At 37.9% G+C, this 121,896-nt stretch overlaps 4 protein-coding genes and 2 long non-coding RNA genes across 7 annotated transcripts in view; 5 read left to right on the top strand and 1 right to left on the bottom strand.

Moving 5' to 3' along the window:
- Positions 1-287: 287 nt before the first annotated feature.
- On the top strand, positions 288-683 carry LOC130071786 (uncharacterized). The gene is made up of 2 exons (XR_008804043.1): positions 288-366; positions 410-683. It is a non-coding gene; the product is annotated as an uncharacterized LOC130071786 (long non-coding RNA).
- Positions 684-16,245: 15,562 nt separating this feature from the next.
- LOC130071812 (uncharacterized) lies at positions 16,246-17,215 on the bottom strand. Its single transcript, XR_008804045.1, has 3 exons — positions 17,056-17,215; positions 16,672-16,809; positions 16,246-16,353 (listed from the first exon to the last, which is right to left on the bottom strand). It is a non-coding gene; the product is annotated as an uncharacterized LOC130071812 (long non-coding RNA).
- A 4,440-nt stretch (positions 17,216-21,655) lies between these two features.
- b3galt6 (UDP-Gal:betaGal beta 1,3-galactosyltransferase polypeptide 6) lies at positions 21,656-25,501 on the top strand. The gene is made up of 2 exons (XM_056236689.1): positions 21,656-21,811; positions 24,442-25,501. The coding sequence occupies exon 2, from the start codon at positions 24,449-24,451 to the stop codon at positions 25,451-25,453; it is 1,005 nt and encodes a 334-aa protein (XP_056092664.1). The 5' UTR covers positions 21,656-21,811; positions 24,442-24,448; the 3' UTR covers positions 25,454-25,501.
- A 1,884-nt stretch (positions 25,502-27,385) lies between these two features.
- Positions 27,386-29,307, top strand: tmem167b (transmembrane protein 167B). Its single transcript, XM_056236692.1, has 3 exons — positions 27,386-27,523; positions 28,383-28,514; positions 29,065-29,307. Exons 1-3 carry the CDS (start codon positions 27,514-27,516, stop codon positions 29,145-29,147), a joined length of 225 nt encoding a protein of 74 aa, XP_056092667.1. The 5' UTR covers positions 27,386-27,513; the 3' UTR covers positions 29,148-29,307.
- Positions 29,308-34,867: 5,560 nt separating this feature from the next.
- On the top strand, positions 34,868-79,186 carry mapk14b (mitogen-activated protein kinase 14b). 2 transcript variants are annotated; one of them, XM_056236694.1, is made up of 12 exons: positions 34,868-35,211; positions 47,509-47,638; positions 51,691-51,749; positions 59,217-59,328; positions 60,675-60,704; positions 62,051-62,098; positions 62,269-62,383; positions 63,716-63,787; positions 73,366-73,445; positions 78,248-78,326; positions 78,820-78,993; positions 79,110-79,186. In XM_056236694.1, exons 1-12 carry the CDS (start codon positions 35,093-35,095, stop codon positions 79,175-79,177), a joined length of 1,086 nt encoding a protein of 361 aa, XP_056092669.1. In that variant the 5' UTR covers positions 34,868-35,092; the 3' UTR covers positions 79,178-79,186. The 2 variants fall into 2 exon arrangements, with proteins under 2 accessions (XP_056092669.1, XP_056092668.1); XM_056236693.1 differs by lacking the exon at positions 73,366-73,445 and adding an exon at positions 71,431-71,510 and having other exon boundaries at positions 34,869-35,211.
- An 8,821-nt stretch (positions 79,187-88,007) lies between these two features.
- Positions 88,008-121,896, top strand: part of srpk1b (SRSF protein kinase 1b) — a 55,914-nt gene continuing 22,025 nt past the window's right edge. Inside the window, 1 exon segment of the mRNA XM_056236690.1 lies at positions 88,008-88,158. Within this exon segment, the coding sequence (XP_056092665.1) occupies positions 88,088-88,158 (71 nt within the window). The 5' untranslated portion in view covers positions 88,008-88,087.

Below are 121,896 nucleotides of genomic sequence, written 5' to 3'. Positions count from 1 at the left end.
AGCCATACACATATTATCAAACTATAACAGATTAAAAACGAATTTACGCTTTTATGTTTGGGTAGGTAAGTGCAGAGTGAAGATTTTTCTCTATGGCTCTGGGTTAGTGTACAGACTGATACAAATGAAGGTTTTCAAATAAAATATTTTTTATTAAACAATGACAATGACAACAAAATGTGTGCTTGTGTGAGTGTGTATGAACAAGAAAAACAAAAACCAGGGCTGAACCCAGCAAGCAATTTTGCGTCTAAAAGACGTCTAATAGTCGTCAAAACACAGCCCAGACGTCTAGGCTAAATCAAGGCTAAATTTGGGCTGTCAGTGAAAATCTAATAGACGTCTAACCATAGCCCAAGAATAGACGTCTAACCATAGCCCAAGAATAGACGTCTAACCATAGCCCAAGAATAGTCATCAATTAGACGGCTTTTGAACGACTACATATATACGTCTAATAGACAGTGCATATGGGTCTAGGCTAAAACAAGGCTGAATTTGGGCTGTCAGTGAAAATCTAATAGACGTCGAACCGTAGCCCAAGAATAGACTAGTCATCAATTAGACGGCTATTAAACGACTACACATATACATGTAATAGACAACAAAATGATGGCTAAAGGATTCTTTTCACTCAAATATAACAGGTTCTCATAAATGACAATCCATCCAAACAAATTAAATATAAAGGTTTTATTTAAATCTAAATCGTGACTACAGATCGACCATGTCATGAAATGACACTGGCACCTTGTAGATGCGAACATGATGGGATATCAACCATCTCATGCGTTGCCTGCCCAACAATTAATTAAAACTACAATTAATCATGTTTCGACTATAAGTGGGCTATAAAAAGCCGGGCTGATCACGAGCTAGATCGTGGCTACGCACAGCCTACACATAGAAAGCGTCACAGAAATGAAACAAACCAAACACCTTGTAATCACAGTTGACTTTCCTTACATGATGGAATATCATAGATTTTGCAAGTTATTTTGGAAAAAAATACATGTAACCAGATTCGTGTTATTTTGGCTAGAAGTGGGTTACACATAGCCGGACTATATCGGGTCTATATTTAACCTAGACGGTGAAATGAGGGCTATTGCTTGCTGGGAAGGCAGATGCAAACATGGGGTTTCAAATTATTAAAAGTAACATTAGGCCTATTTAACTTTAGGAGAGGGAGCCTGAAAATATGAATATTATAAAGGTGGTAGCGATTCATTACCGAACTGTCACAGCCTGACGGAGGCGCGCTAGCTAACTAACGTTAAGCTAGCAGGCAGTGCTTGAAAATTGGTTGAAACAACCAAGATAAAATATAAATAATTACGCTGTGCATATACAAATGAAGACCAGTATAAGCATCGCAAAGAGCCTCTGATACAATATAGACAGTTGACAATTCAAAAGAGGTCAATATTTCAGCAACTTATCTCTGGAACAACTCGACGCGCAGCAATGTAAGTGAATGGGGTCCAACAGCCAAATGCCAGTGTTTGGAACTAATCCGAGCTCCATATCCCGGAAGTAGGCGGTTAAAAGCGCCGCCATTTTTTACAACGGAGGTCTATGGGAGTGTCGCAACTCTTTCTCTCTATGGCTCTGACTTGAGTATGAAGTAAACATACGTTTCTTTATGACAATTAACATGAAATAAATGTGATGTTTTATACAGGACTGTGTCCACACCCACCAGCTCAGAGGAAGACGACGACTTTAGTTGAATACGGCATCAGGGCTGTGCAACGCAAGGCTGAGTTTTCACGACAAAATATTTATAAAGTAAGTGAATTTTGTATATTCTGGTTTGTTCCAGTTCAAATGAAGATGATATTTTGAAATATGAAATATCTACTGCTTGTAAATTGTGTGGATTAGGTTTTTCATTTGTGTGTATCATCTGTAGTCTTCAAACCTTTCTCTCTATTTCTTTCTCAGTGTTCTTATAGACAGGAAAGAAAAGAAAACCTTTGTATTCGGGGCCAATGTATATCTCAGAAGGAAAGTGCCATATCTAAAAAAGAGCTGAAGGCGGGAAATGATTTGTCCATTATTAAACCCTGTCTTGAAGTCCAGTATGCACCAGAGGCCAAACAAGCGTAATTACTTTTCAATCATTGTTAAAAGTTGGTTTGTAAAAAATAATCCAGTTTCATTTTATATAGCTCTGTTTGCCAGACACTGATTTTCATTTCGTCATGTTTCAGGGCTCAGGATGCGAACAGGACACGGATAAAAACGGAAAGAAATCTTGAAGCTCTTGAGAGGTCAGCACAATAGTACTGACATGCCAATGTGCAATATGCTATTTTTGCAGATCCCAGATACTGAAGATACTGCTTTTGATAACATTATTCATATCCATCTCTGTTACTGTAATCTCTTTCAGAAAAGTCAGTGAAAATAAAATGGAAGGGATGGTTTTGACAGAACCTGAAGAGGAAGAGGAAGATGAAGAGGAGATGTACCGTCTGCTGACGGACCTTTCATCATCTATTGTGTGGGAAAATATTAACTTTGTGGATGAAATGCATGAAGAGAAAAAGCTCATTAAGTGTGAAAAATCTAAAAAGAAAAAGATGTAAGTTTCTTGTGCACAATCATGGGTTCATTCCTTCACACTTTCTGATCTGTGGGAACTGACGACAGTGTGTTGACCCTGTTTTTGCTCTGTGTGTTTTTGTGCAGGCAAGAGAAGGCCGCCCCCAGTAAAGAGGAGGTGCAGAACATGGCTCTCATCATTGAACGAAAGCAAGAGGAACTAAAAAAACTAAACAACCTAATGAGAAGAAGCGCCAAGTCGGACACCATCTCTAGAAAAACGAACGTAAGTGCACAGCGTGTCCCATCTAAAGCCTTCACAGCATCACACACATCCAGATGTAATAAAAGACTACGGCTGATCTGTCACATGTGATCTCATAATTCTGCTTTTGTCTCACCAGGACAGAGAGTGCTGTGAGAAGATGGCGGACGTTTACTTGGAGATCTTTGACCGTTTCTGCAGCCCTGATTTTCCACTTGAAATTCTGTCAGACCTTAATGACTGGAGTTTAGACTTGTTGGAAAACACGCGACCTCAGAAAATCCGCAAACTACTGAAGCAGATTTTGAAAGACTATGCTATGTGGTAAGATATAAAAATACTTGTGTTTATGACACAAAGCGATAAAGCTACTGTGATGATCATAATTTTATGGTTTGAGTGACCTCTTGATAATCTCACTCTTGCTTTCTCTCTTTCACAGTGACAGGCTACAGAAACAAGCTGAGGCGGAAGCACTGCGAGAGGAACGGAGGCAGAAAAGACTGGAGAGAGCTCTTTCTCCTCCTGTGAAAATAGTAAGTGGCACACGGAACCAGCACTACTTCCCCCGTACTTTTGTCTTGCTCATTAAATATTTTAATATGGATCAATAGTGTGATGCTGACTTAAAAATCACATCTCTATTGCAGATCGGAAAAAAGCTGATGCCACGCAGCCGGCCTCCAAAGGTTATAAAGAAAGAGGAACCAGTGGAAACCAAGAACCAGGAGTAAAATGGCACTCCTCAGCTGGCGAACTCCTCCGCAATGCCTGGTGGTGGCGCTGGATATCCCTCTCTGACTGCTCTCGGGAGTTTGAGGTCTCTGTTTGAGGTCTCTGTGGAACAAAAAAGGGTGTTTCCCCGATTTTTGGGCGTCTTCAAACTGAAATAGGCGTTTTTCCACCTCTTTACCTGGTTTGCTCGGTACTTGAATACACCTTGTGGTGCAACCTGGACACATCGTCAGTGATACTCCCGGGGTCATAGGGTGTTTCGGGTCTTACATCAGACACCCTCACCCGGGCGACCCAGCCGGGGGTGATCAAGCCCCGACTTGTGTCCAGGTAGCGCTCTACGCCACGCGTCCCCCCTCCTTAACCAGAGCCACCGTGCTGCCCTCTCAGCGGCTTCCAGGATGTTCTTGATGGCTCTTTGCCTGTGCAGTCCGCAAATCCCTAAGAGTCCCAGGACCCGGTGTAGAGACTGGCCTGCGAAGCCCCTACAGCCCACTTCAACAGGCTCACAGCGGGCCTTCCACCCATTCCTCCGACACTCCGCTACCAGATCAGCGTACTTGGCCCTCTTTCTTTCCTGGGCTTCCTCCATTCTATCTTCCCAGGGGACCGTTAGTTCCAGTAACACCACCTGCTTACTTGCTGCGGACATCAAGACCATGTCCGGTCGTAGTGATGTAACTGCAATGGTGTCTGGGAACCTCAATTGGGTCCCCAGGTCCACCAGGAGGTGCCAGTCTCTTGCTGTTGCGAGGACGCCCCCTTGGGTCTTTCTAGGGGGCTGAGGCTTCTCTCCTGCTCGAACAAAGGCAATTGCAGACTTGGTTGGATGATGCTGCTTGCTAATGTTAATGCCAGATTGCTCAAATTGAGTTGGCAAAGTTTTTTCCCCGTCAACCCCAATATTTGATGCGGAGAAGCACAAGCACAAGCACCATCTGCTATTGAGAGATCGCCTGCATGTGAATGTAAGTGGATTGTTTCCAATTTGTTTAACGTTTTTGATTAATTAAGTTGGCTTGAAAAAGCCAACTTACTGATGTTGTTCTGTAGGTGAAGTCTGTCTGTCTATATCTATCTATCTATCTATCTATTACTTTAATCTTCAAACTTTAAACTACTTTAAACTTAAAGCTTTTAAAACTTCTTAAAACTTCTTCAAACTATCTGGTCCCGCTTTCTCAAGCCAACTTAAAGTTTGTCTCAACAAACTTTTTAATCTAGTTTGTTACTTTTCTAGCCATAGTCATAAAAAGCTCCAAAAAATCTACTTCCAGCCACAATCTATCGTGAAGCATTGGCCTACATATTCTATGTTGATGCATCTGTTTGTCACTTAAATGAAAAAAAACCCAAACAATTACAATATATAACAATTCAGAGGAGAGGTAAAGATCCTCAACCACAGCTCTGCCATGCAGATGCTATTTTATTCACATGCCCTTTCTGCACGTGCACATATACAAGCAAAGCCAGCATCATCAAATAATGACCCATATAGCTGGACATAAGCTAAGATCTGTTGAACATGGAGGTGACGGTGTAAGCATAGCTTCAAAAAATGTCTATAAAATATATTTTTTAAAACGTGTACTAACAAAGACGGGTTTTTTTCACCTCTGTTTTAGATTGTTATATACAGCTGTGGTTTGGCTGGTCAAAAGACCAAACATTTGCTGTCAGTGTCTACAGACCTGCAAATAAAGGTGCCCTAAAAGAGCATCTTTGCAAAAACATGCATTTTTACATTTTGAGGCACTGACCCACCATGATTATAACTTGATGTCTAAAATGTGCTCATCATCCTCCAGTTGTAATGGATTTACACAGAAAGGGAGTGTTCAGCATGGCAGGTAAAAAAATAAGGCACAGGTTTATTTATTTATTTCATTTTCTAGTTTGCAGCTAAGTTGTGTAAATGTAATTTCTGTTCTTTATCCAGTCTGTGACATAAGTGAACCACATGAAACCTACAATGGGGAGGTGAATTCAGAGGACTTCTGGGAGACTCTTTCAATGGAGAGGATTGCAGCTGGCTATTTGTGCACATCCCATGGACAGCTTACCTGTATGTATGACTTAGGTTATGAGCAGGTCTGGAATGTTTGTCGAATATATTTTCACTATATATGTAGGCTGAAATGAACAGCAAGGATGCTGTGGTCTTTCCATCGCGGGTGCCAGGACACTGGATGCTGTGTGTGAGTCTGCTAGGATGTTGCATTATTTAACATACCAGTTGTCGTACAAAGTGAAATCAGCTACATTTTGCATGTGTTTCTTGATATTATGCATTTTCTAACAACTTAACACATGGTGAAATCTTTCAGATCATGAAGCCAATCATGTATTTTCTCAATTTGCTGAGTAGCCCAGGTTTTGGTGAGGACACTAACATTGCCATATACAGGTTTTGCTTCCCGTGCTTTGTCTAAAAATATATATATATATATATATATACTCACCTAAAGGATTATTAGGAACACCATACTAATACTGTGTTTGACCCCCTTTCGCCTTCAGAACTGCCTTAATTCTACGTGGCATTGATTCAACAAGGTGCTGAAAGTATTCTTTAGAAATGTTGGCCCATATTGATAGGATAGCATCTTGCAGTTGATGGAGATTTGTGGGATGCACATCCAGGGCACGAAGCTCCCGTTCCACCACATCCCAAAGATGCTCTATTGGGTTGAGATCTGGTGACTGTGGGGGCCATTTTAGTACAGTGAACTCATTGTCATGTTCAAGAAACCAATTTGAAATGATTCGAGCTTTGTGACATGGTGCATTATCCTGCTGGAAGTAGCCATCAGAGGATGGGTACATGGTGGCCATAAAGGGATGGACATGGTCAGAAACAATGCTCAGGTAGGCCGTGGCATTTAAACGATGCCCAATTGGCACTAAGGGGCCTAAAGTGTGCCAAGAAAACATCCCCCACACCATTACACCACCACCACCAGCCTGCACAGTGGTAACAAGGCATGATGGATCCATGTTCTCATTCTGTTTACGCCAAATTCTGACTCTACCATCTGAATGTCTCAACAGAAATCGAGACTCATCAGACCAGGCAACATTTTTCCAGTCTTCAACTGTCCAATTTTGGTGAGCTCCTGCAAATTGTCGCCTCTTTTTCCTATTTTTAGTGGAGATGAGTGGTACCCGGTGGAGTCTTCTGCTGTTGTAGCCCATCCACCTCAAGGTTGTGCGTGTTGTGGCTTCACAAATGCTTTGCTGCATACCTCGGTTGTAAGGAGTGGTTATTTCAGTCAAAGTTGCTCTTCTATCAGCTTGAATCAGTCGGCCCATTCTCCTCTGACCTTTAGCATCAACAAGGCATTTTCGCCCACAGGACTGCCGCGTACTGGATGTTTTTCCCTTTTCACTCCATTCTTTGTAAACCCTAGAGATGGTTGTGCGTGAAAATCCCAGTAACTGAGCAGATTGTGAAATACTCAGACCGGCCCGTCTGGCACCAACAACCATGCCACGCTCAAAATTGCTAAAATCACCTTTCTTTCCCATTCTGATATTCAGTTTGGAGTTCAGGAGATTGTCTTGTCCAGGACCACACCCGTAAATGCATTGAAGCAACTGCCATGTGATTGGTTGATTAGATAATTGCATTAATGAGAAATTGAACAGGTGTTCCTAATAATCCTTTAGGTGAGTGTATATATATATTCTATGGATCAGCCTGGTTCTTCATTCAGTTCTGTTATTTTTTTTCTTTTTCTATTTCTATTGACTTTGTTCTCATCCTATACAATTTAAGAAACACACTTTATTTAGATTTTTTTAACACACAATTTTGTGCATCTTTGCAATGAGAAGAAAGCCATGGACAAAGTAAAAGTGGCACAGTTCCCGTTATTTTTTTCTTTTTTAAATGTCTGTGCCTATTAAACATAGTTTTGCGGAGTAGTTCTTTAAAACCCTGTTTACTGTTTGGCTGTATGTGAATATCTTAACTTTTTTTTCTTCTTCTTTCAAACGTGTTTTGACAGAGAAACTGCTCAGAGCCTCCATCCTGGGCCATGGACCGAATTCTGCTCTGAGGACCTTGAGGTATGTTGTATTTTGCACTAAAGGTAATTGAAAATGTTTTTTACCATACCAGCCTTTAGTGAAGGCTTTAGTCTAAATGAATTATTTCAGATTGTTGTGTGGGAACAAATCCTTAATTCATACATTATATTGTACAAACATTTATACCCATGTCTAGTCTTAGTTGTGGAGTCTTCACACCAGAGCCATAGAGAGAAAGAGTTGCGACACTCTTTGATGTCGCCGCGACGGCTGTCACGTGGTTCATGTAAGCTCCAATAGTTCCAAAACGTATGCGGGCTGTCATGTTCTTCTATGGACAGACAGCAGCGATTGCATTATTAAACGCTAAATATAAAATAAAACACACACGCAAGTACTTTTTAAGCTGTTATTGCGTTTTGTTAATGTCAGTTTTGCATTTGGAGAGGCAGGGTGACAACTTAGATAAGTTTTAGGCTATATTTTTGGAGGGAAACGCTAGTGTTCATGTTCGCATGGGTAGTAATAGCACTGGCTTTAGCGGCTCTAACTTAACTTTTCCATGTCATTCATCTGATGATGGACGTCTCATGATATTTATTTTAGCACAACTGGGCTGTATTAGGCTATTGATTCCCGTGATCTTGCTTATAAATTCCGCTTCGTGATCACGCAAAGAGGTCTGCGGTGCGTTCAGAATTCCAACCAACATAAAATATAAATAATTACGCTGTGCATGCACAAATGAATGATTTAGGAGGGAATAGACTGCTCCCATAACGTAGAAAGCAACGACTATATACAGCAATGTTCGGTAAATATTCAACCGAAAAATATTCTTCATAAAATTAAACCGGAGAGATAGTTAATGAGTGAATTAACTATGTTCCTAAATACATATAAGCACATGCATAACCCTCCCTAACCCATTTAAATAAATGAATTGTGTGTGTGTGTGTGTGTGTGTGTGTGTGTGTGTGTGTGTGTGTGTGTGTGTGTGTGTGTGTGTGTGTGTGTGTGTGTGTGTGTGTGTGTGTGTGTGTGTGTGTGTGTGTGTGTGTGTGTGTGTGTGTGTGTGTGTGTGTGTGTGTGTGTGTGTGTGTGTGTGTGTGTGTGTGTGTGTGTGTGTGTGTGTGTGTGTGTGTGTGTGTGTGTGTGTGTGTGTGTGTGTGTGTGTGTGTGTATAATATTATATATATATATATATATATATATATATACACATATAAAATATTATTAAAAATATTATATATTATATACATCAGGTTACCAGTTAGCTAACGTTAGTGAAGTGTTGGTCACGTAAGCTATCGCTGCAATTAACCTATTATCTTCCAATAAACATTTACTAAAACTGGCTACATAAAATATAACTACAGACTAGATTCACGAGAGGTCGGCTAATGTGTGTAAAAGTAAAAAAATACAGTAATTTCATTCATTTACCAGCGAACGTACTTCGGAAGCACTGAAAATGAATGGGGTTCAATGGGGGAACTATCAGTGTTTGGAACTATTGGCCGCTCCACGACACGCGTTACTTCCGCATTCCAAAGTTCCTACGGCGGTCTATGGGAGTGTCGCAACTCTCTCTCTCTATGGCTCTGCTTCACACTAATGGTAATGGTAGGAGTAATCTCTTCTATTGGTTCTGCATATGTCATGTCAGAATTAATTATGTGTAGTAATTAATACTTCATTCATGTTACAGTATGCACTCTATATATTATCCTGGGGGAAGTTTGACTTCTCAGAGGTGGGTTTGCCAACCATGTTAAAAGATATTCTGTAAGTTTGCGATATTTGTTTTGATAAACTTGTGTTTTTCCAAACTATAGTCAGACATGGCAAGTATTAGAAGATGGTAGTCAGCCCTTTTGCTGGAGATGTTCCCATTAAGGTAAGCAGTTTTCCCCTGGTATTCATCCCTTCTGAAAATTGATATAATAATGGCAAAATGTATTTGCAATTGATGATATTTTAAATTGGTCATACCAGCATGCAGCCAGTCTTGATATTCTGTATTAGTAATGTCTTATTATGTCATAAATTCATCAAGGTAATTCACTAAAAGCCAGCAAAGAAAAGGGAGGTGAATCAAAAGACAAGACACTGGTATTGTTTACTTTTTTTGACAGGCTCCATTATTGATTACAAATGTTGATTTATTTTATTTTTTTAATTGATGTTCTATTGTCTCTTTCTTGTAGTTGCAACCAGTGACACCCCTGAACAAAGATTTTGTTCCTCTACAGCTTCCTCTGCTGGTTCTTCGAGCAATCTTCCTTGAATAATTAGTTTTATTTGTGTTATTAAATTTGAGTCAAAGTGATCCTAATGTTTCTCGTTTTCTGAGTCATCATTTCATGGCAATTTATGTTCTTTATAATAATCCATTTTACAAGGTCAGTTAAATATCAGTAATACATATAAAGCTTGTTCTGTAAAAATATGTTAAGATACACCAATGCAATCATGTCAACACACTTACAAAATATAGTTAAATATAGCTGCAAGCAGCAATTAGCGGGGTTCAAGCGTTTTAAGACAGCGTTTTCATGCCAACTATGCTGTTAAGGTCTAGGCCAAACCGAAATGTAGGGCTGACAGCATCAAATACCCATGATGGAGAACATGCTAAAACACATTCACAAAAGAATGAAAGGCTTAAAAAATAATACTTAATCATGCACACACATGCATGTTTTAGATACAGATATTTGAAATATATGATGGGTAACAAAATGTGTAATGCAAGTGTCCTCTGTAAAGCACCATTTTCAGGTTTCACATTACTCATAATGTAGCACAATTATCAAAACTAATGTTTAAAAATGAAGTGATGGGTTTTGATAAAATATGATTGTAAATGTTATAATAGTGATTTTTATCATTTCTAAATATGAATTATAGAAACACATTAGTAAGTCGTAAGAAAAAAAGACTATTATTGTCACGGTTCATGAATTCACTGACTCTTTCTCACGCTGTGTGTGTGTGTGTGTGTGTGTGTGTGTGTGTGTCTGGTCGTGGTCACTGGTCACTTCCGCTGATCAGCGGTGCCTACTTATGCTCACAGTTTCGTCTTTTCTTTGTCAGATCGTTGTTGGATGTTTCCTGGGGTTGTGCCTAATTCCTAATTCCCTGCCAAATTATTACCCCCCTCGTTGAAGTCAGTACCTGATTGCCTAATCCCAACCCCACCCCTAATCCTACCCCCTCGGTCGCTGTGTCCATTTCTTTTACTGTCTATGATGCTAGGGGGGGTAATAATTTGGCGGGGGTCGAAATTCGGCACAACACCGACGACTTCACTCATCTGACATCTTTCCTGTTGTGTTTCCAATAAACCACCTTGACTCGCACTTGCATCTTCTGTTCATTTCAAGCGTAACAACTATAACCAGCAGAGGACCACTCATCAGCTTGCTTTCATTTAAAGCTGCAGTCTGTAGCTTTTTTGGGGTTAAAAATGATCCAAAATACACATTTGAGAAAATACATAACCAGCCAGTGTTTAAAACTCTCTGCTTGCCGTAGCTCGATTCAAAGCGATAAGTTTGTAATAATGTTTTTAATTCCAGTGGTACTGGTGGATTTCCGCGGGAGATTCGAGCATGTCTTTGCGTCATTCCGTCACATCTGTACACACACATCTGCACACACACATCTGTACACATAAAGAAGAGTCTCGGCTAGTATAAGCTATATTGAGTCATTACGTCACATCTGTACACATAAAGAAGAGTCTCGGCTAGTATAAGCTATATTGAGTCATTACGTCACATCTGTACTCATAAAGAAGAGTCTCGGCTAGTATAAGCTATTTTGAGTCATTACGTCACATCTGTACACACAAAGAAGAGTCTCGGCTAGTATAAGCTATTTTGAGTCATTACGTCACATCTGTACACATAAAGAAGAGTCTCGGCTAGTATAAGCTATATTGAGTCATTACGTCACATCTGTACACATAAAGAAGAGTCTCGCTAGTATAAGCTATATTGAGTCATTACGTCACATCTGCACACATAAAGAAGAGTCTCGCTAGTATAAGCTATATTGAGTCATTACGTCACATCTGTACACATAAAGAAGAGTCTCGGCTAGTATAAGCTATATTGAGTCATTACGTCACATCTGTACACATAAAGAAGAGTCTCGGCTAGTATAAGCTATATTGAGTCATTACGTCACATCTGTACACATAAAGAAGAGTCTCGCTAGTATAAGCTATATTGAGTCATTACGTCACATCTGCACACATAAAGAAGAGTCTCGGCTAGTATAAGCTATATTGAGTCATTACGTCACATCTGCACACATAAAGAAGAGTCTCGGCTAGTATAAGCTATATTGAGTCATTACGTCACATCTGTACACATAAAGAAGAGTCTCGGCTAGTATAAGCTATATTGAGTCATTACGTCACATCTGTACACATAAAGAAGAGTCTCGCTAGTATAAGCTATATTGAGTCATTACGTCACATCTGTACGCATAAAGAAGAGTCTCGGCTAGTATAAGCTATATTGAGTCATTACGTCACATCTGTACACATAAAGAAGAGTCTCGGCTAGTATAAGCTATATTGAGTCATTACGTCACATCTGCACACATAAAGAAGAGTCTCGGCTAGTATAAGCTATATTGAGTCATTACGTCACATCTGCACACATAAAGAAGAGTCTCGGCTAGTATAAGCTATATTGAGTCATTACGTCACATCTGTACACATAAAGAAGAGTCTCGGCTAGTATAAGCTATATTGAGTCATTACGTCACATCTGTACACATAAAGAAGAGTCTCGCTAGTATAAGCTATATTGAGTCATTACGTCACATCTGTACGCATAAAGAAGAGTCTCTGCTAGTATAAGCTATATTGAGTCATTACGTCACATCTGTACACATAAAGAAGAGTCTCGGCTAGTATAAGCTATATTGAGTCGTTACGTCACATCTGTACACATAAAGAAGAGTCTCGGCTAGTATAAGCTATATTGAGTCATTACGTCACATCTGTACGCATAAAGAAGAGTCTCGGCTAGTATAAGCTATATTGAGTCATTACGTCACATCTGTACACATAAAGAAGAGTCTCGGCTAGTATAAGCTATATTGAGTCATTACGTCACATCTGTACACATAAAGAAGAGTCTCGCTAGTATAAGCTATATTGAGTCATTACGTCACATCTGTACGCATAAAGAAGAGTCTCTGCTAGTATAAGCTATATTGAGTCATTACGTCACATCTGTACGCATAAAGAAGAGTCTCTGCTAGTATAAGCTATATTGAGTCATTACGTCACATCTGTACGCATAAAGAAGAGTCTCTGCTAGTATAAGCTATATTGAGTCATTACGTCACATCTGTACGCATAAAGAAGAGTCTCGCTAGTATAAGCTATATTGAGTCATTACGTCACATCTGTACGCATAAAGAAGAGTCTCGCTAGTATAAGCTATATTGAGTCATTACGTCACATCTGTACACATAAAGAAGAGTCTCGCTAGTATAAGCTATATTGAGTCATTACGTCACATCTGTACACATAAAGAAGAGTCTCGGCTAGTATAAGCTATATTGAGTCATTACGTCACATCTGCACACATAAAGAAGAGTCTCGGCTAGTATAAGCTATATTGAGTCATTACGTCACATCTGCACACATAAAGAAGAGTCTCGGCTAGTATAAGCTATATTGAGTCATTACGTCACATCTGTACGCATAAAGAAGAGTCTCGGCTAGTATAAGCTATATTGAGTCATTACGTCACATCTGTACACATAAAGAAGAGTCTCGGCTAGTATAAGCTATATTGAGTCATTACGTCACATCTGTACACATAAAGAAGAGTCTCGCTAGTATAAGCTATATTGAGTCATTACGTCACATCTGTACACATAAAGAAGAGTCTCGCTAGTATAAGCTATATTGAGTCATTACGTCACATCTGCACACATAAAGAAGAGTCTCGGCTAGTATAAGCTATATTGAGTCATTACGTCACATCTGCACACATAAAGAAGAGTCTCGGCTAGTATAAGCTATATTGAGTCATTACGTCACATCTGTACGCATAAAGAAGAGTCTCGGCTAGTATAAGCTATATTGAGTCATTACGTCACATCTGTACACATAAAGAAGAGTCTCGCTAGTATAAGCTATATTGAGTCATTACGTCACATCTGTACACATAAAGAAGAGTCTCGCTAGTATAAGCTATATTGAGTCATTACGTCACATCTGCACACATAAAGAAGAGTCTCGGCTAGTATAAGCTATATTGAGTCATTACGTCACATCTGCACACATAAAGAAGAGTCTCGGCTAGTATAAGCTATATTGAGTCATTACGTCACATCTGTACGCATAAAGAAGAGTCTCTGCTAGTATAAGCTATATTGAGTCATTACGTCACATCTGTACGCATAAAGAAGAGTCTCTGCTAGTATAAGCTATATTGAGTCATTACGTCACATCTGTACGCATAAAGAAGAGTCTCTGCTAGTATAAGCTATATTGAGTCATTACGTCACATCTGTACGCATAAAGAAGAGTCTCGCTAGTATAAGCTATATTGAGTCATTACGTCACATCTGTACGCATAAAGAAGAGTCTCGCTAGTATAAGCTATATTGAGTCATTACGTCACATCTGTACACATAAAGAAGAGTCTCGCTAGTATAAGCTATATTGAGTCATTACGTCACATCTGTACACATAAAGAAGAGTCTCGCTAGTATAAGCTATATTGAGTCATTACGTCACATCTGTACGCATAAAGAAGAGTCTCGGCTAGTATAAGCTATATTGAGTCATTACGTCACATCTGTACGCATAAAGAAGAGTCTCGCTAGTATAAGCTATATTGAGTCATTACGTCACATCTGTACACATAAAGAAGAGTCTCGGCTAGTATAAGCTATATTGAGTCATTACGTCACATCTGTACGCATAAAGAAGAGTCTCGGCTAGTATAAGCTATATTGAGTCATTACGTCACATCTGTACACATAAAGAAGAGTCTCGGCTAGTATAAGCTATATTGAGTCATTACGTCACATCTGTACACATAAAGAAGAGTCTCGGCTAGTATAAGCTATATTGAGTCATTACGTCACATCTGTACACATAAAGAAGAGTCTCGGCTAGTATAAGCTATATTGAGTCATTACGTCACATCTGCACACATAAAGAAGAGTCTCGCTAGTATAAGCTATATTGAGTCATTACGTCACATCTGTACACATAAAGAAGAGTCTCGGCTAGTATAAGCTATATTGAGTCATTACGTCACATCTGTACACATAAAGAAGAGTCTCGGCTAGCATAAGCTATATTGAGTCATTACTCACATCTGTACACATAAAGAAGAGTCTCGGCTAGTATAAGCTATATTGAGTCATTACGTCACATCTGTACACATAAAGAAGAGTCTCGGCTAGTATAAGCTATATTGAGTCATTACGTCACATCTGTACACATAAAGAAGAGTCTCGGCTAGTATAAGCTATATTGAGTCATTACTCACATCTGTACACATAAAGAAGAGTCTCGGCTAGTATAAGCTATATTGAGTCATTACGTCACATCTGTACACATAAAGAAGAGTCTCGGCTAGTATAAGCTATATTGAGTCATTACGTCACATCTGTACGCATAAAGAAGAGTCTCGGCTAGTATAAGCTATATTGAGTCATTACTCACAAGAGTCTCGCTAGTATAAGCTATATTGAGTCATTACGTCACATCTGTACACATAAAGAAGAGTCTCGGCTAGTATAAGCTACACTGTTAATTATTTCCCTGTTAAATAACAGGAAATTACTGGCAGCAGGGTTACCATTATTTTCCTGTTATTTTAACAGTTTATTCCTGTTAATGTTTTTTTACAGTGCACTCCCCGTAATGTTTTTCAACAGGAATTTACTGTAAATCGCAGAAAAAACAGGAAACAACTGGCAGCAGTGTTACCATTATTTTCCTGTTAAATCACCATTTATTTTATTTCCATTAAATATTGTTATTTTTTTTTAGCATATTGTAACGTGTACCACTGATTGTTATAGACATATTCTAGCTTGAGTTAATACAAGAATAGGCATAATCCATCAGATAACACTTAAGTGAAAGAAAACGAATAGTTCTGTGTTGAAATTAACTTTTTTTATTGTAATACAAACACTGAAAGGTAAATACTTACAAATGTAGGCACACATGGATCAGACCAATTACAGAAATATACTGTATATCATGTTCATTGCTGACATCTGTGGTCGCTGGACGGAAAATAACAACTGAGTCTGTCTTAAACTAGCAAAGACACTTGCGTTTGGCTTTGCGCTGCGTCGGTGCAAGATAAGGCCCTAAACCTCAACATTTAATGTTCCCTGAACTGCTAAAATTCAGCTAAAAAACTCAAACCAAGGATATACACAGTGACTCCTGGTCACATAAAAATTTTACACATAGGCTCAGATTAATCACAAACAAATCTCATTTTCTCATGTCCATGGCTTAAAAAGTAGCAAATACATTTTTAAACTCAAATACATTGTTCATTATAACAAAATACTGAACCTCAACACTTAGTGTTACATAAACCACTAAAATTCAACATGTATGAATACATTCAAACCAACACTTAATGGAACTCTTCATCAATAAAGAGCAATAAACAATAAAAACTCTGTCACTGCTTAGACCACTAACCATTTTCTCAAAGCACACAATGAGGATCCTTTGCAAAGTCTTGGGTCTGTATAAGAGAGAGAGAGAGAGAGAGAGAGATATGAGTTCCATAATTTCAAATGTTTAATCCAAAATTATATCACATGGCTTGACCTAACAAAAGCTAATTTTAGAAACAGAGCACAAAACAGACAGAATAAAAAAATAATAGAAAGGGTGATGAGTACAATTCATTGAAAGAACAAAAAAAGAATGGCAAGAGCATGGAAGAGGAGTTCAGCATTCTAACTTTGAAAGGCAGTTGAGAATGAACATTAGAATGAATTTCCCCAGCTCCTGAGTTGTTGCTGTTTGAACATATGTGTAATGTATACATCTTACTCACCATTTTCAAATGAAATCCCACTGAAAGTCCATGAGCTTGAGCAAGACGTGGCTGGCGACGTGTGAATTGACAAAGTTCTTCTTTTTTTTCCCCTTTGCAGCCTTTGTCCCTTTTTCTGGGTTTAAACCCACAAAGCGTCTGAAAAATTATACACTGGTTAAAAATCTAGTAATTCACACAGACTAACAGCACAACAAAGACAACAAATGTACATGAACTATCCTCAACATGCACTATCTTCTTGCCTCTGTGAATATTGTAAGTTGCACTAAAACTTTCTAAATCAAAGTTAATTGCTAAATCCCATCACCAGACCTGTTGAAACCATGCCTGAGCCACAGCTAGGCCAGAAAAATATGCAGGTGTTAACAGACAATATCTTACCTCTGGATGAATTCAATCGTGCAAGCTGCCTCCTCTTGGTACTGTAGGTTAAAGATGTAAAAACAGGGGGGGGAAAAGACGCCAGCCCTATCACAAAGGTGGACTGGATCCCTTTGCAAATGATTTGGCCATCAAGGCTGAGCATCCAGCGCTGGAAGCGGCTTCCTGTTTCTCCTGAAACAGAAATGTTTTAACTGTCAAATTTCTGTTTTAGTTTTCATTTTGAATAGTTTAGTTTGATACCATTGAATTCACTACAACACTAAACCCAACTGTCCTATCTAAAACCAACTTACCAAGAAGTATCAGACGAGGAGTTGCAGGTATAGTGAACTCTCAAGGTCAGCTTCAGTGGCATATCCCTAGGACATAGAACAAATTAAACACAATATTAACGACATAAGACTACCACTGACTGAGATAGATAAATATATAGCAGAGATGGGGACTCGAGTTTGAGACTCGGACTCGAGTGCGACTTAAGTCGCACACACAGTGACTTCAGACTTGACTTGAGACTCGTCCTCGAAAGACTTCAGACTCGACTCGGACTCGAGCTGCGGGACTCGTGAACAATGTTTATTTTTAGGAAAGGTCTGATGAGCTCTCTGTTATTCCCCTCCCTCCGACCCGTTACCTAAAACCTGCCTACATAACACGTACTACGTGCGCGTGGCCACACATGGGACAACAAACATGTCGACTGCACCGGCCGCTGCTGTGCCATTCATCGTAAGCTTTGGGTTTAAAAACTTCAAACAAGACGGGCCAAATAAAAGAAGCGCTCATTGCAAAATATGCGGTATCTGCGCGCGTGCACCTCATGGTGTTCCATGAGGGAGAGAGAGCGCGAGAGGTATGGGTGAACGAGAGAGAGAGAGAGGGACGTGCGAGAGGTAGTGCGGCGCGAATGCGTTACGGCGCTCTGCAATCAAATACGATTTTAAATAGGCTTAGTAAAAAAAAAAAAAAAAATAGAAAATCAATGTGTGGCGGTCAGCCAGTGTTGATATTGTGGCGGGCCGCCACAAATATATGAACGTATGGGGAACCATGTATTTCACATAATTTGGTTCCAATAGTGTTTTGCATTTAGCTACACTGTGATGTTTTGCACTGTGGCAATTTTAGTGCTGTGAGGTAGGCTATAACATTTTCTATATTTGGTCTTATGGCTCCACAGAGCCAGCACAATAGGAGCCAAGGCCTTTCATTATAATTCAGCAACAGACATGAGAGTCCTTTTTCTTCAGAACCTCAATTTTTACAGATACAGATATTAACTTAAAAGTAAAGCATTCTTGGTGTTTTTGTCATGTTGAAATAGCCTGTTTACACTGATTAGCCTATATACCTAAATCAAAGCTGATACTGTATGCTAATAGATAAAGGAGTCATAATAACATTACATGCTTTGAATTCCTTATATATGAAGTGTTCTAAGCAGCCTGGATGGGTCGCTGTACGTGATGCAACGCTTATTATAACCACAAGAGACTTCAGACTTGACTTGGATACTAGTTCAGAGACTTGAGACTTGACTTGGACTCTAGTTCAGAGACTTGAGACTTGACTTGGACTCTAGTTCAGAGACTTGAGACTTGACTTGGACTCTAGTTCAGAGACTTGTGAGCATCTCTGATATATAGATAGAATGAGAGATGGAGAGACAGGAAGAGCTAGATAAAGAGAGAGGGGATATAGATAGAGAGATAGAGATATAAATCCTGGGATATCATCTTGAACAGCAGTGATCAGGGATGGTATCCTGCATCTGTAATAAAAATAAAAAACAAGAAAACAAATGTAAACATTGATCTACAACTCAATGATAATCAAAACAGCAACAAAAAAAAACACAAAATAGGGTGCACTATACCAAGGCAATTAAAAGAGAATAGCTGTTCACATAGCTAGATACTGCACTAGCCCTATCAGTAATAGCTGTTTTTGCTGGATTTACCTCATTGTAAGGCTAAAACCTGCACATAAAATAGTCACACCAGCATGTCTGGTAGCCCAAACAGCTATAATCCATCAAAGACGAGCAGCTGACATGAATTCATTAAATACTTGGACCAACTAGACCAACTAAGTTAACGTTATCTAGCATCATAAACAGCTATCAGTAAATAGATTTATGTTAGCCGTTTGATTTTCAGGATAAATCTGCTTTAACCAGACTGCATGCCAAGAATGCCACACAAACTTGACCACGGGAATGCTACTTAAAGTTATTGGCCTAATGTTAGCCTATTGTTTATAGATTTAGATCGTATACATAAATGGACATTAAAATAAGCGCATTGTTTCTAAAAATTAATGGACAAACTATCAAAATCACCTAGGCTCATTAGCAGCTAGCTAGCTAAGTTACGTTACTTCATTTCATGTGGTGTAAGTCCGTGGCGTTTAGTATACATCAACATCACTGATAGATGTTAAAACTATGCATGACTTTCAAGAAACTCTCTCACCGGATTATTGTGATTTTGGTCGATGTAACCACCGCGATCCTCCGACATGGATCTCCGTGTTCGTTGCCGGCCGGTTCAAATGCCTTATACGCTCCTTCCCAGAATTAAAAAAAAATACTGTATGAACATGTTATTTCAAATAGTGGCGCCAATAGATATTAGGGTGGCGCCTGCCAGCGTGCTGCGTGTCATACGGATATTTACACCGTGTTCAGAAAGAACAGGGGAGACACACCCACCCCCACCCAACCTTGAACCTTGATTGAATCAGTCGTTTAATAGCAACCTAAAAAACCGAAATGAAATTGCATAACTTCTCCACTGATATAATAACTTTTTTTATAATAAGCATAAAATTGCATAGCGGCATTTATCAACAAACATACCAGACCGTTATCCGACATCTTTGCTTGAATTTTCGATTTTGCGGTTAAATAACAAAAATGAGGTGTTATTTAACAATGAGGTGTTAAATAACAAAAATGAGGTGTTATTTAACAATGAGGTGTTAAATAACAAAAATGAGGTGTTATTTAACATATATTCCCTAAAATTAACAGTAAGGCGCAGTTATTAAAAATATCAGGTTAATCATGTTGAAATTTGGGTGTAAATTAACAGAAAAATTTTACAGTGTATATTGAGTCATTACGTCACATCTGTACACATAAAGAAGAGTCTCGGCTAGTATAAGCTATATTGAGTCATTACGTCACATCTGTACACATAAAGAAGAGTCTCGGCTAGTATAAGCTATATTGAGTCATTACGTCACATCTGTACACATAAAGAAGAGTCTCGGCTAGTATAAGCTATATTGAGTCATTACGTCACATCTGTACACATAAAGAAGAGTCTCGGCTAGTATAAGCTATATTGAGTCATTACGTCACATCTGTACGCATAAAGAAAAGTCTCGGCTAGTATAAGCTATATTGAGTCATTACTCACATCTGTACACATAAAGAAGAGTCTCGGCTAGTATAAGCTATATTGAGTCATTATGTCACATCTGTACACATAAAGAAGAGTCTCGGCATATTGTCATTTGTTTCTTTGATATTCTACTTTAATTATAAAATATTTGCAGTTCACCTTGTATACTGAATACCATTGTAATAAATACTACTGTTTATTTGCACATTCATTTGCACTACTGTAAATTTGCATTAGTAAAAATATTAATTCTTGATTCTTAATTCTTGTCAACAATGACATCATGAAGTCTTGATATCAAGAATTAAAGCAAAAACTATAGTAAAAACTATATTTCTTGATATCTATAAATGTATTTTATTTTCTCTATTAAATATCACCATAGGCCATTCTAATTCAATTGTTGATATCAAGAAATTCCAAGTACATATCCGCTATGCATTTCTCACTAGTAGAAATAAAAATATAGGCCTATATATTCATATATTTTACTTTGTTATTAAAAATCTAAATTCCTGATATCAAGAACTCAATTCTCACTTGTTGAAATGTGAATTCTTGGCATCTGTAAATGTATTACAACTTGGACTGTCAAGCGCGTCATTTTTGTAATCTAATTAATTACATGATTTGGCGATTAATTAATCTAATTAAACGCAAATAAATCACACATCCAATTTGGCTGAGAATCACCCCCTAAATGATTATTTAAACTCATTATTGTGTAAAACAACAAATAAAGCATTACAACTATAATTTAATGTTTTATTTTATATATGGAAATATGAAATCATTTTTTTAATGAAATTAGTGAAATAATTTAAAATTCACAGATATTTGTATATGATTGTTATGTGATAAATTAAACCAACTTATGATTTACATCTTTAAAAATTGAGAGTTTATTATTTTTTAAAACGTTAAGAAAGATGTTGCGGACATGAAACGATGTAAACGTAATCATCCCTTCCGGTAGGCGGCGCAGGTCGACAAGATGTCTGAGCATTTCACGGTGCTGCTTGTGAACGGGAAGTGCAGTGTGTGTGTGTGTGTGTGTGTGTGTGTGTGTGTGTGTGTGTGACGTGTGTTGTGTGTATTTTGAGCTAACTGCTGGGATGAAGAAATAATGACTCTTCCACACTTTCCACTTTAGTCTGACCTGTTTAGTCGTTGCGGTAGGTCTGTGCGTAGATATTGTACGTGTTGTTTGGAGGGGCAGAAGAAGGACAGATGTGACATCTCCATCACACCAGCTGCTACTGCAAAACAAAACAGCCTCTCATAAAGATGCACAGTAGGAGCCATAAACACAGTAAATGATCACTTTGGCGGAAATCTACAAGGTAATTTGCATTGATGGGTGATCAGTCTTAAGTGGCTCTGTGGACTGTGGTATCTATGAGGTTGATTTGGCTTTCTAATCTGTTTCCACAAAATAACATTAATTTTTTTAAAGTTATTCTTTTTCATTATTGTTAATGCAGTTGACATGCTATACTTAATTCAAAACGGTAATGTTTATTTTATGATTATTATCCATCCATGCAGTTGTAATGGCCTTGTTAGTTGAGGGCATTTTTAAAAATATAACGTTACAGTTTAGCATGACTGCATGAAATAATTGTACTTTTAAAAATCAAGGCCAACTTAAATTAACCAGTGAACTAAAGTAAAAAGATGTACAAAAATGTAAACAACAACAACAAAAGTTTTAAAATGTTATTATCATGTGCCTGCCCTGTTCACACCAACACGAATGTTCAGCATGGAAATCGTATGATTTTCGAAATGTGATTTGTCTGTTTAGACGTGAATACGGTAGACAGGCTGAATGAACATTCAGATTTACCTTCTGACTGTCGGTGGCGCTTATTGAAAAGCGGAAATACAGTGGTTACTACTATGGGTTAATACTTATGAGTATTATGCTGTCTTCACTTGCTATCGGAATTATCGTAAATACTGGTTTCCAAATTAAAAAACTGGTCATAAACTCATAATCACGACTTCAGAAGTGGAAGTAGGAAATTTCAGATCTGATTATTCGTGTATCCAATAGGAATCTGATCTAAAATTATTGATGTCCACATTGTGTATCGCAACTGTTCGGATCTGACTGGGGGTGTAACTATATGTCGTGTCACAATATATCGGAATACAGAAATGCAACAATATGTATTGTGGATAGTGACCATATATATTGTGTATCGTTCACCCAAAATAAAAAGTTTGCAGAGTTTTGGTGTCAGTACTACATTAAACTACTATATATAATGTATAATAATGCAATGGGGGAATATTTGTGGGTCCTGATAATGCCAAATGTCTTGTTACCAGTGAAAAGTGGCCTACATTATTTTAAATGCATCTAGTCAGTGACGGGATGCAAGCATATTCGTCTAAAATAATTCTGTATTTTCAGCTTCAGAATCTGATTTTTTTATCCCTGTGTTACCATTGTCCGGTACATTGGGTTACCAGCACCAAGTCCAAGCCTATTCATTTACACCCTCAATGTAATATCAAATTTTAGCATTTTAATCAACAGTACATTTTTTGTACGGATTTGTAAAAATCGCAATTCCTGCGAATTTTTTATTATTTAGTCGTTCACGCTTGCAAAATCTGATCGGATTTCAACCGGATATGCACAAAAATGGGATTTGCACTGACAGTCTGAACATATTCTTATTGACCAAAGAACAACTGATATGTAAAATCTTTAAAGTGACTCATCATCAGGGCAGGATTGTGACTGTTTATTTGTCATGGAATCATTCATTCAAAATGTTCGTTCAATGTGGATTTATCCAGTAATGAAACAAGTATAGTCTTAATGAGCTAGTCATTGAATCATTCATTCAGACCAATTAAACTAAATGTATTCCAATTTTTTTAATAGATTTTATTAAATAGATTGCAGCAATTAACATTTCATCAGTACTTCTAGTTAATGACATGTCATTTCGTTAAGTCGTCTATTCGGAATCGTGATCTCTAAATGAAAATGTAGAGATTTAATAAAAAATTCTCAATTTTTCCAGAATCGTGCAGCTCCAGTCTTCAGGTACATGACCAAATGCACAAAAGCTTATCAATTGGCCAGTTTTATTCGCAGCGTAATGGAAAAGAGATTAGAATGCCACTCAATCTGACGGCTCATGAAAGTCTGAACAGTTGCATTAACAACCCTTTATTCAAGTGAAAATGTTTATCGCGCTGAACATTCATCTTGCTGTGAACAGGCCTTAATGTTGCACACATTTTAGGTAAGGCTTCACTGTAAAAAATGATTGTGATGATTTTAACGGTAAAAGACTGTAAAAATGCTACAGTGAAAAACTGTTAATTGGTTAACAGAAAGTTTCCTTACTATATACGGCAAATAACTGTGATATATATAATGGTACATTTAATGTAATTTTACAAATTTTAAAAAATGTAAATTGACATTCCCACAATTCCCCACGTGGCACTTCACATTTAATGTTTTTTTTTTTTTTAAATAACTGTTTCTTCATAATTTTCTTAGTTTTTTTCTAATCAGTTCTCTACATTAGGGTTTTATGTTACATTTAATGTTGTTAAATTAATGCTTATTGCATTTTTTAAATTTCAACATGTTACCATGATGGTGTTTAATGTTAGTGCCAATGACACTCTGCAGCTTCTATATTTAACTCTTCTGTGGAAGAGCTGCTTATGATGAGCTTTGGTTGATCATGTGACTCTCATCACTGCTGTGATTGTTGGCTGTCAGTGTATTACAATGGAACAAAACAGATATTAATACTTCAAAAGGTCAGTAAATTAAGATTATAACAGATAATGAAATACGGTTTATTGCTGTAAAATTATATACGGTTAAAAGTCTGTAGAACCTAAAATGTTGCTACCGTATTTTTAACAGGAAAACTCTTTTTTTTTTACCGTGTCGTTTTCAAAAGTGATACGATTTCCTTCTGTTCCTCAGTGACATCATGAATTTGGTCCGTCTTGTGTGTCGTCATAAGACAGCCCTGGCACTCTGTGTCCTCTTCCTATTCGCCGTCGTCCTTTTGTTCCTCGCCAAATGTACGTCTGAGACGCTGAAGCCGGCTGAGTCCCCAGGGGTGGCGCCGCGGGCCGAGTCCCGTCAGAAGCAGCCGGCAGGGCCTCCCCGTGCCAGAGAGCTCTCGGCGTTCCTGGTCGTCCTCATCACCACGGGGCCAAAGTACACCGAGCGCCGCAGTATTCTCCGGAGCACCTGGCTGACCAAGCAGGATCCCGAAGTGCTGTACTGGTTTGTCGTCGGCACAGAGGGTCTACCTGCCGAAGACCTCCAGAACATCGGGACCGAGCAGGTCCGTCACCATGACCTCCTCTTGCTCCCTGACCTCAGAGATTCGTACGAGAACCTCACGCAGAAACTGCTGCACATGTACTCGTGGTTGGACCAAAACGTGGACTTTAAGTTTGTCCTGAAGGCCGACGATGACACCTTTGCCCGCTTGGATCTCCTCAAAGAGGAGCTGAAGACCAAGGAGCCCAGTCGCCTCTACTGGGGCTTCTTCTCTGGACGCGGGCGAGTGAAAACGGCCGGGAAATGGAAAGAAAGTACTTGGGATCTGTGCGACTACTACTTACCGTATGCTCTGGGTGGGGGCTACGTGCTCTCCGCCGACCTCGTGCACTACGTCCATCTCAATGCGGGGTTTCTAAAGATCTGGCAGAGTGAGGACGTATCCTTGGGTGCGTGGTTGGCCCCCGTGGACGTGAAGCGGCTTCACGATCCACGCTTCGACACGGAGTACAAGTCGCGCGGATGCAGCAATAAGTACCTGGTCACACACAAGCAGAGCTTAGAGGACATGTTGGAGAAGCATCAGACACTACAGCGAGATGGGCACCTGTGCAAAGAGGAGGTCAAACTGAGGCTGTCCTATGTTTACGACTGGAGCGTCCCACCTTCCCAGTGTTGCCAGCGGAAGGATGGCATCCCCTGACTCTGACACCCGTGATCTTGTGCGTTTTTTTTTTCCCACTTGCTGTTTATTTATTTATTTATTTATTATCAATGTCGACCTGAAACAGGTTACTTAACCTTTTAAAAAAGGCTTTTGAAATGAGAAGTATGGGTGAGGGTACAGAAAGCTGTTCTTCTGGAAGTTTAAGCAGTAAATGGGATGGTCTTCTGGAGTCAGTGTGTGCAGAGAGCCTGGGAAGTGATCAATGTTTCTGCTGTATTCTCTCCATACACCTTTGATGTCCACTGATACAATTTCCCATTTGTAATCCTGAAAAGTTTAGAGTGTATATGTTGTAATAAATCGACATAAGAAATGTGAACCAGACAAACAGCTTACTAACAGGAAAGAAACTTGAAGATAAATTAACCTAAAGTATTTTGTCCATTTGTGATAAAGAACCTGAGATGGTTTTCTTGGAGATTTGCTCACAAATTTGCCATATGATGGTAAAGCTGTCTTGAGGACTTGTCTGCCAGGTTTGGCAGTATTATTAGTATTTTATGTGATGTGACTGAGTTGTAAATAATGTACCTCAAATTTTATTAAACATTTGTTGGTTCTGTTTTTAAACCACATCTATCGCCTTGTATGAAGTTTTTTATAAAAAAATAAATGTTATGCAGCCTCATATCCAAGCATTAGGATGCAGTCGCATCACCTTTGTATGGAGCAATTCCCCTGACGCAATGAAGTCATCTCTATCAGAATCTGTAATTTCATGTATTTCGCATCAGAATCAAGTTTGTTAAACTTGGAACACACAAAAAGAGGATTGTGAATGGCAGTGAAGCGACGCAACCGATGCTGGTAGGCGACATGATAATGACAACATGGCGGATGTAGTACGTCCAGATTACATATAGAAAATACTTTTGTTGTGAAGTAAATACTTCAAAGTTCAAAATAAGTACCAAGAAAGTCTGCGATTTCGGACGCAGCCATTGTCAAAGAACGGACGCCATTTAAGAGCGGAAGCAAATTTTCAGACTTTGACTTAAGATAATCAATTAGATTATCATTGTAATTTTTCACCTCAAGACTAGTAATGTGTGCTAACAAAGTAAATAAAGTACAATGTAAAATTTAAAGTTTTAAACTTGTCAACAGAATACAGTATTTTATTTTAAAATGTCTTAATTCTATTATAAATGCAATTAAAAAATTGACCAGTAAAAATATGAATGGTTATAAAAAAAGGTTTGTGCACTTTGAAAGCCAAAGAGTGAAGGGTTGAATATGGAATAAAGGTGAGAGAAAAAAAAAAAAAATTAACAATATTCATGATAATGATTGTTTCTGATAGAACAAGCAGTTCCTTGTGTAAGCATTTTGTTCTTCTGTTGTTGGTTCAATAGCCTGTGATGCTTTAAAAACAAATGTATTTAAACACTGTAAAATACTTTACATTTGTAAAAACAGTTAAATATAATATATATACCTGTTGAATATATTCTAAACTGTAATTTCACGAGTTCACACTTACATACAATTAAAGGGAATAAAGTATAATGCATATTTGGCGTGCTGTCCGGGGGGAGGGCTCCGAGCTCGGAATTCGGCCAAACCCAGAGTACTTTTAATTTTTTTTAAATGATGTATATTCATAATGTTAATAATAATAATAATAATAATATTAAAGTATACTATAAAATTACAGAACATTATAAAATATTGTCATTATTATTATGTTAATATATATGTGTGTGTGTGTGTGTGTATGTATATTTTTTTTCTTTTTTTAATGTAATGTTTTTTAATGTTATGTATAACATTATACATAAAATATAATAATACATATAAAATATATTTTGTTTTAACATTATATATATTATATTATTATTACACCAGTGTAATGACCAAAAAAAAAGAGAGAGAGAGATAGAAGCTTTTAATCTGTATGGCGATTTCCCATAATTCCGTCGTACCGGAAACGTTCGGGAAGCCTGTGCTGTCGATGCGGAACTGATGAAGACAGTAAATAAAAAAGCTTTGGCAACTTGCGCTTCATCTCAACACGGGATTTAAAAGCTGCAAAAATGACAAACGGTATGTTAATAAACTTGTGTTATGAGGTGAACTGCCTGGTGCTCTTTTATACGTGAGAGAGCGATGAATGTTGTCAGTCAGCTGAGCTGTGTGTGTGTGTGTGTGTGTGTGTGTGGGGACGTGGCTCTTATAGGGCCGCTGCTGGTTTAACATTTAACGTTACTGCAAGCTTTTATGAAGTCACGAGCAAGATATCTTAATGCCGTCTAAATCAGAATGCATTTAAATATGATCGCTGAACGGAACTAAGTGTCGTGGTAATAGACTGTCGGTAGCTAGCAAGCTGAGCTCAACTTTAACAGCTGTAGTGATACAGGCGTAATGTTCTCTGTGTGAACATCATGTCATTACATTTACATCTCAATAGCTGTCAAATGTTCACGTACACATTCTGCTGTTAAAATATCAGCCCTCATACTAATAATTTGTTCGGTTGAAACTCACTTTGCAAGTATAAATACAAAATGCTGCATTAAACGCAATGCTGAGTATTCTCGTTTACATTTTGGATAACTGCCTTAAGAATTTTTTATTTTCTTACTTTGAAAAATGGGAATGTGTTTGAACATTTGTTAGTAGATTAGATTTTTTATGATAGTGGAATAGCAGTTAATGCAGCCTATTATAAATATAAAAAATAAAAATAATCAACATTTAATTTATTAATCACTAATAGTTTACTTTTAATTTTTTTTTCTTTAATGTAAAAAATATGTATGTAATGACCCAGGAGCCTATTCTGTTAGTTTCTCAAATAATGTTTTATATTTGCTTCTCGTAACAAGGTCTAGCTAATGTAAAAGTCCATTAAAAACAAATATTTGTGAGAGAGGGTTAGCTGTGTTCTTTGTTTTCACAGTGTACTCTTTCGACGGCATTCTTGTATTCGGACTTCTCTTCATTTGCACGTGTGCGTACCTGAAGAAGGTCCCTCGTCTCAACAGCTGGCTCTTGTCTGAGAAGAAAGGTGTCTGGGGAGTATTTTACAAAGGTAAGTGATGTGTAGGACTAGCCTGGGAAAACCTTCCGTCAAATTTAGATTTGCTCTGAAAGTTAGTCTGGCAAAGAGCTCATTCAAGCCCATTTCCAATCCGCCGAAATCGAGGCACCAATCAGAAGCGTTGGGGCGGGCTTTACACGATGACGACAGCGCTGGGATTTTGAAGCAGATTTTGTAGCCTACATTACAGAGATGGATGCCGCCGTCGAACATCACTCGTTCCAATCAGCTATCGCGTCTGTTTTAAGCCATTTGAACGTTTCCTTTTAGTTAAAAACCGAGCAAAGAACAACACTCGGAGATGTTTCTCCGCCGCTCTGCATACGTCATCTCCTTCATCGCTCTGATTGGGTTTAGGTCTATCCGCGACGTCCGTTGGTGACGCCCCTCTGGAAATGATTTGTCTATGACGCTTCGCCAGACCATAACTCAGTTACAACTGAGAATGCTCTGGTTTTAACCCGGCTAGTGTAGGACCTGCGGCTGAAGACAGTTCTCCTGCAGTGATACTCAGTGATATTTCTTCCTGTTTTCTCTGTAGCTGCAGTGATCGGCTCACGGCTTCACGTTGCTGTGGCGGCGTCCTGTTTGTTCATGGGTTTTTACCTGATTTTTCTGAAATGACCTGGATAAATCTGACTCTTGGACACTGGACTATGGAAAGTGCTGGCAGATGTCGCCCACTCGACGCACAGAGACCCGACTCCACCTGCAGCTTAACACTGGTTCAGGACCTGCTTTCCATTTTTGTAAATGTTTAACTTAAAGATTGGATTTTGGGGGAAGCGGTTATTAGGAAATGGAAATGAAGCACCTACTTAGGGATTCAAACTTCACATCTTTTTGTGCTGTTCTCTCAAACATGCACATGTTGTGCTTGGGCTTACGGGGTTACAGTAAAGAAGGTAGAAACAAAACAATGTTATCTTGTACAATTTTTGAATATAAGTTTTTTAAAAACTATTTTAGGTTTTTATTGTCATAACTGGCTTTACTTAAGTTATCCCAAATGTTTATAAAGACCTATTGTTTGCAGCATGATAAAATGACCTAAAACAGTTTTCAGTGTTTCACGTTAAAGTGGGCAAATTGAACAGGAAGCATAAAAGTCATTTAGTTTAATAGTAATTGCAATGTACTGGCACAAAAAAAAACATAACATTATTTTTTGATATTACATATGTGTCTAGGGACTTTAATTTTATTATATATCTAAAAGCAATGCTGCGTTCACGCCATGTCGTAAGGTAATTACCTTAGTCTCGAGACGGAGCCATTCACGTCAGCAAACGGCAACACTAACAACTCTTGCATGAATCTACAGCGGTCACATGATGGGACACGTAGGAGCTCGTAGAAAAGTCCCATCTTGCGAGACGTCGAGCTCTGCGAGGAAGTAAACGCTTTGGAACGACCCACACCATGTGATTGCATTCTGAGGATGTGTCTGTTTGATAAATACACAGCTAAATGGACTTCTATAAAGATAAACCACAATAAACATAGACATAGAACAGACTTTTTCTAAAACGGACATGCCATGGCAAAATAAAAAGCACTACAATTGAAATCTTTAACATTCATGAGGGTTTCAGTCTTATCCTTCCTGTTTAGTGACCATATCATTTATCATAGAAAATCGAACTTTATGTTAAGATTCTGAAAGTTTCTGTAATATAGCCTAAGTATATAAACCCTGTTTTCTCGTGTTGTTGCAATTTTGTCTATTACGCAGCACAAAAGTGTAAATGCCAAGTTGTTCTTTTGTATTTATGCATTCAGTTGTGTGTCCTAAATCCAATCCTATCATCATTTCTTCATGTACAAAAGTCAACAATTGAACAAGTCTTTTTCGGCCTGTAAATGTACATAGTCATCCTCTAAAACTGCTCTATACAAAATTATAGTTGTTGGGTGTTCATATTTGTAAACATGTGGAACATAATAAATAATTGATATAAAACCCTATGCAACACAATACTAATATGTGTGAAGAGGTGTTTCTTGTTCATATAAAGCCTATGACATGGTGATCGCCGATTATTCAGAATGATATCTGCCAATACCAATAGTTTGATCATCTTAAAGGGATAGTTCACCCAAAAATAAAAATTTTCATTAATTTCTCACCCGCATGCCGTTCGAACACAAATGAAGATCTTTTTGATGAAATCTGAGTTTTTTGTCCCTCCATTGACAGCTACGCAACTACTACATTGACGCTTTAAAAAGTTCATAGAGAGATTGTAAAACTACTCCATATGAATTGAGCGAGCCAACATTTCTGAAGAAAATCAATTGCTTTATATGATGACCAGATTGAATTTAGGCTTATATTTACATATAAACATTCATAACACGTAATGAACCTCATTGGTTCTCACACGGGAACATGCTTGAGCTTCTGTTTACCACAACTGAGGGCTGTTCCATAAAACAAGATTAGAATACAAGCCAGGCTTATTTTGGTAAGTCAGACTTATTGTTGGTTGATTCTGTTTCATAAAGCAACCTTAATATAGTTCAAACTCAGTTACTCGGGCAACTTATGCTGGGAAACTAACCTGGGGGCTGTTCCATAAATGAAGCTTAGAAAAGCGGGGATTAAACTCCAAAACCGGACTTGAATGAGCCTAACAAATAAGTTGGGGCTAAAGTGGTTCCATAAAAGGTAATTGAAGTTCACGCAATCTCACTAATTTGATCCAGGTTTATCTAGTCTAGATAATTGCGTGTGCACGCGTTTCTGAAGCAGCCCTAGAGGTCGATCGTGGATCAAATCGATCCACCACCAAACAGCGTATATTTTGTGCTGTTTTATGCGTTTGTGACATGTTTTTTTTTTTCTCAGTGCAAAAATGACATTTTACAGTTATATTCTCCATCTGTAAATGTTAGAAAGTAGTGCAAATGTATCCATTTTGCTGCTAATCTTCATATTGAACGAGCGCTGCTGCGCGCATGCGCGCCAAATAGGAGCGCAATAATTCTGACTAAAATATACATTTTGCTTGGAAAATTAATATGCGATACTTTATAACACTAGAAATATCTTCTAATTATAATAATTTCTCTTTAGGATGTTGGATAAGTTGCAGTGAACTTCTAGCTCATTACACTCATATATTTTATACTTCTAATAAAAAAAAAGAAATTGAACAGAAGTAGCCTAATTCAGGGAAGATTTTTTTAAAGAAACTAAATATATAAAGATACAAAATATAGTTTTGGGTATAGGACCTATGCTACTTTATAAAGATGATATATATAGCCTACTTATTGAGAATGCTGAGAATTACAGCTTTTTATGCAATAATTTTTTTGAGAAAGCAAGAATCCCCAGTTTTAAGTTTAGTGGTTTAGATTTAGTTTCTAAAGTACATTATGGAGAGGATAACATTAAATTAAGAACAAATGTATACATTTTGAAAAGATATGTGCAACTCTAAAATCAAAGAATATTCCATAAAATAAAGGAATAGCCTATATATTGGCCTACATTAACTACATTTTTATGTAACCTTCCCTTTTATTTCTAGTTATTTGTTATTTCTTTACTTATTTAATATTGAATATTTGATATTTAAATAATATTACTTGAATAACTATTGGGAATTATGTGTCATTCATTATAAGAGTTTGATATATGTGAATGTTATATTTTTATTAATATTTATTTATTGTTTTATTTATATATATATATATATATATATATATATATATATATATATATATATATATATATATGTGTGTTGGTATTATCACAAAAGAAAAAAAAAGTAGAAGGAAAAATAAGGAATATTTATTGGGGGAAAATATGATGTCTTTAAAGGAACTGTCCATTTGTATAATTTTGTTAAATGTGTTTGAATTGAAAGACATAATAAAGTACATTTTATATATATATATACATTTTATATCTAGACAGCGTAGAGAAAGAATTCTCTGATAACCGAGGCACTCCTTAATTAAAATGTCTTTATTACAAAAATGACATGTCCTAAACTTTAAAACGCCTTATATATGTGTCTATATTGTCTATATTGTAGCCTTATTTAAGTTGATTTTCTGTATACTGTGTATTTATAAAGTCCAATAATGGTATTAGAGACTGTCAGTGGTAATATCATTGTGTTCTTGTCGGTCAGTGTTGAGGATCTGTGTAACAACTGAGGCTTAGCCTGACAGTTAGCCTGCCCTGGACCAGGCTAGTTTCCCAGCATAAGTTGCCAGGGTAACTGAGTTTGAACTTTTTTAAGTTTGATTTATGAAACCGAATCTACCAAAAATAAGCCTGACTAACCGAAATAAGCCTGGCTTATACTCTAATCTTGGTTTATGGAACAGCCCCCAGGTCCATAGGGTTGTTCCGTAAAATATGCTAAGAAAAGCGGGGATTAAAAATAAAATAAATATTGAACAGAAGTAGCCTAATTAAGATTATTTTTAAGAAACTAGATGTAATAAAGATACAAAATATAGTTTTGGGTATATGCAACCTAATAAAGATGACTTATACTTATTTACAATGCTGATAATTACAGCTTTTAATACAATAATTTTTTTTTTTGAGATAGCAAGAATCCCCTGTTTTAAATGATTGGTTATAGATTTAGTTTGTAAAGTACACTATGGAGAGGATAACATGAAATTAAGAGCAAAAGTATACATTTTGAAAAGATATGTGCAACCTTCTCATTTGCATGTTGCGCCAAGGAAAAATAAATATGGAGCTACATTCAAAAATTAATAAACGGTTTGAAGGAAAAAAAGATAACTGTCAGTTTAGCATTTTTATTTTATTTCCCCAACAGTTTTATTTATTTAATTATTCATCTTCTCTCACATTTAATTAGTTATTTATCCAGGAATATGTGTATTTATTTATGTCTTTATTTGCATGTTTATTTATATATTTATCTATGTCGAATTTTGTGGATTTATTTATATATATATTTATTTATGTATTGTTTTTGCCGGTTTCATCCTCCATAGTTACTCTCAAAGATATGTCTGATATTGTGATGATTTAGTTTGAATGATTGCTAATTAAAGTAGCCCGATATATAACTCTACTTCTTGTTCTTAATGACATGTCAACTCTAGAGGTCCAGAAGTCAAACTCCTTATATAGGCTATAATCTGATGGGTTACATTAGGTCAATTCAAATTTCTGTAATGATAGCCAAAGAACTGACTTTGCAAAAATCTTCATAGATGCCATAAGATATAGGCCATATATACAATTAAAACATAAATATTATATTATTAGCTGTGTATTTAAAGATTTTAAAGATTAACACATTCTTATCCTGAAATAAATATTGTATTTGCAGCTGCTTGTGTCGAGGCTTTCGTTTGCACTTACACGGTTTTGACCAGCAGATGTCCGCAGCGTTCAGTGTTTTGAAGCATTTTTTCATATTAAGAAATGGTCGTTTCTCCAATCACTTACCTAGTGATTAAAATAAAGTTGGAGAATGGTGATATTTGTTGTAATTGTTGTTTCGTATTTTAAATGGGATATGAAGTAGGCCTATTAGCCTACATTAATAATAAATCTATGGTGTGGACGGGAATGGTATTCACCAAATGTTTTACGCAGACTCTTTGTGCCGTAAAGATAATTGAAATAACAAATATATATTTATCTCACTGATCACTTTGATTTCAGTGACTGTAAAAGTTTACCTCGGTAAAGGCTTTATGTGGGTCCAAAAACAACGTCATGTTGTAATTGTTACTTTTCTCACCGATTCGTTTGTGATGATCTCCGTAGGCCTACTCCCGTTTTAGTAGCACTTCAACTTTACTATTACTATATTATTATTTACTATTATTATTAGACTAGCCTACTATTGGAAACATTGTCTTACAAAATGTTTGTATTACCAATAAATATTTAGTTTTAATGACGACACGGTTGGAATTTTTAATCTTGACAAGTATCAAAACAACGCATTTAATCGTTAACTGCTGTTTTAAACTGGTATCTGAAAACATAATATATTTCAATGTCCACTAGGAAAGAAAAAGATTAAAAAAACATATATTTTATATGTAGCCTATTAATATTATTGCTAGGGAAGTTCCATAAACTGGCTCCAAGCCTAATAGATCGATTGATGTATAAGGTAAGCCTTTCCACTTTTATATAGATTTATATATTTTTTAACTTTTCATATTATTTTATTGTTCATCTAATATAAACAGTTGCTGTCGCTTAGGTTCTCGTTCTCGCGAGGTTTGCGGAGAAGTCCCGAGAGTTTCCCTTATGTCGTGACGTCAAGCGTGTTCGTCAGAGGAGAACCTGTAACAGAAAAAAAGGGAAAGAAATCCAAGAAGTCCGCACCAGAAATCTCACGCTCTGCCACCCAGCGATCCTCAAGGAGTTCGTGCACGATCTTCAGCGCCAGTGCATGTTGACTGATGTCCTCTGATGCACGAGGACAGCTCTGTGAACGCGGAGCTCGCGCTTTTGTTTAGTTAGTTTGTGTGTGTGTGTGTGTGTGTGTGTATCAAGGGACTGAGATCAGGAGAGCAGCAGAAGTTTCCACTCCTCTACAGGAATGTCCCAGAAGGAGAGACCGAGTTTCTATCGACAGGAGCTCAATAAGACCATATGGGAGGTGCCGGAGCGGTACCAGAGTTTATCGCCCGTGGGTTCTGGAGCTTATGGATCCGTATGGTAAATATCTCTACTGGAGAATAATATCGTGCGTAAAGCTCTTGCATAACCAGTTCTGGCCGCTCGGGCCTCTCGCGTTTGATCCACAGTGTGTTTTCTAGGTCTGTTTGTGGAGAGTCATGTTGCAGCACTGCAAGTTGAGCCAGAAAACACTCTTTGCAAACCGAGAACCTGAACGGGCTTGCACTCTTAATACGATTGCATTGGATTTTTTTTTTTTTTTTTTTTGCTTTGCTTTGCTTTGCAGAAGTCACTGTCGGGTGTCAAATGGCGAATGTTCAGTGTATTTATATATATTGAACATATAATGCATGCATGTGTGAGATACGTATTCTTTGCACGATGTACATTAAAGCAGCTACATGCATTTTACCATCATTAAGAAAAAGTAATTCGATTACTTCGTAATTAATTAATTAATTAATTACACCCAACACTGGTTTTATTAGTTGTCGGATATGTTATATAAAAAGGCAACACAAAAGTAATATATAGTAAAATATAATTACTTTTCTTAATAAATAATATAAATTAATGCACAATTAATAATGTAAATCATAGTTATTTATCATTGTACAAAATCAATAAAAATAATTAAAATGTATTTATAACTAATTAAATGTAATTGTAATTAACTCTAATAAAAATAATCTTTAATTGAAAATATAATTTTTAAATAAGTAATGTGAATTAATAACATATTTTAATCTAAATGTGCAGCGCAAGTCATATAGTGTACATAAAATTACAATGATTATAATTGTGTGCTTTGGGACATGGCTTTTAATGGTGAGACTTTTGTTTTTGTAATCTCAAAAATAAAAATCTGGATTTAGATTTATTGGCCAATATATCGGCTTTAATTCAAATATAAATAATTATCGTGTATCGGCCAAGATTTTCATATCGGAGCATCCCTAATATATGTACACTCTTCGTGAGAGAAATTTAGGTGTAGCCAAAAATTGTAATGTTTCAGTGAAGGAGTCGGACCATGAGGACGGCATGATGTCACTCTCGGCTCCGAGTGACTCATAATTCCAGGATTAGGTGGTCGTCTCAGTCCTCACCACTGATCTGGGTCAGGCATGCTTGTGAGGTCTCCTGTTAGAAACCTGTGCTAAATATTACATCATTTACATGAGCGTCTAGATTAGTGGTTTTCCCTCCAGGACCCAGATTTTACATTAGACATCAAATGACTCAAAATGGTATGAAACCTCTGCATGCAATGCATTGATTGTGCTTGTGTCAGCAGCGTGTGTGTTGGGCTAATGAATAAGAGAAAACCGTTGGCCATGTGGCTTGGGGGGTTTCAGGAAGGAAAAGCCAGTATTGCTCGAGCCACAGGTCTGGAGGACAGATCTTTTTTCCTGGACAGTCCCTAATAATGTGGGCGGATCCTGTCCTAGTGGTGTCCTCTGTCCGGGATATAAATAGCGCTCCATTGTGTGTGTTCCCAGGACATTTCAGTCTGGTAAATCAAGCAGTTCAGGTCTGTTCAACGCCAGTCATTCCTGCTCCTGCCACGTGTTTTTGGGCACACAGGAAGCTCTCTGTGTGTCGGGCCGAATAGAAAGACACTACTTATAACCCCGTCACGAGAACATCTTAAAGTCAGCATGAAACTGAATAGTCGTTTCTTCTCTATTGTGTGACGTACAGGTGAAACTCGAAAAATTAGAATATTATTCATTTATTTCAGTTATTCAACTTAAAAGGTGAAACTAATATATTATATCGACTCATTACATGCAAAGTGAGATATTTCAAGCCTTTATTTGTTATAATTTTGATGATTATGATTCACCGCTTATGAAAACCCCAAATTCAAAATTAGGATATTGTGAAAAGGTTTTCATAGCTGTAAGCCATAATCATCAAAATTGCAACAAATAAAGGCTTGAAATATCTCACTTTGCATGTTATGAGTCGATATAATATATTAGTTTCACCTTTTAAGTTGAATTACTGAAATAAATGAAGTTTTGCACCATATTCTAATTTTTCGAGTTTCACCTGTGTACGAGTGAAACTGCTTCTCGAACAAGAACATTTTTTTTTAGTGCGGGACTGTTGTTAAACACGGTTAATTAAAAAATTGGGTAACACTTTACAATAAGGTTCATTAGTTATTGTATTAACTAACATGAACTAACATTGAGTAATATATTCTTTACTGTATTATTAGTTCGTCTTTGTCAATGTTAGTTAATAAAAATACAGCTGTTCATTGTTTGTTCATGTTAGTTCACAGTGCATTAACTAATGTTAACAAATACAACCTTTGATTTTAATAATGTATTAGTAAATGTTGAAATTCACTAAGATTAATAAATGCTGTAGAAGTATCGTTCATTCTTAGTTCATGTTAAAGGAGAACTCCGGTCAATTTTAACATTGAGCTCATTTTTTTGTACATTTGGAGTGCTGTCAGTACAGACAAAAACGACAAAAGTCGGTGTTTCCTACACCGTGTTATCCTCTTTTTAAAGTTTGCACCGTGTTGACTTCAATGGGGCAAGTTCTAAACCTGATTTTAGCCTCTTAACAACCTGAATGTGCCATTACAAGTGCACAGCCATGCGAGTGGTGCTCTTAAAGGAACACTCCGACTTTTTGGGACTTTAGCCTATTCACCTTATCCCCCAGAGTTAGATAAGTCCATACATACCTTTTTCATCTCCGTGCGTGCTATAAGTCTGTTTGACGCACCCACCGCTAGCCTAGCTTAGCACAAAGACTGGATGTAAATGGTTGCAGCTAGCATACTAATCCAAATAAGTGACAAAATAACGCAAACATGTTTCTATTTACATGTTGTGATTTGTATAGTCACAGACTGTACAAAAAACAAAGTCACATGAGACACAGACATATTTTAACCGTATAAATACTGGGAACTATATTCTCTGAAGGCGACTATATATTTTCTGAAGGCGAAGCACTGCTACTTGGGCGGAGTGATAACCGCAGCACCTGAGACGAGCCGTGGTGAGGAGCAGAGAGCGCGTCTCAGGTGCTGCGGTTATCACTCCGCCCAAGTAGCAGTGCTTCGCCTTCAGAGAATATAGTTCCCAGTATTTATACGGTTAAAATATGTCTGTGTCTCATGTTACTTCGTTTTTTGTACACTCTGTGACTATACGAATCACAACATGTAAATAGGAAAATGTTTGCGCTATTTTGTCACTTATTTGGATTAGTATGCTAGCTGCAACCATTTACATCCAGTCTTTGTGCTAAGCTAGGCTAGCGGTGGGTGCGTCAGATAGAGTTACAGCACGCACGGAGATGAAAAAGGTATGTATGGACTTATCTAACTCTGGGGGATAAGGTGAATAAGCTAAAGTTTCAAAAAGTCAGAGTGTTCCTTTAAGAGTGACCACGGTCAATCTGACTGCAGTAGATGTGAAAGATATTAATAAAAATGATGTTAATTCAGCCAGCTCACATACCCGTATTTACTTCCTGTTTTCGTTCGAAGTCCACAGTAGTCGATTGTCGAGTTCGCGCTCGCGATCATTGGTTATATTAGTTACCAATGATCGCGCACGCGAACTCGACAATTTCCCGATTTTTGTCGTTTTTGTCTGTACTGACAGCACTCCAAATGTACAAAAAAATGAGCTCAATGTTAAAATTGACCGGAGTTCTCCTTTAACTAATGTAGTTAACTAATGTTAAAAAATGAACCTTATTGTAAAGTGTTAACAAAAAGGTATACCTTAATATCCTTCTGATATCTTCAACAGAAGCATATACCATGGATTGACAGAATGTTCTGTGAATTTCCGATTCATTAGCCGCTATAGGTAAATAACTAGAGGAATAACAAAATGCAGTTAACAATAAAATCATTTGCACTACAAACAAGTGTGTTTATAATTACGACAAAACGTTAAAAATAATGTGGTAAGAAATACCATTAAGAAGCATTATTTCCCGAAAGCATTGTAAGTCAAAGTTGATCATAGAACAATTCCCACCAATGGTCTCTACGGTTAACTTAGACCTGCAATGCTTTTGGGAAACTCTGTTTTGTACAGCTAAAAATAACTGGAAGCCTCGCACATTCAATTTACAAATTGCCTTTTACATCAAAAAAACGGTGGATAAGTTATTGATAAAAGTCTATTAACATATAGACCATATGAATTTTTTTGGGGGGGTTTTCGGATCCCAACTGTTACTCACTGTACTAAATATCATGCCTCCCGCCCAATCAAATTCGAGAACGGGATATACAGGTTACCAATGCAGTATTGTTCAGTGGACTTTTTTTGTTTTTTGTTAGAGGTGTGTTTTATTGGAGCACCAGTGGAATTACTAATCTGCGATTTCATGAAATTCCCGGCTGTCCCACATTGTTGAGTTCACAAGTCTTGTTGTTTGGAAGAATCAGGAAGATCTGGATTCTGACTGGAGAAGATTGGGAGTTTCTCTTGGAGTGGCTGAATCAAAGGGAAAATCCATGTATTTAAAAAGTTTGAGTGAAGAACAGTGTTGTTTATCATCCGAGCGCATCTGTGGAGAACGTGACGTACGCCAGCTGCGCAGAAGCACGTTGTTGTCAGTGTGTTTCTTCAGTCAGAGCTGAGTGTGATCTAGGACAGGAACGCAGCGGTTGAGTCACGGCGCTCTTCATTGGAAACTCCTTTGGTCTACTTCCGTCCTGTTTTTCTTGCCCTGGCACTATTTCTTCATGACCTAGACAAGGTCGAACTGAAGACACAACTGTCTCCCGATACTGTGTTAAAGGCACATTCCAGGTTCAATATGTAAAATAGTTTTTCTTCATTCATGAAAATAACAAAAATCGAGTTTACAGAGTCAGACTCCCATTGAAAATGCTTTTTAAATGTTTATTTTTCTTTCTTTTTTTAAAAATAGAAAATTTATTGAAATGGATCAGTCAAAGATATATTTGGTGGTGGTATTCAAAATTAACATTGATATGGGCACATATACACTGTAAAGTTTCAGGGTATAAACTTAAAATAAAATAAGTATAAGGGTTTTTTGTCGATGGATTTTTGAATCAAAATGTGAAACTAAGATCATTTAAAGCTGCAGTCCGGCATTTTTCCTCTTTGTCGCCATCTCTGTTTGAAATCTGTAATTGCAGTTATTCGCGGAATTATTAATTTTGCGTGAGTTGCACATCGGCATGAAACAGCGCAGATGAACACAATGTTTTGAGACTGCGAGTCTGTCAGTCACCGCGCCGATGTGGAAACTGGCATTCAGAATCACACATTCTACTTTTGGAAGTAGGCCTACAGTATGACCATGACAACATACGAATTTTCATCGGAAAATGCTATCTGAACAAGTAAGTAACATCCACATCAACTAAGGGGGGAAAGCCTTGCAGTAAATCGTGCTGATTAAATATAACGATCGCGTCAAACCTTTCAAATTATACTTTGTTCTCAAATTATCAACATCAGCATTGTGACTACATTTAATGTGTATTATGATTACCCTGTAGTTCAGTTTCTATTTCTGTGCAGTCTAATTTCTAATTGTCATACCAATAAATTAATGTTTCTTTACTGGTTTTCTTTGAGAAAAAAGAAAAGAAAAAAAAAACACGTATCTGTAATCCGATGCATATTTAAAACTATATATAATTTCGGAGGAGGCCGGTTTGGTTTGCTTGGAGTAGAGGTGAATTGCTCCCTCTCATAGCTAGCACAAAATATTTACCATAATAGCTAAACGAATAAAGACAGGAAACTCCGTAACTGTGTGAATTAACAAGTGTGCTACTGTTACACGATTGAACTATTGAAATGTCTTAAGTTACCTGTCCTAAAAGAAAAAAAGCCGTCTCTGCGTCCGTTTTGAACCGATGTTTATCCTTGTTTTCACGTGGGCCAGTTGCAGTGTCTTTTTTCTCTAACGTTACCCACTCCGAAGTCCGAATTATTTGGGGTTTTGCAAGTGGTGAATGTCCAGTTGTCACTGGTGATTGTCGTTTGAACCTTTCTGGATCCGCCATAAGTTTAATTATTTAATGCTGTGAGAAAAGGCTAAAAATGTCCAACTTCCAACATCCTCACGCAATATAGCCGACTAGCCGGGACGCCTTCTTTATGTGTACAGATGTGACGTAATGACGCAAAGACATGCTCGACTTTCCCGCGGAAATCCACCAGTACCACTGGAATTAAAATCATTATTACAAGCTAACCGTTTTGAATCAGGCAAAAGCAAGCAGATATTTTTTAACACTGGCTGGTTATGTTTTTTTTAATTATTATTATTTTGGATAATTTTTAACCCAAAAAAGTTACGGACAGCAGCTTTAAAGTCATAATGAAACCGAAATTGCTATAATCTTTTTTTCTTTATTGTGACTATAGGGGTGTGCGATAAATATCATCTAAGATAATATTGTGATTGTTGTTTTAACAATGTGTAATTATATTGAGTGTGTGTCCCACACTTTACAAAAACACACCTAGAGAGCGCACGCACTACGTGATGTATTAATAATTAGGGGTGGGAATCTCTAGGCACCTCACGATTCGATGCTAAATCGATTATCTGAATCTTTGTGTGTGTGTAACTATAAATACTTTGCTTTAAAAGTACAAAGTAATGACCCATAAAGAATTAACGTACAATATATTTTATTAACATTGCAAAGAACCAACAGGAAAATAAATGTGTGCCTGAACTAGCAGCATACTTGTAGTAAATTAATAATATAACAACGACCGGTACAGCCGAGTGTTTTTCCTCCTCTGGGTGGAAACGCGTCATATGGCTTCTCATATTTGTCGTGTTTCCGAAATATTTTAGTTTTAGTCTACAAAGCTTACAACTAGTGTGACTCTTGACTGTCCAGCTCCTTTCCCCTTCAACTTCAGAAGCCAAAATATTTCCACACGTCAGCTTTTAACGAGTGTGTTTGGATCTCGCGCGCCATCGCGTCTCTGTTATGTGCACGCCACAGACGGTCCGGCCGGGCACTGCACTTCCGCGCTTCAGAGTTCCGTCTTTTGCGTTCCGTCAATATTACGTTATTATAAATATATATCTAAAAAAATATTTTTTTTAAATCAATTTTTGACATTTGTGAATCGATTCAGAATCTTCCACGTCCGCATCGCGATGCATCTAAGAATCAATTTTTTCCCCACCCCTATTAAGAATCCCCCCAATATTCAAGATAACGCGGCAAAAATACCTCTGTATGTCTTTTATATTTATCTAATTTAATATAGTTAATATCCCACGAAGATTGCCGTTTTTCTCTCCGAATATCAGCATGATTAATGTGATATTGATTTTATACAACAGTTCAATAAACAAGAAGTTAATTTTAAAGGGGACCTATTATGCCCCTTTTTTACAAGATGTAATAACTTCCAGGCGTCCCCAGAATGTGTCTTTGAAGTTTCAACTCAAAATACCCCACAGATCTTTTCTTATACCATGTTGTAAATGATTTTTGAGTGGAAGGATAAAAGGAAGAACATGCTTTTTTCGTGCATGTATCTTTAAATGCAAATGAGCTGCTGTTTCCCACCCCGCTTTCCAGCCTCGGACACTTTGCCAAAAGCTAAAAACATCTGTTTGGTTTTGATTATCATTGCAGTTCTTCATCATGAACGTTTATTATCAGCATGCGTTTTAAAGGCTCGGTCTGAACTTCTGATATGTGGTTTTCTGAGCCGCATGCGCACAGAAAGCTGAATGTCAGACGGCGCGTCCTGTGAGTATTACACTAAGTCTTCTCTTTATGTTATTGCACTTAAACTGTCAAATACACACAAGGTTGTGTAAAAAAAAAAAAAAAAGTTAACAAACTCAGTCGGTTATGTCTGTGAACTAGGGCTGCATGATATTGGGAAAAAATGACATTGCGATATTTTATTTTTCGGCAATATATATTGCGATATAAAACCAATTTCACCAGATGACTTGAATAGCTTTGGGAAGAATGAATCATTCTAGAATCATTTTGTAATGGAGTAAATCTGCATAGAAAGTAATAAATAGATAAATAATACAATAGAACAAAGATATATAAATTAAATAAACAGTGCTTTATTTTTTTTAATTAATGAATGAATTAATAATCAAATGTAAAATAACACTGCATAGTCTTCTTCACTGTATAAATGAAATATAATGAATTATCTTTGTTAAAGCTGCAAAAGTCATTTTCTCTTTCTCTTTTGTTGTTTGATTAACATGGGTTTGCTGAGAGTGAATGTTAAGACGAATGCACGGATCCAATATAATGAATGATATGCATCCGTTTTCTTTCTCAGTTGTTTACTGTTATTACTACGATCCCTATACTTGACTTCGCACGTCCTGCGATGTGACTATCATGGATGCGCACACCGCGATATCGATGCTAAACGATACATCGCGCAGCCCTACTGTGAACAAAAATGTATCTATGAAAGCTGATGATGATCTATGGATGTTGTTTATAGGCTGTTCATGGTTTGAGTTAATAGAGGATAACCAGAAATGGGACTTTTCCTGTGCTCTGTGGTGGTTTCCCATGTTTCACAATAAGCACTGAGTCATTGGCTCGACTCTTTCTCTACTAGATCTTTCTTTTGGATTAGACCCAGCATGCATGTTGTGCTGTCTTCTAGCAGATATCACTGGCTAACTGTACCTAATGTTCAGTCTGTAGCCGTCTGTTCACAATGCGTGTGTAAGTAGATATCTCCCATAAACACCACCACCACACCCATTAGCGTCTGCAGTGGAGAGACTTCAGCTGTGCCTAGATCCCTCGTCCAGCTAGTGTGAGTCACGCACTGCTCCTTATGTAAGAGTCTAGAAGAGGAACATCAGTGCAAGACTCGGCTATAAAGCTGTACACTCACTGTTGGCATTGTGTGTCTGTCAAAACTGTAGCATGTCTGAGCGTGATTTATCCTAGCAAGTCATTTCAATACTTTTGCGTCGCAAAGATTTGCATGTGTTCCTTCACATGGCCACACATTTTTCCAAGGGTGTGATCTGATGGTACAGTGTGTCCATGCAAAAAAAAAAAAAAAAATTGTTATACTAGTTTACAATATGTTTTAATGTATTTTTGATCAAATAACTGCAGCCTTAGTGAACAAACATAATATATATATATATATCCTGCGTGTATTAGTTTTTCTAATATTTTGAATTAGCTTTCATTTTTATATATTTTTTTAGTTGTCATGATAATTTGTATGTGCTTTTGTCATTTTATTAGTCTAAAAAATTTTTTTTTTAATAAGGTTTATTTTATTTCAGTTTTAGTTTTTCCCCCCAGTTAATAATTACAGTGCTTCAACTTAAACATATTTCCGTTTATTTCCGGAAGGCATCATTTTTTAATTTTTGCAACTAATATTTTATTTCAATTAACCGGAGTGTTTTTAATAGTTGTAGTTTTAAGTTAACCATAATAAACCTTGTGTGTATTTATGCATACAAAAGTTTTACCCACATTTTTATATTAGAGTGATTTCTGAAGGATCATGTGACACTGAAGACTGGAGTAATGATGCTGAAAATACACAGGAATTAATGGTTTAATTGGTAATTTTAGAGTGCATGTAAATGGCTATTGTTTCCATTATGGTGTCTTGTGGGTTTGTGTGTGACAGTGTGTTATTATTTGTCTGGGCGGGCAGACGCTTTGGCGAGGTGTGTTCTTAGGAGAATGGTAATAGTGCAAGAAACTCAGGCTCCTCCATCTGCAAAACTGGCCTACACACACTTCCCAGAAAGCCTGTTGGCTCTCCTGACCGCAGAAGCCTGAGCCGCCACGGCCACTGCTCCTCTAATGTGGAAAACGGGATAGGGGCCGGAGGCTGTTTGGTATGATGACCGTTTTCTTAGCCATGCTTTGTGAATTGAGCATTGTTTTGTAATGTAGATGATTGGTTGAAATTGTAAATAAGAATTACATATACATGAATATTCTTATATTAATAAAAAACAAAATGTGTATATATACGGTTACGGTATATATATATTTAACAAAATATGCATAACCATTACCAGATTATGCTTATATTATGATTTGTAGAAATCTGAAAATTACAGTTGGTATATGGCCTGTATTAATCAGATTTTTAGATAGTGGTTGTATAACCAATATTGTTTTTTTGATGACAAATGCCAATAATCTTAGTGAGCCGGATGGACAAGGGTGAGATTCACTGGGGGACTCTAGTTGGGAAGATTTAACTATCCTTTCAGATTTAAAAAAAATAAAAAATGATCTATAATAACATTAAACATAGGGGGTGGGCGATATGATCAAAATCTTATCACAATATGAGTAGTTTTATTTCATAGGTAATTTTACTTTAAATAAGTTTTTTAAATAAAAATGTTTGATACAATTGAAATTAAGTAAAAAACAACAACTCTGAACTGAAGACAAGGTAACAATCAGTAATAAAAAAAGAATGAAGAAAATATTTACAAGCAATACTATAGAACAAAGACCTACCTGACAACTTCAATCACTGAATAAGAAACATTACATACTTTGTATAAGTAATTTAATACGCTGAAAAAACACTGTATAATAGTGTATGTGTAAATTAACTGTAAAACTGAATACACTGATCTAATATACTGATACATATGCACTCTCTCTCAACTGTTTACATTCACTTAAAGGGGTCATCTTTTGACATATAACACGTCATTGCACTATAAAATGATCTTGTAAGTTTCAGAGCTCAAAGCTTTCTCACTAGTCCAAAACCAGCTTTTATTTAAACCAAGCTCAGAAAAAGACTCGTTTCAGATTTTGTCACATTATTACGCCATAGTGTGACGAAAGATCAACGTCTACTTCTACATCATCGCCTCTTAAAGCGTTAGTTCACCCAAAAATGAAAATGATGTCATTAATGACTCTCCCTCATGTCGTCCCAAGCCCGTCAGACCTCCGTTCATCTTCAGAACACAGTTTAAGATATTTTAGATTTAGTCCGAGAGCTTTCTGTCCCTCCATTGTAAATGTGTGTACGGTATACTGTCCTTGTCCAGAAAGGAAATAAAGACTTCATCAAAGTAGTCCATGTGACATCATTTTTGGGTGAACTAACCCTTTAAGGTCCAGGTCGCTAGTGGGATGTCCCACTACTGTTTGCCTGGTAACGTTTATGAACGACATTCACGGATGTCATTCCAGTGTTGTTGACAGACAGTGAATCCGTTTTCCTGTGAGGTTGCTAATACGGTACATTTATTCACTACATCTGATCATTTATACGGTTTTATTTGATGTCATGCATGTAACACATTTCAACACAAATGCGTTAATAGTTAATTTTACAGATTTAACCCTATTTGCAATCCCCACAATCTCAGATACACTTTTCCCAGCATCATTTTTCTTAAATATGTCCCTGAAGTCCCGAGGCAAATCATATAAAATTGGAAAATTGCTAATAGCGAGCGAGGATCAGTCTTCCCACCATGTTTTTCCTGAGAGGAGAAGGATGCTGATATTTAAGGCTTTCCAAACAAAGCACATTCTGTGTTATTAAATCTAGACGGTTGTAAAAAGGCATGTTTTTGGAGGAGGGAGGCGTATGAGAATCTAATTTGCATATGATAATTCATGTTCTTACTCTTGCTGTATGAAACGTACCACTTTTGTTATGGTAACGGTGCATTTTATGCTTTTAAAACCAGTTATTCCAGCTTTTTAGTAATGTTCTTGTTTCTTTCCTACAACATCAGTGCTTGTGAATCTAGGAGCAAGCAAGCAAGCAAGCAACTTTATTTATATAGCACATTTTTTAAACAACAGACGTTGCCCCAAAGTGCTTTACAGAATAATAACATAAAAGTCATACAACAAAGCAGACATACTTTATTCAAAAGCTAAAGAAAATAAATAAGTTTTTAAATAAGACTTAAAAGTTGTAATCGATGGAGCTGACCTCACATGGAATGGGAGACTATTCCAAAGTTTGGGACCTACCACGGAAAAAGCACGATCTCCTTTTGATTTTAAATTACAACGAGGTACCTTTAAAAGTCGTTGATCGGAGGACCTTAGAACTCTAAAAGGAGAGTAAGGAATTATAAGATCACTGATGTACTGGGGGCAAGGCCTGACAAAGCCTTGTAAACAAACAAGAGAATTTTAAAATCAATCCTAAATTTGACCGGTAGCCAATGTAGGGATTGCATTGCAGTACCGGAGTAATATGTTCTCTCTTTCATAAAAAGCTGGAGTCTCCTGTAATCTTGTGGCCTGCGATGTTGATCGAATCCATAACATGGTGTTCTTTTTCCCCACAGCTCCGCGTTGGACGCAAAGACAGGCCTGAGGGTCGCAGTCAAGAAGCTGTCCCGGCCCTTCCAGTCCATCATCCACGCCAAGCGCACATACAGAGAACTGCGGCTGCTGAAACACATGAAACACGAGAATGTAAGGAAGATGTTTTAACTGCTCTTTTTCCCAAGTAAGATTGCGCTGACTGTATTTCTAGTTCTCACAGAGCTTGCATGCGGCTCATGATCTGTGATTTCCTCTCCTTCCACTTTCATGTCTATTAAGCAACCTCACTTCCTCTGCCGGCACGGATCCCAGTGGGGGATTCATCCGTGCGTTATGAAACTCTATTGATTATTGTCTGAGAGCTAATGAGGGCGTGGGGAGAGATTATGCACTATTACTGCATAGTGTGCTGCGTTACCTGCAAGATCATAAATGCATAATGTGAAATATTTGCTTTTTAAAACAGTTTTGTGACCGATCTCTGTAATGCTGTGTTCAAAATGCCTAGGTCAAAAGTGCTGTTTTTCAGCAGGCATGCAGTAGTTCCTATGCGATTTTTCTTATTTATTGCCTGCTTTTGTCAAGGCACTCACCATGTTTTTGCATAGAAAACACCCTTCATTTATTTTTTTGCCTTCTGGCCAGAGTCCACGAATCTGTGCTGCCTCTGTTTGAGCGTGGGTGAAACTCTATGCTGGATCACAGCCACCTACTCGCTCTCTATTCCTCTCTCTCTCTCTCTCCCTACACTTTCCTTCATGCACGCACTTTCAGGTTCCCTGGCTCTGTCTCTCTGTCTCACAGATGTTAATGCTTAATAACCCTCAAATCACCCTTTTTCATATTGAAACCAGTGGCATCAACTGGCACACGAGCTGCGAGCGAGTTTTTGTTCTTACTCTATTTTCTTTGTGTGCAGCGAAATATGATCTGTAAAGCTATTTATCGACACTATCTTTCGCCAATATAGGCTACATAAAATACTGTACTGGAGCGAACTATCTGCCCACTTATTACACACTAACAACATATTCTTACTAAATCTGACCGAATCCATGTAAAATAAAAAGTATGATTTTTTTATTGATCTATAGCATTTGTTATGAAATGTAGCAACCTGCACATTTAGAAACTATAGCTACCACAATTGTAATGTAATATAAATCTCTATTGAAAAATATATTTCATTAACCGATTATCTATTCTACACAAGTTAGTCAAAATTTACCACAATAGATACTAGGGTTGTCACGGGACCAAAGTTCCAGTAGTCGGTACCAATACCATTACAGTTTTACGATTCTCGGTACCAATTTCGGTACCACAGCAAAATCTGTTGGAACTATTTAGCTATTTAATTTAACTATTTGAAAAAGAAATATTAAATTAAATTCAATGAGTTTATTATTTATGATGGTAATCTGGTAGACTGAAAGCCGCCGCCTGTAAGCGGGGACCGAATATATCCCGTACTCTGTACTTACCTGATGCTGCTTCACTGTAAAGCTGCTTTGAAACAATCTGTGTTGTAAAAAGCGCTATATAAATGAAGGTGACTTGACTACCGGTACTACAGAAATGCTGGTATCGTCATATTTAAAAAACAATTGTACTGATACCGGTACTTTTGACAACCCTAATAGATACAATAAAACTTGATAAATTCTTGTATGGGTGGTCATGAGTAGTTTAAAAAGCTTTCTCATTTATGTTGGCGCAAGATGGTGTTTTCTCCTCTTTTCACCGTCTTTTTAATTTATGTGGCGGTTTTAGATCGTGTTTGACTTTCTGCTGACACAAACACCAGCAGGTTCATTAGGCTGCCGTCACTTTAAGACCGAATGCAGGATCCGATATACTGTTACACATGTGTTTTCTTTCTCAACTGTTTATGGTCACTTCAGACGTAAATGACTGTTTACAAGGATATTTTGACATAATTCTGTGTATTTGTCCATTAAAGTGTTAGAAGGTGCGAAAGAGAACAGCCCAGCACAGAAAACAAGTGCCGAATTGAGTTCTCTTTCGCGTCGTCTTGTGCTTAAATGGTTTAAAACCAAATTAAAATGAGCTCACAGGAATCAATAAGCGGAATCAAATGTTTAATTTTATAACAAGTTTTTTCCCCCTGATTTTTCGATTCTCAACTCTATTCATGATGATCAAGTTTGCAATTAATTCTCAATGACACAGTCCTTAAAGGTGCTCTATGTAACTTTTCTACTAAAATGAATCCTTTTTTTATTGCCTGTGGGTGAAGGGGTTGTAATCACACATTAAAATGATCCACTTGTCGAGTTTTGCTATTACCTCTGAAGGCCAGTATTCCTATTTCTATGTGAAGTCTCCGGGTCGGATTTACCGCGAAATCCAACGGATGTGACGTGCATGTGCGCTCCCGAGCCTCTCTCAGGGAGTTACGTCTGGTTAAAGGCGCACGTTTTTCGGCTTATATCTCAGTCAATCTTTGATCAATATTCCCAAGACTCTAATCGTTCGTAGTGCTGGACGGGGCCTTTCGAACGAGCCCACCCCCGAGGTCCAACTCGCCCGGCTCCCCGAGTTATAGCCGTTCGAAATCGGGGGTCCCAGCGAACGGCGATCCGGTAGGGGGCATCCCCGAGGCCCGCCACTCTAGCGTTCGGGCAAGGGTTCCCCTGGGACCTCCTCCCCCGAATTTGAGCTCTCTGGGTCTTTGCGTTCCAGAGATACGAGCGATTTTCTTCTGAGATCGTGACGTCACCGGCGTCCGCAATTTTGCAGCGCGCCCGACGGTTTTCTGCTAATATCTTCGCGAAAACACCACCAAAAACTATGGAACTTATATGGTTCTTTTCAGCTCGACTAGATGGTCCCAACGAGCTCGGTGCTCGCCGAATCCGTCTAGTATTCGCCGAGATATTTGCGTAATAGACGGTATTGTCTATGAGTTCGAGCACGAGCGCTCTTGTAAAATTTGATTGCAATCTGAAACATCACCACTAGAGGCCGCTAAAAGTTACATAGAGCACCTTTAAACTGTGTGTTTTTTATAATTCTGTTTCTATTCATCAAAGAATCCTAAAAAATGTATCACGTTTTGACAGAAATATGAAGCAGTACAACTTTACAACATTGATAATAATCATAAATGTTTCTTGAGCGGCAAATCATCATATTAGAGTGATTTCTGAAGGATCATGTGACACTGAAGACTGGAGTAATGATCCTGAAAATTCAGCTTTGATCACAGGAAAAAAAAACATTTTTAACATTTTAGCCTATATTCAAATAGAAAACTGTAATATTTAAAAAATATATATCTTTTAACCGTATTTTTTATCAAATAAATGCAGCCTTTCAAAACTTTTGAACAATTGTGTAATTAATAGTAGCCAACGATGGCCAAGGTACATGAATGTTACCATGGGCAGAATAGTAAGTCATTTTAAGCCAAAATGGGGGTCAACAAGATTCAACAAGACATCTTCACCCGGCTATACCCAATGTTTAGATCCGTTGTGGTATTTATGCAAATTAGCACATACGTAATTAGATTATGCACCGTTTGTCCATGTTAACAAACAATTAAAAAAAACTTGGAATACATTTTTTGTTTGTCTTGATGTAAGTAATCAACTCAATCAACTTTCATGATGATATCTAAAGGTTTAGATTTTTACCCTATTCACGTGAGGAAAAGAGTGAATAGGCTATATTTGGGTCTTTTCGAAACTTTCCCCTAATGGGATTCTTCGGGGCTTTCCTTACTCAGGACATATTGAGGAGACAAAATCAGTTGAGTTTGCTTCTGTTGCAATTTGTTCAACCTTTTTTCATAAAATGACTGGACTAGAAGTATAAAATGTACCTTCTCCTCCTCCTGCAGAGAGAGAGAGAGAGAGAGAGAGATCAATGATAAAGTGATGCCCACACAAAGTATAAATGAGTCTAGCAGAGGATGTTCACAAGTGGAAGCAACACCTCTCACTCTGTGTGCCGTTTCCTCTGAGGGGAACCGCAATGGGCCGAACGCTTACCAACAGCAGAAAACAACTTCAGTCATGACAGATGATCAAGTGCAGCTTGTTTTCTTGTATAATGTGTTTACAGTACAATTTGTTCAGCGTGTGTACTCAGTGGAAGTGGAATAGAGCACAAACACTTCTTTGAATGATTTGACCTTAATCTAGTAGTGTCTCTGACTCTTGTCCTTGTTGCAGGTAATTGGTCTTCTAGATGTGTTCTCGCCCGCTACCAGTCTCGAAGAATTCAATGACGTGTGAGTATTTGGTTCATTTTTTCTAGACGGTTAATGATGTGAACCTTTTTCATCCTATCAGGCACATTTCGGGCCACCTTGCACTTGCCATCACACCACTTCTGAAACATGCAAAAAATGTTTTATGTTCATGAAACATGTTTATAGCAGGCTCTTCACGATATAGTTGTCAACTTCTACGCTCAGTTTACCGAACGCTCAGTTTATCGACTTGTTCCATGTTGTTGTGAAAAGTTGATAGGGCATGTTCTCAGTCCCTCCAGAAAAACGGAGGTGCATAATCCGCATATTTATGCGAGGGCCGCATTTTTTCAAATACGCCGCACTTTCGCCGCATAAATTGCCGATTTCCGTGCAAAATATGCAAGGCTTACATGATTTCATAACCCTCGCATTTTCGTTGCAAAAAAGTCACATATATCTTAGAAAGTTGAAAAATGTTGCGTTTGCTTCACACGAGAGCCGCCGTTTCCCCCTGTTGCCATGGGAACGTTATGAAGTGACGTAATTACGCGACGTGAACATCATCGAAAAGCTGTAAAACAGGAGCACACTTCATTTTTTTATATTTTATTTATTCATTTTTACAGAAGTTGTAGCATATTCCTTTTGTAAAGGCTCGTACACACCGGGACGAATATCGGCGCGTGTTATTCGTCAGCGTTTTTCAAAGCGTTTTTTGTGTTCACACCCAAGCGATTTTGGCTGACGATGAGCCGAGTGAACATGCAAATTCATTCCCTGACATTAGATGGCGCCCATTTGCTCTGCAATATCACTCCATAACATTCTCTTTTATCAAGATTTTTGTAGTCGCTGTCGGGTTTGTCATATAGTTCTTTATGTTCCGACAGCAACGAGACCAGCAGCTCTACATTCATCTTGCCTCGCATCTTCCTCGTCTCATTTCCTCCCGGCAGTGTAGACGCTACTTGGCGTATCTCCTCTAGGGCTGGACCCAAATATTCGAATATTCGTTCGGTGGGTTGGTATTCGATTTGAAAATGTGACATTCGAATATTCGTTTTTTGTGTGTGTTTTTTGCACACCTGGCAACCCCCTCGAAACGGTTCTCATTCGCGCTTGAATATGTTTTACAGTTAACACTATAAAATCTGGTGAAATATAATACTTAACATATAACTTCGTTATAGCTACTTAATAAATATATTTGCTTCTTCTTGGACTACTAAAAGTGTTCCTGCAACGGGAGTATTCTCTGACTAGAGCGCAGAACAGCGGAGTTTGAATGGGCAGAAGTGCCTGAGCTTGTGTTTTGGGTTAAGCTGCGTTGCTTTGACATTGTGGAAAATAGAATAATAGAAACAAAATGTATTATCCCTTTTACCCGTTATTATCAATCTAAATTAATCTACTGCAAAATATTAATAGAAATTTGTGATGTTGTTCTTGAAATTGTTATTGCTACCGTGTTCTTTATTTAGGCTATTACGGTTCGTTCATTTATTTTTCGTTTGTCTTTATTTAAATTTCGTTTTTATTTATTTAAATCTACCCGACTTTGTCAGTGAGAATATTATAAGACTATACCTTATTAAAAATATTGCTTAAGTTAAAAGACCTCATGTGTGTGTGTGTTTTATATGCAGTGTCCATTCTCGGAGCATATAAGATTATATTAAATCTACCCTACTTTTTCAGTAATTTGTTAGTGAGAAAAATATTAGAAGACTTAATAAAAATATTGCTTAAGTTAACAGACCTGTGTGTGTTTTATATCACTAGTGCAGTGTCGTTCTCGGAGCGTCTAAGCTCTGTTCGCATGAGGCGCGCGCGCTTCCCGCTTGCACTGTTCTGTAGTTTATTAAAAGTTGATTAATTCTGAACGTGTCGTGTCTCGCCTGTTTATCTATATTGCACCAAATACGACACTGCACTCCCTGTGAAGTCGTTTGGATGAACGGTTCTCGAAATAATCAAAATGCAAATCCAGACAGATATATAGAGATTCCGAAGCTTCGAATATTCGATGTTCATTACTACCGAAGCTTCGAAGCTCAAAAAATGGTATTCGGACCAGCCCTAATCTCTTCTTCGCCGTTACGTATGTGTGCTCGGCAAGACCGTTTTGTGTTTGAGCGCCCCCAAGTTGTGTTTTACTGTAACTTCAGAAGCTCCAGACACGTGAGCAAAAGCACCAATCTCATTGGTCGGATAGTTTTTGATGCGGCGCGAACCCGAGGCGTTTTTTAAAAAGATGACGCTTTTACGCGTGGCATTTTTCGTGTCGGTGTGCACACTCACATTGGCGCCCTTTGTTTAGTCACGAGGCGTTAAACGTCGGCGAATATCGCGCGCGGTGTGAACAGGCCTTAAAGGTGCCCTATGTAAAAATTGAGGTAAAATTATCCAAAAAATAAGCTACACGCATCAAAAGAATGAGAAGAAATAAGTGCAATGATGTCATTAAAAAATTAACAAGTTATAGTGCTGCCGAGATATAAACCTAAATTAGCATGCTAAATTACTAGCGCCGGCCCGACTGGTGTCGTAATACCAGTTTCGGCCATGGGAGGCGGTATGCGGGCAACATACATAACCACCAGCCCAACTGCAGTACACGAATAACTCGCACGGCTTGTGGGCGTACTTGAACCTGATGTCAATCGCGTCTAAATGAGACCGGCCTTTATAATTTAGTGTTGAGATGTTGTTCATTGAGTCTCTAATCTCTAAAAATCTCCAAATGAACTGCGGTCTTACTATCGTGTCAATTGATTTGATTAGTATGCGCGAGGGAGAGAGAGAGCAGGAGGACTGCGCTCGTGTTGTTTGAAGACGTGAGAGTGCGCGCGCGCGGCCGGGGCGCTCTCTCTCTCTGCTCGTTATAAGCCCTGTCAAGCGCAGCAGTCATTATATTCTACATCACTCACCGATCAAAATAGGCTTTGGCGGGACAAAGCGGACGATTTGACGGTTTTAGAAGATTAACAACCCGAAACTAAAAAACAGACTAGAGTAGGCCAACTTTCTGGAGGTATACTGCCCCCATTTGGTATGGAATATGTGGAGTATGAATTTATTTTTTGGCAGACATTCCACATGGCACCTTTAAAGCTACAGGACTTGTTTGACTCATCAACGTTTTGTAAGTTTGATGTGTTTATTAAGGTCTGAAATAAAACAAGATGAGAACTGAAATATTCCAGCACTTTCTGTGATGTATATGCTTGCTTATCATAGGAAGTAATAAGAAAGGACTCTTTACAGTAAGGTAGGAACCTAGTGAGAACAGGGTGTTTGGGGAATCACTTTTTTTCTCTCTTTTTCATCAAACCGCAGTTTTTGCAAGTTCCCGCAATTTTTGCAAGTTCCCGCAGTTTCATCGCATAAAATTGCGTAAATATCCCGCATATTCCATCGCATTTTTTAAGAAAACGGGCCACATAATCAAGGATTTTTGCCCGCAACAATTACAAAAAAACTTGTTTTTCTGGAAGGACTGTATTCTGTGTGGCATTATGGGTTGCAGGTCTGTGGATTCTGTGGAGAGAAAAAGGATAACGGCACACTTCAGTAATTCCTCGGGCGTAGTCGTGTGCGCTCCCATCTAATTATTGGATGTGTCTCCTTCACAACCCTGCATTGCTCAATAAAAGCTTCATTAGATGTAGCCCTGATGATGCGGCGTGTGTTCAGTCCGGAAGCGTTCAAGCTCCTTGCATCCAGTCGTCAGAGTGATAATCAGAACGCAGCAGCGTTTACTTCCCGTCGAGTTCTGCTCCGGGAGAGGGAAACAACGTCGTGGCTGGGAATATCCGTAGTTACCATGGCAACAGGCTTCATGTGCTCAGCATAATTTCCTCGTGGCACAGAGGCAATAACCTGCAAACTGTTATTGCCTCATATCGCTGCCTCTCAAAATAATCATAACACAAACAATAGAATAATCGCTCATGCAGGGAATCATAGATAAAAACTGATTGCCTAGGCATATGAGATGTCGTAATTATGAAATTTGGGCCAATTAATCGTCCTACTAATAATTATTGTGCGTCACTGTGCGTATACCTTTGCAAGTATGTATAATATTGGGGTAGAATATAATGATTAATATTATTATTGTAAATATTACAGTACATTTTTTACATGCTTTTCATTTGATTGACTTCAGTTCACTTTTCACTCATGCTGATATTTTCTGGAGCTCAACCATTATATGATCATTTCATGTATGTTAATGTTATTTGTGTTGTGAATATTAGAATCTTGTGTATCAACACATTTCTGTCCTAAATTCTTTAGTGTCATGCATCATTTTATGGTGGGCTGACTTGTAAAAAATATTTTGCCATTATACCGAAACACTGTTCCCGATACATGTTTGTTTTATTTATATTTTCATGCAAAACTCTACATAACTCAGTCACTACTGCGTTTCTATATATTATTGTTAAATTCCATTATTATGAAATGTGTGACTGAAATTTAAAGTAATTGCAAAGTTGCACGCTTCTATTTGCCCAATTATTGTTATAAACCTCATAATACGAGGTTATTAATAAGACACTGATAAGAACATTAACCATCAATGAGTCACCCGTCTGCCGCAAGCCAGTGATTATAGTTTATAAAGTTTTAAATATGGATATTTTTCTTTAAAAAACCTAGCGCAGAAGCTTTATTAACCCTCTGGAGATTATTAACCCTTCTTTATTAACCCTCTGGAGTCGTATGGGTTACTTTTATGATGGATGAATGCGCTTTAAAAACTCGAGCTCTGTTCAATGCCATTACAAAAGCTGGGAAGAGCCAGGATAATATTTTATATAACTCCGATTGTGTTCGACCGAAAGAAGAAAGTTGAATACACTTGGAATGGCTTGAGGGCGAGTGAATTATGGGATAATTTCCATTTTTGGGTGAACTGTTCCTTTAAGGCTCCTCTGTGCTTGCACAAAGTTTTGTAAAGACATAATGCAGCATAAAAGTCAGTGCCAGTTTTATATTCTGTGTAAATGCGTTTGTGCCACGTCTGAGCAGCAGTAAACACTGTGTAAAAGCCTCTTCTGTGTTTCAACGGTTTACAAAAGCAAAGTGAAATCTTGAAACCTGGCTACCCTTGATTACTAACCACACAGTCAGGGACGAACAGTGTGAAACCTGGAACAAGACGATCCTGGATGTGTGACACCCGTGGCTTGGCTTGTATAGAAAACATTGCATGTCCAGTGTAAAATCTGGGTCATTGATGCAAAAAAAGCCACTAGAACATAATGCATCGAAGCTAATCATCATAAAGGTCCCATTTTAATCTCAGGGGTTCTTTAAGGACTGTCCGTGTCCAACTGTTGAGCTCTGTCTCAGGATAGTTCATTTTTGTCTGATTAGAGCCGTCTGAGGTCACGACTGCTGGGAGAGAGGAAAAAGCGCACCGCGAGTTTCCCTGGAACAAGAGCACCAGTGTGAGTTGTGTTTGGTTGCGAAGAGAGTGGGAACAGGAGCAAACACTGGAGGAAGGGTCTCGCTGTGCTCTTTATCTGCATCGAGCGCTTGCACAAGATGCATGGAAACAAGAGCTAAGAATACTATAATACTCCTATAAATACCTCGACCCCGAAAATCTCTTGGAGAACGAGTGTGAGAGCAGAGCTCGGGGGCAAGAGATATTTCTGAACCGCATGTATCTCCATATACTTGAGTATCTGCTATGCAAACGACTCTGCAGAAGTGCTCGGAAGACGTTTTCACTACGGTCAGGTTGTGCTCACGAGAGTGCAGATTAGCAAAGCGCTCATGCATGCGGAAGGTTGATGATAGGGCTCATGGCCGGGTCAAATGAGTGGCTCTTGGATTCCTTCCAGCGTTCGGCAGGCGACCCAGACACATTACACAAGCGGATTGGTTGTACTGTACTGTATGTGTTCCAGGTTAAAGTGATAGTTACCCCAAAAATTCAAATTCTGTCATTAATTACTAGTCCTCATGTCGTTCCAAACCCGTAAGACCTTCGTTCATCTTCGGAACACAAGTGAAGATATTTTTGATGAAACCCGAGAGCTTTCTGTCCCTCCATAGACTACAACAAGGGCCAGAAAGGTAGTAAAGACCGCATTAAAATAGTCCATGCGACTACAGTAGATCAGCCTTAATGTTGTGAACAGGGTTTGAAATTAACACCCGCCAAATGCGGGTAAAAATAGACTGTGGCGGGTAACGCTGTCAAATCACTCGACAATTTGGCGTGTTACTTATTATATTTACTCACTTTCCTGGGGAAGTTCGTGTAAACCAAATCTGCGCAGATTTAGCGCAAATACTCAACTTGTGAGTCATCATGATATATTAAATGCAGCGTATGATCTGCTCATATCTGGCTTACTCGAACAAACGTCACTACGCAACAAATAACGGCACGCTTGTTCATTTGCATTGAAGCAATAGCGAAGAATTGGCATTTGAATTGGCGAAGAAAAGCTTTCGGTTAACCGAAAAGACATTATTTTACAACATCCTACATTTTTTGATGTACTTTGTATTGATCTGTCCACCTAAAACACATTTTTGGTGGAAAGGACGAGGATGAAAGAGGAAGGGAGGAGACGGCTGAATGACAGGATTTTGTTTGAATAAGAAATGTATGTATGAAATCCAAATTCTGTTATATACATTTTTTTTTCTTCTATTATTTTTTTATTATTATTCTATGTATTCCAAGCTTTGGCAATATTGTATTATTTACAGTCATGCCAATAAAGCAATTTTCAATTGAATGAATATATATATATGTAAAAGGAGGAAAAAAACCAAGCAGTAACTTAAAAATTATGTAGCCAAATTGGCCGGTGAGTGAAAAAGTTCATTTCAAACCCTGATTGTGAAGCGATGAGGTTTTTTTTTTTGTGAGCAAAAAAAGAAAACGACTTTATTGAACTATTTCTTCTTTTCCACGCGAGTCTCCATGCTCTGTTTATGTTGTAAACACTCACGTGAACAGTGTTGGCCAATAATGAGGCGGCGTTCTGCCGTAGAACCCGGAAGCGCTGCACTGTGTTTACAACGTAAACAGCGTTGATATATGATGCATGATTTATCAAAGTAAAATTGATCATGATATATTATGGCTCACTGCAATTATCAACTGAATTAGTCAAAAACAGTAGGAATGTGGCCTATGAAATCTCAACTCAATTGGAAACTATTTTTTTACTGAATAGTTACTGAAAAAGGTTTGAGTTGATTCTTGAAAAAAAAGCACACCCAAGTATGTACACAAGTCTTCAGAGTAAAAATAATATTTCTGCTTTTTTATACATTTACATTTTTTATTCAGATGCACTACAGCCCAAAAATCGCCATCTTGTGAAAATTCCTGTCTATTCATTTTGCAATTTGTATCAAAGGAAAACTGTTATTGTGCAGCCCTGGTTCGTACTCCTCCTTCGACTTCACTCTTCAGTGTCACGATCTGTGGAGTTGCTGTGTCATGATGACTGTGTTTAACAGGTATCTGGTGACTCACCTGATGGGAGCAGACCTCAACAATATCGTCAAGTGCCAGAAGCTGACAGACGATCACGTCCAGTTCCTCATTTATCAGATCCTCCGAGGATTGAAGGTTAGGCCCTGCCCACTGTTTGCACTGTTATTTTGCTGTAATTGCTCAATGTAATGTGAGCTTAAAGGAATATTCTGGGTTATTGACAACATCTGTGGCAAACCGTTGAGTAGGACTGACAGTACTCTGCTGTATCGGTATATATCCATGGCATAATAATAAATAAAAAAATCAGACACTTAAAGTGTAAACCGCTTTACTGACTATAATGGGACTGATGTTTTGATTTGTTGTTTACAGTTAACAAACATTGCAACTTCACACATAATATTCTTATATATTCAGTATTCACATGTACAGTTCACATGAGTTGCAAGCACATTTGTCTATATATCCAGTCTTATAATCTATTACTCTTCTAAATCTTGCTTTTAACTGTATTTTTACTTTGATTAGTGTTAAATAGTTTGAAACTTTTTTGTACTGGTGCCAGACTTAATTGTGTTTTTTTTTAATGAATCAAGTATAGGCGCTAAATTACATACATTTAAATAAAAGGCGCTAGATTATTAAAAAGTAGACATTATTATTATCATTATTACTTGATTACATTCAGGGGTTCAGTTTTCAGCAAAAGTACCCGTACTGTATAAATCACTCTCAGATTTTGCTCATCATATGATTTTGACTAATAATCCCTCAGTTTATCTATAAGAACATGTAATGTGTTTACAGTAATGCACTTGCAAAAGCTGAAAGCTGGTCAGTTTTACTTTGTACAAACTGAGATATATTGTCATTTATTCTCTGTGGTCAATCAACAGAAAGTACTAACACCACAAATAGAGTTCATCAATATTAAAGCTAGCAGGAGATGGATATTCACTCCATCTATTTTTTAAATGCAGCTTATTGATCTTGTCGTGAACAATGAATTTATGAACGCGTTTCTTTTTTTTATTTCTTTTGACCTTGTTTCTTAGTCAAAATGTCACGACTTAATCTTTTATTGAAACGACTTCCCTCTGGTGACGTTTGCTGGACTTCTCAAATCTAAATCCCTCTCCTTTCTTCCAATCGACTGCAAACTCACATCCAGATCCGCGTCCAGCCGATACATTTTTCCTTCACTTTTTCAATAATTCCTTTCACTCAGATGCATGTCATAACACAGAAGAGAATATCCGTCTCTACTTCCAGTACATTGTGGCTATAGTTTTCCTTTAACTCTTCTGTTGAATATCCTACTGGACAATTACTCTAATTTATTCTCTCTAAAGTTATTTTAGATAAAAGATAACTGTTTAAGGTTTATAATACCTGGTCTTGTATAATGTGTTAACAACGGCTTCTGATTGATCTGTGTATTTGCTTAAAGTGAGTTGATCTGTCTTTTCTCCACACAGTACATTCACTCAGCAGACATCATCCACAGAGTGAGTACACCACACTTTCTGTACACTACATTTCATTATTCATGTGTGTGTGTGTATATAGAACATAATATATATATACAAGTTTGTGAAAGAAATGAACTTTTATACAGTAAAGACATTCATAATGCTACACATTTATGTTCTTTCTGTTAACTTTTTATTCATCATAGGATCCTGATATTTTCAAGTTTTCAACATTGATAATAATAGTAAATATTTCTTGAGCAGCCAATAAGCATATTAGAGTGATTTCTGAAGGATCATGTGACACTGAAGACTGGAGTAATGATGCTGGAAATGCAGCTTTGAATTGATAAAGGACTTTTTAAAATATATTCAGTTAGAAAACTGTTTTTGTTTACAAATTCTTGTAATAATATTTCACAATATTACTGTTTTTACTGTGTTTTTGATCAAATATGAATGCAGCCTTGGTGAGCAGAAGAGACTGTAAACTTTAAAGTATCTTACTGACCCTAAACCTTGTGTGTGTGTATATATATTAGCGCTGTCAAGCGATTACATTTTTAATTGAATGAATTACACGACGTGGAGATGAATTAATCGCAAATCAAATTTGGCTGAGAAAAATTACCCCCAAAAGATCATTTAAAGTCATTGGTTAAATGAGAAAATTTAAGCACATAAACTTCTAGATTTCATATAAACTTTTAGACTTTTGCATCATGATATAGTAAATATTAGACAAAAACTCGTACAAGGGCATTTTTGCCCTGATATCTTGAAGTTTATGGCTATTCTAACTCTATTCTATAGGCTCCATCATGAAGTGAGTTGTTGCTCTGCTTCATGTTCGTCACCATCAACTTTATGAAATGTAAGATGACCCACATAGGTCTGGGGCGGGGGAGGTGCGTTAAATGCATTATAAATACACACACACAGATTATTTATTTTATAAGATCTTTCACATTAAATAAAATATCTGAAAAACTACAGAGCTCCTACTTTATAAATACAATTGAGAAATTAATTTATTCCGTTTCTACGCATCACTAGATGTGTATTAAGGAAGCAAAGGCAGTGAGAATTTGAAACTGATTTGATCCAGACGTATTTCTGTCCGTACGGATATGAGTTTTTTCTCATTAGTACGGAGCGGTAGTTTTATTGCAGGTTTGCTGAGGTACACAGATTTGGTTTTAGGGCTTCATCTGCACCACTGCTTGTGTAAACACCTTTATGGTTTATAATGAAAGGTTTTTTTCTGTGGTGGCCTGATTTTAGCTCCCAGGATGATGTTTATTAGTGCATGAAAGCGTAATGCAAATTCAAAGTGATTCTCACTTATTCCATCTATTTGCTCACCTTTTTCTATCGCGCAGGATCTTAAACCCGGTAACTTGGCTGTAAATGAAGACTGTGAACTGAAGGTGAGAGCGTGCTCTGTTTGCCAAGATCTTCATCATCATCATCATCTGATGCTTTTTCCACTGTCACATCTGTTATTATTATCCTCTGTTGACCAACAGTGGGTTTATAGTCAGGCACACAGGGTAATATGATAATTATGACTAATGCTTCTTCTGAAATCCGTGCCCAGATTTTGGACTTTGGTCTGGCCCGGCTGACTGACGATGAGATGACGGGATACGTTGCCACCCGATGGTACCGTGCACCGGAGATCATGCTCAACTGGATGCACTACAACATGACAGGTCAGGATTACCCAGAATCCTCTCTTGTGTATTGATAGTTTTTGTGTTTGTGTAATTCATTACATTTTGTAACTGAAGACAACATGAAACGACATTCACAAGTCATTTAACTTTCATGTTGTGTATTATTTCTGGCTGAAACAGAATATTCAGTTCAGAAATTGTGATGGGATGGGATTTGATATCATAAGTGGGTAATGTTATTGGTTATGGTTAATATCATTTTTCCCCTCCCACATGGCCTTAATTAGCAAAAATGCTTATATTTTATCCCATAGTTTTTGTTGTAGTTAAAATTTTTGTTTGATTCAATTCTTATTGGTTAAAAACACAGATTTATTACATTTGTGAAGTATTTCCACGTTTGTTGATCGTATTACAGTTGCATATCACCTGGTTTCCTTCTTTCTGACAAGTTTAAAGTTTACATTTGGGTTAATGGGTTTTGTTTGGGATGAAAACCTAAAATATTTCCTAAAATAACATTTGTGGTAACCGTATAGAAATACAAGCGAAATAATGAACTTCTCACATCCAGTGTGTTGCTATTGTAAACTAAAAGTATTAAAATTTAAAAAGTTTTTTAGTAATTGAAATAGTCAAATATAAATATAGTAGATAGAAAAACTTAAGCCTAAAACACATGTTTTTACTCTAATTTGTTATTGAAATATAATAATTTACACAGTTGCTGTTATTTTCATGACAGATATTTTAAACATACATTAAATAATCAAGATATCATTAACAGGTTAATTAAAATCGAATATATAGGCTAATATAGTGCATTTATTTAGTGAAAGAGTTAGCGAACCAGCAAGCTGTGGACACTGAATGACTTGCCTGAGGTAAATATAAAGCTATGTGGAAAAACTAAGCGTTTTATTGACGTATTTCCACTGTTGAAACACTGATTGAGTGATTACACGAGTTATGATGCCTTTCAGTAAGTATACTGTATCTTTCAACATACCTTCGGATGTTTATTCTGTAACTGAGGAAAAGATGATCGCGTTTACTCGCGCTGCTGCTTTAAATGAGTAGCTAGTATAGTGATCTGTCACGCCACATATAAGAGCATTTATTGTTTGAATTTCGTGATCAAATAGACATTATTTAAAAGACTACATCTTGCTTATTATCGAAATTCGTTGTGTACACATAAGACATAAGTTTGGTACGCCATGAGAGTATCGCGATACGTATCGTGGTTTTTCGGTTCGAATATCGTTACACCCCTAACGTTTATTAAGAAAGTTAGTATTGTATTGTCTTTAACAGAATGTATTTTGTTTCCACCAATGAGAACAGGGTTTTTGTTTTGTGTTGTAGTGGACATCTGGTCGGTGGGCTGCATAATGGCTGAGCTCCTCACAGGACGGACGCTGTTTCCCGGCACTGATCGTATCCTTTCCCCATCATTCATGCCCTGCACAAAACCTCTCTTCCTGGAAATACCCCTTTAGCGATGTGGCATTCTTTTAGCCCCCCCTCCCTCCCTATCTGTAAGTGTGAAAAAAAGGCAGCTAAGCGTGTCAGCCGGTCCTAATTCATAGAGCGAGGCGGTGATCCTGAGGGAAATGAATCAGCCAGTGTCGGGCCTGCTCTCTCCCAGTGACTCACACTGGCTGACGGTCCTGTTGACAAAAACATGAACTTTGCTCAGTCTTAAAGGACAAAGATTCTAGCACAGCGTGGGGAATCTTAATGCGTTGCTGCTTCTGTTCTACTTCACGAGGTCGTCGAATCAAACACACTCTCACACACACTCCCGCATTAAATGGAGTCTTGGCCTTTCAAGAAAGGAAGTGTGATTTGCATTTCAAAGAAGTCTGCGAAAGATTAGATTAGGATAAAGAAGTAGTTATTTGGTTGCCAGATAAATCTGCTTTCTGTGTGCATAATAATATAACTCGGTTTAGATGTGTAAAACCGCATTAATTAATATTAGTTAACACTCAATTTGTGTGTGTTTGAGTGTCAGGTGACTCACAAATCTACAGTGTGTTCCTACAACTGATATATTACTGGGCAGGAATACAGTTATTAGTCATTTACTCACCCCGTGACATTCCAATCGGTACTAATTCATTTAAATAAATAAATGTATATAATAGGGCTGTCAATAGATTAACAGTTTTTTATCGTGATTAATCCATTAATGTATGGTTGATGTATTAATGTTAACATTTGTCTTGATTAACGTGTTCATTTTGTCATCGTTTGCTAATCCAAGAATCAGATCGAAGGACGATTCTCACAAAGCTATTTTCTGCAAGCTTTTTTCAAAGTTAAATTTAGGTTTCTTTCCAAAAAAAAAAGACACTTGGAGACTCCAAAAGTACGCTTAATAACCAAATGATATAAGGAGTCCATATAATTCATACATGAATGCACACACGAAAAAATATTACAGAACTTTTCAGAATTCAGTGTACAGTTTTTAGAGTAGTTTGTTTTAGACGTGTCATGTTGGGATACTGAACAGAACCACATGGAGATGCCAAAAAATAAAGCCCCATTTTCTTTAATGGTTAGAAATGGCTGCATTCTCACAAAATTTCTCAGGTCACAGAGGTCCACAAAAACAGATTTTAAAGCACAGAACACACACACATGGTCTGATGCACTAAAGCTTGCGTGTATGAGCTGCATGTTGACTTGCTGCATTTGTGCTTGTTTCTAACTGAACCGCCCCGATCGGTCATCATCTTGCTTGCACTTTTTAGTCTTCGAACAAAGATACCTCTCTTTCTTCCTCAACTGTTCACTTACCTTTGATGAGTGTTTGTGCTGTTCAGTAACATCATCCTGTGCCAGATTTGAGTAGAAGTCAGTGTGGATCTGGAACAGTGTACTGTAGCTCACACATGTTTGTCACGTTCAGTTGTTAAACATATTTGCACGGTTTCAGTACTGCGTTTACATGCATAAGAATATTCTTATATTAATCAGAATTTGGTCATATTCCAATATAAGCGACCACGTTTTGATAACGTAAGAACGTTCAGATTTAAACCCATTAACCATAACAAAAATAAGGCAATATACTGGTTTCTAGAATTGGGAATCTGAATTGGGAAATGCCTGTATTAATCAGAATTTTGGGTCATGTAAACTTTATTTGAAAACTCCACCATAACCGACTGTTATATATCACTTATATATGTCTTATATCTCAAAAAAAAAAAAAAAAATTCTGAGTGGTATTGCGGTAGATACAGGCAGTTAGAAATATAAATAACCTTTGCTTATACTACTTCCACTCAAATGTTTGGAGTCAGAACAATATATATATATATATATATTTTTTTTTTAATTAACACTTTTATTCAGCAATGATGCATTAAATTGATCAAAAGTAACAGTAAAGAAATTTATAAAGTTACAAATACATATATTTTAAATAAAAAATGAAAAAATGTATCACTTTGTTTTTTCAACATTTGATAATAATCAGAAATGTTTGTTGAGCATCAAATCAACATATTGCACTAATTTCTGAAGGATCATGTGACACTGAAGACTGGAGTAATGATGCTGAAAATTCAGCTTTGATCACAGGAATACATGACCTTTTAAAATGTATTCAAATAGAAAGCAGGGTAATATTTTAACTGTATTTTTGATCAAATAAATGCAGCCTTGCTGAGCAGAAGAGACATCTATCAAAAACATTTAAAAAACTTAATGACATCTTGAAAACCACCAAGCTCTTGTTTGTTATTAAAGATTTGAATGATAAATAATTTAATATATTATAAATGACTAAATAATAATAGGGCTAATAATATGTTGTTGTTTCTTAGAATTACTCAAATTAAAACACGTACTGGGGCCATTCACACAGAACGTGTATTTATGAAGTTGAACTAGCTTGTTTTTAGTGTGCCGTGTGAAGCGCTAGTGAAAGTTTGCATAGATAAACAAATGAAAGCAGCTCGGGGAAATGCAGAAACATGTTGTATGAACGGCATATGAACATGATAGTATGAACGGCCTCTCAGATGGAAGAACAGACAGAACATTTTATTTTATTACCAAAACTTGCCATACACTAGCCTACTGCTGATAATTACTGATAATCGAGGCATGAAAATAACAAAATGTGTGTAAATATACACTCACCGGCCACTTTATTAGGTACACCTGTCCAACTGCTCGTTAACACTTAATTTCTAAGCAGCCAATCACATGGCGGCAACTCAGTGCATTTAGGCATGTAGACATGGTCAAGACAATCTCCTGCAGTTCAAACCGAGCATCAGTATGGGGAAGAAAGTTGATTTGAGTGACTTTGAACGTGGCATGATTGTTGGTGCCAGAAGGGCTGGTCTGAGTATTTCAGAAACTGCTAATCTACTGGGATTTTCACGCACAACCATCTCTAGGGTTTACAGAGAATGGTCCGAAAAAGAAAAAACATCCAGTGAGCGGCAGTTCTGTGGGCGGAAATGCCTTGTTGATGCCAGAGGTCAGAGGAGAATGGCCAGACTGGTTCGAGCTGATAGAAGGGCAACAGTGACTGAAATAACCACTCGTTACAACCGAGGTATGCAGCAAAGCATTTGTGAAGCCACAACACGCACAACCTTGAGGCGGATGGGCTACAACAGCAGAAGACTCCACCGGGTACCACTCATCTCCACTACAAATAGGAAAAAGAGGCTACAATTTGCAAGAGCTCACCAAAATTGAACAGTTGAAGACTGGAAAAATGTTGCCTGGTCTGATGAGTCTCGATTTCTGTTGAGACATTCAGATGTTAGAGTCAGAATTTGGCGTAAACAGAATGAGAACATGGAACCATCATGCCTTGTTACCACTGTGCAGGCTGGTGGTGGTGGTGTAATGGTGTGGGGGATGTTTTCCTGGCACACTTTAGGCCCCTTTGTGCCAATTGGGCATCGTTTAAATGCCACGGCCTACCTGAGCATTGTTTCTGACCATGTCCATCCCTTTATGGCCACCATGTACCCATCCTCTGATGGCTACTTCCACCATGTCACAAAGCTCTAATCATTTCAAATTGGTTTCTTGAACATGACAATGAGTTCACTGTACTAAAATGGCCTCCACAGTCACCAGATCTCAACCCAATAGAGCATCTTTGGGATGTGGTGGAACGGGAGATTCGCATCATGGATGTGCAGCCGACAAATCTGCGGCAACTGTGTGATGCCATCATGTCAATATGGACCAAACTCCCTGAGGAATGCTTCCAGCACCTTGTTGAATCTATGCCACGAAGAATTGAGGCAGTTCTGAAGGCAAAAGGGGGTCCAACCCGTTACTAGCATGGGGTACCTAATAAAGTGGCCGGTGAGTGTATGTTGACAAATAACATGCAACATAAATGTTTAGTTTTTCTACCCGGTAACACACAAATGTGGACATGTCCACACTCAAGCATTTTATGCAAATGCCTTTTACAGCTGATTTATTTAACAAACAGTCAAATATGCTAAATATAATGTTCATTTACAAAAATAAATCCTTAAATTCGGCATTGATAACTGTTCACGCCATCAGCCACGCAGTGCGTGTTCACTCTAGCTCTGAGCAGTGGCGGAGCCAGGATTTTTTCATAGGGGTGGCCAGGCAAGGGCCAGCAAACAGTCTGGGGTGGCATATAAATCTTAATTATTTTAACATAAAAATTATTTTAAATAATGTATTGGACTGTTTTAGTGCCTTCCTACACAACTGAATACAGTTCATTTGTACTTAATTGTAATTGAGATAGTAGTGAAGGAATCATGGAATACTGAGTGAATTTGATCTTTTTTTTATTATTATTAGCTACTACCTCCAGGCATATTAATAAAGAGTACACACACTATAGCTAAAGTTCAACTTGCTCAGTTAGCTTGGTTCTGGTTCTCAAAACCCCCAACATTGTTGCACCTTCATGGATGAGACATGCAGATAACTACTGTAGTTCGAAGATTATTTAACCTTCATTGAATTTTATATAATCAATTAACTCTTCAACTTTCTATATTAGTTGTCAAAATAAAGAATCTAATCCGTTCTATCATACCTAAATTAAAAAGGGGGGAAAACATCTCTTTTGAATCTCTATGTCCAAGAATGTGAACAAGGCGGAAGTAAACAGCACATAAATACCAGAATGTAAAATTAGTTATTTTATGTATTTAAAAATGATAATTTTTAGTTTTGCCTTTACAAATTAACGCAAAATTACCGCCTATCTTCTAGTAGCTTACAAATGCACAGTGCTCACATTTATTTGAACATTAAAAAAAATCACATAGCCTGTCAGTTTGTGCCTTAAATTGTGATTTCACATGGCAGAATATTTTAGTCGAGACATATGTGACGCATATATAACAAATACATGCATGCATGCAGTTTTGACACAGATTTGATCGCCTTTTTGATTATTTCATGAGTTAGCTAATTGAATTACTGCTACAGCACGCCACATTGCGCGTGATGTGCAAGTACAGTACAACGGCTGTCAGGACAGGAAAGTTAGTTTTACTGACATTTGTTGACCTTACAACATCTCATCTTACCACAGTTACTGATTCAGGACAACGCGCTTTTCTCCGCATCTGACAGAAGTGTCACAAGCTTTCACACAGATCTTTCATAATAAAAGTAGAATCAGAAAAAAAAGAGAATTACGTTGTTGTTTCTTTGACTGCAACCCACCAGTTGAGAAACATCGAATCTATATTTACTATGCTCCGATCAATGCTCAAGCTCATTCGGTACCCGTACATCTCCGCACTCGTTTGACTTGCGCCTGGCGCTGAGGTGAAGTTGGAGTGCGCGTCTGAAAAGTCTCACGTTTTTTGTGGTCTTAAAGCGACGGTTCTGTGTTTTAAAAACAAAATTCTTGTAAAAATTAGAGCGAGACAGAAACAGCAGTTGTGAGAGGGGTGGCCAAAGGGGTGGCCAAGCTTAAGCCAAGGGTGGCCATGGCCACCCCTGGCCACCCCCTGGCTCCGCCACTGGCTCTGAGGATCTCCCGTTCTTGGCTCATTTTGAGTCAGAATTGTGAATTCAGTGAATCGTTAACTGAAGACTCACTCTGACTGAATCATTTGAATCAGTGAGTTGTTGACAATCGTTCAGTGTGATTTGCCTACTGATTCAGGTTCATTAAAAAGAATCAGTTCGTTTACGGACTTCACTATTGAGCAGGTGAGGACGACTTAAGTTCAAAATAATGAGGAGCGATTATTTCATAAAAACATGTGGAGTAAAAAAGTGCTTTGGAATATAGTGAAGTAAAATAAAAATACAAAAAGTACACATACTTGAAAAATGTACTTTAGTACTGCAACAAAGTAAAAATACTTTGCTACCGTCCACCTCTGTTAATTAGAATATGGAGCTTAATTAGAAAAGGATGTGCATGTAAACGCAGGCTGTCATGTACCGCAAATCTCCTTAATGAAGCTTTAGACTGCTTTGATTTTGTTGTACGTTCAAGGTCTATTGCATCCCATCACAAAGCATAAAGCCTGTCGTGCTGTTGCATTAACTCGTATGTTGTGTGCTGCTTCATGCAAGTGTAATTCAGCAGTGTTGGGGAACGTTACTTTTAAAAGGGATGCGCTACAATATTCCATTACTCCCTAAAAAGTAACTAATTGCATTACTTGGTTACTTTTTATGGAATATAATGCATTGTTACTTTTGCGTTACTTTTTCTGGGCTTGCCTGTTTTTTGTTCTGTTTTTTTTGCAAATGTAAAGTCCCTTTCACACCAAAAGTGAAATGAACGAGCTTCAGGTTGAAGGAAATGCAAACTCACGTCTGTACGGTAGAGGGCGCCGCTCAAACCTTTCAGATGTTTTCTGTCTTTCCGGATCGCAGGAGAATCACAATTCAACACACTTTCTTTAGCAGTAAAAATTAAAAAAGAAACCGATGCTATGTTGAACTAAAGTCATTTTTGGTTATTTGTATGGTCGAATTGGATCATCAGCAGCAAAGACAATGGTTAATAAAGTGAGATATTAAATACATGAAGTATATTTGGGTTATTTAACATTTAATGGGCTCTATGCACGGCGGTATTTCCGGTGAAGGTCTAAAGGATGCTGGATTACTTCCGCCGATCGTAGAGTCCAATGCTATACCGAGAATTTATATTGGTTTTTATACTCTATTGCTATACTAAAGAAACGTTAGTCACAAAAACAGACAAAACAGACACTCCTCATTTTGTTTATGCTTCTGTATTTATTATATTAAATAAAAATAACTATATATAAAATTACATCTAAACGTATTAAAGTTTCGTTTCAAAGACGAGAGGACAGTAAATTTTGAAGACTCTGCCATAATCCCGTTTTCCTCGGTTTTCCTCCGCTTTAAATCTCTCCAACCGGAAACGCACGAGCATCCTTGCGTCAAACGCGGAAGTTATGCGTGCATATAGCCCATTATTGCAGGTTTGTGTAATATTGTGAATTTGCATTTCACAGTTTTTATTAATTGAGAAATGCTGAATCTGTTTTTGTCCTAGTGTGATGAGTAAATGTATTCACATTTTGTCTAGAACTACAATAACCATCATGTTCGCACACAACGCCTCTGCGCTTACTCATGATTTCTCTCTGAACATGGCGGCAGGAGAGGTTTGAACTTGCGTTACTTGTTTGAAAAAGTAACTCCGATATTTTGTTGTAAATTTAAAAGTAATGCATTGCTTTACTAGTTACTTGAAAAAAGTAATCTGATTACATAACTCGCATTACTTGTAATGTGACCCCAACACTGTAGTTCAGTCAGGTAAGTGTGCTAGCTTACTTCTGCTATGCTAACTCGCTCAATGAAGAATCTGAGAAGTCTTGTAAGCTCCATACATAATTATTGCAGAATGCATGTTGGCTTTGAACCAATCATGGCTCAGTTTTATTTCTAACTTTATCCCATTTTCCTGTGCTGTTTTTATTCTTTAGTTGAAAACATTATTTTGTTATCACCCCCCCCCCCCCCCCCCCCCAGTCCCTGCTTTCATAGTCACCCCATTCCCTGCATTTTCCTTTATTTTGCTCTTAAAGATATTGATCAGTTGAAGCTTATCATGATGCTCGTCGGAACCCCAGGGCCAGAGTTCTTGATGAAAGTCTCTTCGGAGTCTGTGAGTGTTTCTGTTCTGCCTGAGTTTGACTCCCTCTGTGTCGCAATGACGATGTGTTCTGCTTTCTTCACTCACCCCGATCACACTTCATGCATGTCGCATCATTTTTTTCCCTTTCTTTTTCACTGGTATGAAGTACTAGTTATGCAATCACCTTAAAATAGTCAGTGGTAGTCAGACAGCTGGCAGATGAATTTGCAAAATCAACCCATGATTATTATTACGAGTGTGTACGAATGGCTTTCTCTCCTGCGTCCTGTACTTCCTGTTGTATTTCCTGTGTCTTTCTTAACCCTGGATTGATTAACATGGGGTGCATGCACTGCAAAAAAATCTTACTCTGTTTTTTTCTCTTGTTTTCCAGTACAGATGTCTAAACATTCTTTAATCATGATACATTTACTTGAAAAGCAAAATGACCTAAGATATTAGGTATTGTTTTCTGAAAAATTTATCTAAAGTTTAGTAGGTTTTGGGGGTTTTAGTATGAATATGTTAGCCTTAAGAGCTCTCTAAGCTAATGTGCTCCGAAACAGATTTAGAAGATATAAGCATTCAAAACGTAGTCTCTCACTTCTGCCAATATGGATCAATGATTTTGATGACATCACTCTGCCCTTCAGCTCTCATCAGATTTTTTTGTCCAATCAAATGCTCTCTAGAATCTGAAGTCCCGCCCCCTAGCCCCTACATTATAAATAGACGCTGAAGCTGCGGCTGAAAGCAGTCATTTGTTCACACATTTACTATTTTCTACATGGTGAATGGCACATAGTGCACTATATAGGGGATAGGGAATGACTCAGACAGTGGAAATATGCTTTCCATTGTCACGCGAACCGCCACAGCTCCGGTCCAGAGACACGATAGCACAGGGCGGATCATGACCTATTAGGACCCATTCGAACTCTACACTGAATGCTGTATTTTAAAGCAATATGGAGAAGATTAGCAGGAAAAAAAACGTCTGCATTATAAACCTCACTGACGAGTAGAGCACCGGTGCTCATTGTTTTGCTTTAGGAACAGTTTCATATTAAATCTTAAAGGGGAATCTATTAGACTGTGTCTGTCATAAGCTTTCAAATGTGGCTTTACCGAGCTCTGGACGAGCTGTGATATAAACGGAACGCTATTGGCTATATTTAAAAAGGGGAGGAGCTTCTCAATATGTCCCGCTCTGTCTTCCTGTTTCAGTGGAAATTACGTCAACACATTAAATAACGCTGCATGTTTTAAGGCTCTTCAGTGGGCCTTTAAAACAAGAAAACATCTGCCAATGGGTCAAAAAATAAACTTGTTTTCCCTTCAAATTACGTTTATTTTTCTGACCCTGTTGGCAGAAAACGTTTTAAGCACATTTGCGATCGTATTTTGTCCCCTACTCCTGACGTATATCCCAGTAAAATGGCTTCTGGAATAAGAATAAATAGGCGGGGCTTGATTTTGTCCGTGGGGAATTGATTGGATGGTTGTGGTTTGCTATTGGTGGATCTCATGTGAGTGACAGGTTATAGCCCCGCCCTCGCACCAGTAAACGTATCATCGGTGCGTCAAAGCTAATTTCATGAAAGATTACGAGTCACATGCATTTTTATACAAATAATGATGTACACATATAAATCATTTATAATAAATGCAATATTTTATGCAATAACATTTATTAAAAATATATATTTTAGTTGTCATTGCTTTTCAAGTAAATGTATCTCCAGTTTTTCCCTTCTTAAATGATCTCAGCATTAAGCCGCAACGTAAAGCAACCAAAGATAGCAGCAGCTGCATTGTTCTCCTGTTTGTCCACTCATATTTGTGAGTGTTTTAACCGTACACCCCTTGACCTGGGTTCCCCAAGATATAAACCAGCTTCAGCAGATAATGCGACTGACGGGAACCCCGCCGGCCTCTCTAATAAGCCGGATGCCGAGCCACGAGGTGAGCGCACGGACCCTCTCCGAACCGGTGAAAGTGGCAGAAATCCTGCAGACCCGGCCGCTCTGGAATGAGTGGCTCAGTTTCCCCCATGTGACTCTTTTCTGTTTGCCCTGGGTCATTTTTAGTTTTCCAAACCACTCCCAACCTTCCCCTTTCCCAACTACTGCCTGCTTTTCGTGTATACTTGACCTTAATTTAATGCCCACAGGACTGAGCTTTAAGGCGAATGCCGCCGCTCGCTTTAAACCCAGGCATGCAGTGAGTTTTAGACTGCTTAAGCTCTAACATACAATGTCGAATGTTCTATGTAGTAAACGATAGACGCCGTGTTTGTTTAACATGCAGTAGCGCTAGTCTGTGTTGTCGGAGGTCCACTGGAAAACACCAGGTCCTGATCGAGATTTCAACGGAAACATGATTGTGAACAACAGAAAATGGCACCCAAAAATATTTAGACACACTTGAAAAATATCTGACTGCCATTGCGTTAGACATAAAACATCAATGACATTTATGTATTTTTAGTGTGCAAATATTCTTGAGGAACTGTATATTAAGATAACTCTTAATCTCAATTCATACTTTGCGCGTGACGTCACAAGTACTGGCTGGCGGGCAAGAACGTCGTTCTCCAGCAACGAAACTCAGTAAACTAATCAAGGATCTTGTCAGGACGTCACCAGTTTTACTATACAAAAGTTCGTGTTTTGAGGTTTGTGATATCTATGGTTTTCAATGAGAACCAGAGATGACCCAACAGGAGAGCTAGATTATTTACGGAGGAATTATTACTGCTCGATTATCTTAAAAAACCTTGTCTGCTTTACACAATTTAGCTACCTTGGAGTTAATCCTATTTCTAGTCCATAGTTATGCAGCTAGCTCGCTAACAGTCTTGATAGCTACTAAAAGACCCATTAGCCCCATAGACTGTAAAAAAAGATGGACGACGCCCCTTCGCTCTTTTCCATTGGAGAGAACTGAAGCCGCCAGTGTCCCGATATGGAATTTGAGTTTGTGCAGTAGCGTTTTTGGGACCAGTCATGCGCAGTAGTGAGCAGAAAGTAAAGCCGCGAAATCAAGGCTCCGCCCCCTAAAGCCTGTTTTATGCTTCTGCGTCGAATCGACGGCGTACCCCCGCAGACCTCTCTGCGTCGCCGCGAACCCCTCTCCGACCCCTCCGCCGTAGCTCGACGTGCACCTCCAAAAAAATTTAACTACGCGTCGAGGCGACGCAGACCACAAGGGCTGTGATTGGTCAGATACATCATTTCGGGAGTGAAGCTTTTCCGGTTTCCCCCTCCCGCTATACCGCCATTTTTAAAGTGACCACTGCACTGTTTGTTTTAACGATATCAAGTTGAGGAACGTTTGATTCTTCTGCGATTAAACATTTGCAATAAAATCATTTGTTGTTCAACGTCGATTAGCTCCAGCTGCAACAACATTCTCTCTCTTTCGCTCGCCATTAGGCTCGTTTCCATTACAGATTTGCGCAAAACTTTTGCGATTTTTTTCTATATGTCGATAAAAAACTATTGCGAAATGACGGCGTTTCCATTAACCGATGTTATGCGACTAAAACTTCTTTTTTTTCCTCTCGCCATAAGCCATTCCAAAAATCATGGTAACGGACATTGGTAGGTTTAACGTTATAGCCTATATCAACTTTTATTCAAGACACAGAGGTCCAGAGACAACACAGTACAGATATAAATGTAAAAACAATACAAAACAATTAAGAATGATGCGGATGAGGCATCATTTATAGAACATATACAGGCTTCGGGTCCAATGTTTCCAAAAGCAAGATGTATACCTTGTGTCACTATAGCCACCGCACTAGACATTATTATTATTAATGGAAGGAGACGTGGTGTGTTATCCAAGCATTGATGGCAGGGAAAGACACGGGAGTTCTCCCTCATTTCTGCTCCGAGGTCTTGATTGTGGCATTTCTTTGAGGTTTAGAGTCCAGTAGGCTATTCCTGTAATTATTGTTTCTTTTATGAATTTAATAAAGAACTCTGTCTCGTATTAATTCCAAACGGTCAGTGTAGCCTACTTTTGTGTCCATTCGTTTTCCCTTATTTAAACCGTAATTGCAAAACGAAAAATTAACGGTTGTTGTGTTTTTTAAAACGCAAAGTTAAACACCAACATTTTTATATTAACTGTACACCAAATGCTGCGCAAAAAAATAAAAAAAATAAAAATATCGACGAATTTTAAGATAGCCTATTTGTTTATGATTTTTTGCTCCTTTATTAAACATTTAAAATATTCACAAATTAATTATGGACAAAATTTAGATTTTACTGGTTTTCTAAGGCCATATTAGAACCTGGAAATTATATTTTTCCCGCAGTGCTGAATGAGAAGACCATAACCACAGCCTACAGAAAGATTATTTATAGGTGAGTTGTAGGCTATAATAAATGTGTCAGAAAAAATAACGAGGCATTTTAATTGTTTATTAATAAACTATTGTTTCCTAAATCAATGTCGGCTAAAAACATATCTCCATCTCCGGATGCACCTTTAGAGAGAAATGCACCTTTCATACGGATTACATAATCAGAAGGTATTAGCTTTCGATTCGAATTTGTTCGTTTTAAAGTGGACATTTCAAGCTTTAGCCTACATAGGCTATATTTTGTTTCAGTTCTCGCGCTTCAGTTCACGGAGACCATGAAAGCGCGCCTGATTGTTTTATTTTATTTTACAAAACCACAACGTTTTCTTGTTATTGTGAGTTTACGCAAATAAAAGTAGTTGCGAATAATGTATTATTATTTTCTGTATGACCAGAAATGATAGAGTATTTTAAGTTGTTTCCACTGTTGATAGGAAAATGCAAACTTGTGTTCGCGCCAGCGCGCCTATCCCTGCCATCCAGTGCGCGCTCCGCGGATATGCGTCAAAATCTTGTTTATTTCTGATAATCTTAGCCCCATATTATAATTGTCCAACCTGTATTTTGAATGAGATGTGACGAATTGCTTTGTTCCTTTTTTGGATAAAAGCGTCTTCTACATATGTAGCCTAATAAATGTTATAATAATGATGATAATTATTATTATTATTTGCGGACATGGACCCCAAACACACCGCGTCTTCTAAGTCAGGTGACTGTAAATGCGCAAAACCTTCCATTGCAGTTTTGCTAAATATTCCTTTTTCGAATTGCCTGAAAAACCTCCTCATGCCAGCGTAAAATATTTTTTTGCGATAAACGGGAGTTTATGCGAAATGGACGTGGTTCCATTGTGCGTATTTTCAATTCGCAATTTCAATTTGCGCAATTTGAAGGGTAATGGAAACGAAAGCGGAACCGGCAAACTAGCAAAGAGATTCGCGAAGCACATACCCCCCTTGCGTGCTGGCGGTGAAATGCACCGCGATGCAACGCAACCTGACGCAGAACCATAAAACGGCCACGACGCCGTAGGAGTGACGGCGTAGCTACGCCGTGGAGTTGACGCAGAAGCATAATGAGGCCTTAACTCTCGCGGAATCAATCGCAAGCACACGCCCTGCACTTTTCTTAAGTGGCCTCTGTCTGCTCCGTTCCTCTCCAATGATGTCTGCTGATTGCAGTACCTCGTTAAAATAAGGTAAATACAACTAAACCACATAGTCAACATTATGAAAAAAAAGTCCGTTGGTGCTTCAGTGACTACTTCGCACAGAGAACCTGTCAATCACAGCTGTCAATCATGATGTCACAGCACCGTTTTTATAGCATCAAATAACTAACTAAAAACAAACTTATTTTAAAAACAAACACTTGAAATTACATCAACGTGATAGAAACTACAGTAAATGACAGAAACTATCTTTGGAAAAAGGATATGTGAAGTGTAATTTAATTGTTTAGTTGGTCTCACGTCCTGTTGAATAACACGGGGAGGCGGGGTTTATGACCTATACTAGGACCGCTCACTGGGGGGCGATCGAGACGTTTTGGCTTCACTTTTGAGGGCTTGTGCGGCACACTTGATAAGACCTGGAACTACAGGACTCTAATACCCGTTTGTTGCCCGCCAGGTATCCATGGTAGTCACGTGACTGCAAAGTATGAATAGAGCGCTGTAGTGATTATGAATTTTTGTAGGCCATCCCGTAAGTTCGCATCACCCTGGTTCCCTCACAAAAAAAAGGGTAGGTTTTTTTTTTCATTGCAGAAAATAAGCTCTGTGACCAACAAAAGTTCATAATTCTTGCATGTTTTGTTTACCATGATAATCTTTACAAATGAACACGACTTGAATTCAATTGGTAGAAGTAAAAAGCTAAACGAACTACAACACAGTCACATGACTTCAACGGCACCATCACTAAGCTTCCCACAACTCTTTATTTTCCCTGAAAGTTCAAGTTATAATAGTTTAAAAAGTGGATGAACTTTTACTCTACTTTGTAGACCCATTTAAACACTTGTTAACAATCGCTTTTTTCAAGGCAAGTTAGCTTTCAAATATTCACAAGCGGGGTTTTAGTGATGCGTTTTATGTTGTAGAATAAAACATGAAAATATCTTGATCTTGTGTTCACCACAGACCTTATTTCAGGCATTTAACCAAAAACTCATTGACTTCGGGACTTCGGGACTGGACTCGTTCAAATGCTAACATGTTCCCGGGTTTCGGCCTTCAAAAATCCGTCATCCCTGCAGGATTCTATTGTTGTCATGCTTTTTTCTTAGCCATCTTTGTTTGCTTTACTTTGCCCTCAATTAGTCCTTATTTTGACTCCTTAATAATCGTGTAATCCTTTAATGTTATTTTTTTAATCAACAGGCAAGGAACTACATCAACTCTCTTCCGCACATGCCCAAAAGGAGCTTTGCAGATGTGTTTATTGGTGCAAATCCATTAGGTAATAATTCTGCCTTTCTATACAACCCATGGCCAACCCATGATGAAAACCCCCGTTCCACTGAAACTCATTCGGATGAGAGATCCAGACATCTTTCAGAACCGGCCCACATGACTCGAGAAATGCATTTGTCAAAGTTAATGTGTGACGTTAAGAGTAATTAACATATTTACAGAGTCATTACCATTCTTTTCAGTCAAAAGTCATTAATCACATTTATTTTATTCTACTGACCACCCAATTTGTAACTATTAGAAATATAAAAAATAAAATCAATATATTCTGATTAATATGCACTACTTATAACTTTGGGGTGAATATTTTTTTTTTTTTTTTTAAGACTCTAATAGTTTTATTCAGCAAGGATGCATTAAATTAATCAAATGTGACCATTAAGACACAAATAATGATACAAGAATTTCTAGTATTTTTTTTGTACTCGCGCATAAACCCTTCTGTGATTTATAAATGCTGCTTGTGTTTTGTGTCTCAGCTGTGGACCTGCTGGAGAAGATGCTGGTTCTGGACACGGATAAACGGATCACCGCGTCAGACTCTCTCGCGCACCCGTACTTCTCCCAGTATCACGACCCAGACGACGAGCCCGAGGCAGACCCGTACGACCAGAGCTTCGAGAGCCGCGATCTAGAGATCGAAGAGTGGAAACGTAAGCCTGCGCGTTCGATTTCTCAAGAGAGACGACATTTTATTGAACGACCTCTCCGTGATGTAGCGCTTGCTCTTGTTGCTAGTGCTTTCAACAGTCGGTGTCTTTGCCCACAGGGCTCACGTACGAGGCGGTGGTGAGCTTCGAGCCTCCGATGTTCGACGGAGACGAGATGGAGTCGTGAGGAGAATCACGAAGGACCTTCAACCGTACAGGAAAATGACATTCAAGTGCCTGCCATCATCAAGTGCTGGCTTCCCCGTGTTCTTATCCATGCCTTCATACAAATTAAGAGGGAAAAAACCATGCAAACTTTCCTAAAGGACACAGAGAATGTAATGTTTTGTGTCCTGTGCCCCAGTAAAATTAACTGCTTTTTTAAAAATTAGAGAAAAATGTGCATTCTCATGAAAAAAAAAAAGCATTTTAAACTCTTACACATTTAATATTCTTTCTCTGGGGAAGTGAAACGTTTACTTCCAAACTCCGCTTGCAGCCTATACAATAAATAAAGGCCAGAACAATTCTGTACTGTCAGAATACTAAGTTTTAGATATGTAAATAAAATGGCACAGATGTATATACATGGAAATAATGTGCACCAACAGTTTTATGTAGTATTTGCAGCGAAGCACACATCACAGAATGTGACCCGCATTATAAATAGCAAGTGAACCAACTAAAGAGTGAATCCGAACACGTAAAGAGATTGTAATTACTATTTCGTGCTGTGTGTAGAATGTAAACGGACGCAGTGTTCTTCTGCCAACTACATCAATAACAGATGACAGGAACAGTCATGAAATATCAATACATGCAGACATGCTTGTTCTGAAATATATATGGGAAAATATGTAGATATTGGTGCTCAGTGCGGAAATTCTCACGATTTTTTACATTAAAGCGGGCAAATCTCATGAATCCTCTTTAGAATATACAAACCCAAGATCAGAAGAAAAAAGTGAAATATAAGAAAACAACAGCTATTTTGAGAACCAATAATAATGTTATTATATTATTAATATATATTAATGATTAATTCATTTTACCTCACGACAGGGTGCTCATTACCGTAATGCAACAAAATCTCATTGCTGTAATGCAGTGGATAAAAATTCGATTTATTATTTTGTCCATCATGATAATATTTGTTGTAATGCTTTTATTTAATACAGATTTCAATTTGAAATTCAAATCCTCTAATACTGTGTTGCGGTAATGAGACTCGGCATTGAGAATAATGGATTTTTTTTTTTTAAAGATCATGAAAGTCATGTCAAAATGCATAAGGTTTTAGAGATATGCTTCCTTTTTATATTATATAAAAATGTATTTTATTTTATTTTGGGGTTCAATGTGATTTGGACATGTTTTTGACTGGTTTTGTGCGATCCATCCTTTTTATCTGCCTGCTTTTTCCCAGAGTTAACTCCATGTTAAAGGCAGCTGGTCCTCTAGCTAGACTAGAGCGTAGTTTCTCTCCCTGCCATTTTCCTTCATTTATTATTTATGTAAATTAAGAGAAATGGGTGTGAAAAGGGCGGGGATTAGGTTTTTAACAGTAAGTGTATTTCAACAGAACAACTCTATGAGCGAGAGACGGTTGCATTAAAATGATTCCCCTTCATTATTGTTTGCCCTGGGAAAGCCGTACAGCCTGGAAGTTCATGTTTGCAAAAATGAAAGAACCTGAGCCAATACTCTGCTATTCCGTTGATCTTGATTTAACAGCCCAGACTCGAAGACCGTCATCACGAGTGTGTTTTCTCAAGCGCAGCCGGCATCTAACTTATTGTATCAGGTGTTTAAGATTATTTTTAAGGTGTTTTCTTTTTCACTGTATATTATCACTTAATTTTATTCAGCAATATTTTCTGTGTTGAGCATGTATTGTTAAATGTGAGGGGTGTGTATTTATGTGCATTTTACAGTTTTCTGAGGAGTGGAGAATCACTAAACGTGTCAATCAGTGGTGCATCGAGCAGCAACATATTTCAGTTTGTCGCATGGAACCATTTTACATTGAAAAGAGATCATTGTATCACTTTTTTGTGCATTTAACCATTTTTTTCTTTAGTCACCCATAAGTTATGTGGTCTGTGAACAACCACTGCTATACAGAAATAAAGGCAATTATTTTTCACAACACTCATTCTTTGGTATTTCTTTTGCACATAACGGTTTTATATTTTACAACAATATTTAAATACTACATTTTAAAGAGTAGAGTTGCATCAGTACATACTATTCTTTGAAAACACTGCCACCAAGTGGTAATTTCTCATAGTACAAGGTGTGGAATACTGTTACATAAAAATATGTATTGAAGTTTACCACAAACCATTGCAATTATAAGACATTTTTTTTAACCTCTCGTGACACCAAAGGTAAACTCAAAGAAATGAGTAAAAATAAGGTGATGAGAGTAAAATGTATGCAGAATACAATGTGTGTTGAGTATTTTTTCGCTATTGTAGCCCTGAGAAAAAATAAATAAATAAATAAAATTAACTGAACATGTGTGACAACGTGCCCCAATAGCACAGCATGCGTCTGGGGCAAGTTGTCACAATAGTAAACTGCACTGATCCTGATTTGAGAAGAATGCTTTTCTGTCTGAATGATGCAATACTTATACATCTACCACAACATATCTGTTTGTAAAACTATTGTGTTATTGACTATGTAATAGCTTTCCTGCTGATTTAATAGTTATTTTATGTCGTTGGCTGAATGTATACTATACTACACTATACAAGGGACCATTTAAAGTGTGGTCCCTTGTTTACGCAACAGCTATTACAAACCTAACTCGACTTTTTGACTCCAAACCTTGTGGCATCTTCTCTATGCGGGCGACTCGTGTTGTGTGTACATGTGGGTGTGATACTGTACTTCTGTTGTTTGGTTCAGTTGTTGTTTGTTAAGTTTTGTGCGCATGCGCGGGACCGTTACATGTGAGTGATTCTGAGCTCTTAGCCGCCGGTGCAGCATGGAAAGGAAAGGTGAGCATCAAAACGACTTAATTACTGTCCTCCAAAATAGTTTGTATCAACAGTACACATGTAAATAGAAATAAACATCGCACCCAGACTGAATCATATCCGTGTTGTGAACAGGCGCGCTATGAGAGGTGCTAACGTTAGTGTGTTTGACAGAGACAAAGCCCATGTGTGTTTAGCTGCTGCTAATGTAACGTTAACAACAGTAACGTTACTCCAGCTTTAACGTACATGAACATCTGCTCATATTACACGGAATATCTGGACGTTTGTTGCTTATTTATAGGTATATGTTGCGCGTTTCTGATTGTAGTTGCTGTTGGTTGTTGTTATAACGTTATTCTTGTAGCCTCGTTCGTGTGAGCTTCTGCTAGCTGAACTTTCTCTTGTTTTGGCTCGTTTAAAAAAATACGATATGTTTATGGTAAAAGTGTTTATTTTAATGAGAGTAAATCAGTGCTGTGATTATTGAAAACTCTCGTTTTGATGTTGTTTGGGTCGTCAAAATGCTAACAGTACAAACTGATAAAGCCGCCAAAATGTACAAATGAATCAATTAAAATATTTTACTGATCATGGTTACCGCCAAATTATTGACTACTGTAAAACTTTAACTAAATATTAGGGAATATTGGAACAATATAATAAGCTTTCAAATATTTTTCCGTCGTTTTGTTTCATATTGTTGATGACCGTTTTGGTTCAAATGAAGTCACCACTGTAACGTATTATCTGTAGTAACGTAACGTTAGTGTGTTATCTTTGAAAACTAGGTATGTTAACACTTTATTTTCAATGGTCCACTTTTGACTTAAACTTAACTTTGCAAGTAACGTTACATGTCAGTTATTCTTCTAACCCGAACCCCAAAACTAACAGTAGTAATAATTCGAGTAAGTTAGTTGCGAATGAATGACATGTAACGTTAACGTTATTTGTAAAGTTACTCATAGTTCGTAACTTCGTACAATTTCTAAAGTCGACCATCAAAATAAAGTGTAACCGAAAACTATGATTACCATGTTTTGGTAATGGTTTTGGTGCGACATAAAAAATAATGACCTAATACTGGTCTCATAACATAAAAGATATTCATTTCAGCTGTAACAAACATAGAAGACTGTCATGCTTACTTGCAGATTATTATTTGCGTGCTCAAATAAATTATTCTGTTCTCTGACAGTACTTGCACTTCAGGCGAGGAAGAAAAGGACCAAAACCAAGAAACCCTGCAAAAAGTGAGTAAATCCAGTTTGTATACGTATATTTCTCAATATAAAGTCATGAAAACACTCCAAGGAGATCGGAACATGATTCAAAAACATCAGTGGCTAGAAACAGTGGTGGAAAGTCAAAGTAATAATAATTTGAATGAGTTTACATTTATTTAGAGGGATGGAAATTCAGAATCACTCTACTCAAATCGCTCACTCCAAGTCAGCAAAAAAAGAAAAGAAAAAAAGCTTAATGCATAAAGTGATAAATGCTATTCTGTTTGAAGTCAATGGAGAAGATGCATCTGTGTGCTGAATAAACTGCTTTTGAGTTGAATTTCAATATCTTTGAAATCGGGCCCACCCCAGACATTCTTCTTTCAGACGCACACAATCAGAGTTATATTAAAAAATGTCCTGGCTCTTTAGCTTGATAATGGCAGTGAATGGTTGTTTCTGTTTTGAAGTCCATCAAAGTGCATCCATCCATGATAAAAGTAAATCCACACAGCTCTGGCTGGTTAATAAAGGCCTTCTGAAGTGAAGCGATGTGTTTGTGTAAGAAAAATATCCATATTTAAAACTTTATCGACTAAAATAACTAGCTTCCGGCAGACGACCTACGCAAGTCGACTTACGCCACAAGAGTAACACTTGACGCGATGAATGACGTAGATGTAGGAGTAGCGTAAGCTTTGACGCCGCTGGTGGTTCAAACAAACAGGGCTGGGCAACAAACTCAAGCTCCTCCCACATTTCTCTTTAAAAGTTGTCGTTTTAGACTTGTAATTCATGACTGGTGTTTTGTTTTGCTCGATCCTCTGCACTTCTGCGTTTTGTCATTACGTCATTCGTCTGGTCAAGTGTTACTCTTCCACCGTTAATCGATGCGTACGGCCGTCTGCTGGAAGCTAGTTATTTTAATCCATAAAGTTTTAAATATGAATATTTTTCTTACACGAACACATCGCTTCACTTCAGAAGGCCTTTTTTAACCCCTGCAGATCTGTGTGGATTTACTTTTATCATGGATGGATACACTTTGATGGACAGAAACAGCCATTCTAAAGCTTGGAAGAGCCAGGGCGTTTTTTAATATAACTCCGATTGTATTTGTCTTAAAGAAGAATGTCATATACACCTAGGATGACTTGAGGGTGAGTAAATCATGGGCTAATTTTCATTTTTGGGTGATCTAACCCAACAGCTAACAGGTCTTTTTTTTTTTTATAAATTAAAAGCATAATTTATTTATTTTAGATTAGAGATTCCTAAATCCAAAGAATCAATCTTTTAGTTTATGCGTTTTTTTTTGTTTTGTTTTTGCAAAGCATTAAATGTAGTTTGATATAGTTGACGTTCTTTACGTGTCGTGTGATGGATTATACATTTATTATCAAAACTAAATGTAGAAAGTCTTTAGTATTAAAACACCCTAACTTAACTATCCTGACTAACCAGATAAACAAATCACTCTCACCTTAAACTAGTGTGTCTAATAGAACTGGAATTCCTATGTGGTGCACAAAGTACTTGGCAAGACTTACTTACCCGCTCCTTCTTTCCCAACCTCACACACAACGTGATGACTTGAGAAGACAGAACAGTACAAATGCAACCATACCCTTAAAACCACAATACTAACAAAAAAATGTTTCAGTCAAATATCAAACACACAGTATACAAGGACTGTAATAAAAGTACTAACAACAAAACCGTTCTAATAGGGAGTGCACAAACAGCAGACTAAGCAACGGCTATTGATAGGTGGTTGGCAGCGTGAACCAGGTATATAAAATGTAAAAATAATCAATGCATGCATAGTCAGTGTATTAATTACAAATAAATTGATTATTATTAAAGCTGCAAAAGTTATTCAGTCAAGAACAGTGAGTGATTCCCATTTCTTTTGTTGTTTGATTAACATTAATGACACAGATTTAATGCACGGGTCTAATATAATGTTGCACATTAGATTTTTTTACATTCATTTAAAGACTATGTGAATACTCGCCAAGACATATATTTAAATAACCGGTATATGCCGCTAAAGAGAACTGAATTCGGGATCGCATTCTGTCTGAGAAAAGCGTCTTTCTGTGCGCGTGAGTCAGCGTGAGTAACGCATTGAGATCCTTTTCGTGGCTTATTGCGCTTAATAATCATTTTACCATCAAGCACTTTATTTTCTCATTCATGCATGTTCTTTTCGTAAAAAACAAAAGCGGAAAAAAAAGTGGTTTGCTTCCGAAGGACATACACAACTCTTTATTTATACATAATAAGAGTAGCCTACTTTATTTAGAATAAAACAGTACATTAATATGTATGATAGGCCTATTTCATTAAATGAAAACAATTGTTTCTTGTTTTAAAAAACGATTGTACAGCTCCAGTTAAATTAAAACTTTGATTTTGATTTCGGTAAAAAAAAAAAAGAAAGAATTTGCATCACTAAAAATAATTATTATGTTATATTTTTGTCGATTTGTGTTGATGACAGTGTTAGCTTGCACTTTGAATGAGCTTAGCGTTCTTTTTCCACCTCCATTTTAAATCATTTTAAATGCCTAATTGAAAACAAATTTCAATTAGGCATTTCACTTCGTCTTTGGTCCAGGTTACCCCACAATTCATTTTAAGAGGCGTTAGCAAAAAAACATGCTGCTTTTCATACGACGTACATAATGACCCATTATACATTGTGATACAGCCTGGTACATTGGATCGGATATGAAGTGAAAATCAATGGGGACCGGTGTTGTTTTGGGTCAACTATTCCTTTAACACTTTCATATTGTTGTTATCATTCTAAGAATTTAAAGTCAGTCTTACATTTCTTGTAGGGGTGTAACGATACACAAAATTGACGGTTCGGTTTTCCCACGGTTTTGACGTCTCGGTTCGGTTCGGTTCGGTTTAGAAAGCTAAAATTGCTTCTTTTTTTCCTTTTCTTTTTTAAACAGTGGTTTAACGAAAAAATTGTCTTTGTCTTTAAATTAATTCAATTACAATTAAACGTTTCACATGTATTAAAAAAAAATCTGCTAAATCTGTAAACTATATAGGGAGCCGCACATTACTATAACATTAAAGGTTGTAGCCTAGACTTTTAACCTAAATTCAGATGCTATTTATTTTTTAGATATAATAATCAACACACAACACATTGTATGAAAACATGTAAACTGAACATAAGGCAGTTTTTGCATTAACTTGTGTTTTACTCTAATTTGTTATTGAAATATAATACTTTACACAGTTGTCATTTTCATGAAAGATATTTTAAACATACATTGAATAATCAAGATATCATTAACAGGTTAAGTAAAATTAAAAAAAGTAAAAAAGGCTAACATGGTGCATTTATTTAGTGCAAGAGTTCATTTATAGGAACCATTTATAGGAAGTTGTGGACACTGAATCACTTGCCTGTTGAGGTAAATATAATGCTAGTGACAAGCTATGCTGTTTTATTGACGTCTTTCCGCTGCTGAAACACTGATTGAGCGATTACACGAGTTATGATGCCTTTCAGTAAGTATACTGCATCTTTCAACATACCTTCAGGTGTCCATTCCGTAACTGAGGAAGAGATGATCGCGTTTACCCGCGCGCCGCGTTGCCGTTTGAAATGAGGAGCTTAGTAGACATAGAGCGATCTGTCACGCCACATCAAAGAGCGCCAAAACGCCATTTATTGTTTGAATTTCGTATCAAATAGACAAATTTGAAAGATTACACCTTGCTTATTATCGAAAGTAACAAAACACGGAGCTTGTTATTTGGTGTTAATGGTGGTTAGCTACAAAACTGAATTCGTTGTGTACTGTACACAAGACATGAGGTCCATTGAGCCGGGCTGGGCGGGGCCGGGGTAGCAGGGGGCACGGAGGGGCGTGTTCGGTACGCAATGAGAGTATCGCGATTCGAATCGTGTGTTCTGTATCGCGGTTTTTCGGTTCGGTTCGAATATCGTTACACCCCTAATTTCTTGAGTTGAATATGTAAAACAATTCAATCAAAGAGCCATGGTCTTCTTGTGGCTACATCCTATGCTCCAGTTGGTGCTCATATGGGTGACCAGTTTTGAGTTTGGCCGCTACATTGATCCAATTCTCTCTACTCATGCCCATTTTTTCCTGTCACCTCTTCACTGTCTGTCTCGTAAAACAATGTCACAATATCTGTCTCTTAAAACAAGTAAAATAATAACAATGATAATAAAATCAGAGAAGCAAACGTAATGGAGATCAGTTGCAAAAATACATCCTAAAATTCTGGGGCCAGATGATGATCACGTAATCTGAAGAAATACAGTGTGTGTGTGTGTGTCTCTTAAATACTGGACGACCGCTTGCCTGCCCTGAAGAGAGCTGTTACATAAGTGCTTTGTGACAGCCATCAAGCCTGATGCGTTTTATTCTCACACACACACACTTTCATCTACTGAATGCTCAGGTGAAGCACGAGCAGAAGGGAACATGCCCTCTGGGGTCTGCTTGTGTCCTTGAAATACGACATGTCAGATGGACAGAACCTTCGGCCAGGCCCTTCTGCAGGAGAGAGGCGGAGTATATGACTTTTCTTCATGTGCCTCTACAAAATCTGTCATCGACGTCCCCTCTCCTCCTGCGCTGCGTTTATGCCACACCGTGTTTGGCGAGAGTGAGTTTTCACTCACTTATCACCCTCCTCCTCTGCTCCTGTTTCTCTTGCCCTCCCTCTTGTGCTGCCTTGTTTCCAGTCGGATCGGTAGTGTTGAGGCGGCCAGTGAGCGGAGAGCAGGCAGCCATACTCTGGGAGATAGAAAGTCACATCTGTGGTTTAACTCTGGCTCACACAATACCGTCCTGCCCCACGCTGTCCTCCTCTGCCATGTGGCTCCTGGATTGGATCTTTTCGCTCAACACAGCTGTGGTGAAACTAGCCAGCGGTCTGAGGTGCAAGTGAGTGCAACTGTGTGTGTGTGTGGACAGCAAAGAGTGTAAGCTGAGGTGGCACTGCTGACTTATTGATGTTGGATTCATTTTTAATCAGACAGCTGATGTGCTCAGGCAAGGTACGGGATGGATTAGTCCTTTGTGACATGTTTGCGCCGAGGCAGTGGGACGGGTTTGCAGGACTGATATGGGTGTTGCATCCTCCTTGTTGGTGTGACAGATGTATGCGTGCATGCAACTTCGCTGACCACCTCTTTTTGTCATGCATCCTGCCAAAGTGGGATTCAACCCTTGTATTTTGCACCCTTGTGTTCCCTTGAAGTTGTCTCTCCAGGTGTATACACCCTGTGTCTGTCACTGTGCGCAAGTTGTGGTGCAGTGCTGGAAAACTTAAAGGGCTGGTATCACAGTTCTGTCTGCAGTCAACTGCACTGGGATTTGCTTGCAGTGTGGATGCTCATTATGTAAGCTGTATCCTCCACAACTGCAGCACTGGGGGTCTGGAAGACTGCGGATGACAGAGAATGTGGCTCTCAGCGTGGACTGCTTGAAACCAAATCAGGTCACAGTTTTGGGGAGCAAATGCTGCACTGGCCTCTTTAGCAGCAGGGCGGTTCCTGATTTGAGTTATTTGACTGATCAACTCTAAAGTCTTGAGATTAGAAAATCTGTATTTGAAGATGCTATGGTACTTAGTAGGCCTTTCTCATCACTATTACAATTGCTTAGGGTCAGGGATTTGAAGGAACCGCTAACCAGGGTGTGTAAATTGGCACATTTGTACAACATGAATCATTCCTTAACTCGTGCAGCTTGTTGAGCAAAGGTGTGCTTGTATTTTTCTATGCAGTCAACAGTAAAGGGAGGATCAGAACATTGTTGTGCTCTTGGAGGGCCACTTTCCTGCAGAGTTTAGCTTCAGGTTGGTCCAATAGACTTGCCTGGAACATTCAATTGATCCTGAAGCTCTGGATTAACTGGTTCATGTGTGCCTATTCAGGTTTGGAGCTACACTCTGTAGGTTGGTGACCCTCCAGGAACAGGATTGGACCCGGTCATAGACTTGAAGGGATAGTTAAAAAATTAAAATTCAAAAGTTATTCAGTCAGGGAGCTGTGAGTCTCTTGTCATTTGATTAACAGTAAAAACACAGCAGCAGGAATATTAGGTTGATAATAGTTTAATCAATAAAACTTCGACAAAGCAAGGTCATTATTAGAGTGCATAGTTTTGAGGTGCGTGGGCTCATGCTATGAAAAAAAGAGCACTTCTGTCAGCAAATTTAAAAGCACTTAAGTTATGGTCATGTTCCCTATATTCAAACTTCTAAGCTTAAAAATGACACCCATTTTGTGTTGGTTAAGCTAGTGGTTTAGTAAAATGACAACTTAGTAGCGCCCTCTGCTTTGGATTTAAGAGGTTAAGCGGGCTAACTGGGTCATAAACAGAGATGGAGTTTACTTCAGTCAGGAGAGGGTCAACACTGCTGCTCATTTCCTATGTTTTATAGTAATAATTTGTTAATTCGTTACATTTATATAGTGCTTTTCTGGGTACTCAAAGCGCTTTACATAGAAGGGAGAATCTCCTGAAATGGTGATTGATCACCAATCAACCAATAATTCAAAACTCAAAACTTACTTTCAGGCATCAGCAAGTGTTTGAAATAACATCCTTGCAATCTGAAGGGGATTCTGATCACTGTATGAGGAAGAAATAGCCTATATTTATATGTGATGCTAAAGGCTACTTATGCTAACCATTGCGATAATAAATACATACTGTATATATTTTTATGGAAAATACCGGAGACTGCTTAAAGAACATAGACAAATCATATTATATGATTATAATAGTGTATTTATTTGGTTTCATGTTTTATCTATCTCTTCCCTCCCTTTCCCGCCTTTGTTGATACTGGACTAATGCATCCGCATGTCATAAAAAAACTCTGGTTAACCTGTATAACTCATAACTCCTGTTTTCTTCTCTTGAGCTTCCTCTGTTGCTCTGGCTGAAAGGAGACACTTAATATTCAACAATATTATTAATCTGCCTGCATTGACACCATTATATGAGAACTGAACTGAGCTGGACGATGACATCACTGTTTTCTCCAGAGCGGCTATATATATATAGAGATGGATATATATATATATATATAAATGAACTAAATTAATAACATTTTTACAACAAAAACGAACCATCACTGAACTTACTTAAGTTGGACTATGACGCTATTTTCTAATGTACAGCAGAAACAAACTTTGTTGCATTATTTTCCTGTTATCACAGTAAAGCTGCTTTGAAACAATCTGTATTGTAAAAAGTGCTATATAAATAAAGGTGGACTTGAGAGATTGCTCAAACCTCCTCAGATCGCATAATTTAGTGGAAAATGTATAAATACACAATGGTTCTAAAGAAATGTGATATAAATTTATGATATTTTTTCAATATTTTTCTAAATGTTTAAGCCTGTGTACTTAAAAGCCTTAATGGAGTTTGTTTTGTGCATTCCTGTGATCACAAATAAATGGAAGCAGGTGCAACTGAATAGGTATGTGATCTCTTTTTATAATGTGAAATGGTAAATAAATACCAGTTTGATTCAGCATGTCTTGTATAAATGTGCTGAAATTCTGTTTATTGTTTTATGTTGCTGCAGAACAGGAACCTGCTTTAAACCAGTTTTTAAACTGAGCCAGGCCCGTTTTACTGGAACTATACTGTTGCTGTTGAATTTTCCTGTATAATAAATGCAATGAAATGAAGCATGATTGATGTGCACTCCTAACACAAATTGACATATTACTGTCGCTGTAACATTTTTATTGTAAAACATTGGTGAAATATCAATGCTGGAATCTTAAATCTTTAAGTAAAGACCAAACGTTTGCTTCTTTCATGCTTAATTTGTGATCTAGCTAGTTTTCAGTCAGCTGGTGGAGTTGTGTGATGTCGTTCTTTGGGGGCGTGTTAAGGGCGGGGTTTAGGGTAGCGCCTCGGGACTACTGGCCCAACAGTGGAAACGCAACTTGATTTTGGCCTCGGTGCTTGAGGTCAGAGGCCATTAGCCATTTTCAGTCGCTTGCCTGAAATTAAATTGCTTATGTGAGTGATTTTCTTCCATTGTAGAGGGTTGTTTACTCACCCTTCTGTCCTTATACACAGATACACACGGGAGCATTTGAAAGCAGGTGTCTATCAGCGGATCCCTAATATATCCACTGATAGACGCCTGCTTTCAAACGCTCCCGTGTGTATCTGAGTAAGAGCTCTGTGAAGAGTGCCAAAGATGTCTATTTACAACATGTTTGTCCCAGCAATGGTATAAAAGCCGAAAGTGTGTCCAGACTTTGAACTTGAACGTGGCTGGGGCATCTATTATTTTACTCACACTGCCTGTCCGCCATCCCATTAAAACCTCTTTTTCTTAGGCTAGTTAACTTATGTTCATGTTTCAGTCATTCATGTGTTGCTCAAGGAGCGATGAAGTAGCGACGCTGCGAGCGGGGAAATCTATTTAGAGCGCCTTATTTTATTCATTTAAACATCGATACTTGGCGCCAGCGTATTGATTCTCATATCGCACGGAGAAGGACAACGATATACCGCCCTATCGATATTTTGTCCTACTCCTGCTATAGCTTAGCATCATGTCTGTAACTTTTGCATGGGAAATATGCACAAGGAGTGGATTTTTCAGTTGGGGTTGGGTTATCTGGCACAAAACCATAGAAATGGAAATCAAGTGTCCATCTGTGTGCAGTGTCGCTGTTGCAGCTGGTTAGGAAACAGTGTTAGAGTTATGAAATGCATGCGCTAATGTAAAACACACACACACACACACTCACCGAGTCAGCAGAGACTGATGTGCTGTCATCATGTCCTATGATAACCTCTCTCTCTCTTTGGTTAGTACAGATTGCATAACACAGCAGGTTTAATCTAGCATGCCCAATGATGATCAGTTAACTGCAGCTCGCAGACCGCAAGCTAATTCCATCAGTTTTAATATGACACCCTCTCATTGTCTAATAAAGCTTGACTGAAAAAAATAAATGCTTGGTTACTTGTTTAGCATACTGCACAGTGGCATAGATGGAGTACAAACAGTATGCAGTTTTGCACTGTAGTATAAAGTGTTTAAGTGTAGTATAAAGGCCTATCTCTCTCATGTATTTACCCAACGATAATGTTAATGCACTTAGGGCTCACAAAGATTTAAATACATGGTCAGTGGCAGACTTAAGTTTAACTGGCATTCATTGGTTAATTAACTGTAAATGATGAGCTACCTGTTTTGTAGTGGAACATAATAAAGCATGTGGTTGGGACTCTTAACGAAAAGCATTTGGAAAGCCACAATTACGTGTTTAAAATTGTTTGTTGGCCTGGTCAAGCGCTGCAAATGTGTTTTAGTGCTGTCGCTGTTTGCAAACAAAAACTAGAGGATTATAGATGGAGTAAGATTTTGTGCTCTGATGAGAATAAAGCCTTTCAAAGTACAATCCGTTTGGTAGTGTGTGCAAGCACAGGTGGTCGACCATGAGCGCAAAAAATGTTTATTCTTTAATCAAATATTCGATTATTCATTTATAACGCTATTTTTTTCCACGTTTTTGTTACCTAAACAAGCTTATGTTTAGGCAATATACTTAAGTTTACATTAAATCTTGAGGTTTTCTTTTAGTTGAAAACATTAAACAAAAAAGCTGTGCTGTAGTCGTGAATGATCGACAGCTGTCTTTCCTCAGTGGACTGGTCAATCACAATGGTTCTGTGTTTGGATTTGATCTCTCATTGTGGTGGTGAAATTATGATAACAATGTTTGCACACGACATGTTGATTCATTTGATCAAAAGTAATTCCATTTGTAAGATCATTTAGTAAGAAAATTAAAGTAATTCTAAACTTCGCTGCGCCTAGAGGCAGACAATGACAGTCTTTGATTAAATACAATCAACTTTTTTAACAAGCTCCACAGCGTCACCCAATACAAATACATTTAGTTATAACTGTGAGTTTTAGCTTGCGTGCTTATCATGGATTTACTACATTAACGGCCATCAAAGCAATATGTAGCGATATTTGAATGGTATTTCGAATAATTATTACAGATCGAATATACAACTATTTGTGCACACTTCTAGTTTGCCCAGTGTCTGCGCACCATCTCTCCAGAAGTTAGGAGTGTATAAAATGTCTTTGTACTTGTTTTAACTAGAGTTGTGGTAGGCTTGCTGCGATAGTAGGTGTTACACAGTGTTCAGCCGCACACCGGCTACATCACTTGACCCCCTACCGTCGTTTAGATTTATATATCAATAAAAATCAGTTAGAGAACAGATACTACAATTAAAAACTAAACGTCTGCTCAATTCAGCGTGAGCCGAACGAGTCACAGCACAGATCAGCAGCAGGAGTCACATTTAATTTTTCAGCATTGTGTATGCCGTGCTTATTCGTTTTGTTAAAAACAGTTCTGTTTAATATAAGTGAGTTTGTCATTGTACAGTTTTGTTGTTGGTTTTTTTGTGGACAAAATCTGAATTGGGTCACTTGAACCATGTAATATAAATGCAAACTTAGTGTTTGAACGGACACATATTCGCAAAATTGTCAAAATGCCCGTCTCGGGCGAGTATCCTCTGTTATGCAGTTACACTAATGTAAACTATTGAGAAAGCAAATGCGTATAATTTTATTGGATCAGTGCATTCAGTCTTAAAGTGACAGCAGCCTAATCAGGGCTCCAGACTAACTTTTCCACTGGTTGCACTGGTGCTACCAACTTTCTCAGTTGGTCGCACCAACATATGATTTGGTCGCACTTTTTTTTTTTTTTTTTGCTACATGCCATGGGATTAATCAATGCATGTTGATGAATAGTGGTTTTAATGGACCAAGGCTAGCAAAGGCTTTCTGGGTTGCAGTAGAAATACCTGTATTATATTATATAAAAACATTTTTATATTTATACTATATATATTATATAGTATAAATATAATTATATTATATATTACATTTTATTATATATTACGTTATATTATATTACATTTTTAACCCAACATTTGGGTTTGTCCATATTTGACCCAAATTTGAGTTTAAACAACCCAGCATTGTTTAGGAGTGTATAAATCTATCTATTTACATTTGAATTATATTATATCTATCTATCTATCTATCTATCTATCTATCTATCTATCTATCTATCTATCTATCTATCTATCTATCTATCTATCTATCTATCTATCTATCTATCTATCTATCTATCTATCTATCTATCTATCTATCTATCTATCTATCTATCTATCTATCTATCTATCTATCTATCTATCTATCTATCTATCTATCTATCTATCAGCATCATCTTTCTATCTTTTAAAAATCATTAAACATTAAAATGTATGCATTACATTTTAAAAGATTAGAGTATTATAAAACGCTGATACAGATTTTCCGTTATCAAAGTTAATAGTTGTAACAAAAATCAGAAATCTCACACTCCTTACCTTCTGCATTTTATAATTATTTTCCTGTGTCGATCGATTACTATCATCTAACCGCTGAAAAGACGTAGGAAGGGGCTCGGTATTTCGTGAGACCTTTTCATTTTTATATGCCGCCTTAATTCCTGAATTCATAATTTGGCGCGTTTCACCATCAGTGTGCAATGCGCGTGACGTCTACGTTCGTCAATAAATAAACTGCATGTGTCTTGCAGAAGAACACTGTAGCCGGAGCTACTTCTCTCCGTTAATGTCTATGGCGAGTCACGCAGGCACTGGGCTACTCCGCAGCCGAGCCGAGCCCGGGATAAAATAGTCAGAATATAAACACTTATTATAAGCGTACCGTAGGGATTCAGGATAAGTCAAAAACACCGTTTGGAAAATGGATTCATAATGTACTCGTTCATTTTGAACATAAGTTATGGACTGCAGCAGCTGATACAACGGCGTTCTGTTGCGCGAGCGTCCACTCGCACTAATGCGACGCGACCACATAACATTTTAACTCGCACATTCTCAAAAAACGGTCGCATATGCGACCAATTTGGTCGCAGTCTGGAACCCTGCTAATATACCCGCTGATAGACATTAATGTTAATCAAACAACAAAATATAAAGAGAAAATCTTTGTCGATTTAACAAAGAATAATTATATTTAATTTATACAGTTAAGAATATGCAGTGTTATTTTACATCTGATTATTCAATTTCTGTACCCGAATACTGTTAGACTTACCTAAAAAAAAAAAACAGTTTATTTCATTTGAATCTAATTTCTGTTGTATTTATCTATGCTTGTAATTTATTTATTATTAAAATTTCTATGCATATTCACTCCCCTACATTTTGTACAATAATGATCTTTTTCTGTCACCGTTTCATCAAGTTTAACCGAACCTTTATTTTGACAGTTTGAAGGTTCTCAAATGAATAGAGCCCAAATACAGGCAAATCATTGAGAAGAGCCTCTTTAAGCTAACCAATTGATCTGCATTTATGGACAAGATTTAATTTCCTTTATAAACAATAAAGGAAAAAAATAAAAATAAATGTTTTGGCCGTTTTTGTTGATAGCTGTAGTGCAGGAATGAATAGAGACAGTAAATGATAGGGGAATGAGGTCAAAATGTCGCCCACACCATTGGCTCAGCGTGACCGTAGATGCTACTAGACCAACATGCAAATCATTTTTTGATACATAAATGTGTTGATTGTGCAATCGAGAGGGTCAATTATTTCTTTCGCAAATTGCTTCATTTATTCAGGGCTGTAAAAGGAACGAAAATGTCAAGAATCCAAAGCAGTGAAGTTCATACTTGAAGTACCAACACACACAAACCCTTATATAAATGTATCATCAACACCATAAAAGGCTTGTTAATTGCATAATGAAAAATTATGCAATGCTCGTGGCAAAGTGTTTTATAGCCCTGTCAGTCACAGAGACCCTACCTTTCTTCTATTGCCAAAGGTTTTGTGGTTGCTAAGAAACTAGTAGAGCATCAAATGCATTTTAGCTAATGAAGTGTCCTACTGTAGGACCAAGGGCATCTGTAATCTTCTGCATGCTGCACATTTTTTTGCTTTTTGTTTGTGCATTTTCATTTGACTTTATTCGTCTGTACGTCTCTAGATTTCATTGAACAGCTCGCGGTCTAGGGTGATTTTGTAATTCATGTTTTTACATTGTATTTGTTCACACCAGCATCCGCCTCTACGTCTCTCCATCTAGAAAAGCACTCGATGAGTGTATTATGTTCTCTTTGTTAGTACCTGTCTTCTGTTCAGTTGGCCGCTGTGACTCTTTGGACTGCTCTCGTCTGAAGCACTGTTATGGATCGAGTTCATTCTCAGTCTGACCTCAACGGAAGTGAATATTACTAAATATAATAATTGTAATTCAGATGAACTGGAGAAATAATTTGGTCAAGTAGCTGTGCAGTATGACAAAAAATAAAATTGGAGAGGTCCATCTGTCACCATCCCGGTAGCGGGATATTCAAGTTTACTTCAATATTGTTCTAATAAATCCTAATCTAATAATGGCAAACTATATATCGTTGGAAAGGTCTAAGAGTCAAGAATACATATTTGTTGATGATTTTGCAGAAAAATATATGTTGGAAGAGTAATGGATTAATATATGACAAGAGTGCGCATCAAAAAAAATCTGTATCATTACAGGTGTTTTCACCTTTGTAACAAAGTCAACAACTACACTTTTAATCATTCAAACTTTGATTTGCATGCTAAAAGTTCACAATAAAACATATATAATCTAGTATTTGTCAATAAAAAATTATAAAATAATATTATCCTCTAAAAAGTATATTGTATATATTATCCTCTAAAATATAATATTATCTTTTTTTATCACCTTTTTTATTACATCACATATTTTAGTAGTTATCATAAATTAGGTCTCGTTTGAAAGCTTACGAACTCAGAATTCATCCTGTGAAAACCGTTTTGAAATTGGATGTTGCGTTACCATAGAAACGGTACTCTAAATTCTTCTATCAGGCTCCTCCCCTTTTGGGCATCATCATGTTTCATAATTTATGATCAAAACCTTTTCTAATCTTGACAAAACACATATTGTCAGAAAGGTCTGAATCTCAAGGTTCCATATTTTGTGACAGAATTGATATTTGGACAGAAATTTATTAACATGTTATGGCAGAATGAACACAATTAAATTCAATGGAATTCAATGTCACCCGGTGGCTATGTCTGGTATTACGCCTAAACAAAATCTCATGGGAACTTCAATTTTTGTGATATCAACTTCAAATTTGGAACACAACTTGGTTAGATATATGGCTTTGACTTTGTCATTTTTAGGCTGAAACCTATATTAATTTATATATATATTATAATAAAAGAAAAAATATATATTTTATTATATTTTCATAACAATAAACTTAAACTTCAATAACTTTTATATAATTTAATTCTATTAATTTATTCCACTTCAACAATAATCTGCCAAGTGTCGTCTTTTAAATGAGACCAACCGTAAGTCTTTAGTCCAAAGGGTTCATGAATTACAAGCGTTTAAGTTTGGGTAGTGCATTTTCACATCAATTCTTAAAAAGGGGGGTGACAGTTAAGAGGTTAAAGGCTTGTCTGAATTGCGTTTTGCGTCTAGCCAGGCCAAATTGTTATTTTGGAAACCATTTCCCAGATTCATTTTACTGAATCAAAAGCATACAGTGTGACCAGTGTAGCCCAAATGATTCTCATGAACCGGTTCTTTTTAATGAATCAAAAACAAATAGTGGAACCAGTGTAGTTCAACCAATTCCTGAGCAAATGATTCATATGAACCAGTTATTTTTGACTGAATAAAAAACATACAGTGGAACCAATGTAGCCCAAATGATTTATGAACAAATGACTCTTATGAGCTTTTTAAAAAGAAAAACTCAATCCAAAACATGAATACACAGTGTGGTTGAACTGATTCTTTAACAAATGACACTTATAGCTGATTCTTTTACTGAATACAGTAAAATACAGTGCGACCAGTGCAAAGTACCTTTAAGACAAGTCATTTCACTCGGCGGCCATCTTTGAAGCGCCCAGGCATGCAAGTGCAGCTCCTGTCTTTTTGAATGGGGAAACATCAAAATCTCCAAAACTGTTCGCCAAGCTTACGATTAATCTCATATTTGAAATCACCAATGAAATTTGACAAAAACTCTCATAAATGTAGTTTCTAAACTCTCGAATCATGACAGAAAACGGATTTTTTCAGGCTTGATCAAGCTAATGCCAGTGAAGCGCGTGTCTGACTGATTCCGGAGCTTTTAACGGCAGCTGCAGTGACGCGATGACTTTACCCATCAGCGATTGGCTCTTATTTATAGGGGTGTGCAAAAAAAATCGATTCACATTTGAATCGCGATTCAATCTTTACCGATTCAGAATCGATTCATAGAATTCTAAAAATCGATTCATATATATATATATTTTTAATGGCGTGCACGGGCGTAGTGGCAATCGGGTGAGTCGGGACTTTTACCGGTGGTTCGGTAGTGTTTCAAAGGCCGCGAGGGCCGTTCTGATAAATAGTTACATTGCAAGTTCTTGCCGCCCGCTGGTCAAACTGTGCAGCCTCTCTGCTCAACCCGTAAATAAATGCATCGATCCGCAGATCTTATGTTTGAGTTCTGTAGATCTTTTGCCAAGCGTGTCAGAGGTTACGGGTTCTAAACCTCGTATAGTTTTTTTCTCTCTCTCATCAAAACCGAATATGTTCATCACGTTTGTGTGCATTTTATTTTGTGATTTCACCGGAGTCTCCACAACGGCGATAGATTGAAGCATGCGTCCGACTTTTTTCTTTTCGAGGTGTTTTTCACACATTTTTATTTTTTGACTGTAAAATTCTAAAATAATGTGCTATCTTCATATGCAAGGTGTCATCTTTTTCAGAAAAAGATTAGCTTTCAACAAATTACAGTTATTGACCATTATTGTGTGTGGTGAGTTTGTAAATAGAATTTAAATAGACAAAAATTTAAAAAACGAGAATACATTTTCTGATTTTTATTTTGAAAACCCCCCCCCCCAGAAAAATCACAAACGAAAGGAACTAACACTTTAAAGTTGAAAAATGAAGTATAATACATCAGATACAAGTCTTTTTTGTGACATTGGGTTGCACAGTTTTCATTTAGGACACTTTTTTTCATACACGCACAGTCGCACACATACAAATGCGTCCATTCATAGACACGCACACATACACATGCATACACCACATGGAAAGATATGTGAAAGAGTAACCGCCATCCGCCCCCCAAGTTTAATTAAAAATCATCCCAATCCCCTCTTCTGCTGTCTACCACTTCTTTCACGATGTATTTGTTAGTTTCTTTATTCTATGCAATCCAAAACACTCTAACCTGCCGCACTTCGTATCTCTCTGTTCAAATCTTTCCTTCCCGCTCTGCCAGAAAGCTGCTCTCATTTGCTGACGGAATTACCGTAATAAGCCGTATATTGCCGAAAAGCGCATGTTGTCTGCTGTCAGGGGCAATTTGAATGGTTTTGATAGTGCGAATGGTTGAAGAGTTACGGTACAATGATTGCTGGTCTATGTCGGCGACGACACAGCCGGTTCTAAAGGGTTAATAAACGAATAAAATATCTCCTTGCTATTTTTTCTCGACACATTTTTTCTTTGCCCAGTGCTTTGCGACAAGCTTTATGCGTGCTGAGCGCGAGGCATATATCCCGGCCCCCAGTATTCTATATTTAATTCAATTCACATTGCATAGCATTTTTCACAACACATATCGTTTCAAAGCAGCTTTACAGAAAATGCATGTGTCTAAATTACAATTTAGAGCGATCTGTTATTATCAGAGGTGACTGTGTAATGCGTTTCAATTAATTTTCATTCAGTTTTATTGTTAAACAGTGCATTAAGTTAAGGCAGAAACAATGAGCCAGGGGCATAGAATTTAGTAGGGATGCTAGGGACGTGTCCCTACCAATATCCAGTGACACTGATATATCCCTTGCAATAATTTCGATCAAAACTTAAAATATATTTATATATTGTTGTCCCCATCCCCACCAATTTCAAAATCAAACCTACGCCACTGCAACGAGCTCATTGAAGTAAAGAATAGGCTACATGTTGTTAAATGATTAGGAAACATAGAAAACTTAAGTATTGGTGCTTTTTTACAGACTCAAATATGAGTGTAAAAAAGTTAACAAACTGAAAAAATTGTGTAATATTGTTAAAACGGATTTCATAAAATTGGTATCGGAAAAAGTATCGTCAAGGTATCGATATCAGTATCGAAAATTTTGTTTACGAGACCCAGCCCCAATGGCATGTCACTATAATTGATTTCACATTTTTACATCTATTTCAGGTAAAAAGACAGAAACCTTCCTTAATTTTTGTCATTTTCTAAATGCAATTAAATGAACACTTGGTGGTTCTTCAAGACGTTGACTGTAGCCTATTTCTACTGTTTTTTTTTTTTCTTCAATACAGTTAATTCATAGTTGTTTAATTTCTACAAATGGTGCAAACTCTGCTAGATTATAGATAAAAGATTCCCATTCCCCTGCCATTCTGTGATCGGCAGTGATCAGCAATCGGCAGATCATGATTTTGGTAATCGGTGATCGGCCCCAAAAATGCTGATCGGAGCATCTAACATGAATTGTTAAAAAATTGTCATCTCAATTGAAATACCCATGTGTAAATAGTGTTCAATTATATGCAAGTTGCTCTCATGTAGTGGTGTGTGTCTCAGAGGGGCGAGAGATAAGAGTAATTGATTGTGTTGAGTGCCCTCTTACAGAGACCCTGCCATGACTCAGTGCTGCTTACCTGCCATCACTAATAAGGCTGTAAAGAGGCTTGTTTGGACTGACTACCCGGCCGCTAAGACACGGATCTTATGAGCAAGAGAGTAACTCGCCTTCTTGTGAACCGGCTGATTTTTTTCCTGCTGTAATTAGAGAGAGAGTGAGAGAGAGAGCAGATGGGATGGAGTGACAGCAAAACGCACCGCGTTATGAAGGAGAAATGAGGAGGCGGCAGTGGTTTTACCTGCAATGCAGTTCTGGCTTTCCCCAGCCAATCAGAGCGCATGGCACAGAGAGGAGGGCGGGCTCTTGTTGCTGACGGCAGCAGAGAGAGAGAGAGAGAGAGAGAGAGAGAGAACGCTCCTCAGCATTCAGCCTCACTGTGCATCAGTGTGCACTGAGGTGGCCCTCCTCTGCCTCTGGTACATGGCTCTGTCTCTGGCCTGCAAGCCCCTGTTGCCTTCATTAGCACTGTCTCTCATGGGCATCCGCGCGTCCTGTAGGTAAGAAGCAGAGTTGCTCTCCTGTTTGTGTCTGCGCTGTCTCAAAAGCATGCGTCTGCTTTACCATATGTCTGAGAGCTTTGATTTGTGATTGACAATTTGATTCATATAATTGTTGTTTGTGTCATGTTAATTTCCTTCGTGTTCAGAGTATTTCTCCTTTGCATGTTCAGAGGTTTAAAAGGAAAAATAATGGAGTCATTTAAAATTGAGTTTAGGAAACTGTTTATTCCAGTTTTTATATACAGTGTGTATGTGTGTGTGTGTGTGTGTGTGTATATAGGCCTATATATATATATATATATATATATATATATATATATGAACTATTAGGCTATATTTACCAATTAGAAAATATTATGCTTCATGAGAACACTATTTCTGCCGATAAGTATGTGTATAATGTCAAAAACATATTTGTTCTTGCAATGTTTTGTTTGGATAATAATAGAAAAAAAAGATTTAGTGGCAAAAATGCTATTCAAAACTGTATTCATGCAGTTTTATTCATATGATGCAAAGAAGAAAAAATATAAATATTTCAGGGTTTTTTCTGGATTAAAAATTGTCTTCTGTGGCGGTGGACCAACAGGGTCATTCTCACACACACACACACACACACACACACACACACACACACACACACACACAGTACAAAGTATCCTACCACTGTGAGCACAGCACTGACAATAAATTCAAAACAATTTTAACTTATCATGCTTATTTTTAATTTCATTGTCAGGACAAATCATAAAACAAGAACTAATTTATTTCTAAAAATCTGTAAATGTTTATGTATAAAGTCACTTAGTGACTGATTAAAAAAGTTAGTAATACAATGAACAAAGTACACATTAGATAGAAAAAGTGGAAGGTCTATTATTTTGCATTTACACTCACACTTTACAGACTTAATACACAGATAATTTCACTTACAGCATTGTATTTTATTGTTTTGTTCTGTCCATTGCTATGGTTATCGCTGTCAATCGCGTATATTTAAAAATGGTTGTCAATCCAGAAACTTTGCAATGTAGCAGCATGAAAAATTTATAGTATTATATACAGAAAGCGAGCAAAGATTGCTGCCATTATAATCACAGAAGTTGTCAATTGTAATGTGAGATACACAAAGATGCACTCTTGCGAAAACTCCGGTTATAATCAATTAAGCCGTTTACACTATGCAATGAATCTCTTATTGACATCATGTTTACTTTGTTGGTTATAATGCATGCAGTTCAATGAACAAAAACTCCCCCGTTATGCAGTGTTGAGCGAATTCTAATTAACTTAGAATTGCCATTGCGTTTAACTTAAAAATGTCAATGTCCTTGAAGGTGCTGCTTAAAAAGTGTATGGTGGACATGATCTGTGTGAAGTTTTTCAGATTAAATCCAGGCACCTTGAAGTGTCTGACTGGGATAAATCGTGGCAGAAGGGGAGATGAAAGCAAGGGAGACGTGTTGAATGATTCTGTGTTGTAGCCGTCTGGGTGATAGCCCTGCGTTCAATGCCATCAATGGCTCATCGCTGTTTTGTGCACCTTCACCTTTGTTGAGATTTCCATGGGGTCAAGCCCGGACCCCAGATTGCATGTTAAAGGAAAGCCACTGCAATGGTGGGGTTTGAAGCTGCCAAGTTCCTCTACTGACGGCAACATCATCACTGCAATCAGTGACTGTTACTAGAGCAAAACCACAGGTGTCAAAGACCACATGAAGCAGGTTTTGCACTAAATTAATTCGATTTAAACAACCTTCCTTTGCTTTGGGTTCCGATACTGCAATGCAGTTCGCAACCACTGAAAACAATGGTAGGACTTTTCAGAGCTGGGCATTTCTGTTCCTGGAAGAGCAGATTGTTTTGATGCATGCGTGAGTTACTCTGACACAAGACAAGAGAATGTCAGACGTGTTGTGGTTTGTTGTGTGGGCTGGAGAAGTTCTGAAGGCTGTTCTCTGTATTAAGAGTGAATTTAACTCTCTGTGCGCCAAACGTTTCTCCTCCCACTCACGACGCTCACACACGGACCAACACTCATGCACAGACACACACAGCCCCCTTGTTTTTCTCTTGCCGAATGTTATGAAGGATGCCATGCATCAAGAGGCTAGGGAGGTGAAGTTTTGGTTCAGATGAATAGTCCAGGCTGGTTGCTAAGGCTTGAGGCTTTTAATAGAATCCTCCTTCGCTGAAAAACAACTTAAAGTAATGGAGGGAATTATGGAAATGTGATTCATAGGCTGGATGTGGAAGAGGCGATAAGAAAATAGCCTCTTTGATGCAACCTCTCTGACCACCTGTCACCTGTGATGTAGTTACAACTGAGAAGCCTGGTTTTATAGTAAAGCGATTCAAGCGAATTTCAAAGATTCACAAACTTACTCTACACAAGCAACTGGTTCTTCCTATGAAGTTCCCAATGTACCAACCTGACGCCTTACTTTGTTTTCAAGTGGTCTGATTAAGTCTATTTTGAATAGATACAAATTAGAAAAATCATATTACTGTAATCAAAATGAAATGACCCAGACATTCATTCTTATGATTTTGAAAGCTCTTGTCATTTTTGTGCAGCATGCATCAGACTGTCCGTAGGCGTGCCGTCTGAGGCTAAAAACAATACACTGTCGACTTGAGAATGAGATTAAGCATAATTTAAGTGGTGTGTTTAACAGTAGATTACATCCCCCTCCTGCAGATCCTCGATTGCTTCCTGCCAGCTTCAACAAACAGATGAATTATTACTCGCTTTAATTTTTATTATTGCTCTTTAAAGGATCAAAAGATTTAAGTAGAACAGTTGTTCTGAGTCCTGGAGAATCCAAAATGTGCAGTTCTAGGTTACTCCAGGACTACAACTGAGAACCACTGAGTTAGAGGATTCAGTGGTCTGCTGGTTCTGATAACGTTTCTTGACTGAAGAATAGGGGTGTCACGATTCTCCAAATCCTCGATTCGATTACATTTTCGATTCTTAGATCATGGTTCGATTCGATTCTCGATTTTTACATTTATTTTTTTTAAAGCCGAAACCGGCCAATCAGGATGCTCTCTGTCTTACATGCGCTTCATGAGGCACACACGCAATGTCTCTCGCTCTCTCCCTCTCTGCCGTGCGCGCAATTCGGTTTGGAGCACAGTTTTTTCTGTCTCGCATGTGCGCTCTTGCTCGCTCACTCTAGATTCCGGGAGATTTTAACTAATTTGCGGGCATCAGGGAGCCGCTATCAATATGCGGGAGACTCCCGGACCTTCCGCGAGACTTGGGATGTCTGCAAACTGTGGCTTTTTTGAAGCGCGAACGTTGTCAACATAACTCACTGGAAATCCAAAAAACTTCCACACCTGCGACTTCAATGAAAGAGGAGGGGGTTCAAGTTCTGTCGATGGGTCTCCTGCATCTGCAGTTGCCATGATATCTTTTGAATGGCCGTAGCTAAGTTAGAGGAGGTTGACCATAGACTCGCAGCACTTCAACACGCGTGTTTTTCCCACTTGGCACGCCGACCGGACGTCACATGGCGGCGTGGCAGATTCCATTTTTTAATTCGAAGTTCGAGATTGTGAATTAATTTAGGTCGATTTCGATTTAAAATCTAAATCGTGACACCCTTACTGAAGAATCAATGTCACACGTGCAGGCCCTTTGTGTTCCAGACTTTCTGTATACCAGTCAGAAAGGTTCGTCCAGTCCTCTTAACTGTAGATATCCATGAACTTGCCTCTTGCATTCTAAGCAGGAGCTGCCACAAAACGAACAAACCTCATTTCACCTTGACGTCTTGAATCTTCAGGCTATAGAGAGCACTACAGAGAGTTCTGCAACCTCTGTGACCAGCCATCATTCACAGAAACCGTTAACCTGTTAATGAGGGTCTGCTGGAGATTAACCTGGTTTAACGGCCTTTTAGACAGCTGTTCCATTGGGATTTTACGCTACGTCCACCACATTAATCCGGATACATTTGAAAACTGCGTTTTCGTTTAAAAACGCTCTCCGTCCACTAGCGTTTGCAGGCGTTTTCCGACATTTCAGTGTGGAAGAGAAACTTCTAAATCCACCTTACTGCGCATGCGTGAAACCTCACAAAAGCTCACCGAGATGATACAGATGGGAAAATAAATAATAAAGTTATCGCGCAATTCTTCTAACAGGATAATTTTATTTAGCAAACTATCTCACCATCACTGATGCGTCCAGGTTGCACTCAGTCACCATAAAACGCAACTGCTCTCCTGTGTTGCCGCAGGACAGCAAATCTGAATACATTTTCTGTCATCTTTGCAGTACTGTGATGTGAAGAGTGTGCAAAGTAACATTTTAGCAACAGTGTAAAAGTGAATAGCACATAACAGGCACTATGCCGGTAAACATGAATATCTATTCGTACAACATGGATCACATGACTAAACTAACGTCATCGTTTTCAAATACCTCCGGCTTCACAGTCCACACTACAACGCGAAAACGGCGTTTTCAAATTTATCCGCTTTGACGAGCGTATTTCAAAAGCTACGCTTTCATTGACTTAAAACGCCATCTCAGTGTGGATGGAAGGCCAAACCGGAGAGAAAAATATACGTTTTCAAACGAAAACGTATTAGTGTGGACATGGCCTTAAAATCAGAGATTTTACCAGGGAGAATTTTATTCTGGTCTGTGCCTTCATCATTTAGATTTTTTTAGTGTGTAACTTTGCATGAGCATCTTGTATGGGATGATCCGAATGACTTGATCCGAATTTTTGTCTGGCAATTCAATGGTCAAATGCCAGTCGGATGAGAATTTGTTGTAAAGACTGTACTTTCTTACTGTGGTGATGAATCTCCGTGGTGAACTGTCCTTCTTATCCACTCTTTTCTTGAAATGATTCATTGCTGGAGCCAGTTATTGTTTTCTGGTCAGATTATTTTTATATGTGCTCAGTGTAATTGAGTTGTTTTTATAGACATTTGCATAAGAGTCTACATATATAACAAGTCAACATGACATTAAATTCATGCTTTCTATTTAAAAAATGCATGTTATTGATCTTAGTGTGTCTTAATATTTTTTAATCAATGTTATAACTTGATCTTCCAATCTTCTCCAATCATTTAGTCTGCTTAAACCCCGCCCCTTTCTTACAATCAACAAAGCTCTCATTCAGATCTGCCTCAATCCGATCAACAATCAATGTATACCGGTATACATCACAATATGGAAGATCTAACGCTACTTCCGTTACATTGCTACTTTAAAGCTGAAGTGTGCAATTCATTTTGATGCAAACATTCTTTCTTTTAGGTTTTAGCCTAGTTAAATATGCTGAGACAATTATGACCTTCTCCAGGGCTGGACTGGGACAAAAAATCGGCCCGGGCATTTTGGCCCAGACTGGCCCACTATATAACACTATATAGCCCTTGAATATGTATACCAACTCCTATTAAAACCGCTAATGCCATAAGTGAATAGGAGTGAGTAAGAGTTAATCAATGAAATAACTACTAAGTTGAACTATACTCCACAGTGATGAATCCTAAAGAAAGCTATAAGCTGGGATAGCAATACCGGTTTTTCCCACAGGATTTTGTGAAATCTGTGGTGAGTGCACCTCTGTCCTTGTAGGGGGGTTGGGGCGTATGCTCCCCCGTAAGAAAATGTTGTGCTTTTTAATGTTAAATTCATCAATCTGGTGCACTTTGAGAGTTAAAAATAAAGAGCTCCAACCCATATTCAGTGTGCAAATTGAACAAAGAAAAACTCAAAACTCTTTTAGTTGTGATATAGTGTCTGTCTACATTACACTACTACATAATAATAGTTATAATATTAATCCCATGGCAGTAATAGCCATATGTTGTAAAACAAATGCACTGAAAAATAAAAGCAACTTTCATAATTAGTTTCGTACTAATTTCTATACAGAGATAAGCACATGATCTTTTATTTTGAAGGAAACGGCATCGAGCTTTTATTTTGAAAAAAAAAACAGGGTTTACAAACTAATCTCATTACAATTCTAATAAAATGCGTAATCGTCAAATATGTAGATGTGTAAATAATGCGTAACTGGGTAGTGGGTTCCTACATAGCCTAAGTGTTGTGACAGTAGCCTAGTTCTGCTTACCACAGTTCTCTGCACTCACTCATCTCTCTCCTTATCCTCCTCACTATCCTCATCAGACACTTGAAGGGCCTTTGAAGTTTCTTTTTTTCACGCTATTTCACTGCACATTCCTTGCGTTTCTTCTCCAACGCTCTGACTATTTTGACAGATACACACTGACACTGCTCGCTCACTCAGAGCTCAAAGGGGAAGGAGTTTAAAGATGTGATTGGACCAGCCCAGTGTCAATCAAGAAAATAACCAATGGGCCGCTGATCTACGCGTTTCATCATGCGCCGGTCTGTGAGAAAAAGAAAAACCTACGCTGACTTTTTTGTCCAATGCATACACCGGCACAAAGATTTCAGAGCCCCCAATTAAACAAAACTAAACGCAATGGGGCGCCGATGTACGAGTTTTATGGTCCGTTCAGACAAAAAAAAAAAAAAATTAAGTATGAGATGCATCGGCCCACAAAGCACGTCGGCCCACCGGGCAAATGCCCGGTATACCCGATGGCCAGTCCAGCCCTGACCTTGTCCCAAATGGCACATTTCATGTGCATTTGCGGACTTAGGGACTTACAATGACTGCCATGTGTCCGTTAAGTCCACAAGACAATAGAAAATGACCGTGTCATTTTAGGTTTCAGAAGGGGGCTCACAAGCACCACTTTCGCCGAGCCCACACTGAAGCCAGCTCCGCAGCAGACTTTTACCCAACAGTCAAAGTCGTGTTACGTCATGAATGTGGGGAGGACTCGGAGGAAAATTGCAATGGCTTATGGTGCCATTTAGAGCAGAGCCTATAAGTAAGCCATTTGTTGGCTATAGCAACTATGACTCAACCAATGGCGTGGGTTGGGGGTGGGAATATCTGTATGTTCCACCAATGCTAAAGTTAAATGGACTCTGAGTAAACCCCCTAGCCCCTACTCTTCAAAATTAAATCAAACATGCATTGGTTTGATTCTCAGTCTTGGTTGTGGTTAATAATCTTTCTTTGAATAATTATGACTTAGGTCATTAAAATAACAGGCAAAAATAGCAAAATAACCAAAGTCCTATCCACACAGCACTGAACAGGCAGGCGAATATTTAGACTGACACCAATGAAATGCAAGGCATTCTGGTATTTCGACTGCTTTGTGCTGTGTAAGCTGACAACAGTAGAAAATAGGACCACCCACAATCTCTCCAGACGTTTGGGTTTCACATCTTATTAGGCTTAGGCTTATGTCTTTTTCCATCCCTCCTGCAACAGATCAGTTTCCACAAACAAAACAAGTGGTCAGAGAATGATTTTTGTTTTCGGCTTTCTTCATATAAAACATATTTATAAAGAAAAGAATAATACATGTATTAGTAGTAGTATTAATCAAGGATTTTAATTTAATTTTATATGAAGAACTTGATTGCTCTCCAATGGCATGCCTGTTCAATGATGCACTGGTGTCTGAATGAAAGCAAATCCCTGCATCCATGTTGGAACAACTAGAGGAAAGTACATACTCCATATTAATGCCCATGACTTTGAACTCCAAACCCAAATGTGTTTCAACAAGCACTAATGGGTGTGGTGTCAGGGTGGACACGTTGTGCACATTCACTCTAGACTGCACATCACTTCAATTCTATATGACTGCAGGAAGTTGTGACATTGCTTGGCAACAGCAAATAACTAAACTCCGAATCACGTCGTTCTCACCAAAACTACTTAATAACAAGTCCTTCCTTGTTTGAGAAATGCCGCGCTCTATATTTTCGCATCACTACATGTAGGTCCTGCCCGCTGATTGCCACATAAATATATCTAGCATGGTATAAATGATACAGCAGAATCTCTACTGGTTGATGCATTTCTGCCATGCAGAAGACATGTGATTTCTTTAACTTGCGTTTTATTTCAGTTGCTTGTCTCAATAACTGCGGTGCAGGGAGATGTTATGTCTGCAGTGATCTCTCAGCATTAATTACTGTCGGCTCTCAGATTACCGTTCCAGTCATTATCTTTTAATAAATGCAGGTCTTTGGATTGTTTGGACTTACCGAACGATAATATAAGAACTTTTTATATAAGAAAAGGTTTTTGTCATTCAGAGCCGATCCTGACCTCCCTGGGGCCCTAAGCAAACATCTGTTAAGGGGCCCTCCTACCTGACCCATGCAAACCATTTGCCATTGCCACACAGTCACACCTGACACCCCAGTTCTCCCACTACAATCCTCCCTCGTTTAGTTAGTACTAATGAAAATGTAATTTCTGATATCAGAAATAGACATATTTTATATTATTAATATCAGTAATTCACATTTTAAATAGCACAAATGTAATTATTGATATCAAAAATGCATCCTGTGAATTAATAAAAGCTAAAATGGCTTGCCATGCATGTCACTGTGTATTAAATGATAAAAGCAATAATTGATACTTGATGGTTATTATTTACTGAGGGATGTGCATCCATATTGACCAGTATGTCCAGCCAATCAACATTTTAAATGCAAAATAGTCAATGTCAATAGATTGCTTTCCATCTTGCTTTATTGCAGAGTTGTAACTAAACTGACTTGGAGACTAGATAATCATTGTCTTGTTTTAAAAGTATGAGCGCCTAAAGAGGAGTGCCATCACGCCCATATTGTACTGGTAACTGGGTCCCCATAGATGTTTTACTGGAAAGTGAGCGTTTCATTTCGTGCACGCCCATATGAACTCATGTTAACCCGCGACGCGGTTATCTTTTCCGAGCTGCAGTTTATAAACAAACACCATTGCCCTTTGTATTATCAAACGTAATCTCATGAAAGTGCGTATCTATACCATGAATTTAATTTCTTGTGCTATTTATACGCCCAAAATGGTGTTTGAGTGCATACTACGCACTGTAAATCTCTTGGGTAGGATTAGGGGTGTGGAGTGCGTGCATATTACACGCCAAAAAGTGCGTGTCATATTATGCACGCGAAAACTGCGTAGGCCTGCGTAGGCCCGAAAACTGCGTAGGCCTATCATATGCACGCAAAAACTATTTTTGGCGAATAAATGGCACGAGAAATTCGTGGTATAGATACGCGCTTTCATGAGATCGGGCTGGTTAGACAGAGAGATAGAGAGAGATGCACATCAACTTAACTTTACTGTTCTTTGCTGACATCAAACTTGCAGAGGAGAGAACACAAGTCTGCCTGATCGCTGTTCCCGCAATTCTCTCACATGGTGTTTTTCTCTGTCTCTCTTTTCGTGACCAGAAGGATAGACCAACGCTACTTTTGCTTCATCGAAGGGTAACGCCCCTTTTTGGGGGAAAACAAACGGATTCCCCCGAGAACAGAACTCGCTCTAGATCTGCTAAGTTTCTTCAAAAATGGCACAAACATACACACTCTCTTTGCCGGCCGAGGACCGTGAGTGGTAAGAAGCTACTGGATACGGGGTTACAGAGGTGTCCCTTTGAAATGGTCGAAAACTGGATTAATGACCCACGCAGTGGCCAAATATGGACAATTCAGACATCTAACGTTACCACTATCTCGTGGAATCACCAAGTAAGTAACGTTAGCCTATTTTTTTTGTCATTAACACTCACAGTATGACAAACTAGACGATGAGGCCATGTCACTTGGATCATATTTAACTTGATTTAAGCTATTGACATAGTTTTGTTGTCGACTAGCTATACTATACTGTTGAAATAGTGGCAGGCTAGGACTAAAGTGGACTTGGCTGGTTTCTGCTTGTGTCTAGAAAGTGCTAGGACTTTGAAAGTTGTAAAAAGGTTTACAGTGTACGGCAAAATATGTATAGGACCAATGCATGTATGTACGGGGCTATCAAATTGGATGTTGTGACATTACGCTATCTTATCTAGCTTAGAAGGCTTGATCTACTGCCGTTCGTGTTGTTACATATAGCCCAGAGCAGTGCTCGTCGAAAAGTCATATAAGTTAGGCCTAAAGCACTTTCTAGACACAAGCAGAAACCAGCCAAGTCCACTTTAGTCCTAGCCTGCCACTATTTCAACAGTAAAATCAGTTAACAGCTAAGATAGCGTGCCTAGTGAGAACTAATCACGTAACGTTAGCTGCTAGCAGCTTCGTCTTTCTAACTAGTAACTAGTATAGCTAGTCGACAACAAAACTATGTCAATAGCTTAAATCAAGTTAAATATGATCCAAGTGACATGGCCTCATCGTCTAGTTTGTCATACTTTGAGTGTTAATGACAAAAAAATAGGCTAACGTTACTTACTTGGTGATTCCACGAGATAGTGGTAACGTTAGATGTCTGAATAGTCCATATTTGGCCACTGCGTGGGTCATTAATCCAGTTTTCGACCATTTCAAAGGGACACCTCTGTAACCCCGTATCCAGTAGCTTATTTAAGTTTGTGCCATTTTTCCTATCAAGAAACTTAGCAGATCTAGAGCGAGTTCTGTTCTCAGGGGAATCCGTTTGTTTTCCCCCAAAAGGGGGCGTTACCCTTCGATGACGCAAAAGTAGCGTTGGTCTATAGTTCCGCTTAATTATCTCATAGTAATTTGCGGGGCCCTACGCAGCTTGCGTAGTGTGGGAATAGGGAGGATCGGCTCTGTTGTCATTACACTCTTTCTAAAACCAAAACGTGATTATTCCACCCAGAGGTCGCGTTAACCAATAAAAATTCTCATTGACAGATTTAAAAATATATATATTTTTAGCAATGACAGAACAATCTGAACAATCTTACAGTGAGGGTGATGTATTGTAATTTGTAGCTGCAATTCTATTATTTATTAAATTAGATAATAAATCTGCAAAAATGGACTGCTGGGTCCCTGCGGATCCCTAAAAAGTCTTCAATTCAGTTTGATCAAATTCAAGGCCAGAAAAGTTTTAATTATCATTTTATGAGGTCTTTAATTTGAGGATGGAAAAACAGGAATCGCAATACAGCATATTGTGATTATTACACTTCAAAAGGCTATCATTGAATTAAATGCGCTTCATTTTCAGTCCATAAGTATATTGAATAAAACAAGTTTTCAGGATTTTAAACTTGCAGTTTTTCTGGTAAGCAGTATTAAGTCCTTGTTGAATGTTAAAGGGGTCATCGGATGCCCATTTTCCACAAGTTGGTATGATTCTTTAGGGTCTTTGTGTAAAGTTTGTAATAGGGGTCGACCGATATGTGATTTTCAGGGCCGATGCCGATACCGATTATTACAGGTCAAATAGACCGATAACCAGGGTGGGAATTATGTAATTTTAGGGGCAAGGCCATTTGGCCTCCACCTTTTCTTTTTTTTTAGGGGCACCAAAGCCATATGACAGGGCACAAAGGCCATTGAGTACAATTCGATGGTTTTCCCATTCAGATTGATACCATAACATCCTAATTTGGAATAAGACACGGATTATGACTTTTTTAAATCAAAAATAATTTTTTTACCTTCTGTGATCTGATTTGGCTTCAGATAAAGAGAAAATCAGACAGAAAATATAATATTTTATGTATAATCAGGCATGAAAACAGTTCAGGGGTGAAAAAGGTGAGAAGGTTATTACCCCTCTAGGGGGGTCCGGGGGGCATGCTCCCCGTAAGAAATTTTATATATTCCATATTTTAAAGCATCAATCTGATGAATTTTTAGATGCATTTTTTTGCATACCAGCGCAGTTAAAAAAAAAAATCAAATAGAATTTCTATAACTGTGTTGAACTGATAATCACTCTTTTGTGTGTTAAACACAATCTACTTAATACAGACAACTTCATTATAAAGAAAAACAACAAATAAAAAAAAAAATGATCATAACCAATCATGACAAAAATTATATTATAAACTAGATTAGTGGATAACTCAGCAGTAAAATTTAGTCTAGAAAAATCACAAGTGTACAATAATTTTATCAAATCTGAACATTTAGTGAAAAAAAACATTATTTACTGGGGAACAAATAAGAGACAATAAGTGTAGCACTAAATCTGGTAAAACGTTACACATTGCTCTTTGTATTGTTGTTAAATACATGAATGAAAAACAAGATAAAAATCAGAAAGATCAATTATTTTATATATAGTCTAGGCCAGCCTTTCTCAAAGTGGGTGCCGCGGCACACTGGGGTGCCCCCTGACTTTGTCAGGGGTGCCGCCAAAAAATTATGTAGGCTAAAAAATATATATATTTGAATTTACATAAATACATTCTTCTTCTTTTTAAACATATGAACGTATTAATAAAATTGTAAATTCATTTTAGATAAATATATATATATATATAAAATTAACCATAAAAATCCGTCTCACAAGACCGAAGCAAGACACACACACAACTTGACGCAACCCATAGCAACGCGTTATAGCAACAACACCTCAGACTGACAGAAACGTAAAAAATAAACGTGAATTTAGGCCACTTTAGTTTTGTACACATTGTCATGTTAATTATAAGCAAATAATTTTTTTTTACCACAGTATTATCATTGATAGGCTTAGGCTATATGTTTGAGCCCTTACGGTTGTATGGCATTTGTGTCTCTGATTAATTATTTTGTGAATTACTTTGCAAAAGGGCTGTCACTTTACGTTCGAAAATCGATTGCACAATCGATCGGACCAACCAACACAAGTATCGAAACCGAAAATAGGGAATCGATTTTAACGGCCTTCTCTCGGAGCGCGTCCAGCTCGTCACGACACGCGCGTCACACAGCAACTGCAGGCTCTGACACACACACATACAAACTATACTATACTTCTGCATAATGTGTCTCTTTTTACAACAAAAATGTGAATTCTGCCGGTATTCAGACAGTCCCATGCATACAGATACAGATCCGGCCTACAATCGCCTACGTAGGCGAAATTTGTTTGACATTTCTAATCGTAAACACAGCCATGTTGAAGCCTGCAGTAATGCTTTTCATTGATGTTATGGCAGTCCACTCTCCTTATTGTTTTTCGAGAATCTTGCACTCCTGTTTGTCATTGCGCACGAAACTTCATGCCAATAAATCATCAGAAATATTGCTGACTTGTGCGCGTCTCAAGCGCACTCTTTACGCTCGTGCTAATGCCTGTTAGTTGTCCGTGGATTTGCCTATATTTGGCGCTGAAAATGGAAACGTCTTTAGACATGGAAAATCGATTTTACAATCGATTCAATGAACATTTATGTCTCAAAAATCGATCAGGATTTTTTCACAAAAGTGATAGCCCTGTAAAGTTGTTATTATTATTGTTATTGTTATTTACAGTTCGTATTATGCTCTGTTCATTACTGTTCTGTCTAAATAAACAGGACATTTGCATTTACATTTAGGTTATGCAGTGTTTTTAATTTATATTTTACACTGGGGTGCCTTGAGATTTTATGCACTTTTGAAAGGTGCCCCGACTGAAAAAAGTTTGAGAAAGGCTGGTCTAGGCTACTATAAAATTAAGACATTTTTTTAAATGTATATCACAGCTGTTTAATGAGGCAGCAACATATGATAGATAGGACAGATTAAAAAAGGCTATTAAGAATCTTTCATTGCGCAAAAGTATTATATGATTATGAAAGGATCCAACACAGTGTGACACAAAGCGCTTATGCGCATCCCGAGCGCAGAATGATGCGCTTGAAACAACACAGTCACAGCGCGCAGCGCGTCGAGTCCGCATTGAAAAGTTCAAAGCACAAAGACATATCGATATCGATGCGTAGTGTATTATACAGTATCTATCTATGCAATAGTTTATTGAGCCTTTTCTTTTAAGAGTTTTAAATTTCAGTTACTGTGCGCGTGAAGAACATAGTGCTCCAGTGTTGTGATCTAACAGACACACCATAGAAAGTAACATGATTAAGTTACAGCAATACAGTCCAGCAAGATAGTCATTTTATGCAAAACCATAGAGCTTTATCTACAGATCAAGTATAATAATATTAACATTGAATCATCTTGGAGAGGGTTATCTGTAACCGAACGCGACGCGCTGTTTGATGCTGAATGGAGAATGACTGACAGTCGCAGCGGAGGGAAAAGTTTTCGTGAACTTGAATTTAATGACTTAAATTTCTATCTCACATCATAGGCTACTATAGTATGGCTTCATATAGTATACCATTCTATTCAATTCAATAAAACATTATTCCTGTTAATAGAAATCTGATGTAAACTGAGAATATATAAATATTTCTCCAAATCTGCACACTTTTGAGCTAAAAGCCGTGAGTGACGTTGTTCTGTGAATCGCTGTCATGACGACAGCATAGGAGTTTTTTATGAATGGGAACGCGATGGGGAAAAGAAACGCTTCAGTGCGCCGACGCACTGGTTATGACACTGCACCTGCGCGAATCCACGAACTAATTGAAGTTCAGAGACTACTTGGGTGGCCCACTATGCCACACTGACGCTTTATACATGGAACTTGGACAGGGCCAGGGCACACAGGCCACTGTGGCCGTACGATGATTTTTTTTTCACGGGGCATGAAGGCCAAAGTGTAGGGCAACGGCGGCCATGGCCGCGTGGCCGCGGTATAATTCCCACCCTGCCGATAACCGATATTTTGAACCGGTATATATATATATAATAGCTATGTCTGGTGTAAAACTGTAAATTAATGTCAAAATTAAGAATAACAAAGGGTTTTGACAAATACTTTCTTTAAATGATTTTAAACATATCTTTGAATCTGAGAACTGTTATTAATAATAATAATAATAATAATAACTTGTAAAAAGTGCAGGGAGCACCCAGCAGCATTTTGTAAACATTTTGTAAAACTTAAAGACTCTATTTTAATCTTTAAATAAAATTTTAGTAATCAAAAAGCATTTCTAATGAATTAAAATCAAACTTATTCAATGTATTTACAGTTTAACAAAAATTTAATTTTTAGGGCCTTGTGAAAAACCGAACTTTTATTTTGACGGGTTGCCGTGGAGGTCTTTGAGTTTCTGTGTGTTTATGATATGTCGATAACTTTTCTCAGTTGAAGCATTAAAAAGCTCATGAAGTGACTAAGCGGCTCTGGAGATGATGTTTATGCAATCATGTCCTCATATAATGATGCGGCTGAGGCTGAAAACAGCGCAAGCGTCACGCGTGCTCCAGTGTGTGTGTGTGTGTGGTAACTGAAATCACGCGTCTCTGCGCCATTCATTTAACGTTAGAGACACGCAGGATTCATATTTAAATAGCCTTTTTGCGGTTTGATTTGTACTGACCTGCTTTTTATTAATTCATCAAAGTTGACAAATTCCGTGAGCACCGTTTTTATGACTGGATTCCGGGACTCCGTCTGTTCTGCATCGCGGAAATCACAGGGCTCTATTATATTGAGGTATTTTGCAACTTCAGTGTAGTAATCTATTGCTTCTTCAGCAAAGTCTGCTGCTGCCTTAACTTTGAGAGACAACTGAAGCGTGATCAGTGAAGCAGCTCTAGTCAGCGAGTGCTCTCTCGGTGTGAGTGCAACACTTTCAGTGCCTCAGCTTTCCGCGCTGATTGGCCGGACTCGTGACTCCCAACAAATCAGATGTGCGGGGACATTAGTCTAGTCTACAGAGTGGTGAGTTCCGACAAAGGTGGCTGCGTCAGAGCCAAATATAGCGCATTTTAAAATAAAATTATTTTATCGGCAAATCGGTTTTGAAAATGACCGATAACCATAAAAATGCTTAATATTGGCGCCGATAATCGGTCGACCCCTAGTTTGTAACATCCTTTGATTAAAATTACTCAATGGTTGTGTAAAACAACACCCTTTTTACCTCCTCAAAAACAGCTCTGTTCACAGTGACCCGTTTCGGTGCATGTCTCTTAAATGATAAGGAGCAACTGCTCACCCCACCTCTCTCTTCCGTGTGGGGTGTCGACACGACACATAAAGTGCTGCCTTGGCGGACATTTATACAAATGGCTGAGGGCGAAAATATGCTAATACGGGACAGTCCATGAGCAATAGGGGTGGGAATCTTTGGTCACCTCACGATCCGATTCCGATTCTGGGAGTCACGATCCGATTCCAGAACGATTCTTTATCTACCTTTCCCCCCCTTATTAATTCATTAGTTTACATAAGTAATTAAGTACTTTTTAAAAAATAATTACTATTTTTTACTTTTTATTAAAACAGTTGTATGTTAAGAATTTTAAACTAATATAACAAATAATAAAGAGGAGCATAGAAAAATATAACAAACAAAAAGTGCTTTCAGTAGCCTATAGATTATCCGAACGTTTTCCATTCAAGAACTGTGAGTGATTTTTCTTCATCTTTACTGTTGTTTTTTTACTACATCATAGACTGCGGGAGATCTATTAAGCTGCATTCACGCACGCATCTCTTTTGAAATAAAAGAAGCAATGCGGTGTGTCCTGTCCGTTTAATCCCTTAAGACATAACTGGCTGTGTTTACGTTAATTTTGCACAGGTACATTAAACCACTACACGGAGTCACACAGCCGCATGCGCGAGCAGTCTCACAAACAAAGCGCGCGTCAGCATTTGAAATTGAAAGCAGCCTTCTGTTAGTGAGGTTCATATTTTAAATAAATAAGTCCACTGCATTCCAAACCACATAAATGATGACTTCGTAGAGCATTTGTAAGGAAAATACCGACGGGCGAGACAGCACACTTCAAGTGTAACATCAAAGAAAGCGCGCGTTTCTCACAGCGTATCCTGTGCAATGAAGCCTGTGAATGTCCTTGTAATTCGCTTCAACCTTTCCGAACTTTATGAAAGATTATTTTACGGAAGGTTCGAGTGGTGTATGTGTGTGTGAGGAATTGGAAGGAAGCAGAATACGGGTGTTTCTAAAGCAAACTCAACGTCATCGCACACAGGGTTCTCAAGTTTGATCAAAAGCTTGGAGTGAGATCACATGCGGTTAGGGGAGGAGCCTTAATGGAGCCCCGCCCCCTCCCATCCCCGCCCCCAATTTTACCCATTGTTCAATAACCAGCACAAATTGAAATTATAGCACTTGGTAAATCTGATAAATGACAGAGCAATTCATCACATCAAATATAGGCCTACTCTTTAATGTTATATTTCAAAATTACAAATAACAAATTGTTTCAAACAGTTTGGAAAAACAAATCTTTTTGCATTTTTCCCTGACATCTTTGAAAAATACAAATGCAATAGCTAGGATTAGGCTATGATTAGTATGTTTTGACAGGATATAAAATATTACCCAGGGCACTCTGCTTTAATACACGTAGCCTTAATGTAACTAGAAAGACTATTAATACAGTATAATATATAATTTAAAATAAAATTAAGAAATACATCTTAATTCCTTCCCATAACATTTCCCTTAGTTTCAGATAACTAGCCAAACTGAATCAAAGCTTCTGGCCTGGTTGCAAAGTAGTTGTAGAGTTTTTGACTGCATCAATAATGTATACGAGGGGCTATTAAATGTTCTACTTCTAGCCTAAAAATGTTAGGCGAGCTTTCTTCCAACTTACATTCTCCATGACGACGTGTGTTCGCGCGATGTCGCGGTGGCCGAGAATATGTCCGTCAACTTGCGTGAAGTCCGCGAACACACGGATCTATGTTGCCATAGTAACGAACGCAATCTGGCCGAGATGCGGACGCGCTGTCGGCAGGAAACTTCACTTTGTGTGCCTGCGCCTCTTATACAACTTTATGTATAAAGCTTGCAGGACAACTTGGTTTGCATTGCCTTTTCAGCGTGAGAAATACACTGTGTGGCGTGTGAGCGTGTGAACTGGTTGAACTGCGTGTGTCTCACGGCCAATGCTTGAGACTTGAGAACCCTGATCGTACATCTGGTTAAAAACTAAGCTCAGAATCAATCCAGAATCGTTGGAGAGAGAATCGCGATGGATCGATTTTTTTCTCCCACCCCTAATGAGCAATATGACATCGTATTGCTCAGAAAATGCAAACGGCGTGATTGAGACTGTTTAGACTTTTTGAGGATAAAAAAAAAAGTGAATTGATTTTTTTTCATTGTATGGTGGTTGTGTCCTCACACTTATGCACATTTATGCAAACACCATATAAAAGTGAGTTTTGCGTCCTTTAACGTTCAACAGTCCCTGTCAACTTGTTCGTGTTTTATGCTATCAGATTGCGATCAGTTCATGATCAGACAAATTTAGTGGCTACCGATCAAGTCATAGAATGTGATTATCTACCGATACCAATCTGTGGCCGATGGATGGAGCTTGCCTGAGAACCTAAAACATCCGTCTGTACACTTGACTAATGACAGCCTAAAGGAAACTTAATCACAATGAAATCAAAATGGACTATTTTTCATGGAATATTGAAGTGTTTATTGTAAATGACGTATTCATGCACATCATCTTCTTTTTTTTTCAATTCATGTGACCTCATAATCTTTAATCAAAAACCCGTGAGAAACCCATGAGATCACACAGCAATAGCAAACCACAACATCCAATCAAATCCTCATTGACTAAATCAAGTCCTGCTCTACATTTTCTTCATGTTCTAGAAGCCGTTTCACTCTGTCACAACATTTGATTGCAACTTTCTTTTTATGGTGACTTTAATGCAATTAAAATCACAAGTTTGCTTAATTTGATTTTGCCAGCAAAATTGTAACAAGTATATTGAATATTAAAGTCCCCCTGGGATGAAAATCAAGTTTTTAATGTTGTTTATATGTCTATGTGGTGTTTTTAATATGCTTTAAGACAAACCATGTGTAAGTTCATAAGTCGACAGCATTGCTGAGTATTTTCTGCTTAAAACTGCAGTGAACCAAAGACAGTCTCAAAAACACGGTTTGAAATCGCTGGTGTTTCTGACGTCACAAACGACCTTGTAACCAATCAGATCAACATGTGATCGTCAACCAGTGGATCTCTGAGTGAGTGAGTGAGTGAGTGAGTGGAGGCGGGGCTCATTTGCATATTCATAGAACTGCGTATTCTAAATGAGTTACATTCAAGACAATGTAAGGCATGGAAAAAGGAAAAAGTGTGTAAATATGTAATTTTGGTGATCAAAGATGATTTTTAATGGATAAACTGATTGACTACAGGGGGACTTTAACTATATCACCCTGCCCTGTATGTGAGAGCTCTCTATAGGAGTTAAGATTAGATCAGTAGGGGTTGGCAGGGCTGCTGTGCTTCAACATCTGCTCTGCTCTGAGCGTGGAGTGTGTGTGTGTGTGTGTGTGTACGTACATACATGCAGCTCTCCCCTCTGACCAGCGTAGCATTCATGCATACCTCCACTAATTAACTCCCTCTAGCACAGCCTCTAATTATCTGTGATCTTACTAAATTAATTGTTTTCTGCTGTAACACCCTCCAAGTTCAGCCCTTAGCACAAACTACACAATCGTTTTGGACTAATAACATGTTCATTAGAATACATGTACTGTTTTTTAGCTAACTGCAAAGTTTGCTTGCATTAATCAAAAACTAATCAACAAGTGACAAGAGCAGAATTTGTAAATCCCAGGGATCTGAAGTAGATGTGTGCCGTGTATTTGTCGCTGGTGGTGCCCTCATTATTGAAATACTCATCGACGCATGAAGCGCAATATTGATTCAGTTGGCAAGCAGACAGAGATAACCGTTTCTCAATTAAACAATTGCATGTTTGTGAGAACAATCTGTGATATGTGACGTTGTCTGGGATTTGTGGAAAAGCTTTTTCTCTGTTCTGGAGTCAGGCTGTTCTGATTAACTGCATTTATTATTCCTAATTCCTGCACAATTTTTATTTCCCTCTCAACCTGTTCATTTAGACCATAATCTCGATGTATAGCTTCACATTTTAAAACGAACAGAAACAAACCTGATGTGGGATCTTCAGCACATTTAATCCGCTGCTTCAGACGTTCTTTGCGCATTGTTCATGAGCCATATCGAGAATTCAGAAAGTGTCCTTGTAATGGCTTATGTTATTTTGGACTTTCAAACTTCCAAGCTGCAGTTGAGAGCCCAGTTTAGGATGCAGAAAATTGCCAATTGCTTGAGAGAGATTACACTACACAGCGAGGCGAGCTCATCAGCGGGAACGGCACAAAGCTGCATATCTAATCGCAGTAATGCCCACTGCTGGTGCTGCCAGCCAGGAGACATAACACAGCAAGCAGCAAGATATTAAAAAGGTCAACGAGATGTTTAGATACCATGCAGGTAGAATTCATGAATCACAAGTCTATGATTAAAACAATCAGATTGACAAAATTGTATAGTGTCTGGTCTTGTAGTGTCGCTCTGAATATTGGCACAAGCCCCTTTTTTTGTGCCTAAAATCCTTAACTGACCTACATACTG

Source organism: Rhinichthys klamathensis, unplaced genomic scaffold, assembly GCF_029890125.1.
Source record: "Rhinichthys klamathensis goyatoka isolate OS25496 unplaced genomic scaffold, OSU_Roscu_1.1 h1tg000461l_1, whole genome shotgun sequence".
NCBI lineage: Eukaryota > Metazoa > Chordata > Actinopteri > Cypriniformes > Leuciscidae > Rhinichthys > Rhinichthys klamathensis.
The sequence above is the reverse complement of the archived record's forward strand: the minus strand, read 5'-3'. Positions and strand labels throughout refer to the sequence as shown.

Excerpts from the sequence above, each read along its gene's own strand:
- b3galt6 (XM_056236689.1), top strand. The coding sequence starts at position 24,449 with ATGAATTTGGTCCGTCTTGTGTGTCGTCATAAGACAGCCCTGGCACTC.
- tmem167b (XM_056236692.1), top strand. Across the intron at positions 28,515-29,064 it reads CTGGGGAGTATTTTACAAAG|CTGCAGTGATCGGCTCACGG; the intron begins GTAAGTGATGTG and ends TTTTCTCTGTAG.
- mapk14b (XM_056236694.1), top strand. The coding sequence starts at position 35,093 with ATGTCCCAGAAGGAGAGACCGAGTTTCTATCGACAGGAGCTCAATAAG. Across the intron at positions 35,212-47,508 it reads GGAGCTTATGGATCCGTATG|CTCCGCGTTGGACGCAAAGA; the intron begins GTAAATATCTCT and ends TTTTCCCCACAG. Across the intron at positions 78,994-79,109 it reads AGAGATCGAAGAGTGGAAAC|GGCTCACGTACGAGGCGGTG; the intron begins GTAAGCCTGCGC and ends CTTTGCCCACAG.